The sequence below is a fragment of the Marmota flaviventris genome, chromosome 9 (genome assembly GCF_047511675.1).
Source record: "Marmota flaviventris isolate mMarFla1 chromosome 9, mMarFla1.hap1, whole genome shotgun sequence".
Classification (NCBI taxonomy): Eukaryota; Metazoa; Chordata; class Mammalia; order Rodentia; family Sciuridae; genus Marmota; species Marmota flaviventris.
In genome coordinates this window covers 21,554,314-21,694,818 of record NC_092506.1, presented here as the reverse complement: position 1 = coordinate 21,694,818, position 140,505 = coordinate 21,554,314, and the positions used below count along the sequence as shown (strand labels likewise).

Below are 140,505 nucleotides of genomic sequence, written 5' to 3'. Positions count from 1 at the left end.
AGGACAAGTTCGCAGAACCTACTGCTGTCATTGAGGAACACGTAGTTGTGTTCATCACATTTGGGATTTATTGATTTAAGGATGGTTAGGATTTCCACAGGTGACCTCGGAAGAATAGCATGGAGGATTGCAAAAATAGCCAGGAATTCTTTCCCTCCCATCAGGAAGGGAAGTGTATCCAGGCAGGGTGGAGCTGCACACCTGGAATCCCAGCTCCTCGGGAGGCTGAGGAGGAAGGATCGAAAGTTTGAGGCCAGCCTCAGCAACTTAGTGAGAACCAGTCTCAAAATATAAAAAGGCTGGGGGATAAGTTCAGTTATGTAAGTGGTGGTTCAATTCCTGTACCCTATTGGCAGGGCCACATTTTTTGGACAATGGACATTAGTGAATGTGACTCAAGCAAGGGCTGGAAAAGTGCTTGTGAGCTGGAACCTCCTTATTGTAGCTGCAGCAGGAAGTCTGTGCCTTGGGAAGAAGCCCCATGACCCCACTCGTTGCCTTCCTGTTCCCACTCATTCTGCATGTGATTTTGAAGTTCCTCCCATCGAGGGGTGCAGTGATTCCCCATCCCTGAACCTGGGCTGACTTGGACATTTAATAAGATCAGTCAGATGCAGTAGAAGGAGCTGTGCCTGTTGTAACCCTTTGCTTTCTGCCAGCGGCCATGTGAGTAAACTTGAGCTACATCATCGCTGCAGGAAAGACCATGAACAGCAGAGCCAAGTCAGCCCAATTCTTCTCCATAAAGCTGTCCGAGACCAGCCGCAGCCAGCTGGTGCACTGACTGCAGATTCATGATCAAGTCCAGCGAAGATCAGTCACGCCGAGTCCAGAACATCTGAACTGCTCAATCAACCTTCAGACTTGTGAGCTAAATCAGTCCTTGTTGCATTATTAGTTTGGGGGCTGTTTGTTATGCAGCAAGTGTTAACCAATACCGTCATACAGATACAGATGACATTTGAACCTGGATCTCTTATATTTATCCCAAAACTGAAGATCTGAATCACCACACCCAGAGCTTTGGGGTGAGATGGAGAGAGCCAGCCTAATGAGGTCAGTATGATCACTTTCCTACCAGCAATAAGAGTGGCTGCCCCGGGCTAAGCCACCTTCAAAAGGCACGGCATCTGAACTTTTGGTCTCAGGATCAAACGTTAATAAGCAGCCTGTGCTGTCCTGGGGTGACAATGAGTCTTTGAGGTGTGAGCTCTGCTCTCTTCCTCATCGACTATGATCAGCTTCATCCCTCTCTGCCTATTGTTAGGACCCAGGAAGGTGCTACCCGTCAGATCTCCTCCCTAATTACCCGTCCTGGGGGACCAAGCACCTCCCATTTTCCACTATTCTGCAAGCATTTGATATTTGCAAACCCTCCCCCAAAGCTCTGTTCATCCAATTCATCAGACTTGCTTTGGGGAGGAATCAAAAGCCTCTTTGATGATCTAGTCACCACGGTCCTCAAGGCCCTTGTCTCCAGGGTGTTAGAATAATTTCTAGATACGTACCTGGCCCATCCCGCTGCACCTCTGTGAGAGGTGGGAGTCATGGGGGGGAAAGAAGGAAGCGGGCTTCTCTGACTCTCTCTGCCTCACCCTAAGTGGGGCTCACACAGAGAGGTTAATTAAGTTTTCTGCTGCTGCACAGAGAGTTACTACAGATCTTGAGGTTGAACCCTGGACACGCCTCTGTTCTCTCGGTTTCTGCAGGTGGTAAGCCTGGACGTAGATGGCTCGGCTGGGTCAGCTCTGGGGCCTCGCCAGGCTGTAGTCCGAGAGGGGTGGGCTGCGGTCTCAGCAGAGGCTCGCCTGGGGCAGAGCCACTCGGCTTGTCCAGGTGGACGGAGCGGCTTCTCCGCAGCCCTGGGGTTGGAATCACTGTTCCTCTGCTGTCCGCCAGTCAGGCCGCTCTGGGAGCCCTGCAGTCACCCACCACATGCCTCCCTCTGTACGATTCCCAGGACGGGCAGCTTGTGGACTCTTCAAGGCCAGCGGGAGCCTCCTCTCCCCACTGGGGGCTAAGACGCAGCCTCATCTCACGGAACACCAGGGGAGCCGCGTCCTCCCTCCGCCCTGTTCCCTGGTCAGAAGCCCCTGCAGGCCCTCATCACGGCCTGGAGCCCAGGAGGTGGGGTGTCACTGGGGGTCCCTGTGGAGCCTGTCCATCAAGCTGAGGCTGATGTCACACAGCAGTGGGCGCCTGGGACATCTGTGATCGTCTCTCAGGGAGGGGGTCTTATGCATGGGGCCCCTGGACACACCCACCCCGGGGCACCCAGGCCTGGCACGGGGCATGCTCCTCAGCAGAGGCCACGATCCTAGGTCTTGGGTCTCGCGTCAGATGTCCAGGTGAAACCACAGCAGGTTCCAGCTGAAGAGCGGCTCTCCTGCACTTAGGTGGTCATCACCGAGAACCACCCTGGGGGCCCGGCGTGGTGGTGCACACCTGTAATCCCAGTGGCTCGGGTGGCTGAGGCAGGAGGACCACAAGTTGAAGGCCAACCTCATCCACTCAGCAAGGCCTTGAGCAACTCAGTGAGACCCTGTCTCAAACAAATGGGGGGCGGTGAGGGGGTGGGTGTTGGAGCTGCCTAGGGGTTTGTCTGAGCCATCCAGGCAGGAAAGCTGCTTCTCTGGGAAGCCCCGGGTGAAATCCCTGGTTCCAGAAAGCCCAGAGCCCGAGGCCCTGCCTCAGCTCAGCCGCCGGAGACGGGCGGGACCTGCCGGGCACCAGACACCCGTGTCCGCGCTCCTGTCCCGTTTTCCTCAAGAAGCTCCTCTCTGAATCCTCTGGTGTGTCTCTCCTGGTTAGGGTCCGACCACCCGTCAGGCCCTGGGTTTTGTGTTGATTTCTTAGTGTTACTTTCACGGTCATCATCTCCAGCGGCCACACCCCCAGCGTCACCCACTCCCTCCCCACCCGGGTGCGGGCAGAGCTGGGGACCTGGCTCCGGGTTCTGCGCCCTGGGTTCAGTCCTGCGGCATCTCATCCTTCCTGCCGAGGCCCTGAAGTCCAAGTTCAGCCGACCCACACGGGACGTGGGGTCTCCGGCCTTGCTCTGGCCCCGGCACTTCCCCGTCTAGGATTCTGTGTCGGCCTGTCCTTGTCTGGGCTCTGCATTCGCACTCCGAGACGCGGGGCTTCTCCCGGCTCGGCCCAGGGCCCAGCAGGGCTCTCAGACCCAGCGGTCCTCAAAGGCACTGTGTGAACAGACGGAGCCAAGAAGGAACAAGCGCATGGGGCATGTTTAGGAGCGGGGCAGTGTGGCCTGCTGGTTAGGGACCCGGGTGCTGGAGATCCCTGTTCAGCTCCTTGCTACCCTGAGGCCTTGGGCAGGCCCTGTTTTCTGTGGCCAAGTCCACACCTGTAAGACCCCTCATGGGGTCGTTTTTTGCATTAAAGGAGTTGGATTCTCTACCGTGATTTCAGCTGCAATAGTATACAGTAAGTACCCAATTAATGCTAGTTCTCTGGCTTCAGTGGTGTTGAAAACTGGCCCAGAACCTACCTCTGGGGCTTGCAGTGTAGTGGGGAGGCCTGCCGAGGCCGTCACAGTGCGGTGTGGGATCGGAACCCTGCTGTGGACCACAGGCGCCAGGGAGCTGGGGAGGTGGAGTTGGCAGACCTGGTCTGCAGGTGCTGGGACAGTGGTCCCCAGGAGGCGACATTTCAGCTGATGGTTGGGAGTGAACGGGGCAGAGGTGAGGCAAGAACTTTCCAGGCATGGGTTGGCATGAGCAAAGGCCCTGAGGCAGAACACAGGACTGAAGGAGGCAGGGGGCGCGGGCGGCGGAGCTTTGGATCCTTGCGTGGAAGCAGAGCGCCTCTTTCTTGGACTCCCTCAGGTAGAATTGTCCCCTCTTGTGCTCTCACAGCCTGGTTCAGGGAACCCTGTTGAATCATCACCTTGTTAAGTCACTGAATGGCTCGGAGGGTGATGCGCTGGACCGTGGCTCTCTGAGCAGGGCCGTGTGCTCCAAGGGCCTCTGGACTCCTGCCGGCCAGGCCAGCCTCCCCCAGCTCCGGGCGGCCACCCCGCCCCCCTCTGTCTCACTGCTGCTCCCTCCTGGCCTCCTCAGCCTGGTCCACTTCTGCGTCCCTCACAGCCTTGGGGACACAGGACCCTGGCGCTTAGGGAGGAGGCTGGGGTGGCCAGCTGGAGCACTGGCCTATTGACCTGGCCGAGACAGGTTCCTGCTGCACAGGTGACAAAAGCCCAGAAGGCCCGGAGGACAGCCAGGCTGTGGTGCATGCTGGGGGCCTGGGTCCCCGCGGGAGGACCAGGCCGGGGGTGGGTCTGTTTCCTGTCGGCCTGCGGCTGCCTGGACAGGGCAGAGCTGGGTGCTGGGCCTCTGCAGGAGGCTCTTGTCTGAGCGCCTGGGGGCCTGGGGCGGAGGAGGGCTGTGGAGTCAGCAGTCTGAGGCACGAGAGCTAATCACAGATAATCACCGAGCAGAACCCACTCGGGCCAGAGGGCGCCTGCAGCCCAATTATGAGCAGAACAACTAATGACAGCCCCTGGCAGGGCCCTGATTGCTGTTCTCACCCCCACCTCAGGGCTCCAGGGGCCAGCTGCTCCCCACCATGGGGCTAGAGGCTGGGAGGCCTCCTCCGGCCTGGGGCCAGGGCCTGTGCAGCTGGAGAAACAAGCAGCCGCACAGCTGGCAGAGACCCAAGGCCGGGAACACAGCCCCAGCCATGTCCACCCGCGGCCCCAGCGCAGACCCAGCCAGGGCTCCGCCTCACCTCGCAGCCCGGGGGCCTCCCTCCTTTCCACAGCCAGGCAGGGGAGGGGAGGACAGACCGCCTGTCCTTGAGCACTTCATTACGCCAGGTAACTACAAATCTCCACACTGCAGATGAGGAAACAGAGGTTCAGAGAAGCTACGTGCTGTTCCCCAAGTCACACAGCTAATAAGTTGAAGGAACCCGATTCAAATCCAGGCCCCTCTCACTCCAAAGTCAGATTCTGTTTCAGAGCCTGGGATGTGCGACATCCTCGAGGGGAAAGGATGCACCGGGAGGAAACAGGTGAAGAGTTGGAGCCTCCTCCGGGTCTGTGGAAATGGCCCAGTCCCCAACCGGATACGGGGAAGCGTGGACGTGGTGGTCAGCGATCCTGAACGCGGGGCAGCACCAGCCAAACTGCAGATGGCCATGAGGCCCAGCAAAGCCCAGCACAGGTCCAGGAGACCGGAGCCGGCCTCGGCTTGCACTCAGCTCGGCCTAGACGGCTCTTCACCCTCAGGATGAAAGAGACAGGAAGAGGGGGGACGGGAGGAGGGAAGGATGAAAAGATGGTCTCGGGGCAGAGTTCTCAAATGAGCTGTTTCTGAAAAGCTCATTTTTCAAATGAGCTCCGCAGGGATCCTACAAGCCCACTGGTGCTCGGCCACTCAGCTGTGCGAGGCCCGGGGGACGCCTTCAAAACGGCTGACCAACAACCACTGGACATCAACAACCAGTGGACATCAACAACCAGTGGACATCACGCAGAGAGAGAAGGCCCGAGGCCGCACCTGAAGTGCCCCGCCCAGTCTCCCAGCGCAGGTGGCACAGGTGGGGGGATCTGGGGGGACCTGCCAGGGCCAGGCCAAGAGCCCCTGCAGGGTGTCACAGGCTCTGAGGGAGTTGAGTCCCAAGGTCCAGGACATGCCCAGAACTGGAGCCGATGAGAGCCGGTGGGGGAGGGCATCCCAGGAATGTCCCCACCCCAAGGTGCCTTCCTTCTTGCTGGGCTCCGTGGCAGGCGGCCCCTCTCACCATCAGGCTTCTCTGGTTATTATCAGGCCTACAGCAACGGAGTCGGTCAGAAGCAGCAGAGTCACATCAGTCCACGCCAATGGCTTCTCCTGGGTGCAGGAAGGGAGGGTCCCGTCCCCTTGGCCATTACCTGGCTACCACGGGCGGGTGACAATGAGAGCGGGTCTCACAACAATGTGGACACACACACACACACACACACACTAACTCTATACCGTCCCAAAGTGTATCTCAATCTTTTATATGTTCCTTGCATGGAGGATGTACCCAAGGCCAAGGCCACTCTAGTGTGAAGTTCAGCTGAGCTCTGGAGAGAGCCAGGCAATCACGTTCTCCAGGAGGAGGCCGTGCACAGGGACAGCCAGACGCTCCTAACACATCTTCGGGCTCTTGGACCACTGGACGCCAACCCCATTCAGGCAGGAGTGACAGCTCCTATATTGTATTTCCAGCCAATCCGCACGTTGTCTGTACCACTCGATTCACCAATGAAACTGCACCCTACACCTATTATGCAAATGAACAAGCCCTCTTGGGTGCTGATTGGAGAGGAGACCTCAAAACCTCAGAGTTGCCCCTGTGCATTGTGGGCTTCTGGTCAGTCTCTCAAATGCTGATCACGCATCCTGGGGTCTGTGTTCTTCAATCTCCCACAATCTCCTACCATCCGACAGTGTAGATTAAAAGTAATTCACAGGATATGTCACACTCTCTCTCTGAAGTCTTCTCAAGTGAGTCACAGGCAATTTCACGCCATTTAAAGAAAAGAGCAAGCTCCACAAAGCCCAGGACTTGAAAGTGGCCTTGGAGCTGGGACTGGGGCCTCCGCTGGAGCAGAAGCTCAGGCACCGTGTCATTTAAAGAAAGAACCTTCAGGACTTTGGAGCGTGACACTGAACCGGACTTTGCATGCTCATTTGAGTTTTGGAGACTCTTTGCCAGTAGTTGTTGTGCCCAAAAAGATTACTCAGAAATTGACTTTGAGCTTAAATAACCGGAGTTGAAGGTATTGAAATCGCAACCTAGTTCTCTCTTAAGGTTTCAAGTTCCATTACAAACCTTTTTCTGTTTATATGGAGCCGATTTAGCAAGCACGTCCAAGAGCTCTTTGAAGGGTATTCGGTTCTGGTTACAACATAATGAATTACACACAGCTCAGACAATTTATACTGAATTTATAAATTTAATGTTTTCACTGTCTGCAGGGGGTCCCTGGAGGGGTTACCCGGGTCCCGGTACTGTTCGCTTTCTTGATCAGGTTCCATGGGTACTCGGAACTCTTCGGAGTGTGAGGTACACCTCAGTACAATTTTTTTTCAAGTTATTTATTTGATTTTCCGTTAAACTCATTTGCCTGTTTTAACAAAATCTCCCTGGATACCTCATTAGCTTTCATATATCTATTAGATGAAATGTACAAATACCGTGAGCCAGGAATTCTCTTAAATATCCTATTACCCAGCATAAGCTTCGTAAGATTTCAACTTGAGCTCACACATCTAAGTTAATTACCCCATTGCTTTTCAAGTCAGAATGATGAGATTCTCGCTTTAGTAGGCTAACTCACCTTAGCATTACAAGTGAGCACACAACAGAAAATAGGGGAGTAGACTTAAATTCCCCCAAGTCCACCCAAACCCAAGCCCAGATCCTTCTGGAGGAAAAGATCCACACCAGCCAAGGGACCCCAGGTGCCTGTTAACTGGGGCTGCCCAGCTCCCCGGGAGAGGGACAAGCTCCATTTGGGGGCGCAGAGATGAGGACTTTCTCCTGGGCGGCTGGTTGGGTCATCTGGTGTCCCCAGAGCCCCCTTGGATCTTGTTTCCAGGTTCCATTTTGTGGGGGGAGGTCTCCCCAGCTCTGCCTCCGGACCCTGGTGATGGATCCCTGCTGGAGTCACCTGCTCCCGCCCGCCGGCTGGAGGCCCACCTGGGCTTGCGCTTGCCTGTTTCAACTTGACCATGAACTCAGGTTTTTGCCCTTTGAACTCTGAGGAAGTGAGGAGGGTGAGTCTTGTACTGGGCGCCATCCGATGGAATTCTACCTGCTGGGCTGCAGGTCAGCTCGGATCGCTTCCCCGGGGTGCAGGGGGAAGCAGGGAGACTCTGGGCCTCCCGGAGCTTGGAGCAGGTGCTGACCGCCCCTCCTCTCCGCTGGCCAGAGCCCATCCCACTGCCACGCTCTGTGGTGGAGCCTGCCGCCGGCCTCGGGGAGCCTGCCCCCCAGCAGCGCCCCTCAACGCTCATCCCAGCGGACTCCTGCAGCCTGCGCCTTCAGTGCTGGCTGGTGGCCAAGTCCGTGACAACCTGTGGGCCCTTCACAGCTGACGACATCCAGAGAGGCTCTCCCTGCAGCCCCCGCTCTCCCTCTCCGCAGAGACTTCTCTCCTGACCACGCACTCACATGGCTCCTCTTGTTATTTACTCCCCCGGTTTCCAGCAAGACGGCCCATGCAGGCGGGCAGCTCAGCTACCCTGGGGACAGGAGGCGGCTGGTAGTCAGCGGGGCTTCAACACGAGTAGCAGCAGCAGCAGCAGCAACACGTTCACTGAGCGCTTAGTATGTGCTAAGTGTTTTACATGTGCTTGATCCTTTCGTCATGAGAGCTCTGGAAGAGGAAGCTGAAGCACAGAGAGGCTAAGTCATTTTCCCAAGATCACACAGCCAGTGATGAGGTTGGCACCCAGGTTTCTAACTGTAAATGCTGTTCGTGTAACTCCTCAACTCTATGCTGTCCAATGAGGGGAGGCCTCAGGCTGAGCCCAGGGCCTAGCCAGGTAGCCACAGGGTAAAATGGGAGGGAGGGGCGTTCCAGTTGTACCCAAGGAGCAAACTTGGCAGAGATGGAGAAAGCTGAAGAGAAAAGGGTCAGAGATAAACCTCCAAGAGAGGAGTCCGTGGGGAAAGAGGCTGCTGACAGTCAGGACAGACGGCCTGTCTTCCAGGCTGCCCCAGGGCCCTGGCCTCCCTTGGTCCTGCATTCCCAGACCTCAGAATCAGTCTTTGAAAAACGTGGAACTGTCTCCACCTCCGTAGTCTTTACAATCCCCTAAAAGCAAATATTGCAAACAACGAACAGAAGCAAAGGAAGAAATCGGCACTTGGTCTGGGAGCTGCACCCCACCGCGTCCCCGAGAGCCCCCCGCAGCCCCCTCCCCAGCCAGGACCACCCACTGACTCTGTCTCTCAGGATGCTCTGAGGTCTGCCCATTCTAGAGATGGGGACGGACGCTGACCCGGAAGTGACAGAGTTGGCTCTCCACGGAGGACTGTCACCTCCAAACCACAGAAATTCAAATCCCAGCTTTTTGCTGACCGTTGGGGATGTCAGCCTCTAGCTAACAGTCTACTCAGGTGACCAGAAAGTCATCCCCTGCTTAGTATCAGTAACGTTTGGTCGAAGCCAGCCGTTTGCCAGGTTGCATATAAGAGGGAGAACAAAAGAAGAAAAAGGCTGAGGCTCAGAGAGGGTAAGTGATTTACCCAAGGCCACACAGCACATCCATGGTATCCTGGAGAGTGACACCCATCCCCTTGCCCCTGCCCTTTTCCCAGGCCCCCCACCTGCTGCACACCCTGCCCCTCGGAGACACCCGCCTGGCCTGCTGAGAAAGCCTCTGCAGACAGATTTGGATGTGTCTCGCTCTGCCTGGCGTGCTGCTTAGTGATGCTTCTCAGCCCGTGTGTGGGCTCCTCCACTCCCCCGTCTTCTATTTCTTTCTGCGCCCCCAGTGGGCCCCCAGCACCCTCAGCAGGTGTTCGACAGCCAGCAAAGGAGTGAGGCGCCGCCATCTGCAGGGGCCCACCCCCACCCAGTGCCCCCCGGGCCGAGCAGGTGGGGCCTGCAGTGAGCCCGAGGGCACCTGGACTGGTGCCCGCTGGGTGGACGGAGAGGACTGGCTGCCTGAGGAAGCGTCCCCGGCCGCTGTGCCCCAGAGCCGGCCCTGGCCTGTGGCAGGCCCTCAGGTCCCTGCCTCATCCTGTGGCACTCAGGAACTGTCCTGCTCCGCCGAGGGCCCAGACCTCCCCAGCAGGCAGGCTCCGGGGCCTGGGCCCCCCAGAAAGGAGCCCCACACGGCCTGGACGGCCATGCTGGACAGGGAGCAGCATGGGCTTCTGGGAAAGGAGACTCAGGCCTGGGCTTGCTCCTGGGGACAAACTGAGAGGGCCTGGTGTCCCCAGGGAGTCCCCATGGGGCTTGGGGGTGCCAAGCATCGCCCCCCTTAGGCGTAAAAAGACTTCCTGATTTCTGTGTCCCCGTGAGCCCCCAAGTTCCCAAACACCACTCTGCAGGCTCTGCGTGGGGGCGGGGTGCTGCCCTGCAGATTCCTGTCCAGCCCAGAGCTCCCCGGGCCTTGGGGGAGGCCTGGGGGCCTGTGTTTGCAGAGCAAGCCCCTCCCGGGGGCTGGAGGCACCTCTGCTGATCTAGAGGAGGTTCCACGGGCAAAGCTGGAGCCGCCATCTCCTTGCAGAGACCCCCAGCAGGGCCTGCGGTTCCAGAGGCAAAGGCTAGATGTGGGAATAGGTCCCCTTAGCCTGGGGCTGGCGCCTGGCCTCTCCCTACTCAGTGCCATGACCCAGGCTGCGGCTATAGCCAGAGGAGGGGGCCGTGCTGGAGAGGGGGCTGGCCGTCTCCCCGGGCAGCCTGTGGGAGGACTCGGATGGGCCTCCTCTGCTGACAGGAGCCCAGGTCCAGTGAGGTCCCCACTCACTGCGACACCAGGAGCTCTGTCTCAGGAACAGTGAGCTCCAGCAGCAGAGTCTCCGAGACCCTGGGAAGGACTCCGCAGGACCTGGGCTCCCTCTCTGCCACCTATGGTCAGGACACGGGGTCAAATCGGCAGCGGCCACAGCTGATGGTTGCGGCTGCCTTGAGCATCACCGTCCTGAGGTCCCACCACGGTTCGTGTGCAGCCTCAGGGCATCGCGCAGACACTTCCAGAGCCTGGATCTGGCACCGTCCTAGCATTTGCCACCTACGGTCAGTCCTCCGCCCTCCCGCTCCATGGATGCCATCAACTGCAGATGGGCACCGAGTCCATCTGCTCGCCGCTCGCAAGCCAACACCTGGGAGGTGAGAATTGGAGGGGAAATCAGGTTTACTCAAGGGTCAGCACCCTGAGAAGGAGACAGGGAGGTATTACCCCCAAAAAGACCATCTCAGGGAACTTGGTATACAACGGCGATCACACAGGGAAGGAAGGAAGCGCAGGGGACAAGGGACAGGGCGAGAGCATGCCAGGCAGGGTGCCGTCGTCCAGGGAGGGCTTTTCTTTTTTCTGGCCGTAACATTGCAATTGACCTTGATGTTGGCTTCCTGGATAGGCCCTGTATCCTTTTTCTTTTTCTTTTTGGTACCAGGGTTTGAACCTAGGGGTGCTCAAGGACTGAGCCACATCCCCAGCCCTTTTTATTATTATTATTATTTTTATTTTGAGACAGGGTCTTGCTAAGTTGCTTAGAGCCTCGCTAAGTTGCTGAGGCTGGCTTTGAACTTGCCATCCTCCTGCCTCAGCCTCCCAAGTCCCTGGGGCCCCTGCACCTGGTTAGTTCCTATAACTCTTTAGACAAACATGACTTTTCTGCACGTTAGACCTCATGGTGGTTCACACGCGGCTGCGCAGGACTGGAGACTGGGGCGGCTTTACCCCTCGTTCCTGGAAGGTGGCCATTTAGCAACCAGCACGCTCACCACTTAGGGGCAACTGTCCTTTAGAATTTCAAATGCTGGGCAAAAGGGGTGGGGAGCAACTCCCCCAAAGGACAGCTGCCAGAGGAAGCCACTGTGACCTCAGGCCACTTTATCTGAGGGACTGGCGAATCCGCCGTCATCGTTACCTGGGGGGGTTCTGGAGGCAACTCCAGAACCCGCAGATACTGAGAGACGGTAGTATCTATGTAAGATCTGCTGCATTACAAAGCCCTCACAGGGGCCGGGACTGTGGCATGAGGCCCTGGGTTCGATCCTTGGCACCACATGAAAACAAAATAATGTGTCCACCTAAAACTCAAAAAGAAAATACATAAATAAATAAATATTAAGAAAAAACCACAAACCCTCACAATCCCCACAACATAGAGTAGATATTCCTGTTACCTCTGCTTTACAGATGAGGAGACCAACACGCGTCAGTCCCGCGCTGAACCCCTGGCTGCCCCAGCCCCATGAAAACCTTCCCGACTCACAGACAGCTGGACATACACAAATGAGCCCCACGTCCCTGTGTGCACCGGCATTCCCCCCCAGAGGGCGCATGGCCAGGCCCTGCAGGGAGGAAGTGTCCAGGTGACCCCGCCAAGCCACCAGGAGGCTTCGCTGCTCCCGAGTGGTTTCTTCTCAGTCTCCTTGGTGAGTTCTCTGCTCTAAAGGGCCTTGATGGGGAAGGGGGACAGAAGAGGGGGCAGGGGGACCAGGACAGGTGGGGATTGGGGCAGCAGGCCAAGCCAGGACCCAGGAGAGGCACCTTTCAAGGTGGGGCCCTGGGTCAAGCCCGCGGCAGCCTCAGTGTGCCTTCACCACCCAGGAAGGCCTCCCCAGTGACAGGGTGTCCCAGGGCCCAACCTCTGGGGCCTCCAGAATCAGCATCTGCACTTCCGTGAGGGGAAGGAGGGTTGGAGGGATGGATGGATGGATGGATGGATGGATGGACGAATGGACAGATGGATGGATGAATGAACAGATGGATGAATGCATGGGCAGATGAATGGAAAGACAGATGGATGGATGGATGGATGGATGGATGGATGGATGGATGGACAGTTGGACAGATGGATGGGTGGATGGATGGATGGATAAATGGATAGACGGACAGATGGGTGGACAGATAAATGGATGGATGGATGAACAGATGGATGGATAGATGGATGGATGGATGGATGGACAGATGGATGGGGATGAAGCTGGAGGCGAGAAGTGCAGGGCAGGTGAGTCTCCGCTGGGAATATCTGTGGGTTTCTGTTTTTGCATTTGACATTTGACAATCACAAATTGTGTCTTATTTCTTCTCCTCCTACTTCATCTTCCAACCCCTGACGTGACGCAACACCCACATATACTCACACAGACAGCACACACCTACATACAGACCGCAGCCACCATAGGCAAATGGCACGCTCCATGACACAATGACACCCATGCACTACACACACACACACACACACACATACACACACACCTGTTTCCTTACAAATGCACATCTTCCCAGGCACACATGGGACCTCACAAGCGGCCTCATACACACAGAGGCAGACATGCATTCACGGATATGTGAGCAGATGTGTGGCCACTTCAGGGACACACACTTCCAGTCACCGTGTTCTTCCTCTCTCCGTGCAGGCTTGCTTCTGCTCTTTCCCATTACTTTACAAAGTGCTTTCCTGTTGGTTCCCTGCCTGACCTTTTAGAGGGCGTCCTCTGCACTAGGTAACACACACAAAGATGCCTAGGACTCACCCTGCCCGGCGAGGCTCCTACTCCAGTGCAGGAAACAAGAGAAAGTGACAATCAAACCTCCTGGGATCATACAACTCGGAAACTGTTTCTTGAGCATGTATTTTGTGCTGGACCTGCGTTGGGCTTTGGAAAGGCAGAGGGAAGTAAGGTCCCATCCTCCTGGTCTCAAGGAACTTGCAGACTAAGGAGGAGAGAGACAGGCAAAGACATAATATCTTGTCCTGATGCACACGGGGCAGTGGTAGCCCAGAAAGGGGTGATGAACGCCTCTGGGAGAGAATCAGGAAGCACATCAGTCTGTGCCAGCCGCTGTAACAAAATTCCTTTATACTTGCAGCTGGTTCTACAAGCTGGGAAGTCCAAAATCACCTGCAGACTGGGTGTCTCGTGAGGGCCTGTTCCTCATAGATAGTGCTTCTAAGTGTCCTCAGTGGGCCTTACCCTTGAGGGTGGATTCCTCATAACCTAAACTGCCACCTTTCAAAATTGTGGCAGTGGGGATTAGATTTTAGGAGCCACACGATGGAGAGCACTCAGACCACCAAGGAGCGCTCCACCCACCGCAGAAGGCTCCACCCACGGCAGAGGGCTCCACCCACCGCAGAGGGCTCCACCCACGGCAGAGGGCTCCACCCACGGCAGAGGGCTCCACCCACCGCAGAGGGCTCCACCCACCGCAGAGGGCTCCACCCACGGCAGAGGGCTCCACCCACCGCAGGCGCTCCAGGCTCCCGGGAGAAGGTAGTCTGGGGCTTGTGTGATGGCGAGGAGTTCAGTAGGGACCTGTAGCAGGGTGGCATTCGTATGCAACAAGAGCAGCGGCCTCACCTACTGGCGCCCAGTCTGGGCCTGTAGTGACGGTTGTGCTGGGCTGGGGTCTGCCATAGAGGACGCTGGAAGGACGGACAGAGGGAAAGAGCAGCGTCTCCAGTTGACGCTGCAGGCTAAGGAGGCTCCGGTGGCTCTTTGACTCGGAGGTCTGCCCGAGCCTGCTGCCCCGGCTCTCTGAACGCCAGGCGGCTTGCTAGTGGCCACATGAGTAAAGCTCAGGCAGCTGTAAGGTGTCACTGCTGGGAGTGATGATTAGTCCTGGAGTCAGCTTGGCAGGGCTCTGCCTGGGTAATCAGCAGCTCAGCAGGCCCCGGCGGGGGCATTTGGGCCTCTGAGGCTGAGTGGCCCCCTTTCCAGCTACCGCCCCTCCCCCGCCCTGCCTGGGTCCCCTGCGCGGTGGCTGGCCGCCAGGCTGTGTCCAGAAGCCCCCTTGGGGACGCCCCCTCTCCCTTTCTGGTTCTTACCACCATGGCCCACCCCCAGCCATCCTCTCATTAAGCCACCCTCCCCCTCCCACTGCCAATTATCTCTCATCAGGCAATTAGCGTTTCCTCCTCCTCTGAATTTCTCCTTCCCTGGTCCCTGGTGGTGCAGGGGCTGAGTCACTTTCCTAAAAGGAGCTTTGTCAGAGGAGCCCTGGCGCCACCCCCGACTAGCTGTGTGATCTCAGGCCCACCACCACCTCCCGGAGCCTCAGGTTCCCGTCGGTGTGGGGAGGGCGGTGCTAACCCAGAGAGTTATGGGTACCAGGAGCTCTCTGCCAGCTCGGGGACTCCACTGCTTCCGTGTGAAACAGGGGGAGAGGTTAAGTCAGAAGCCTCACACTCCTGATGCCCGGGGGGCAGACTTCGCCATTTCCCCACCCCAGAACCTCACCTGGCCTTCAAGGGCCTTCCCAGTCCAGGGCAGGGGCCTGGGCGCCAGCAGGGGGCAGCACCCGTCTTAGTCACCTGGAAAAACATCGGGACAGTTAGCAGGTGTCAGCAAGTGTTTGTTGTAGGAAAAAAAAAAAAAACTGGGACGCTTGGGGCCCAAGGTCAAAACTCATTTGAAACCCAAGAGGCAGGAAGGTGGAGCCCGGGAAGCCCCAGCTTAGAATAAAGATGGTCCTCCTTCACAAAGTTCCACCATCCTGGTGGCCTGCGTCTGCCTTCCATGGTCCCCAGGGTGCAGAGGAGGCTGCAGCCTCAGCAGGGGAGCTGGCAGGACCCCCTCCCTGGAGACGCTTCCCTCCACCTGCTGGCCCTGGGCTCTCTGCCTCCCTCTTGTCACTCAATAGGAGTAGGAATCCAAGCTGTTCCTCTCCGCATGTCTTTGTTTTCCTGTGTTTCTCCTTCTCTTCCTTCAATAATGTCTGTCTGTCTTTATCCCTCCGGGGCTCCTCCTGGCTCTGTGCTCCTCTCCCCACCTCTGCCTCTGCCCGAGCTGGTCTGTTCTGCCTTTCTCCCCATAATTAGCCTGGGTTGTAGCTCTCACACCCTGCTCTCCAGGCAGGGGCTGCGGGAGGCGGGGCAGGACAGGAGGGAGCCTCTTTGTAGCCTGCAGAAATTGGGCCAATTAAAGAAGGCGCTCAAGAAACCCCACAAGAAGAAAGCAAAAATAGCCCCTGGTGAGGAGTCCAACTGGAAACAGAGGAACAGACTGAACGGGCTAAACAAGCACTGACTGCGGGTCCAAGGTCACGGCCTGGCCTGGAGGGGGTGGTTTCCCTCCTCCCAGACCTCTGGGGGGGTGGCTGCCTGCTTCTTTGAGTGGAGTGTCCCCGCCTTAGCTTCTGTCCCTGCCTGCTTCTCTCCTCTTCCCTGGAGGTAGCCCGGGGGCTGCCGGGCCTCATGGGAGTCCTGGGCTTCCTCCTGCCTCTCGTCCCTCCTCACATTCTTGGGCTGAGGTGGCAGCTGCCAGATGTGTCTGTGTCTCCTGCAGGCCTGCTGGGAGCTGAGAGCTAGGAGAGGCGGGGACAGGCATCCCCCCCCAAATCTAAGGCCAGGTTTCTTCCGCCCTCCATCCCCAGCCCAGGGCCTGCCCCTTACAGGCTCTCCTGAACGGGGGACAGAGGGGCAGTAAGCTGGTGAGCCCGGCACCATCTCTTCTCCAAGGAGCTCAGATTCCGGGGGGAAGCCAGCCAGACAGCTGTAGCCACCAGCAGGGTCTCCCAGGAGGGCCTCTTAACTCAGATGGGGACCCACCAGGAAAGGGCTCCTGGGAGCCATCTCCCCAACATGCCGTCTACAAAGGGAGTCTGCTCAGAGTGGGCGGGGGCTGCGGCTGCCTGGAGCAGGGGGGCACAGAGGGACCATTCAAGAAAATGAGAGAAAATGAAAATAAGTCCTTAGAGAAGAGGTGGGGGGTGAGAAAACAGGGGGAGCTGCTCATAATCCAGAACAAGGAGCTCAGGATTCATGTCCAGGACCCTGGGAGCCCCTCCTCTGTTCAAATCCCCAAATGGCTCCCTAGGCATAGGAATGGCTCCCAGACTCGGCGCTGACGGCAGCTCCCATCCTTTTGTCCCTAATCCTCTGCCTTTTTAGCCTGGGACGCATTAGGTGCTAAAACTCTTTGCTGGATGAGCGAGTCCCTCAAGGCACAGTCCTTGGCTGGTGTCCCCGGGAGGCTGGGCGGAGGCCTGGCTTCCTTGTCCTCTCTCCAGCTGCTCCGCTCTTGCTGCCCTGTCCTCCAGCTGGCCAGATTCCCTCCCCCAGCCTGGATTCCTATCACTTGTGTGCCTTTGGTGGCTTTCCTTCTAGAACGGTCTCCCTGTTACAGCACTAGGATCTTCTGAGAAACTGAGGCAGGGCAAGACCCCCTCCTCGAACCCTGATTCTTGCAATCAAGTCAGAAATATTTCAGACACGCCGCTCAGAGTAACAGGCAGGAGTGTATTGAAGGGACAGGAGAAGGGAAAGGGGACACTCTTAAGGGACAGAGTGGGTCCTCTCAGAGAAGGGGGAGACGAGGTGCCTCTCCGGCACTCAGTGTATTGTGGATCCCAGAGAAGTTTCCAGAGGGTTCACCCAGGTCCACCTCTTCATTTGACTGACAGCAAGATGACATCAGACTTTCAAATCCTTACTGCCGTGACAACTCTATGTCACCTTGTCCCATGCTGAAGAGTTCTAGTTGGATTCTTAATCATAAATTCTTACAGATTCTTATTTCCCTGAGTTTTGAGATCTGGTCTGTGAAAAGGGTCATGAAAGTCTCCCCCTCAAGGTGAAAGGGTAAAGTTTCTAAGCTGCTTCTAAACTGCAAAGCCTGAGTTAAAATGTAAAAGACCGGGCATTGTAAAGTTCCTAAGCTGCAAGGCCTGAGCTAAAAAGTGAAGGACTAGGTATTGTTAAGTTCCTCTGCTACACCCAGAACCTGAAATTCCTGAGGCAGTTAAGACAACGCCCTACTGGCCATTTAGTTGATTAACAGCCTAGGGCCCTGTACAGCTTGTCACGTAGGCATACAGGGACCGAACCAATCAGTTTGAATGTGTACCCCGCTTAGGAGTGACCAATCACCCCCCGACCTGTTCCCGCCAATAAATGTACTAATCAAGTTTAAGAATTGTTGTTTGATTTTCCCGCACCTCATGATGATTTGTCCTGATGTATGCAAAGCCTCCGCCCTCCCCAAAAAGTGTACTTAAGCAGTGCTCAGCCCCTGCTTGGGGCTCTGGGCTGCTCTCCCTTCTTGAGTGAGCACGGAGCCCCAGCGCACTGGAATGGATCCCCAATAAATCCCCTTCTGCAATTGCATGAGTCAGTCTCTTGGTGGTCTCTTCCTCCAACGCTTCGCCAGACCCTTACAAAGGTAACTTGGGTTTCTCTTATTGACATTATTTGGGGCCTGCATTTCTCCTGCATTTAATGGGTAGTTTACTGAGGAATGTACCATATCCTGTCCATTCAGGCCAGGCGGGGCACAGGTACATGACTTCTTGGAAGAGAAGCCGGTGGGGTCAGCACAGTGGGTCCATTTTATAGAATTATTCCCTTAACCTCATGTTTGCAACCGTTTACACCTGTCTGTCCCTAACGTACCCAAACCTTACCCATCCATCAAGCCCCAGTTCAAACACTGCCTCCTGCACCAGCTTCCCCTCCCCCTCCCCCCAGCCTCAGAGCACATTATCCGGGCCTCTCTACTGTGGGCCACCCGGCACTGTTGTGCTACCCTGGAAGCCCCCTCAAAACTCAGCCTCTTTAGGGCAGAAATCTGTGTCTGATTCCATAGCTCTCCGGACAGTGCCAGGCCCCTTCGAGGACTGGAGGGAGGGAGGAGGAAGGGCAGAGGGGAAGTGAGAGTAGACCCGTGGACATGGGGGGCCATCAGAAGCCCCTGAGGCTTGAGTTGCTCTAGATCCCGCCAGACCTCCCTTCTTCCCTGCCTCGGCTCTGTGCTCAGGGCTGCCTGCATGCTGGTTCTGCCCTTCAGACTTTCTGCCCTTCTCCTCACACCCAATCTGACATGAACCAGAAACCCTGACTTTCTTCTTTCACTGAGACTTGCTGCAACTCCAACCTCAGTTTCCTCCCAGCCACAGAATTGGGTGGATGGATGGATGAATGGTGAATGGATGGATGGGTGGGTGGGTGAATGGATGGATGGATGAATGAATGGGCAGGTGGATGGATGAATGGTGGATGGCTGGGTGGGTGAATGGATGGGTGGATGGGTGGGTGAATGAATGGATAGATGAATGGGGATGGATGAATGAATGGATGGATGAATGGGTGGATAAATGAATGGGCAGGTGGATGGATGGATGAATAGTGGATGGATTGGTGTATGGACAAATGGGTGGATGGATAGATGAGTGGGTGGGTGGGTGTGTGGATGGATAGATGAATGAGTGGATGGGTGGATGGGTGAATGGATGCATGAATGGGTGGATGGATGAATGGTGGATGGATGGGTGGGTGGGTGGATGGATAGATGAGTGGGTGGGTGTGTGGATGGGTAGATGAATGGGTGGATGGATGGATGGGTGAATGGATGCATGAATAGGTGGATAGATGAATGGGCAGGTGGATGGATGGATGAATGGTGGATGGATGGGTGGGTGGGTGGGTGGGTAGATTGATAAATGGGTGGGTGGATGGATGGGTGGGGGGTAGATGGATAAATGGGTGGATGGATGAATAATTGATGGATAGATGGAGTGACTTACCCAATTAATGGCTAAGAGGAAACTTTCCAAGAAGCATCAAGGATAGACTATAAATAATATGATCCCAGATTTGGTGGAGCTCAATCAAATTCTGGCCATGTTCTAATTCGTCCACCGGACATTAACAGAGCACCTATCATGCATGAGGCACCTTGGTCGACCCTGGGGATCCTGCAGTGAATGACCACAGGGTCCCTGCCCTCCTAGAGCTTAGCCTCTAGTGAAGGAGAGAGACAGGAATCAGGAATTACCAAGGTAATGGAGTGGGATGAGCATGAGGGTAGAGAACAGGCAGGAGGCTGCTGAGCAAGGGGATGCCTTTTGGGAAGGTTTGGGAAGCTTTCTGAAAGACACTGCAGTTGTGCCAGGGAGAACTGGTGAGTAGGGGGGAGGGGAGGGAAGGGAAGCAAGACTGGCAGGGGCACAGCGTGTGCAAAGGCCCGGGAGGTAACAGCGCGGCAGATTTCATTTTGGAAACTAGAGAGGTCCGTTTGCTGGAACAGCAAGTGCTGGGGCCAGAAGACAGGAGCCAGGTCCTTTACCGCTGTGGCCCCTCAATAGACCAGGCTCCAGCCAGGAACAGGGGACCCTCAACAGGTTCTCGGCAGGGAGCGATCTGATCATGAACTCAGGAAGATTTTAAGTTTTTAAAAAAGTCTACTGAAATGTTTTCTGTTTGTGCACAAGGATTATTTCTTCTGACGTTTCCCCATAAATAATGCTGTGCTAAATCCATAAACCATCGGGGAAATTAAAAAGCAGGGAGTCTTGCCCTGCTTTCCTTGGGTTGAAAAGCTATAAAAACAAACCAGCGCAGCCTCCTACCCCAGATTAAAGTTTCTCGTTGACCAAGCTGGTCTATTTTTTTTTTTCTGTTTCAGTTTAGTCTAAAAATGACTCCATTTCGTATTTTTAAGCCAAAAGGTTAAGAGTTCAGAAATCAAAACTCCCGTCCTTTAAGATAATACTGTGTTTCGCCGAAGAAAAATAACCAGAATGTCAAAGCTTGTTCTTTTGGTTAAATGATCCGTTTTCTGGCGTAGACAGGCGTTCACGGTAGCTCTCAGGAACCCGCTGAAGGCAGGATGGTTCCCACGCTCATGGAAGGACCACAGCCAAGAGCTTAGGCAAACACAATTTTAAAGTGAGCATTTGACTTTCTGGTGCAGCTAGAAAAGTAACCAGAAAAGAGAAAAGCTCTGGGGGCAGGGGGGCTCCCCCCATGGAGACCGACAGCTCTCTGCTACAACAGGTGGCCTCCTTCCTCCAGTGGCGTGATGGGGCCCTGGCTCTTCATGTCCCCGTCTGTACCTCAGTTCTTCTTCCTGAAGTGCGAGGTGAGGGGTCCCAGGCTGTCCAGGACTGTCTGTCCTCCCCGCCCCTCCTGGCCCGCCTGCCCTCTGGCTGCGGATGTCCTGGAGGTTGGGAAATGCCGCAGGCACGTGCATTTTTGAAAACCCAGCCATTTAAGGAAATCATGTCTCTCAGTGAACACTCAAGACTGCCCCCCTTTGTCCCCAAGGGAGGCGGGGGTAGTGCTGGGGGTAGAGATTCCCTTTAGGTGAGCAGGGCCCCAAAGGAGGGGGAGAGCGAGTCTTATCCAGGCCTCCCCTCCCCAGAGGTCTGTTCCCCACCCCTGAGACCCAGCCAGACCCCCGGGCTGGGCTGCCTTACCAACGGTGCCAGCAGGAAGGCCAGAGCCACCTCGGGCTCTGTGGAGCGGTGGCTTCTGACTTTGCATGACTTTTTCAATTTTTACATTTATTATGAACACACGCAGGAAAGCATGGACTCTCCTGGCACATTTTAAAGTCTATGTCTATTTGTAAAATAATAATAATAATAATAAAAACAACTAAGGCTTGCACAGTTGCCACCCAGCCTAAGGCACAATCCGGATGCCTCCCGTGGCGCTGTGGCTCCTCCTGCCCGGGTCACCCACCGGGTTGACAAGACCAGGCCCACTCCCGCAGAAAGAAGTCGCCGGGCTCTGCCAGCAGGCGCCAGGGGGCTGGAGCGGGCAGGCTCCGGGGCGTCCGGAGGGCTCTGGAGGGCAGGAGCCCAGTCTGCTGTCGGGGTCAGAGGGTCCCAGGTGGCTGGAGGTGCCCTGGTAAGTCAGCTGCATCTGTTCCGAGACACGGCACAGAGGACAGGGAGCCTCGCCATTTGTGGGGACCCCCAGTGGCTGGGCCTATGGGAGCAGCTCACGGTTCCCCGTTGGCGTGCGGAGCGTGGGTGTCGCGTGTTTGTGTGCAGACACTGTGAGGTAGACCTCCAGCAGCAGCCCCACCGCCACCATCGCCACCGTGTCTGTCCCCACCCTAGGCAGTCGAGTGGGAAGTCGCCTCTGCTCACGTGTGCGGGTGTGGGTCAGCCGTGGGGCGCCGGGGTGCCGGCCAGCAGCCCTGAGGGGCGAAGAAGGGGCGACTGAGACCACTGGGCCCTGCAGCCCCTGCCCTCACAGCCCCCAAGGGAGCGGCTAGCGCCCAGGCCAGCAGGGACCCAGAGCCAGAGGTAGCGGGGCTCAGGGCCTGGGCTGCAGGGGCATGACCATGGGGCGGAGCCACCCTGTCCCGGCGGGGAACAGCGTCCTCCCAGCAGCTCCCGTCCCTCCCGCGAGGCCTTCAACCGAGGCCTCCTTCAGCCGTGGCTTCCTGACCTGGGGACAGTTGTGACCGGCCTCGGTGGCCTGCAGTATGGACTCAGTTTAAACTCCGCCAAGCGGCTGGCACGCAGCTGGAGCTCAATGGATGTCGGTCCCCTGTCTCCTTGGGAAGGCCTGAAGCCACAGTTAGCAGGTGGCAGAGAGCAAAGGGGAGACCCAAGGGTGTGCCCTGACCTGGGCTGGCCCTGATGCTGGACGGGGAGCAGGAGGCTGGGCGGGGGCAGAACAGGTGCGGCCCTCCCAGACTGCCCAAGGGTCTTTCGTGGACTCAGGGCTGCTGCGGGGGGCGGGGCAGGGGGACAGGGACAGGACCCCAGTGTGCAGGGCAGGAGGGCGAGAGGAGGAGGGGAGGAGGAATGAAGGAAGCACCTAGGGAAGCAGGGAACAGAGGAGGGGACATAGTGGGGGACAGAGGCCGGCAGGGAGCAGCCACCCTGCACCTGCATGCTGCTCAGCGTCACCCAGGGAGGAAAGCAGAATGGACAAGCAGAGGACCACGGGCCACCCTCCCATGCCCAGGGGTGGCCCATGGGTGGGGACTGGGCATGCTGATCTTGCAGTAATCCCCATGGCCCCACAGAGTGACCCACCACCTTGCACTCGGCCCATTGGGAGTCACGGGGACCTGTATAGAGCTGGATCCACTGCCATCTGTCCCCAAGGGGGTCGGTGACATGATGCCTCCCTTCCCTGGACCTCAGGGCCAGCTGCCAACCTCACAGAGGCCGTGGCCAGGGACCAGCTGTTGGGCTTCCCGCTGTCAGGCCTGTGCCCTTGGTGTCCCCCACGCCCACCCCTCACTCTATTCCCCAGCCCTCAGCTCACTCAGGGACCGTCTCCAGGGGCCTCCACATCCTGCCCTGCTCCCAGCTGCCATTTGCTCCCCACGTTGGGGACAAGCAGAGGGAAAGAGCAGGAACGAGGGCACCAGGAAGTCGGGGTGTGTGGATTTTGTCACCTGGGTGGAGAGGGCCAGCTGTCCCTTGTTATCTCTACTCCCCTTCATCCTGATGAGTGGCACTCCCGACTTTTTGGAAGGCATGTGGCTGTTGGGAATAAAAAAAAGACATTTCCCAGGTTCCTTTGCTCAATGTGATCATGTGACCAAGTTCTGACCAATGAAATAAGTCTGCAACCTGGGGCACATTTTCCAACTCTTGTTCAACCTTGTTGCTTTTCCTCTTTGGAATGCAGTCATGATGGCTGCAGCAGGGACAGCTACGTTGGCTCATGAGGCAGAGTAGCATATCAAAGATGGGAGAGCAAATCAGGAGCCGTGGTCTCAGATGACCATTGAGCTTGCATCCAGCCCAGGATGCTTTCTCTGTTTAACAGAGAGAGAAATTTACTTGCTTAAACCACTGGCTTCGGGGCTCTCTGTCACTCGCAGAAGTTTGTAATCTTAACTGGCAGAGTCTCTAATTTGCAGTGTGACCTTGGACAAGTCACTTTCATCTCTGGGTCTTAGTTGATTCTTTTGAACAACGAAAGTTTTGCACTTTTGGAGCGTCTGAGGACCTCCCTGCTCTGACATTTTAAGGTGAGTACCCAGGGCAGAGGTTCATTGCTGGGGTTAAAGGGGCACCTAGGGGACTGATTTCACAGACTAACAAGAGACTAGAAGGTAAAGTCACTAGAGCCAAATGTCTATCAAGACTGAGAGAAGGTAATAAAAAAGTGTCTCACTGAGGCCTATAGACACCTGCCTGATGGGGGCCGGCCCACCTCTCCCCCTTATCTCCTGTGATTCCCTCCCTCCAGCCACACTGGCCACTTTCCTGGGCCCCAGGCTCCTGTCCACCACAGGGGCTTTGCACTTGCTATTCCCTCCCCTAAAATGCTCTCCCACTGGAACTCAGGCCTCTGCTCACCTGCTCACTGTCAGCTCTTCAAAAAAAAAAAAAAAAAAAAAAAATCCTGCCTCCCCCTCCCATCAGGCATTGCACCCTCCACCCAGAGGTGCGAGTTCTTCACAGCACTCGCTGAGAGCACGAATTCTCATTCTCTGCTAGTGTTTTTCTGCTTTCCCTAATAAGATGCAAACTGCACGAGAGCAGGCCCCTGTGTGTTAAGGGAGCACCTGGATTGCAGCACCTGGCGTGTGGTAAGTCTCCATGAAGGATTAGGCCAGGCGGGCGGGAGGGCCCGGAGGGAGTGGAGGTTGACCGGGGACTGAGTGTGCTTAGGTGAGTCGTCTCGCCCTCTCCTCTGGCCACTCTCAGGTAGAAGATGTCATCCCCCTTTTCAAATCTGGAGCCGAGGTCATGAGATTCAGGTGCCTCACCTTCAGAACCAGGGCCCCCGGCAGCGGGGAGGGGCTGGACCAAGTCACCTCCGGTGGACCTTTGTTCCTTTGGCTGGAACGGGGCACACCCTCGCTCTCGGAGGTGGCAGGCATCCTTGGACGCCCCAGGGCCACCATTCAGCCACCCCCCACCCCTGTCCAAGCCACCCCCTCCCTGTGCCTCGAGCAGCTGCTCCACTGGCTTTGATCACAGCCTCCCTCCTGGCCTCCTGCTGGAACCAGAGGTGTCTCTCCCACTCTGGAAGGAAGACCGTCTACTCCCGGAGGGAAATGGGGACGCTGCCACTTCCAAGCGCGTCCTCTGCCAGGCCTGCTTCCGGATCCTGCCTGCGCTGCTCCTGCAGGCTTCCTGCCGGCGCTGGCAGGGAGGCTGCTGTGGGCACGCACCCAGCTCCTTGGGCTTCTGAGCTTTTGCTTTCTCTCTGGAAGATGGGGACAATGACGGTCCTCACCTGGGTGTGTGGTTGTGAGGTCAGTGGGTGAAGACAGGGTTTCAGGTTAAATCAGGAGCATCTCCTGTGGCCTAATAGAAAACGCCCTTCCCTCATCCCGGGGAGGCCCCAAACCTCCAAGGACAGCCTCCTGCCACCTTGACTCTTCAACGCTCCACAAATTTGAAGAGCCCGCTCTCTTCCAAGTCCTCCCACTTGCTGGCCAGGTGACCTTAAATGAGTCCCTTCACCTGGCTGGCCCGTTTCCCTCTCTGCAAACTGAGGAAGTTGGACTAGATTCTCTGGGCGAGGTCCGTCCAAACCCTTGAGTCGTTGAACTCCACGGGGTGCTCAGGACCTGGATTTACTCCCCCTCCACCTCTAGGCCCCCTTCTGCTTGGCTCCTCCTGGAGGAAGGGCCACTGGGGACCTTCCAGGGCTCAGGACCACCTGTAGCCGAGAGCGCAGGCTGCAGGGCGGGCGCAGGCGGGCTGGCATCTGGGCCACAGCTTACACTCCAGACTCTCGGGTGCACACCTCCGGGCGGCGGCGCGTTCAAGTCTGGAGATGTGTGCAGTGGTGGGAGGGACGGGGGGATGTGACAGCCATCCAAGGAATTCGGAAGGCAGGGAAAGAGCCGCACAGGCAACATCACGTCATCGATCGCGGTGCCAGGGAAATGTCAGAACGCGGTGTGCCAGCAGGGGATGGCGACGAGGACGCATCCTCGCTGCCCGAAGCAGATCCTTCGCTTCCCAGCCTGCGTCCGTGGCGGGGGAATTAGTCACTTGTCAGCTGCTTCAGCACCGCGGACAGCACCCGCCTCGTCTTCCCGGGGGCCCACCCAGGCTCAGTGAAGGGCTCTCCCGCCAACCGAGAGTCGGCCTCGCCCCCTCGCCTCCAGGGGCCGCCATCTGGTCCAGGGAGGGGACTGGCACGCGAGGAAGCTCACCCGGCACCCGGTGCTCATTGGTGCTGTGGGAGGAGCCGCTGAGCCAATGGCGAACCTGTCCTCATTCATGCACTTGACTCTGAGCCCCGACTCTGCGCCAGACCCACGGGAGGAAGAACACAGATGGGCTAAGGCCCTGCCGCCCTAGAAAGGTCCAGGGTTGGTGGGAAGAAACAGTCACCCACGGGACAGACAATAAGAGCTCACACACCCTGGGGCTTCGCCTGTGCGCCAGGCAGGGTGCGAGGACCCCGCGCAGGAGGGTAGCGAGAAGACAGCCGCGGCTTTATGTCCCAGTGTACAGGCGAGGACACCAGGTCAGGTGACTTGTCCAAGGTCAGGCGGCCACAGAGAGGCAGAGCGGGCTTGGCACCCAGGTGACTGGGCTTCAGAATCCCTGGTTATAGCCCCTTACCACAATTCTGAAGTGGGGAGCATTTGATTAAGCCTAACGGGGCTCAGGGAGGACTCTGGGGTCTTCCAGGCGAGGAAGTGGGGGAAAGGCAGAGAACAGCTTCGTGGGAAGCCTGGGAAAGGCAGCACCCCATCTCGGGCTTGAAAACTCAGGGTGGTGAAAGGTGAAGCCCAAGGGCCAGACCTTAGGGGTGCTGTACTGAGCTCAGGGTGGTGAAAGGTGAAGCCCAAGGGCCAGACCTTAGGGGTGCTGTACTGAGCTGAGGAGTTTGAACTTGACCCTGCAGTTTACAGGTCTCCAGAAGGTGATCAAACTTACCTTCTGGGAAGAGGTTGACTTTTGTGGGGTGGACGGGACAGGGGCCATGGGTGGGTGGGATGTCCAGACAGGGTGCTGCAGAAAGGGAGGCGAGGCTGGGCTGGAGGGGACAATAGAGGGGAGAGGGTGACACGAGGACCCCCGAGGACAACATGACCTCACCCGCCTCTCCTGGGATCACAGCCAAGGGCAGGAGTGAGGGAGCGGCTCCAAGACCCAGTCTCCTAAAGCTGCGCACTTTGCCCAAGACCAGTGACCTTTACTTTACCCATAGACCCCACAGAGTCCAGGGCCTCAGTCCCAAACCACAGCAGAGTAGGAACAGGAAGTCGAACAGGACGGGAGAATGGCTCCGAGGCTGGTGTAAGGTAGCAGTGATACCTGACAGTGATAGGGGACATTAAGAACCAGAGCTTTACACACACACACACACACACACACACACACAATGGCATCACTGGATGAATTTTGAAAACATCAGTGCAATTTACATTAATCACCAATTTAACAAAGTAAGGAAACAACTGGTCATCTTTTTTTTTTTTTAGATCACTTTTAATATTTATTTTCTAATTTTTTTCCCACTTTTTTTTTTATTGGTGCATCATAGTTGTACCTGATGATGGGCAACTGGTCATCTCCTAAAAATATTTTCATCAAGGGAAAAACGCGCTTGTTTGTTGTTGTTCTCTTTAGTCACATGTGACAGCAGAACGTGTCTGGACACTTCATTCGCACGTGGAGTATGACCCTCCACCTGTGGCTGTACGTGATGTGCACACGCCTGCCGTATTGTGGGTCAGCATCCACATTCAGAAAGGACATTTGGCCTTTGATTTTTGGGGACTGTCTTGTTTCACCTAGTGTAACAGCCTCCAGAGCGAACCTTCAGCTACCCAGACTGGCCAAGGGCACCAAAGACCTAGGTGACTAAGAGCTTTTTGGACTTTTACAACTGAGCCAACCCGGTCAGCTGTCCCGATGCTCACCATCACCCCTTGAGGATATCAGGCAGAAGGGTCACCCCAAGTCACAGATGAAGAAACTCAGATGAAGGAAACGCTTCAGTTTCAGAGTCAGTTTGGAGCAGGGCGTCCCAACTAATGGCCAGGGAGCTCTCCAACCTCCTTCGGCCTGCCCTGCCCTGCCCTGCCCTCCCCTCCCCTCCCCTCCCCTCCCCTCCCCTGCCCATACAGGCCACACCCACCGCCCGCAGGTGCTCCTCACCTGCGGCTACTGATTGGCTGGTGAGAGCCCTGAGCAGCAGCCCTCTCCTCCATAGGTCCATGGTGTGGTGACCTCAGAGGTCATTTGCATGCCCATCCGCCAATCAGCAGCTTCTGGCCTTCAACCACACAGTGCTGATGGGGCGGGCCTTTCCCTGAGGACCGGCTCCTTAGAAGCCGCCTCTCCTGGACGCTCAGGGGCCAGGCCTGCAGAGCACGGGTGGCCTGCTGTCTGTCACCCATGCGCCCGAGTAGGCTGAGGTAGAAGCTGTTTTCGTTTTTTTCAGTTCTCAAGTGAAGAAATTTCCAGAATTTAAGCATTTGCCCGCGGTCACACACACAGTAAGTGACAGCGATGGAATCTGAGCCCAGGAATGCCCGACTCTAGGGCTGGGTTCTTCTACAGCCCCAGCGACTTCCCGCAGGGACACGAGTGTGCCTTGGCTCAGGCCTGGGTGGCGTCTGAACAGGACGTGAGCCGGGAGGACAGCTCCTCTAAGTCCCCTTTACCTCCCCAAGCCACCCCTATTGCTGGGCCCAGAGGGTCCCCTGGGGCCTCCTCCATTGTGGAGGGGTGGGCAGAACTTAGAGCCAGCCAGGGTGTGGCCAGGCCACAGCGTGGAGACTGCCCTGTCCTCAGACCTGGGCCTCTGTAGGGCCTCTGGGGAGCCCTGGGCTCAGGCCAGCGGTGATCTTATTGCCATGGGGCCTGGCCATTGTGTTCCACGGGCCCACTCCTCTGCCACCCTGCCACTCCAGGGGACAGAGGAGCACAGGGGCCCACGGGGGGGGGGGTCCTCCTCACTAAGCCAGGGCCTCCTTCCTTGCGCCCAGCCAGTCCACCAGGTTAGCCAGCGAGCAGTGTGCTCACCCAGCCTCCTGCGCCAGGACCCTGGCAGAGGCTGAGACACACGAGGTGGCCTCCGCCCCTGGAGGCTGCTGCCTGGTTCACCCCTGGAGGCCGCCCTGGTAATGGGCTTGTGCCAGGCAGTCAGGGGGGGCTGCCTGGAGCCCGTGGCAGTTGAGGCCCGCTTGCCAGGTTGGCTGGTGGGGCTGCAGCACCTGGAGGGGAGGGCAGGCCAGGGAAAGGGGTCAGCCTGTGTCCTGTGTGGGGGACAAGACCACCCCTGAGGGTGGGCTGGAAGATGGCTCAGGAAGTGTGTGACGGGCCAGGTGAGCACTGGTTCCTTCACTCCCAGCCCGGGCTTCATCGAAGTCTGAGCCCCAGCTGGCACCTGTATCCTCTCATCTGTCTGGTCATCACTGGACACAGCCTGGGATGGACGGGGGAATCACCCATGTCTGCCAGTCAGGAACCAGGTGGCCTTCAGCAACTATCCCCTGCCTCCCTCAGCAAGGTCCAGGCCTAACTTGGCCTCCAGGGCCTTGGAGCACAGTCTGGATTCTGCAGGTGGTCATTTGGCGCCATCTGGTGGTCTATATACAAAACGACAACAGGTGGCTCTTCAAGGTGTGGGTAGGAGGGAGTGGTGTGGACGGGAGGCGGAGGAGGGAGCAGAGGAAGATGGGTTGACCACTTCATGGCCTATAGGGATCACCTTGTATTTCGCTAGGGACAGACCATCTTGGTCCTGCCCCTTAGCAACTATGAAAATGGGACTTTGGACTGTTCACAGCTCCTCCTAGAACCTCTGTTTCCTCATCTGTTCAATGGAAATTAAAAACCCCAACTGTAAAGTGTTCCCTCTGGTGATGTGCTGAGTAGGCCTTCCAGGTGCTGGGAATGCCCTCTGAGTTGGTGGCGGTCATGGATCTTAAATGCCATTACCCCGTACACCTCGGCCTGTGCCCTTCCCTGTACATACAGAGTCTCTCCTTGTCCAGGGTTCTGCATCCACGGATTCAAGCAACAGTTGGGCAGAAAGGACTCAGAAAAAACTGCCCCTGTGGTGAACACCTTTTCTCCTGTCATATTCTCTAAACAGTGCAGTGCAACAATTCGCATAGCATTCACATTTTATTAGGTGTTGTAGGTGGTCTGGACACGATTTAAAGTAGTGGAAAGGTGTGTGGATTACATTGTGTCTGTGCCATTTTACATAAGGGATGTGAGCACCCACAGATTTTGATATCTCTGGGGGTTCCTGGAAGATATCCCACATCCCCCTCTGTGGCTTTTTGCCGAGGATTATAAAGAAAAAAAAAGGAATCAATATTATCTACCTGTCTTGTTGGTTTTGTGAGGACTAAATGAGACCACATCAAGATCTGGCACAGAGAGGGTGGTGATCCCCCCGTGGTCACCAAGCACCTTCAAATTCCGCTACATGTTCAGCTTTGCAACAAATCTGTAAACCGACTTGCTCCGGCAGCTGAGGGACTGGGGTTCAGTGGAAAAATATCACTCCATGTCATGGACATCATTCCACGTCCTGACTCTTCCACCTGAGCCCTGTCGTCCAGCCAGAGTGGGCCCAACAGGGTCCAGGGCCGCACAGCTGCCTGGGCAGGCCAGTCCTCCTCACAGTGTGGCTCCTGGCTTCCCCGGGTAGGTCCCCAAGAGGGCCAGGCAGAAGTCCAGGCATTGTTCAGATCCAGACTTGGCAGTCACAGGGTGCTGTGGTCTGGATCGCAAATGTCCCCCAAAGACCACAGACTGAAGGCCTGGCCTCCGGCTGGCGGCACTGTTGGGAAGTGTGGAGACTTCGGGAGGGAGTGGAAGTTTGGGTCGCGGGGGCGGGGACATAAGGGGACATTGCCCACGCCCATTTCTCTGACACTTCCTGTCCCCCCTAAGTGACCAGCCATGCCCCCTACCCTGATGTGCTGCCTCCTCACAGGCCCGGGGTAGTGGACCAACCAGCCATGGACCGGAACCCCCAGCCCCGAGCCTAATGAGCCCCTCTTCCTGTCAGTTTCTCCAGAATTTTGTCACAGCCACAGGAAGTCGGTCAACACACAGAGCGTCGTCCTCCACACCTACCAGGCGGAAGGGTGCCAGAGGTCTGCCCGGGTCAAGGGAAGGGACAAGGGACCCACCACTTGAAGGCAGCGGTGGCAGGGTCACACATGAGGAAAACATAGGGACAGGGGATACTGCTGTGGCCATGTTTGAAACACACCCTCCCCCTCCTCGTGGCACCCAGAGAGGAGACCCTGCCCTTCAGCCTGTGGTCCCAGACCCCCGGACAGAGCTCTGGGGAAGGGCCACCGGCTCGGCTCAGGAGGGGGACGTGCTGCGTGGAGGCACCGGGCACTCCTGTCCCCGCACCTGCTGTCCTTGAAAAGCTCTAAGGAGGGGACAGCAGGGGTGGTCCAGACCCAGAACGTCCCTGTTACAGTCTCAGTCCCCATGCAGCAGTGCTCAGAGGCCGGGCTTTGGGGAAGTGACCGGATCTTGAGGCTCTCGCCTCATTAGCGACGAGTTCATAATCAGAACGGGCTGCAGGAGGCCGCGGAAACTAGGAGGTGGACCCTGTTGAAGGGAGCGGGTCCTTGGTGGTGTGCCCCTGGGGACGGTGCCTTGACCCAGGTGTCTGTCTGTCTGTCTCTCCTCCTGCTGCTCTCTCCATCCCAGCTGCCTCCCTCCACCGCACCCTTTTGCCCTGATGTTCTGCCCCCTCAGGCCCAGAGGAGTGGAGCTGGCCGGCCGTGGGCTGAAACCTGGAAACCCTGTCCAAAACACACCCTGCCTCCTCTAGGAGGTCCTGTCACCGTGTGGTCACAGCGAGGATAAGCTGACTAACGCGCAGCAGGTGCTTCCTGAGCCTCGCAGGGGCACTTCCTGTTGGGGCCAGGAGCTCTGCTGGGGCCCTAGGCTGGATTCTGGGTCATGTGCCCTGCAGGGGGTCCCCACACCCACGTGAGGGTGCCCATCTGCAGGGCAGGGCGTGCGGTGCCTGGTGTAGCAAGGGCCCCTGGAGGGCAGCCGTCCTGGAGGCCCTTGGACCCGCCTGGGCCTGCCTGTGGGTACCCAGCGCAGCGCCCCACGGGCTGTGGGTTCAGGGCCCCTCCCCAGCATGTTCTCTTGCCCCCAGAGTAGCTGCTCAGGCCAAGCAGGAACAAAGGCCCCCGGAGGCAGCCGGCCTGAATCAGCTGTCACGAGTGTGAACTTTCTTTGAAGTCTGGGGTTCTGTCCCCAAAACGCGCAGATTCTGCCTCCTGATCAATAATGTCCCACTCTGGTGCAAATCCAAAAACAGTGCTCTAGGTGACTTTCCCTTGCAGGGAGTGCACTCTCCTGGGAGAGGATGGGCTCATCCTGTGACTTCCCTGACTCCTGGGCTCCCTGACACGAACCTCTGGACACTCCAGGCCGGAATTTGGGAAGGTTGACCCCCGACCTCTGACCATGCCTAGACACCTCTCTGAGCCACCTTCACTTTCTGTCCCTCTGAAACCATAACAAACTCTGACCAGTGCCCGGGGCAAGGAGGAAAGAGGATCTTGCGTTCGACGGGCAGGATGCAGGCCTGGCAAGGCCAGTGACCCCTGTCCCCACCCTGCCACCCTGCCTGGGAATGAAAATAACGAGTCCAGGGAAAAGGATGCCCAGGGAGACCAGCTGCTGATGACGTCGTTCATGCCCCCAGCACATCACGGGTGGTGCCCACAAACTCCTCTTGGTCTCCCTAAGACATCAGAGCAGGGCTCTATCACTGACACCCCACAGAGTCCTAGGGAGTCACCCCTCCCTAGAGAAGAGGCCCCTCAGAGGGGGATCTGATCTTTCTAGAAGGGGCAGGAAGAAGCAGATCTCCCAGGGCGGGTGCGAGACCGAGAAGTGAGTAGACAGCAGCAGCAGATGGCAGGAAGCCCTTCCTGAGCCAGGCCTGCTCTCCCGTGGGGTACAGGGCCCGGCAGGTGGCTGCTCACCCTGTGAGACCTGCCCTTGGCATAGGCATAATGAGCCCCCTGAGAGTCGGGATCCCAGAGACTAGGAAAACCCATGACCCACGGTGACCTGTGTCACACCTGATTTATTCTGTCATTTTCACACTTTGCAGGCACCCATCCCCCAGAGGGGCGGTGCACACGGGCCGGGGGACTTTGGAGAGAGGCACCTTTTGTGTTTTTCCAGGAGAGAGGAGTGCTCGGGCGGCCAGACCCCAGAAGGGGTTCAGTGTTGGCGCAGGAAACGTGAGACCTGAGTAAAATGTCCTCTTGCAGGTCTGACATGGCGTGAAGGTGTGAAACTGGAGGGGGGCGGGGCGGTTCCTGTAGCATTCAAATAAAGGAACCCAACGGGGTCGTGAGGAGTTTCTTCTAGACACATCATCGTCATCGTGGGACCAAGTTGGAGAAAGATCCCAAACGCCATGTGCAGCTGCCCCAGCATCTGGTGGGCTGGTCAGATCCAGGGGGTCTTCCCTGATCTGTGGGCAGCAGTGACCAGGACAGGTGGTGCAGCTCTGGCCACCTGGGCACAGCATCCTCATCACACAGCTGCTGTTCAGCAGGGGCCAGCTGGCGGGGCCTGGCCTGCCGCCTTCCTCTGCAGGCTGGACAGTGCTTCAGCTGGGGTTGGGGGGTCAGGGACAGCGATCACACCCCAACAGGGTCACACTAGTAGAGGTATTACTCCAGTTGTCCACAAGATGGCAGCAAAGTGTGCCAAACAAGAGGCACCTTTTCTAATCTGCACAGATCACAGCTTCTGCCCGCAATTTGGCAGCAGCGATCTTGCAAAAGACTGTCATCCCCAGGCTCCAGTCTAAGGTTAAGTTTCACTTTTCCTATCTCCGTGGCCTTATCTCAGCAAAGTGACACATTTGCGGGTGTTAAATGTTTCTTCAAGACAGCACAAAACCCGGACACCTCCTCTTGACCCCATCCTGCCAGCCTCCCCTCCTATCCCCTGCACCTCCTGCAGGGTCCCTCCGCCTGCTCAAGCTGCTAGGACCGAGTGCTACACGCATGGCCTTTTAGAAACAAAAGCAGCTCATTTCTCAGTTTGGGGAGGCCAGAAGTCCAAGACCAAGGCTCCACCGTCTCACTAGGGCCTTTGTGCTACTGTCCCAGGGGAGGAAGGCAGGAGGGTTGGGGGAGGGGCAACCCCCATCCCTGCCATTATCAGGAACATGAATCACCATGATGAACCCACTCGGGGATAACAGCATCCATCCGTCCACTGAGCGGAGCCCCAGGGCCTGCTCACCCCCTCAAAGCCCCCCTCTTAACACTGATGCTTTGGAAGCCAGGTTTCTCACACATGAAATTTGGGGACAATTTCAAGCATAGCAGTGTCTCTTCTGTTTTTTTGTTTTGTTACTGGAAATTGAACTCAGAGGCATTTAACCATGGAGCCACAATCCAGTCCTTTTTCTTTTGGTAGGGGGGAAACAGGGTCTCAATAAGTTGCTTAGGACCTGCTAAGTGGCTGAGGCTGGCTTTGAACATGCAACCCTCCTGCCTCAGCATCCTAAATTCTAAATAGCCCTCTCACAGTCCTGGTCCTTGATTTCTCCATATTCTCCATATTTGGCTATGATAGAAGATGGGCTTCCACTCCCCCTCCCCGCTGCCTCCCAATCTAAACAAGCTCCCGGTCAAACCGCTGTTCTGGATGTTTATCTGCATTTTGTTTTTTTCTACAACATTCCTGCCACCTCTGGATTTATGGGAAGCCGATTTGTCACCGTGGTGTTCCACCCAGCCTTGCTTCTGACCAGGGGACTCATTTCATAGCAAATGGGTGACAAGGGTCTATGTCTGGCCTTACCATCAGCCCTCACGCAGGAGCAGCTGGCCTGGTGTGAAGGTGGCACTGCCCTCTGAAGTCTCAGAGAAGCGTCCACCCAGGGCACAACGTCCCGGCAGGCGAGGCTCTCTTACAGGACGCAGAGAGCGCTCGGATTCGAGGATCAGTGTAGGTTTCCCTCCCACCTGCATAGGAGTGGGGCCAGGGAACAGGAGTGGGGCCAGGGAACAGGAGTGGGGCCAGGGAACAGGAGTGGGGCCAGGGAACAAGGTGTGGGGACAGGGAACAGGAGTGGGGACAGGGAACAGGAGTGGGGACAGGGAACAGGAGTGGGGCCAGGGAACAGGAGTGGGGACAGGGAACAGGAGTGGGGCCAGGGAACAAGGTGTGGGGACAGGGAACAAGGAGTGGCAGTGAAATTGAAATTTTCAGAGGAAGCTGACCCACTGCTTGTGCTGGAGGTGGGTCTGCACGGGCTGCAGGCCTCTGCAGCCCAGAAGTGTTGACGCTCTCAGGCCCTGACCACCAGGGCTGCAGCGGACCCCGCAGCTCACCTTCAATTTCTTCTTTCAGGACTCTTTTTAAAAATTTGTTCTAATCGGTTATACCTGACAGTAGGATGCATTCATGCACTTTGATATATCATACATAGATGGGATATAATTTCTCATCTTTCTGAGTGTACATGTTGCAGAATCACATTGCTCATGTAGTCACATGTATACATACAGTAATGATGTCTGTTTCATTCTACTATCTTTTCTATCTCCACATCCCCTCCCTTTCCCCTCACATCACTTCCCTCTACCTAATCTAAGGTAACGCTATTCTTCCATAGTGCCCCCTGCCTTATTGTGGATTAGCATTGGCATATTAGAGAAAACATTCGGCCTTTGGTTTTGTGGGATTGGCTTGCTTCACTTAGCATGATATTCTCCAACTCCAACTATTTACTGGCCAATGCCATAATTTCACTGTTCTTTAAAGCTGAGTAATATTCCATTGAGTATATATACCACATTTTCTTTATCCATTCATCTATTGAGGAACACCTAGGTTGGTTCCATAGTTTAGCTATTGTGAATTGAGCTGCTATAAACATTGACCTGGCTGCATTACTGTAGTATGCTGATTTTAAATCCTTTGGGTATAAACCAAGGAGTGGGATAGCTGGGTCAAATGTTGGTTCCATTCCAAGTTTTCTGAGGAATCTCCACACTGCTTTCCGTAGTGGTTGCACCAATTTGCAGTCCCACCAGCAATGTGTGAGTGTGCCTTTTCCCCCACATCCTTGCCAACATTTATTGTTTCCTGTATTCTTGATTGCCATTCTGACAGGAGTGAGATGAAATCTTTGAGTAGTTTTGATTTGCATTTCTTTAATTGCTAGAGAGGTTGAACACTTTTTTACATATTTGTTGATCGATTGTATTTCATCTTTGGTGAAGTGTCTGTTCAGTTCCTTAGCCCATTTATTGATTGGGTTCTTTGTTTTTTTGGTGTTAAATTTTGTAAGTTCTTTATATATCCTGGAGATTAATGCTTTATTGGGGGTGTATGTGATGAGGATTTTCTCCCAGTCTGTAGGCTCTCTCCTTACAATATTGTTTCTTTTGCTGAGAAGAAGCTTTTTAATTTGAATCCATCCCATTTATTGATTCTTGATTTTACTTCTTGAGCTTAAGGCGTATTGTTAAGGAAATCAGATCATAGGCCAACATGGTGCAGATTTGGGCCTATTTTTTCTTCTATTAGGCACAGGGTCTCTGTTCTAGTGCCTAAGTCTTTGATCCACTTTGAGTTGATTTTTGTGCAAGGTGAGAGAGGTTTAATTTCATTTTGCTACATATGAATTTCCAGTTTTGCCAGCACCATTTGTTGAATAGGCTGTCTTTTCTCCAGTGACTGTTTTTGGCACCTTTGTCTAGTATGACATAACCATATTTGTATGGGTTAGTCTCTTTGTCCTCTATTCTGTACCATTGGTCTACAAGTCTATTTTGCCATTTTTGTTACTATAGCTCTGTAGTATAGTTTAAGGTCTGGTATTGTGATGCCTCCTCCCTCCTTCACTTTTCTTGCTAAGGATTGCTTTAGCTATTCTGGGTCTCTTATTTTTATAAATTTTGTGATTGCCTTTTCTATTTCTATGAAGAATGTCATTGGGATTATAATAGGACTTGCATTAAATCTCTATAGAGCTTTGGGCAGTATGGCCATTTTGACAATATTAATTCCGCCTATCCGGGAGCATGGGAGATCTTTCCATCCTCTGAGGTTTTCTTCAATTTCTTTTTTTAGTGTGCTGTAGCTTTCATTGTAGAGGTCTTTCAGGATTCTTGTCTCCTGAATTGGAAGAATGAATTCCACAGACCAGGATGGGTGGGTTCTTTATTAAAGAACAGGAACAGAACCTGGGGACACATGGCAGATTTCCTCCACCGGAGGGTGTTACTAGGGGTCTACTTGCCGCTTGGTCCATTGCTATTGGTCCAAACTTATGCTAATTAGGGTTTGGAGACCTATTAACAGCACGGATCCAAATTTATGCTAATTAAGGCTTGGAACTGTATTACCACTATTGGTCAATTCCCGGGTCCCAACTTCCATTCACGTCTGCCCGCTTCCATTTTCTCACGACAGGTCAGGGAGCCGGAGGTTGAGGTCACTGGATGGGGTGCTGGGGTAGCTGGCTTCTGCAGCTGGGGTCCATGCGGTGCCCAGGCCTGGCCGAGGGAGGACGACAGGTCCACGTGCCTGGCCACTGGCTAGCTCAGCCTCCGGAGCCACGGCTGGCCTGTATGGGGGCCCCTCGAGGTCGCAGGCTGTGTTGCAGAAGCTGCTGTGACCCACGCGGCCACCCCGCTGCCACTCCACCGCTCTGCAGCTCCGGGCTCTGCCGCTGCTTCTCAGCGGTCCGTGGCTTGGTGGCAAGGGAGCCTGGCCGCAATGGCTTCCCTCTCTGTTACTCTTGAACCACGTGGACTCTGCCCATTTGCCATCTTTGCTCCCAGCGAGACCACGAGGGGACCATTCCATTGACTGGAAACTCTGGGGGGCTCCTTTCACCTAACCAACAGGCACAGTGTAAGTCACCCTCTTGTCGCTGTGCCTGATGCTATCAAGTTTGCTGGTGGCCGTATGATGGAGGGACTGTCTAAATCCTGGATGGCTTCTGAGGGCGCGTCCAAACTCCTCCATGTCCAGGATCAAAATTTAGTGGGAAACTCCAGCAAGTGAAAGAAGTCCGGGGAGGAGAGTTGGGACTGCTCAGGAATCGAGTCTGGGGTCACCACGACCAGCGCAGGTTTGGGCGGAAGGACATGGGACATAGCACGGGTGTGGTGGAGGGGATCATTGAGGACCAACTGTGGCCTGGCAGCCGGTAAGAGAGGCACGGACTGTTCAGCTCTGCGTATTCTGCCCTTGCTCACTCTGTGTGTGTGTGTATGTGTGTGTGTATGTGGGTGTGTGTTTCTGAAGAAGTCGGACCTGTTCTTAATCTCCTCCTTGCTATCTCCTTCTCTCCCCTTAAGGATCGTTGGTGGTGGTTGATTTTGCCATTCAGTCTTAGGTCACAGAACAGACAGGCAGGACTTTGATTTAGTAACACTTTGGGGGGAGTGTTACTGTCACCTACAGAGGCCCAGAGGTCTGAGTGACAACTGTGCAGAGCCCCGCCTTTGAGGTCTGGAGATGACAGCACCTCTCAGGAGGTCTGAACCCCAGCTCTGTGGAACATCTCTTCCCCCAATACTCTCTGCCTCCTCCCCCAGCCCTGGGGCTGGTAGGGGTCTCCACTTGGCTGTGATTCCTCAGAGTTTCTCTACGCCCCTTCCGCCCTCCAGTACCTGATTAACCAACTTTCTCCCTTTTTCTGTTTCTGTGATAAACTCCTGTGGTGTGTGTCTTCATGACTGGACCTCAGTGGATATAACCATGGGTGGATAAATATGAAAAATTCAAAATCTAATACTTGAAAGAGAGGGGAAAAGAGTATTCTCAACATTTCATAAAAAACTTATATTACCAAATATTTTGTGATGAAACGTACAAAAGTGATTAGGCTCCAAGTGAAGGAAACTACAAAATATTCGTGATCAACGTAACACATAACTGGAACCAGTGGAGAGACTCTATTATAGGGAGAAGGTCATACCCCAATTCTCTACTATATTGTGATAGTCAGCCTTTCATGGCTGTGACCAAAATACTTGCAGGAGCAATGCAGAAGAGGAAAAGCATATTTTGGCTCGCAGTATCAGAGGCTCAGCCCAGAGTCAGCTGGCTCCATTGCTCTGGCCATGGGGTGAGGCCAAACATCCTGGGGGAAGGGCACGGCGGAGGAGAGCTGGGATCTCCAAAGAGCTTGGAAAGCCCACCCGATGGCCTTGCTGGTCGTAGCCCATGTGGATAGGAATGCAGACAGTGACGCCCATGTTTGGCTCTGTCTGCAGCCAGCAGCCTTCCCTAGCAGACCTTCCACATTACTGATATCTTTTAATTTTGGGAGTCCCCACTGTAGCTTTGACTTCCTTCTCAAAGCCTCATGAATTGCCCTCTCAGGTGCTGCCTGCAGAGACTCCAACCCTGCTTGTACTCTGCCTGGCCTCCAGGCCTTTCTTTGAAATCTTAGTGGAAGCCTTGATGCCTGCCTTCCTGTAGAACCACCATCATGTAGATGGGGTCAAGATCTGCTGCCAGCTCAGGCAGAAGCTGAGTCCCCCCGCCCCATCGTGCTGCAGTGGCCTATGAGTGTCTGGGCACCTGAGCATGGTGCAGCAAATCCTGGGGATGTGACTTCTAGACATTCTTATGCAAGCAGGGTGCCCCCATGATCTCTCAAATTTGTTTTAACTTATACCCCCATGAGCCTGCCATGGGTATGGTCTTGCTGATGCCTGAGATGCCCTCAACAAATCTTTTGTCTCTGTGCAAAGTACTTAGCTTCTCTTTAGTGTTGGTAATCTCTTCAGCAACTATGCCTTCCTTGGCCCCAATATTATGTGTCCTGCTTTTTTGGATAGACTGCGAGTTTTTCAAATCTTTTCTCTCGGCTTTCTCTCCTAATTCTCATAGTAATCCCGGTTAAGAGCTTCCAGCAATACCCATGCCATCACCTGAATACGGTGCTGCCTTGAAATTTCCTTTGCCAGATTAGTTAGCCAATCACCTTTAAATTCAACCTCACAGAAACATGGACAAATTCTCTGCCAGGATGTAACATGAATGACCTCTAGTCCAATTTCCAATAGAGTCCCTTTCAGGGAATTCCCCATTCAGAGAAATCTCTGAAACCTCGTGAGCACAGTCTTTACTGTCTGCATTCCTATCCACTTTCTGGTCTTCTCAGCTCCTACCAGAATCAACCATTAAGCTCTGCTTACAATATTCTAAGGCCTGTATCTCCAAACTTTCCCCAAACTCCTTCCCCAAACCAGTTCCAAAGGCTTCTGAACCATACGATCAAGTTAATAATAGTAACAAACCCACTTCTCAGTACCAATTTTTGTTAGTCAGCTTTTCTCTCCCTGTGACCAAAATACCCGACAAGAACAATTTAAATAAAACAAAGGTTTGTTTTGGCTCATAGTATCAGAGGTCCAGTCCATGACGAACCAATTCTATTGCTTTGAGCCTGTGGTGAGGCAGAACAAATGACAGAAGGAGATGGTGGAGGAAATTTTCTCACCTCATAGCAGCTGAGAAGGGGGGGGGGGAGAGAGAGAGAGACTGTGAGGATAAAAATATAATCTCCAGGGACACACCCCCAGAGACCCACTATCTCCAGTCATACATCATAACCCTACAGTTACCACTCAGTTAGTTCATTTTAATTATTAATCCAACAATGGGCCAATACACTGATTAGGTTATAAATCTCATAATCACTTCCACCTCCTTCCTTAACACAGGGGCTTTTGGGGGACACCTCATATCCAAACCAAACATATTAATTTATAAATAATATGGTATTTCATTCAATATCCCTATGGTATTTTTAATAAAGCACATCCCGATGAGCCTAATATTTAGAAATAAATTATCAACAGGCAATAAAATGCTGAAAATATGAGAAACCTACATGATAATGACTAAAATGCATTATAAAAAATACACCAATTAAAATAGTGTGGTTTGGTTAAAATGGATATAATTGAATTAAACATTCTTCCAGATAACAATTATACACTCTGAACAAAATATTTTTAAACTACTATTTTAAGAGCCAGAGTAATAGTAGCTACAAGTCAGAAACTAAAGAGGTATGGGTAATCAAAAAGATCAAAAGTCCTGCTTAAGAACCATGCTTATTTGTTTTTTACTTGTGAGCACTCCCTGGTCTGTGTAGTGTAGGTGGCTACCCCAGAGAAGAAGACTGCAGTCCTATTGGCTTAAGGTGTCAAATGACAGAATTTGAACTGCAAGAGCAAACAGAATGTGACAGAAAATCCCAGAAAGGATGAGCCATATAAAAGAGACCCACAAACTGGGTCTAAACTCCACAAATTCCTTGGCTGATCTCAGAGTTTCAGGGTCACTAGCAAAATGCAAGAAAGAGTAGGAGAAAAGAAAGAATCGATGAGTGATTTCAGCTGCTGCCCATTAGAGAGAGAGAGAGAGAGGAGACAGTTCGTAATTTGAGTCCAAAGATTGCTAGAGCAAATATCAACACTTTTCATAAGAAGAGGACATACTCTACTTTCTCTGAATATACTGCTCACAATGTCCAGCATATTATTAAAAATCACCATACATGTATGAGGAGAAAGGAAAATGTGACCCACAATACAGGGAAAACATAATGAAATAGTAAGCAGCGCCTGTAGGCAATGTTAGGATTAGCACAAGAAAGTTAAAGCACATATTGTGCAAAGGCCCAAGGACCTAAAGCAAAAATGCTGATTGAGCAGATGAAAAAATCACATCAGAGAAATGGAGACTCTAAAGAAGAACCAAACAGAAATTCTAGAATTGAAAAGTACAAGGTATGAAATAAAAAATACACTGGATGTGCACAAAAGCAGATAGGAGGTGGCAGACAGTCATGAACTTGAAGCTTGATTGACAGGAACACTGCAATCTGAGGAAAAATCTGAAACAAACTACATAGGTCTCAAAATCTCTGTGGGATGACATCAGTTGTCATCATGTGTCATTTGAGTCTCAACAGAAAAAACATTTGAAAAAATCTACTGACTGCAAATGTCCCAAACTTGGTAGAAAAGACAATCTACATACATTCATGAAGTCCTCTGAATCCCAGGGCTTGTTAACACAAAAGGAGGCCATACCTAGGCACACTGTAATCTAAAGAAAAAGTAAAGAGATCACATGTTAATGCACATCACAGTCTAAAGAAAACATGAAATGGAGCCACATCTAGGCACATCATAGTTTAAAGACCAAAGACAAGAAGAAAATCATGAAAGCAACCAGGAAAAACAAAAAACAAAACAACAAAATAAACTCCAAACCCATATTCTACTCAGAGAATATCTAACATCTACAAGTGATGGATGAATTGACATCAGATATAATAGAGGCCAAGACAAATGGAGGAACATCTTTAGTGTGTTAAAAGCGCGGGTGTGTGTGTGTGTGTGTGTGTGTGTGTGTGAATAATTTTATATATATATATTTTTTTTTTTTTCAAGTAAACAAAAACCAAGAGAATTCATTGCCAGTAGATTGGTTCAACAAAAAATGCAAAAAGAAATTCTTCAGGTTGAAGGAAAACTTTATGCAGTTTATAATTATGAGGTGGTAATGCACACGATAAAGTAAAATCAAGAAGAGGGAGAATTTCTGCAAGGTTGTTACCTTTGATGTGAAGTCAGAAAAAGCTGTGACAAGCTCAGGATGCATATGGTAGCAAGCAATACAAACTAAAGCTGAGAGGTTAGCCAAGAAGTCTGCAGAGAAAAGACCATTTAAAAATGTTTAATTCACTCCATAGAAGGCCCATAAGATGCATGGGGAAAACCAGAAAAAATAGCAAAGTGGACGGACCCACGTTCAACTGTATCAGTAGTCATCCTCGATGTAAATGGATCGATCGAACACTCCAGGTAACAACAGAGCTGATCAGACTGGATGAAAGAACAAGAATCAAGTGTGGCCCATCTGCAAGAGGTTCTCTTTAAATATAAGGACAACTGGGTTGAAGTCAAAGGTGAGAACAAGATGTCCCTGCAAATATTAAACGTTGGAGCAGTGGGGTCAGAATCAGATTTTATATCTTTTGAAGCCAGAAGTATCAGCTGAGATAAAGAAGAACATTTTACCATGTTAAAAAGGCCAATTTTATCAGAAGGAGAGGACAGTTACACATGTGTAGGTGCCTTTAAAAAGAGGTTCAATTTACATGGAAAAAAAAACTTGTCAAAACTAAAAGGAGGACAAGACAAGAGCTGAGTCATCTCTGGAGAAATGGCGCCCCTTTCTCAAAAGTTGACGGAATGAGCAGATCAAATGCCCCGTGAAGATATGGAGGTCGTGAGTGACACTAGAGAGGACTTTGATCTAGTAGTCGTCTATAGAACACCACATGTCGTTTGCAAGTGTGTGTGGAAACCTTGCCAAGTATTTTCTCTGTCAACAGTGACATGACATGAGGTGTCAGGAACAATAAGATGTCTATAAAGTCCCCAAACAATTGCAAATTAAACAACCCATCTTTAAATAGACTATCGGTCGAAGAAGAAATCAGAGAAAACTACAAAATAGTGTGGACCGAATATCCAGACAGTACGACAGTTAAAATGTGCGAAATGCCACTGACGCCGAGCTTAGAAGTTTATACCTAGGACGGAGGGAAGCTCATTTCTGTTGCTTCAGCCACCTCGCCTGTGGCCCTGTGTGGCCCCGTGTTATGGCAACATCATCCAGACCTCTCCAACCCAGGGCGGTTGGACTTATGGTTTTTTGGGTTTTTTTTTTTTAACTTTACAAAGGTACAAAAGTACTAGGCATTCGGTAGAAATCATACTTTGAATCTGGAACTGGGATCTTCTCCGGGACTAGCCACACTCAGTAGCGGCAGCTCCCCGTGGGCCATGTGACCGTGAGCCATGTGACCGTGAGCCGTGGTGTGTCATGCTGCCAGCACTCTGTACCTATAGGCACTCAGTGAATCGCATGATATGTTTTACCATAAAATAGACTTTGTGTTAGATGGTTTGCCCCACTCTTGGTGCATGTGTCCTGAGCACCTCTGAGGTAGTCCAGGCTAAGCTGTGACGTTTGGTGGAGTGGAGATGTTAAATGACTTTGCTGGGCTCATCCGTACCTGACCCCATCTTAAGGTGAGAAGCAGGTGCACAATGTGACGTATTCCAATAAGGGAATCAGGGCTCCTGATTCTAGGATGGAGGGAGGAAATATATGAGATGAGCTTGGAACATTCTGTAGTCCTAGAAAGTTAAGAAGGACTCAAAGGCAATCTCACACATACACACACTCACACACACACTCACACACACACACACACACTCAAACACTCACACACATTCACACACACACACATTCACACTCACACACACTCTCATACTCACACACACTCACACTCACACTCACACACATTCACACACTCACACACATTCACACACACATTCACACTCACACACACTCTCATACTCACACACATTCACACTCACACACACTATCACACTCATATTCACACACACTCTCACACACTCACACACACACACACACACACACACTCTCACACATTGATGAAGTATGTCAAAGGAGAATAGAGACCACTTAACAGAATCCTGATGTCCTGTTGGCTAACTCTGGAATAATTTGAGCAATAAAATTAATAAAGTGCTATTGGGTGACAACAAATGCATAAAATAAACACTGATGTAAATCAACGATGCAGTAAATTAACATGTGGGGGAAACAGACAAACCTCCATCAGAGGATTCGATCCGTCATTGATGGATGGACACTGCCCCCCAGGAGAAGCACGGCTCCCCACCCCCGGAGTTGGCGGGTGGGGAGCTAGGCCCAGGGCTCCCCTCCACTGCGTCAGCACAGAAAGGGGGAGAGTAACTTCACAACAGAGAATCTGACACACCCTGCCCAGCCGGTGACCAAGGACAACACCGATGGCCGTGAACGATGCTGATGATACATGTACTTGGTATGACGTGGCAAAAACGGTCCTCGATAATCATCACCCAGTCTTACTGCAAACACTGAAAGGCTGAATATTTAAACATGGGTAACTAACTTCACTTAGTCACCACGTACAACCTCATATGGATTAACCATGGAATGAATGCTCTTTTGAGATTCCTGCGGAAGGTTTATAAACAGACAATGTTAGCAGCTAATAGCGACTGTGTGAGCCTCAGAGCAATTAATGAAAACGTCAAAGCCCTGAAAATTATACCAAATATACTCTCTAATTGGAACGGAATTAAATTAGAAATCTACACAAAAAGGAAATGAGAAAAAAAATCTCTAAATGCTTGGAAATCAAGCAACACACTGCTAAATAGTCCATGAGCCAGACAAGAAATCACAATAGCAATTAGAGAATATTTAAATTAAAAGGATAATGAAAATGGTGAAGTGTTTCTTAGGGCAGAGTGAGATTTCAATGTTTGAGTAATTAAGAGTCAACATTCAGCTATACCGATTCCCTAGCTCTACACACGGACTTACTGTACCTAAGATCCAGGTAATCAAGACCAGTTCGTGTTTATTGAGCAATTATTATTTTTTAGGAATTGTGCTGGGAGCTTTTATGTATGTTATCTAGTTTAGTTTGCAAAAAAAAAAATATTTTAAATGAAGAAATTACTTGAAAATCCAACTTCCCATTTGAGAGGAAGTAAAACATTGTAGTTTGATATTAATTTGAAAATTGAATCTGTCACTTAAACTCCTTCTGGAAAGAAGCTTTGAGAACCACAGAGCTCCACGGGTGAGTTCCACACATATTTAGGGAGAAGCAGTGTTGGTCTTCTGTAGATTCTTTGAGAAAATAGAGAAAAGGAAACCACTTTCCAACTTGTTTTTATAAGGTCAACACAATGCTTATAAAAGATCTGACATTTTCATTACCATATTTCTCAGGAAAGGAAAGGAAAATTATAGGCCAATGCCTCTCATTAACATAAATATAAAAGCCCTAAGTAAAATATTAGCAATTCACATCCAGCGACACATACAAGGATAATATATCATGAGCTAATTGTGTTTATTCCAAGAACACGAGGTGACTTGAACATTCTTTCATATTAGCTGAGTAAAGGAGAAAAATATATCATCATGTTGATCGATGCAACAAAATGCAACACTTTTCATGATAAACAATCAGCAAACAGGAACAGAGAGGAGCATCCCTAATCTAATACAAGGAATCAACAAAACCCGGAAGGTAACATATTCCCCTGGGGTTAGGGAAAGACAAGGCTTTGTCATTCTTTCTATTCAGCGTTGTGCTGAGACTTCTTGCCAGTGCGATGGGGCAAGAAAAGATCTAAAAGGTATAAGACTGTAAAGAGAAGAGTAAGACTGTTCACATACAGCAGGATATAGAGAAAGTTCAAAAGGACCTCTGAGCAAACCATTACAATTCATAAGAAAGTTTGCAAAGGTCATTTAAATAAGGTGACTTTACCAAAATCTGTTGTAGCCATGCATGGTGGTGCACACCTGTGACTCAGGAGGCTGAGGCTGGAGGATCACCAGTGTGAGGCCGGCCTGAGCAACTTGGCAAGACCCTGATTCAAAATGAAAAATAAAAAGTGCTGGGGTAAAGTCCCAGCCTGGTGGCTCAGTCAAGCACTGCTGCGTTCAATCCCCAGTACTGCCAAAAAAAAAAAAAAAAAAAAAGAAGAAGAAGAAGAAGAAGAAAGAAATTAATTGTATTTCTACATACTATAAAACCAGTTGGGGCTGGGGATGTGGCTCAAGTGGTAGCGCGCTCGCCTGGCATGCACGAGGCACTGGGTTCGATCTTCAGCACCACATAAAAATAAATAAAGGTATTTTGTCCACTGAAAACAAAAAAATAAATATTTTTTAAAAAACCAATTGAAAGTAGAAGTTTAAAAACCTCCATTTACAATTGAATTTTAAGTCCAATGGTTCAGATTGTGAAAAACTGAAGCTATCCACACTGAAAGCTAGAAAACATTGCTGAGAGAAATTAAATGAGATGAAAATAAATGGATTGACATTCCATGTTTATTGATTAGAAAACTCAAGTCCGTTTGGCTCATTTAGTGCTATTTCAACCCAAACACCAGAACTAAATTGAAAAGCTGACTCTGAAAATATCCACAGAAACGCAGAGAAATCCGAATGGCCAAATGATGTGCACAAAGGTCTTAGTTGTTAATCTCCAGCGCAGTGGTAGGGAGACTGTGGGGGGCAGCATACACACACAGAAGGAGGCAGTCATGGCGTCTGGGGACACCCCACTTGATTGACAGTGGGACCACTCAATGCAGGGGAAAGGTCGCCTTTCAAATAAATACTCTGGTGTTCTCAGACCCCCATCTGTTGGTATGGGGAAGTGCTCCTGGATCCCTGCCTCACGCCATATACAGAAATGATTTAAACGGATCATGGATCTGAGTGTGGCAGACAAAACGGTGACACTTCTGGAAGCCAACGTTTTAAAATAGAATATTTACAAATGCCGTGCTAACCAAGCAAGACGGTGACAAGGCAGGAAGGAACGGGCACGCACCTACTCTGCTGACATCATCATGACCTCGTTCTATGGTTGGGATAGGGCTTGAGTGTGACAGTGCTGAGCGATGGACCATTCAAGGGGAGGGGCTTAGGGGAAGACAATCAGGCCATGGGGCCCACCCTCCAGAATGGAATGATTTTATCCCTCTGTGCATGGGCCAGGTCTGGTCAGGATGGAGCAGGTCCTTGGAGAGAGGGTGCTAGAGAAAGAGTAAGCCTGGCCCCTCCCTAGGGTCTTACTTTGTTGTTGGGATGCAGCCAGGGTCCCCTCACCAGTATGGCACCGTGGTGTCTGGACTCTCAAGCCACCAGAACTATGAGCAAATCAAACCTTTTTACTTTGTAAGTTACTCACTGCCAGTTATTTGTTATAGCAACAGAAAACTAACTGAAACACCTTGGGATAGGCCACAGCTTGTTAGAATACCCAAACCACTACCCATAAGATCAATGTCATTAAAATTAAGAACTTCTGTTCACTTGAACTTCAGGGAATGAAAAGACAAGCCACATACTGGGAGATGGTCTCAGCAATATATCTATCTAATGAATCAATGAAACAACTCAATTAAACACTGGGCAAAAACCTTTAGTGTGTCATAGGAGAGGGAGTTCAAATGTCTGATCAACATACAAGAAGGTGCTCATCAGCACTTATCAGGAGAAAGCTAGTTGAAGCCACAGTGAGATTTCCCTGCAAGTTCTCCAGAAAGAATACATATAAATAAGTAAATCGAGCGAGCTAGCCTTGGTCACACATGCCCATAATTCCAGTGACTTGGGAGGCTGAGACAGGAGGATCACAAATTCAAGGCCAGCCTGGGCAACTTAGGGAGACCCTGTCTCAAAATAAAATATATATAAAAGGGCTTCTGATGAAGTTTAGTGGTAAAGCACTTCTAGGTTGGATCCCCAGGACCAAATTTTAAAAATCAAAAATAAATAAATGAAAAGGCTGAGAATAGTAAGTGTTGCCAAGGATACGGAACACTTGGAACTTTCTCACCTATTGTTTCTGAGAGCATAAATCAATACAGCTATTTGCAAAAAATGGTTCAGGAATTCTGTATGAAGTTGCTCATTCACCTGCCCTCCCCACAAACCACCCGAGTCCAGGTAACTCTCCAAGAGATGATGGTATCAAAAACCACGTACAAAATGTGTACAGCAGCTTGTTCAAAAAAAGAGCCAAGAATTAGACATAACTCCCGCGTCGGTCAGGGTGACGTGGACACTGGCGTATTGGAACAGTGGAGCACCATGTGACAGTAAGGGGACACACTTCGCAGTCTCCATAACACGGTGGGATCACATCGATGTGGCCGAGAGCCAGAGGAGGAAACAGAAAACCCTGCCCAGCGGCGCTTCCCAGGTATGAAGTTCCAGGAGGGGCGCAGGGGACCCGCGGCTGCGGCATCTGCCTGGAGGTCCCTCTGGGAGCCCCCTAGGGAGGAGGCAGGGAGGAGGCAGGGGGTCCTTCTGGGACTTCTGTGGCCTGACTCCCATGTGGGTGAGACAGGGCTGCTCAGTTCAGGAGGAGGAGGCACACTGTGTGCGATTTCTGTGTGTGTCACACCTCAGTGAAAATTGCTCTTAAAGAAAGTTGGTGACAAGGACAGGAGGAAAAGGACATACACAGACTCTGCCGACAAAATGACAAATTACCGTGAAGCCTCCCAGATCAAGTTAAGGAGAAGTCTGGAACATCACACTGTGTTCTCAGAAAGTCACCCCTAGACGTGGGCGAATGAGCCAAGATGTGTGTGCACAGGGATGTCACCAGGCCACCGAGCCTTTGGGCTGGCAACACGTAGATGTCTCAAACGTGCTGTTAACAATGCCACCATTACAAACCCTACGGAGCTTTAAAAACTCCTTGTAAACTACCTCGGGACACTGGGGCGGGAAAGGGCAGACTCACAGGATCCTACTGCGACAGGTAGAATGACTCCAGCCGCCATCACAGAACTCCCGCTAAAGCAGGCCCAGCGCAGGCCGCCTATCACCTGCAACCTGGGCAGGGCAGTTGCAGTGGCTCAGGGGGGTGGCTCCACGGTGTCACCCAGGACCTGCTTTCCCTCCTCGATGTTGGCTCTCATTTCAGCCCATCCTTCCTTGCTGGTGGGTGGCCGAGCACCTGCCTCATCCCCCACCACGCAGCCAGACTGAGTGCCAGAAAGAGGCCCAGAGCTCCCACAGGTCTCCACGAGCGAGCAAGGAAAACGTCCCCCGAGGGCCCCTGCACCTCACTGTGTCACAGGTCAGTGTCTAAACCCATCACAGAAGAGGGAAGCAGGACCCTGTCATATTTTTGACCCATGACAACTGGATCCCCTGGAGCTGCCTTCAGAGGTGGCACCTGGAGGTCTCGCCTTGGCCACGTGGAGGTCGAACGCTGACCCCAAACCAGCCATCTGCCCGTCAGGAAGGAAGGGGAGGGGAGAGACAGCATGGAGCAGCGAGCCTCGGCTTGGCGTGAGCCTTTGGGTGGTAAAACTATCGTCTTTTTATTTTAGTGTTTTGTTCTTTTATTTTTGTAATAAAAAAGGTCTCAGTGCCACTTTAGTGGTTTATAAATGAAGGGGACTTGAAGGCCAAGTGCATCCCTACAACTCGCAGACTGAAAGGACGTGTTCCTAAAAGGCCGAATGACGTCCGGGAGCCACAGGCTTCTCCTTCCTCCTCCTGGTATTTCTGTTGTGTCCCACTGTCCTCCTCTCTGTCCCTGGGCTGCTCAAAGTTGGACTCGGAAGTCGGAGACGTCTAAGAACATGAGTCTTGTAAGACTCACCTAAAGCCCAGGCCACCATCTGACTCGATGTCACTCCACCAATTAGGGACAAGCACCTGGATCCAGGATGGACGGGTGCTTTGGGAACCTCCGAGAGACGCCCTCCTGTGTGGTTCTGCAGCCAACCCAGAGGCCACCCAGGCTGGGCAGGGGCCAGGAGATACCAAAGCCCTGGGGGTGTCGCTGGGGAGAGAAGATTCTTTCGCCTGTTTGGGCCAATGGGACAAAACGAGGTGCACTGGGTGGCTTTTGTCCACAACAATTGATTTCTTGCAGTCCAGAGGCTAAGAAGTCCGAGGTGTCAGGGGAGGGGAGTCACTCTCTGGTTCATTACACGTGTATCGTCACTGAGTCCTCACAGGGCAGCTGGGGGCACCCAAGCTCCCCGGCCTCTCTTGTAAGGGTCCTATCCCATTCACGAGGGCCCCAGGGACAGGATCTAATCGCCTCCCAGAGGCCCATCTCCAACACTGTCACACTGCGATTAGGTCTCAGTTTGTAAATTTGGGAGATAGAGATGACACAAATGTTCAGACCACAGCACAGGAGCAGCCAGGGCAGGAATGTCACATACCCTGACCCCCAGCTCCAAACTAAAGCAGAAGTCCCGTCTCTCCCACCACCTCTCGCTGACCTTGCCTCCTTCTCCGGCTCCATCCTCATGGGCTGGAAATGTGCTCAATTTCCCCCCATCCCTTAAACAATTAAGAACCTTTGATTCTGCCTTCTTTCTCCATCTCATCACCTAAATAGTGCAAAATAAAAATAAAAACAAATAAACAAACAAAAAAACCCAAACCAACTACACCTCCTTTTTCTAATTCCTCTTCTCCCATTTTCCCCTAACTTATTCCAATCTGCTGTCCTCCCCCATTAACCACTGAAATTTCTTTTTGTTTGGGTAAAAGGCAGTGTATAAAAATCAGCTATGTAAAAACTAAGAGATGGGGGAAGCTACTCTGGGTCCCTGTTAAGACACGGAGCGGCTGTGAAAACTCTCTGGACCCGCGAGGGCCACCCGTTGCCTAATAATCAGACCAAATAGCACTCTCTGAAACAGAGCTCATGCAGGAAACAGAAGAAAAGTGCAACTCTCCCAGCTGCCCTGCTCCTGGACAGCCGAGCGTCCCGCAGGGACAGACAACCTCAGACTGTTACAAATGGAACCGGAAAGTTACTGAGACTGATGTGAAGCGGCCATTGCCTCAGCAATCCGAAAGCAGCCATACAGTAAAGAGAGAACTCACCTGGACATGTCGTATGCTAAGCATTCAAAGATGGCTGAATAATTCTCAATGCACCACATTTTGCAGATGATGGCAGAGCAGTAATCATTGCATTTAAAGCTTAATGTGGAAGAAGAGGTGCTGGTGTTAATGGAGACCAAAACCAGCATTAATAAAATTCAGTTTTAATTCCTAAATCTACAAACTCCCACTGAAATTGAACTAGAAGGACATTTCTGAAACATAATAAGACAATTATCAGAACCCTGTGGCCACTATTATAAAAATGGGGGAAAGCTGAGCTAGAAATCAACAAGAATGGTGGCTGTCTCCACTTGAGTCACCGTTGTCCTGATTAATGCAGTAATATAAGAAAATTAACGGAGGTTCGTCCACATTCAAAAGGAAGGGACACCATCATTATCTGCATGAGACACTGTCATCGACCCCAAAAGTTCAAGGAGTCAACTCAGAGCCAATGGAAACAATGTGTGAATTGAGTAAGAAAGATGGTCAGGATCTCGATTAGTAAAGACTTTGATCTTGATAAAGACAGTTTTCCAGGGGTTGGTGTGAGGCAAGGACAATTCAGAACATGAGTGTGACCGAGGAAGACCCCACAACAGCAGGACTGCGAGAGACCCCGAAGTGAAGCTAAGAGTCCACGAGAAGCAAACCACACACATGAAGACCACAGAAGCCTGAGTCCACGGGGAGCTGTGCCGAGTCCCAGAACTTGATGGTGTGGGAATCTCACTTTTCCTCGAGGGATCCTATAGGTTTAACGGCTTTCCCATCAAACTCCCCAGGACTCCTTCCACGAAGCCCACACCCTCGTCCAACCTGAGGAGACCTCAGAGGAGGTACAACAGAAGCACATTTTGCAAAACACCCGGTCACCTCTCCTTTAGGGTGAAGAAGGGACGAGGGAAGTCACAGAAATTGCCATCCCCGAGGGAACCCAAGGAGGGACGAGGACTGAGTGGGATGCAGGGTCCCAGATCAGAAAAGGGACTTCGGGTAAAAACTAAGGAAATATGAATGGACTATGAACTTGGGTTGATGATAACGCAGCAATGTTGGCTTGTTAATTGTAGCAGAGGTACCACACTAACGTCGAATGTTAAGACAAGCTTGTTCACCGGTTTTCTGTAAAGTCGTTAAGAAATGGTTTAAAACAAAGAAGTCTTTTTTTTAAAATTATTTTTAAAATCTCATTGTAGATTTTTTTCTTATGGTGGAAAGTGAGAGAAGAAGGGGACTCTTTTAGACACTATTTTAAATTTAACTCTGAAGAATACTGGATCATGATCAAAATTTTCATTTGACCATTAATGGTACCTGCTAGGTTAAGGTGAAGCAAGAGGTTCCCACATCCCTTTCTCTTGAAAAATTGTCCTCAGACAAGATCAAAAGACACCTTAGGATACCCACCTTGGACAAAATGAGGAGGCAACTCTAACACCAGGCTCTAGGCTAAGAGCTGGGAGGCCGCTGGAGGATGAAACTTGAGCATCCCTGGAGGCCATGGGAAAAGGGAAAGTCATGTCCCCCAGGAACCACAGGGAAGGTCCAGGGACGGGAGTGACCAAGGCCTGGGGGGTTGGTGTGAGGCCTGGGGCTGAAAATAAGAGGCCCCAAACTGCCCCCACCCCCAGTATGGAGCAGGCACCTTCTGTCCCTGTAGGACACCAGAGAAGCCTTCCTGGAGAAATGGACATGAGTTGGCTCACCTCAGCCCTGAGGAGAGTGAGGAGGAGCTGAGCTGGGAGGAGCCGCTGAGCCCCACGGCCTCCCTGGGGGTCCAAGCCAAAGGTCCCTTCTGACCTGGAGTCACTTTGACATCAGACCCTACTAGACCCTCATTCCCAGCTCCCATCCCCCACCCCAACAGCCAGAAGAGGGCAGAGCAGTCTTTGTAAGAGAAAGAAGGAGCCTGGACCCTCTCTGGACTCTCACACCCAGGGAGGTGCCGCTGCACCTCACACCTGTCCCATGATCAGGCCTGCTCTGCACAGCGCTGAAGAGAGTCCACCTGGAAGATCACGATGAATGGGGGAAAGAACTCGAATGGAGACAGCCAGACCGAGGACAGAAGGGGGAGACACTCTAGGGAAAATAGTGCATCCATTAAAAAACAGAAACTCAAAGAAACAGTGACGCCAGGCGCCGAGGCAACACCTGTCATCCCAGCCGCTCAGGAGGGGGAGACAGGAAGATCATGAGTTCCAAGCCAGCCTCAGCAACAGTGAGGGGCTAAGCCACTCAGGGAGACCCTGTCTCTAAATAAAATACAAAATAGGGCTGGGGGTGTGGCTCAGTGGTTGAGAGACAGTGAAAAGTGGGGGTGGTGGCACCTGTCTGCATTCCCAGCTACCCTGGACGCTGAGAAAGGAAAGTCCCTTGAGCCACAGGAGTTTGAGACTAGAGCCCAGGCAACATAGTGAGACCGACCTCAGAGAAAGAGAAAGAAAGAGAAGGGGCGGGGGAGAGAGAGAGGGAAGAAAATGAGAAATATTGTGTCTTAGTGGAACTTCAAGTATGAGAAATAAAAAAAAATACTTTTGAATGTTGAAACATTTAAATATTAAAAGATAAGGTCACAGAAATCTCCCATGAAGTCTAAAAAAGGCAGAAATGATGTTCATCCACAGAAAGGAATGCCACCCGGTGCTAAAAATGAACAGACTGTTGGTTCAAGTGACAACATGAATGAATCTCAAGACATGCTGAGCAAAAACGTTGTTAAAAAAAAAAAAAAGACAAAATAGCAATGACCACAGGAGGAGGGGGAGGGGAGGGGAGGGGAGGGGAGGGAGAGGGGGAGGGGAGGGGAGGGGAGGGGGAGGGGGAGGGGAGGGGAGGGAGAGGGGGAGGGGAGGGAGAGGGGGAGGGGAGGGGAGGGAGAGGGGGAGGGGAGGGGAGGGGAGGGGAGGGGAGGGAGAGGGGGAGGGGAGGGGAGGGGAGGGGAGGGAGAGGGGGAGGGGAAGGGAGGGGAGGGGAGGGGAGGGAGAGGGGGAGGGGAGGGGAGGGAAGGGGGTGGAGGGAGAGGGGGAGGGGGGGAGGGAGAGAGCCTGGGGTGTGATTTACTCTCTGGCTCTTCTCTGAAAGTTTGCAGGTCTCTGCTGTAGGAAAAGGTCCAGGGGGAGAAGCGATTCTGGTCTAGAACCAACAGGCTGGCAGGTGCTGAAATGGTGGTAAAGGGCGTTTCATGGGGTTTTAGGAAATATAAAATGTTTGGTGTTAAAAAAACAAAAACCAAACAGCTAAGCAAATGTGAAGAATGCACCTATTATCACCTCTAGGAAAACAAAACAAAACAAAAGGTGTCAATTAAAGGAACTTGAGGGACAGGGCAACTTTGGCCCAGTCGCTCACAACATTTCCACGGTCATTGTCAGGGAACACTCTGGGTTGGGTGAAAGGAGGGCCGGGAAGAGAGAGCCCAGGTGGTTGACACCCATTTGCCCCGTGGGGATCATCAGGTGTCAGCAGGCTGGTGAGTGAGGAGCTGCAGCGTGAGCAGGCGATTTAAATATGGAAGCCAGGCAGCAAAGGGTTAGAACTGCTGCCTCAGGAAGCAGACCAACTGATTACCCTAAGACGGTAAGAGGAAGCCAGGGGTCCGTCCTGCTTCACAGTAAATGTACAGAAAGCCCACAGCAACTAAAATGGTACTGCACTCGTCGATAAGCCATCCGACTGCGGAAATCGGCCTTCAGGAAATGAGGGATCTTGCCATATCAAAGACATGGATCATTCTAGAATTGGTGTTGGGACAACTATCCACTAAGGAAGAAAACAGATCGCTTTGCTACGTTCTGCACCCAAATAAATTCCAGATGGATTGACTGTTTAACAAAAAATTAAATTAAAAAGGAAAAGTAGAAGAAAATCTGAGAGAACGTTTTCACAATTTTATGAAGGAGGCCTTTCTATCTAGGATCACAAGCCCTAGGGAGAAAGAGAAGACATCTAAATTTCATAGAGTGATAGACATCATAAATAAAGTCACAAAAACGGCTGCGTGGAGAAACTGCATTTTGTATTTCAAACAAAGCCTTTTGGTATCCTTAATATGTAAACTACATTTACAAATTGATAAGAAAAACACAAAGCCTCCAGTTTGAAATGAACAAAACGTGTAATCAAGCAATTTGCAAAAGAAGTACAAAAGATGGGTACACATATGAAAATGTGCTCATCTTGCTGATGGCATCGCATGATTCAAAACAACCCTGATGAGATATGTGTATATCAGTGTTGAAGGTTAAGCAGAGTGATGGGTGGTGCTCAGCGTAAGAGTGTGCAGAGACACACATCCTCATACAAAGACAACGAGAACCCACGTGGAGACCATTTTGCAGGGTAATTGGGCAAAATGTTTTGGGATATAAAGCTGGACATATCTTGTGACCCTGCAATTTCACTGTTAGAATTTATCCTAAGGGAATAATAAGCACACAAAAATAATAAGCACATAATAATAAATAATGATAAAATAATAATAATATAATAAACAATAAAAAATAATAAACACAAAAGATACGGGCAAGGTCCTGTACTCGAGCATTTTGTGATGGAGACACAGCCCCAGCCTGTTGAGGTGAGACCCCTCGAGGGTCCTCCTGGCCCCTGCTGGTCTCACACAGGAAGGGCCTGCAGGGTAGCCCCGGCTCAGTGGCTCCCGAGAGCCGCGTTTTCTGTAGATGCTGCAGGGGTGACCGGTGAGTGGGGTGAAGAAGGAGAAACGCAGCTGGAGATTATTCGGAATCGTTTGGTCCAGGGACCCCCAGACTTCTTAATTTCTTGTACCAATATAAATGACAAAATAACGGGAACCGGCCATGGGCTTGACAACTGTTCGTTTTGCCAGGTCACTGGGAGCCCACACACCCTGAAGGGGCGACCACCTGAAGAGTGGGGAGACCTCCCGCGGAATGAAAGGGACGCGAGCAGACAGCTCTGTGACAGGAACGGCAGCCTGGGGCCGCCACCAGGGGCAGAGCACCGCAGCCCGCTGCACCCCAGAACTGAGGGCAAAGAGGAAGAAAGGCAGAGGGAAGGGAAGGAGAAAAGGAAAATCCCGAGGCTCCAATGCTTCAGGATCGCCACCTTCCAAGAACCAACCGGGGGCTGTGGGGGGCAGGCGGGGCTGGCCCCTCACTTTCTGAAGGAAGAGACTGAAGCCCCCAGCACAGGGAGGACCTGCTGCACCCCGGGGGGCCACATCGCAGGGCTCGGACCAGAGCGCTGGTCCCTCCCGACGGTGCTCCCCGCCTCCGGCTGCGCTGGCTGTCCTAGACCAACACCTGACCTGGGCGCAGATGATCTCTGGAAGAGCCCCAAGCCCCGATGGCACCCCAGTACCCAGAAGCTCAGCACTTACAGCGCAAGTCCCTTCTGCTGTCAGGGGCCCCATTTCTTCGGCAATTCTGTCTCCCTCCGTGTGGCTCCACCCGAGGTCCTAAGTCTGCTCCCCCATGGGTGTGAGGCTCCTGGGGGTTCAGCCCGAGGGGCATTCGGGGGCAATCCCGGAGGCTCCTGGGACTGGGAGACAGTCCCGCCCCACTCCCTCCTTTCCTCATCCTGCAGGGTCAAGAGGGGCTGAGCAACATCAGAATCACTTCATCCTTTGAGTGACAGCCGAATCCAACCTTGCCAGCCAGTGTACAGAGGAGGGGACTGAGACCTGGAAAAGGTGCGGGAGAAGCCATCGATTTCAACACCACCAGGGGCTCAGGACAGAGGGAGACGCCCAGGGTCCAGTTCAGAAGCCGTGTTGTACCTCAGCGCTCAGGCTGATGTTGGCCACTTCTCTGACCACCGATCTGCCACCGCCCTGTCTGCCACAGAGGGCAGCGAGCAGGGCAGGCTCTCCAACTGAGGTCAGGGGCTTTCTGTGGTGGGTCCCCTGGAGATGCACACGTAAGGCCTCTAGTGCAGTTTCCGAGGTTTCAACCTTGCATGTAACAGGAAGAGTCTCCAAGGTGACCACCAGTCATGATCCCTCCTCCTGGTATCATGCCTTGTTCTGTCCCTTCCTATTCTGTGCAGGGTTGGTCAGTATGACCCAATCAGGGAACTGAAGGCGTGTCACTTCTGAGATTCGTTTATAAAACAAATCTTGGACCCTCACAAATGGTGAGATAATAGATGTTTCTTGCCTTCACCGTGAAGTGCTGGGGTCCTTTGTTACACAGCGAGAGGTAACTATTGCACTGACTCAAGCAGAAGAGGAACCAGGGGAAGGGTTCTGAAAGGCTGGAGAGGCAGGTGCTGGGGGCACCCAGCCAAGATCATACCTGAGAACGGGGCAGAGAGGACACTGCTCCCAGCTCTGACCAGCAGGCCCCCCAGCACCCAGCCCTGCTCCATGACCCCCAACTGTGTGGGACCAACCTCCATCAATGCCCCTGAGGGTTCACTGCCAGGCGCGCACTCCCCAGGAAGGACTTGCCCTGGCCACGCTTCCCAGTGTCCTTGCCTCCCCTTCCCCACCCAGGACCTCATCTTGTCTCCCACAGGCCATGGCTCCTTAGGGAGGACGGTCCAGTTCCCTGCCATGCCCCACCGGAGGGACTAATAGGGATATTTTTTCCGGCAGGGGAAGGGTAGCCAGGGAAGGGTAGGAGATGGTGGTTTACGCCTCCCGGGGAGCTGGCAGGAGAGAGGTGGGATGATTGTCAGCAAAGCAAAAAAAATAGCCACTATGAACTGGCCCCGGGGCATTTTGATCTTAGCCATTGCTGACAGCTGGGTGAGCAACCACTTGGTCCTAAGCCAGTCCCTCCTTCCTTCCAAGAGAGGGATCCCTCAGCTGTTGGGCAAGTGGACAAGACCAGAGCGGAACCATGCCTGGCTTAACGCGAGGCCACTGGAATCCAGGTCCCCTCAACAACTCTTTTAAATGTGGATTTATTTGAAGGATTTATTTCTTGCCATTAAACGGGGGGACGTCATTAATAAAAGGCAGCAAAAACCAAGGCTGAGCCAGTAGGATTAGAAGCGGGACAGCAGGAATGAGAAGGAAGCAACTGCCAAAGTTGTTGGAAACCAGGGTGGAATTTGGCTCTGAGCTTCCTGGCAGCCCGTGCAAAGAGGGAAGCCTGATCAGCTACAGAGCTCCTCTTATTAGCAAGAAAGATGCTTGCCGCTTTCTCTGGGGAGACGTAGTTTATTTCAGTTTTAGTGTTTTTCCCAGGCAGTACGTAAATCCTGAATGAGACTTCTCCCTGGAGGCTTTAGGAGGGATTATTAATTGATGGAATAAAAGTCCTTGCTGTGTGGAAATGTGGAAGTGACTCTCCTGTGACTATTCCTTCCAGAGCCCCGGGGGCACTCAACTTGGATATTGCTTGGTTATTATCATTATCATTAGCAGTGGGGAGTGGGGAGGAGGCTGACTTTTCCTTCCAAAGAGCCAGGCTCCATTCACTGAGACCCTTGCAATGTCCTCACAGGAACCCAAAGTGGCTGGGATCACTAGTACATTTTTTTTTTTTTTTTTTTGCAAGGGCAGATCATAAAATCCCTGACTCCACATCAGAAGGTTCTGATCAGCTCCCTCTGTGTGATGCTCGGAAAAGAAAATTAGAGAAACACTCACAAACCACTTGTCCACATTTTGGACAAGGGTGATGAATCAGAAATGACAGAGAGTGGAGGACGCCAAGCAATGGAGTCCGGCAGTCCTGGGTTTAAACCGCACCCTACCTCTAACTAGCTGTGTGACCTCTGGCAAATCTCTCTCAGCCTCTCTGAGCATGCTGCCTGTCTGTAAAAGTGATGATGATGACATCTGCCTTGGATCCTTAAGAGGTCAAACGGTAGATGCCCTTGAAGGGAATGTCACTTCAGTTCCCTTCTTGGCTCCTGGGAGAGTCACCCAGTCTGCTGTGGCTGCTCTGCATTCTGCCCGGGGGGCTGCCTTCCACCCACACAACCCACAGGAGGCCACAAAATCTTCCCAGATGTCCTAGCAACCTCCCAGCCGAGTTCCAGAGGACCTCCTGAGCCTGGCACGGGACTCTGGGGCTAAAGGGACAGCGCCTTGAGGGCAGGGTAGGTCCTCCTGGTGGCAATGCCCTAAGCCATGCAGGACGAACCTGGTGCCTAGGGGGAGAGCTACTTGCTACATGTCATACGACCCAGCTGATGTTCCTGGCAGAGGGAAATCCCCAGGGCCAAGTGGCTGGAGGTCTGGACACAGCCCCGCTGGAGGAGAGCCCGCCACCTGCCCATCTCCTGCCGCCCTGCACCCTTTCTGACCTCCTCCTCTTTCTGGCTTCATCTCGTTGCTCTGCCCTGCCCCCCTCGCTGCAGTCCCTGCAGCCACAGCCACCCTGGGCACTCTGACACCTCTATGTCTTTGCTACTGCTGTTTGCCTTCCTGGAATGCCACCTTTCCCAAGGTGACATCCATCCCTGCCTGATGGCCCCTCCTTGGTGAACTCTTCCCCTCCAAAGGCACATGGGGCTGATCCTCAGCGCCCCTTCCCCTGCCCAAAGCCCCAGTGTGATGCTCTGCTTGGTGTCATGGATGTGCAGCTACTCTGTGAACCTGAGGTGGCCCTGAGGGCCTGTCTCCAGGCCAGTCTGAGGCCCCCTTGAGGACACTCATCACGATCTTTCCTGGGCCCAATGCTCTGCCTGGCACTCAGCAGAGTCACTCTCAGGGAACCTGTCATTCTACTCCAATAATGATGGCGCTGCCGCTGTGTCTTCGGCATTGACTGTGAGCAGCAGAGTGCTGAGCTCTTGAAACAGCCTCATTGCTCCTCACGGAGCCATGAAGGGACGACTGTGCCCTACTTTGCATAGGAGGAAACAGGCTCCGAGAGGTGCTCACTTACTCCAGATCACACAGACCATAAGAGGCATGGGATTCCAAGAAGTCAAGGGAAGAAGGAGGCGGGACACAGGGTGCCTCCCTCCCCCCCAGCCCCACCCTAGACTCTGGGAGCCACGAGTGTGCCCTGGGTGGCCAGCAGCAGGACAGGGAGCTCCTGGGCCAGTTCTTGCAGGCTTCTGTGGACATCTGGGGGAAGGGCCTTGCCCGGGGTGGAATCCCTCTGGCAACCTGCAGCTGGGTTTTAGCAGGGTCTTGGAGCCAGCAGCACACCTCCTGGAAGGTCAGACCTGGTGACCCATCCAGCCTCGCAGGCAAGGCTAGGAAAAGGGGTTTGTTTGGAGAAGGGTTGTCCTGGTGACGCCACCCCTGGTGGAAGGGCCTCCTCCAAAGGTCCCAGCCTGGTCACAACCATGGGGCTTTCCAGGCGCCAAGGGTGGCATTTCAGCCTTTCGGACACATCTTCCCTCACGGTGATGCTGAGTCCCATTTCACAGACAGAGAAACTGAGGGGCCGGGCAACGGAGCGTGGCTTAGCCATCTCTTGCCAGCCAGCCAATGGCCAGCGCGTCCAATTTCCGCGTCTCGATCTCGCACGCGTTTGGAGCTGAACACGTGCGGCTGGGGACCTGGAAACCAGCGCGTCCGCAACAGTGACTATTTGGAAGGAGCCCCCAGCGTCGCCCTCAGCCTTCCACGGGACGCCCAGGTGTCACACCTTGAGCTTGCACCTCCGAGCCGCCGGGCATCCCAAGGGTTACGGGGGGCTGGGCGCAGACGGGCTTCGGAGCCCGGAAAGGGTTAAAAATCTAAGCGCATTTGTCGCCCCCAACTCCCGGCCTCCCCGGGGCTGCCGGGGCCGGGGCGAGGCCGGGCCCCCTCGGGCTGGGGCCTCCCAATCCTCCAACTTTCCATTCCGACCCCCCAAAGTGTCCCGGCTGGAAAGTTGGCTCGACCTTCTCGTTTTCGTTTATTTTTATTTTTTTCTCCCTTCCTCCGCGGCTGGATTATAACCCTCGCCCTCTCCTCGCGGGTCCGAGCGGCCGCGTCGCCCCCGGGCGCGGGGCGGGGGCCGAGGGGCCCCGGGAGTCCTCGCCGGGGCCGGGCTGGGACGCGGCGGCCGAGTCCCGGCTCCGGCCCCTGAATTGGGGGGTCCGCGTCTGCCCCAAACGCCGCTTTCTTCCGTTTTCCATGTCATTTCCTGTACTAATAAGATGGTGGTCAAAGCAGGGGAGGAGAGCAGCAGCGAGTCGCCGCCGCCGCCGCGCCGAGGCTGGCGCTGAAACTTTGCCTCGCGGGGACCCGCGCGCCCGCAGCGCGGCCGCTCCCGCCGCGGGGCCGCCAGCCCGGGCCGCGCCGCCTCCGCCGAGCCGCCCTCCGGGCCGCCCGCCCGCCCGGCCCCGCGGCCGCCGCAGCGTTCCCGGGAAGGTGAGTCAGCCCGGTAGCCACTGTGGCCATTGAAAATGGCTTCGGAGAGCGCTCGGCAGTTCGCCAGCGAGCGCGGGCGCCGGGCCGGGGCGGCGGGCGGGCGGCGGCGGGGCGCGGGCGGGCGGGCGGGGGGCGGAGGGCGGCCGCTGGCCCCGAGGTGGGTTAACCCTCGGCAGGTAGCCGCCGCCGCCGCCGCCGCGGGACGCGGGCCGCCCTGGCCGCCCTCCCCGGCTCGCGGCGCGCTCGCCTTGTTACAATGTAGCCTTTTCTCTCCGCGTTCGTTCCGCCGCTGACGGACGTGGCCGCCGACCAATGGGAGCGGCCGCCCGCGCGAGCGTTCGGAATGAGAACGCGGTGACACGGGGGGCGGGGCGCCCGGGGGCTCGCCGCGGCCGCTGGCCTAGTTCTCGGGGGCGGCTCGGCCGCCAGGTGCCGGGCCCGGGGAGGGGGTGTCCCGCAGCACGGCGCTCGGGTTCCCGCGACGCGTGGCCGCGCCGCAGGGCGTTGGTGGAGGGCATTGTGAAGCAGAGTTGCGGTGGGGACTCCTCGGCAGCCTCCACCCCCCGCTCGCAGTCCCCGAGGCACTCTGAGCTGCAGAAACTTGGTGGCCAATGACCTTCCTCCGTCAAGGCCAGCGTGCCCTAGGCGGGTGGCTGCAGGGAGACCCGAGCGGTCGTGGGCGATGGATGGGCCAGGCTGGCGGAAAGTTGCTGGAGTCTGGACCCGGGTGGGAGAGCGGGGTCAGACGCCCAGGATGGGCTGGGACTTGGGAGGAAAATGTCCAGCCTCTCTTCTTGGCCGGTTCCTTCGTGGGGAGAAAAGCCGCGGTATATAATTTAGGGTGGCGGCAAGGAAACACGCCCAGTCGTTTGTGTGGGGGGACAGGAGGCAGCGAGGCCAGAGTGCTCTTAATGCCTGCAAAGCCTGTAAACTTTGGGGGTTTGTCTGTGCCGCAGCAAAAGAATTTTCCATTCTTTTGAGCTGGAGCATGATGCCTGTGGCCTTTGCCCACATGTCTCCTCCAGAGGAAGGAAGCTGGGGACTTTCCTGGGGTGGTGGTTGGGGGTGTGGGGTCTGTGGGCCCAAAGCAAGGAGCTGTGGCCTCCTTCCCTTGGGAGTGGGGCATGGTCTCCAAAAGGTGGGCTGTGTCTACAAAGTTTCCCTTCTGGGAACACAGCCCAGGCCCCTTGCTTTATTTAGCTTGGTGGAAAGGGTTTCTCCATCAGAGCCCTTTCTCAACAGCTGTGTGACTTAGGGCTTTGTTATGTTCCTTTTGACCTCTCTGAACCTCTTTCTCTTTCCCTAAAGTGGGGCCACCAAAAATTGACCTAGCAAGGCAGTGGGGAGATGAAATGAGATAGCAGAGATCAAGTACCTGAGGTAGCCCAGGCGCTGGTTCATGGTGAACAAGAGTCGCTCTCTGAGCCTGGGCATCGCAGAGTGTGCTGCCCTGGGAATATCGGAACTGCCCCACCCTGCTCCATCCAGTTCCTCATTGACAGGACCCTCAAGGAGCAGCTGGTAGCAGCGGCTGGTTCCCTTCTCTGGTAACATTCTCAAAGATGAGGGTCTTTTATCACTTGTCCCCCGAGCCCTGATCAGCCACCACAGCTGTCACCTCTGCTTACGTGTGATTTGGACCTGAGTTACTGGACCCCTCAGTTTGAGAAGTTTTAGAAATTTGCTCTCCTTGGTGTCCAGTAAGATTCTGTCCTCTAGAACTTTCTTCTCTTGCACTTCCCTGGTTCTGGGTCGTTGGTTGGGGCACTGGGCAAGGGGTCAGGAGTCACCTGTTTCTTTCTTTTCTTTTTGTGGTGCTGGGGATCGAACCCAGGGCCTTGTGCATGCAAGGCCAGCCCTCTACCAACTGGGCGATAGCCCAGCCCAGGGGTCACCTGTTCCCTTAGCCACCTACCTGGCCTGCCCTCTAAGCTGTTTCAGGTTTCCGAGCTGTCTTTAATCTTCCTTCCTGACCTCCCCCAGGGTGCTGGTCTTGACCCAGGCCAGGTCACCCTCCTGGTCCTTCCAGCAGAGACCACAGGTCTCTCCCTCACCCCAGTCCATGCCATCTGCAAGACCAGAGAACTTTGTCCTCTCAAGCGAATCATCCACCTCTCGCCAGTTCCCCCTCCAGAGCCACAGCTGTCTCTCCGCAGGACAACAGCAAGAGCCTGCTGAGGCCACCTGCACCCTCCCCCTCCGGCCGGCCCCTGCAGCCAGCAGCGTGTTCCAAGTAGGATCCGAGGGGCCTCCCAGTTTCTGCTTAAAACAGCTGAGGCTTTCCCAGTACCTGTCACCGTGACTTAAAAGCCTCTGAGCTGAATGGCCCCCACCTTTCCCCGCCTCATCTCCTGCCCTTCCTGGACCCCTCTGATCCTACCAAGATTGCTCCTGCCCCCGCTGGCCCCACCTCCTGGAATCCTGGCTCAGCTGCCACCTGTGAATGATTGGGGACCAGGGAAGGGCGAACTGGGGCCGGAGAGGGGTGTCTGGAGGCCCTTCATGCTTTCCTCTAGATATTTCCAGATTTTCCAGATTCATAGCAGGGGTGGAGCAAGGTTCCCCTAGCTCGCAGGACCAAGTGGCATTATCTCATGGCAGACGGCTGGCTCGTGGGGCCACAGCTACAGTGATACTGGGACTTGGGCTAAAGCATGTACTGCTGGCGTGAGAACCTCTGGGGTGCTCTTTCCCTGGGCGTGGCAACTGGTAGTGGGCGGGATGTGTCTGCTTCTGCCAGGCTGTGTCCTTGCCTTGTCCCTGAGTGAGTCCTGATGGCCCACGGTGGCCCCACAGTGTGAGTGGCAATAGACCTTTGTTGTTTTGAACCGCTGAGATCTGGGGGGTTTTTGTTATTGTGGCACAACCTGTCCTCTCCTGACTTCTACGGGGACTAGCTAGCAGTCTAGGCCGAGTGACAGGTAGTGCCCGTGCTGTTCATGAATAGAAGGAAGGACAGTGACTGGGAAGCAGCCGTGGGACCTTTTTAATGTACAAAACTGAGCCTATCGATTCCTGCCCAAAGACCTTTAAGGACTGCGGCTGCCACGAGGAGGAAGACAGAGTCCTTGCTGTGCCCTCCAGTCCCTGTGGGGACACTGCCTTGCGACCTCCCCTTTGCCATGCTCAGCCTACATTCCTTGCTGTCCCCTCTGTCCTGTCACATTCCACCACTGTCCTGATGAGGCCTCCCCTTCCCTCTCCACTCACTTCAGGGAAGCCTCCGATGGCTGGCCCCCAGTTCCTCCTCTGCCGGGCTCACCCCCTCTCCTTTGAACACCCGTCTCTGGGGAATCTTCCCTTTCTTGGTGAGGCTGTTTGGTTGCAGTCCTGTTCCTCATCAGGTCCTAGCTCTGTGACAGTTGGCTCAAGCCATGCAGAGTTCTGATCTGACGGCGCCTCTGTGAATACCCCCGTGGACGGGGGACTCCCCCTGTGCTGGGGTTTGGGATGGAAGAGTGGCAGCCACTTCCCTCTGCGGGCTGGGGTCGGACGACGCAGACCAAGTCATTGGCTTGTAGAGTAACGATGATAAGCTCCCCCTCCTTACAGGTGTGGAAGTTCCAGGAGGGTGACAGGGTGAGATTTAATGGCTCTTACGGTCTCTGCTGATCTGGAGATTCTAGGATTCAGAGGAAGGTCTGTGGAGCAGGAGACCCGGGGTGAAGACAATGGTGATGGCAGATCCTGTTTATCGAGGGCTTTTGTGGTTAGATCCGGTACTAAGCATGTCACGGACCATATTAGTCATTTAATAACAAAATACCAGAGACTGGGTGCTTTGTAGAGAAAAGAGTTTATTTAGTTCGTAGTTTTGGAGCCTGGCATGGCCCTGTGGTGAGGGCTTCCTTGGCTGCATCATCTCATGGCAGACGGCAACGTGGCAAGGGCGTGGGAGAGCAGGAGGCCACACAGCAAGACAGGGAGCCAGAGCGTGAAGGGCCAGGCTGGCTCTTGTCACAATTAGAACTCTTGTCTCTCAAAATAACTAACCAGGTCCCTCGAGAATCACATCCGTTCCTTCCAGGGACAGTGCCCTCAGTGCCCCAGTGACCGCTACCTCTTCAGGTCACTGCCCCATGGAGGACCAGGTTTTCAACAAATGGGCCCATGGGGGCGGGACATGTTCAAACCAGAGCCCCCCAGCACACGCCCTCTGTGGACACCAGTGTGCGAGGAGGCAGATGTGGGAACGGAGGCTCCAAGAGGTGAGGTGAGGGCCCAGGGCCAGCAGCACAGTCAGCACTGGAACCTTGGCTCTCTGATGTGACCTCCTGAGGGACGCCCTCCTGCAGTGGGGCAGAGCACCCAGAGCCCCTGGGGAGAGGCCCTTTGGGATGGTGTGGGGCTGGAAGTCCTCTGTGGTCAACCGGACACTGGGCTTCCAGCAGAGGGGCTCCGGGCCCTGAGGCTCTGGGGCCCTGGGGACAGGGCTAGTCCAAAGCCAAGGGTGCACCCCTCCTCCCTGCAGGAGTCCCCGGGGGGGGCCCTGTGCTCAGAGTGGGCCTGGGAGGGGCTTCCGGGGTTGGCCCAGGGCCATACAGGAAAACAAGCTGTGCAGAAAGAAAGAGAGGGGGAGAGAGAGAGGGAGAGAGAGGGAGAGAGAGAGAGAGAGAGGGAGAGAGAGAAAGCCATAAAGAAAAAGGAAACTGCTGTCAGTTTTGGAGCCTCCTCCCTCTTGCAGATGCACCTGGTGGAGAGGGGCGCAGCACCCCGGGCAGAGGCCCTGCAGGAGGGGCCTGGGGCTGGGCCGGTGTCATCCTGTCCCTCACGCCTTCCCCAGGTGGCCGTGCACCTGTGCAGTCGCCAGTCAGGCCCCTGCAGCCCAGTCCTCGCTCACAGGCCCCCACGATAGGCCACCACGCGCCCTTGTCCAGACAGGTCCGGGTGACGCAGGGGGTGCAGGGAGACGCCGCTGATTCCAAGTCCAGTCGTGCCACCTCCTGAGCCTCGGTGGCCTAAGTGGAGAAGGAGGCCGTGTGGTCCCCACGTGGACGCTGCTGCGCAGGTGAAAAGTGAGCGTCGTGTGCAGGGAGCCACCAGCTCGTTACCCTGTTGCACATGTGCTGGGGGCTCCGCCTGCTGGGTCCTGTGCACTGTTCACCTGAAAGTGACAAAACTGACAAACAGCCCAGTTACATTACAACAAAGGGAGACAGAAAATTCAAAACAAGTAAAACGCAGGCACGTTACGTATGTGCTATACTGAGGAGGAGGAAGAGGCAGGAAGCAAGGGGAGGGCCCGTGAGAAAGGTCATGCAGGTAACCCTATGAGTGTCCCAGGGAGAGGGAGCAACCAGTGCAAAGGCCCTGGGGTAGGACCAGGATGAACGTGCTGCTCATGTTTTACTCCACTGTAGTCTTTCCAGGCTCCTCTCCCTCTGTCTCCCTTCACACACACTCTCCAGCCAAATAACCCACTTGAGCCTCAGAGGGTTTTATAAGGAGGAAGCAGATGTAGAAATAGATTCACATTCCAGAAAGCTGCCACAGCAGCCCAGGAGTGAGCCTGGAGGCAGGGAGGTCAGTTAGGAGGCTAATGCAATAGTAGGGGTAGAATACGAGAATGAGAATCTGGGAGTGGCCCCTTTTAACAGAGAGCAGTGTGCAGGGGACTTGGCTCTCCACTCTGACGGACAGAATGAATGGGGTGGGGCTCAGTCGGGGGGCCACAAATTTCCCAGAGTGTGCCTGGCTTCTGTTTCCCAGTGGCTGGGGAACCCCAAGTAAGGTCTGGCAGAGTGCCTTGGGCTGGTCCTCTGGGGGGACGTGGGACTGAGAAGGGGCCAGGGAACTGTTTGGAGGGGTCAGCGCTGTGCCTTGCAGAGGGGGTGGGCCTGAGGCTCCACCCTGCTTCTGCTCTTGGCCCCGGGTGCCCGGATGAGAGGTGCCCTCCTGGTGGCTGCCCCTAAAGACAGTGTCAGCTCAGGGCTGCACGGCGGTCCCCAGAGACCCCCAGCCTTGCTTAAAGGTGACCTGGCCACACCTCCTCCCTCTCCACTGGCCTGAGATCAAGGCCAACCATTCAACCTCCCTAGGCCTCAGTTTCCTCTTCTGTAAATGGAGACAGTCTGTCCGTCCTGCCCACAGTCTGGGAAGGAAACGTTTCCCTCAGGGTTTTAGGACCCCGTTTCAGACACTGCTGTCTCTGGGGTGTGAAAAGCCGGAAGGAGCAGGAATCAGCCCCAGGTCCTTGACAACAGCCCCACAAATCGCTTCTGCATCATTTTAGGGAAAAGGAATCTCGGGCTCAGAGAGGTTAGGTGACCTTCAAGGTCCCACAGCCATATTCTAATTTTTGTGGTCACGTTAAGAAAGCCACATTTGTAAAGCAGCCCTGGGGGACACCTTCCTGTGTTCCAGAGTTCCCACCAGGTTTCTAGGTGTTTTGAAAATGGCCTGTGATTTATTGGGTCTTAATTTACACAGAGGATTTCAAGGCCCTTTCCACACCGGAAGCTGGGAGGTCAAAACTTGGCGGCACGTTTGGACAGACCAGGAGCCTCCAGGGGATGGTGCCAGGGGAGGGGAGTGGCGGTGGGGGCGGAGGCTGCCGACCACTTGTTGCCCAGCGCCAGCCTCTGAGCAGGGCTGGCTGCAGAGGCCTGGGGCACACCTGGGCCTCGAGACCTGCCGAGTCTCCTGAGGCCTCTCCTTCCTGCTTCTCCCCCCCCGCCCCAGCTGACCCATAAGGCACTTCAGGAGAGGCCTCCAGCTTCTGCCAGAACCTGCATCCTGAGCCTGGAGTCCGGCAGGCAGCCCCTCCCATGACCCCATCGCACAGCTGAGGAAACTGAGGCTGGAGAGAGGGGACTTGCTGGGGGCCATATGTGCAGGGCGTGCACAAGCCAAAGTCCAGGCCCGTGTCTAGTGTCCCTTCCTCTGCTCCCGAGTCCAGCTCCTCCTGGAAGCAGAGCCGCGTGGGGACCTACAGGGCCTTTGGCTTTGTGTCTGTCCTGTCTCCAGACAGGTGTCTGGCTGGCGCTCAGCCTGCGGAGGTCATGGGCAACAGCCCCCGCCGTGGGGCTGGAAGGAGCTCGGGGAGGAGCTGGGGTGGCCACCAGGAGGCCGCGGTCCCACACTCAGGTGGTTGGAGGCCAGAGCGAGCGGCAGGAGCGGCAGACTGCCTGGGTCATCAAGCTGGGCTGCTGTGGACGTCACTGAGCAGTAAATATGGAGCCGCCCCCACAGTGCCAGCTCTCCCAGGGTGACTTCTCCACCATCTCACTTTCCCCAAGGGAAGGAGTGAGAGCCTGGAGGATCGGCCGCCTGCTGCCCGGGGAGGGAGCGGCCAGGACGGAGGGGCGGAGGAGCAGCCCGCCAGATCCCTGGCCCCGGCAGGGAGAGACCCTTCCATGGGGCCAGGACCTGGGACCCCGCAGGCTGGACTCCGCATTGTCACCACCCAAGGTACAGAGCGAGGGCTGCAGGGGGCGTGGGCCCTCCTGACCTACGCTGCCCCTCACTGCTCCGACCAACCCAGCAGGTGGTGTTGAGCGTGTGCGCATATGCACGTGTGTGTAAGTGTGTGCATATACCCGTGTGTGCGCGTGTGCGTGTACTCCCGTGCACAAGCAAGGCGCCCCTCAGGCCAGCTGGTTGCAGAGGGAAGGGCAGCCATCGGGGCTGGCATTTGCGGAGGCTCAAGGTGTCCCAGGGAGGGGACAGGGAAAGGAAGGAGAAGCCCCATACTCTGCGCGAGGAGGCCAAGTCCTCAGAGGAAGCCAGCCCGCCTGGCCCAGCCCAGATCCACCCAAGACAAGAGTGGGGTCTTGGGGAGAAGGCGTGAGGGAGAGGGCCCAGGAGGAGTCCCCACACGGGCTCCCCGGCCCCTAAGAGACGTCAGTGACACCCCGGCCTCAAGGAGGCTCACAGGTGCCATGACCCTGCCAGACCGAGTCTGGTAACCTTTCTACAGAGGCGAAATCGAGGCCCAGAGAAGTGAAGTGACTTTCCCAAGGTTGCACAGCCCTGGAGGACCGAGCCAGGTTGCTGCCTCTTACCGCCAACAGTGAGCGGCACCACGCGGCACCCGTGCTGCTGGAGTGTGGACTGGAGAAGTTGCAGCACCCCGACTTCTGCCCCTGGGGTGCTGGGCCATACAGAGGAAGTGCAGGATGTGGGCCCGCGTGCCTCCAGCCGGTGCCCCTGTGTCTCTAGGTGTGCAGGCCTGAGAATGGGCGCCCAGCACAGGCCGTGCTCCAGGCTGGTAGGGACCTTCCTGCCCAGTGTCGGGGTGAAGGTGTTAGTGGAGCGTCCCCGGGACGTGTGCCCACACTCAGGCTCCTCTGGGTGCCAGGAGCACGGGGCCTCCAGCGCCCAGGAGAGCAGAGAGCTTGCTCCAGGCCCCCTGCAAGCTGCGCCCCGAGACAGGTGCAGACGCCGAGGGAGCTGAGTGTCGAGGAGCTCCTACTTGACGTCAGCTGTCAGTTTTATTGTGTTTCACAAAGCATCCGTGGGCGACAGATCGGAGAACTTAAAACAGTCTCCACCACAAGCAGTTCCAGCAGCCCTTGCCCCGATGCTGCTGGCCATGGGGGGGGGGGCAGGGAGCAGGGCACCTACCAGGGCACGGAGGTGGGGAGGTGGGAGGGCACCCAGAGGAGCAGGAGGAGCCGCCTGCTGTGAGGAGGAGGAGAGGTGGCTGGGGGGGAGGGAAGGCATCTGGGGACAGTGTGTGCAAAGGCAGGCAGCCGGACCACGGCTCTGGGAATGGCGGGAGTTTGGAGGAGAGCAGGTGCCGCGGGTCCAGGAAAGGCGGCTTAGGCCACACTGGGAGGGCCTTGGGTGCCACTAGGTGAGGAGGGGACTCTGCCTTGGAGGCCCTGGGAAGCCATGGATACTTCCTAAGCAGGGGAGAGAGACGGCTAGGTTTGGGAATTCTGTCCGGATAGCATCAGGCTCAGGGTGGGAAACATGGTGATCTAAAGGACCAAAGGGGCCAGGTTGGTGTCCCTCAGGGCGCCGTCAGAGGGATGCTTCTTGAGCCAGTGGATGATTGCTGGTGAGAGGTCCCTTCCTGTCCGGTGAGTCAGTGCTGGCTGCACAGGCAGGCGGCCTCTGGGGTGGGCCAGGCAGCTTCCAGGCTGTCCCAGCCACGGGTTGACACCTGGGTGGTGAGTTGGCCACAGCAGCCCATCTGTCCCATCCCGCCAGGGCTGCAGGAGCGTGGACTGGGTGCTGCCAGCAGGTGTCCCGTTGCAGTCTGGGCACATCGGAGCCATGCTGGTGTGGCAGGAGGAGGGGGGGCTGTGGTCAGGGCCTAAGGTCAGGGGCTTGGCCAGGCACTGCTCTCCAGTGGCAGGGGGTCTGTGTGGGAGGTGAGTGGTGGCTGGTGGCCTCAGTCGGCTTCCTTCAAGGTCCCTCCAGGGGCCAGGGCTGGGATCTGCGTCAGTGGCCTCAGAGGTCAGCAAGCCCCTGGTGGGGCAGTGAGGACGGTTCTCGTCCAGCCTGGGCCAGCCATGGAGCAGCAGGGCAGCCTCTGGGCGCCAAGGCCCTTGCCCCCTGCCCCCCAGGAGCCAGCACGCCCTGTCCCCAGGCTCCTGGGGACAGACCAAGGCGTGGCTGGGCCTGCGTGTGGCCACAAGTCCACAGAGAGTGGGGCCCGCGGGGAGCATTCTGCGGCCCCACCTGCGCCGCTCCCCTGGGGCCCGTCTGGGTGGCCCAGCCTTGTCCCCCTGCAGCTCTGGCAGGCGGCGGGCTGGCTGCTGTTCAGCAGGGGCTCTGGGGCGAGGTTCTGCACCACAGGACTGGCAGCCATTCCTTGCCGGTCCTGGCCCTGGCTTCATGGCCAGCCGCGTAGGAGTCGCCGAGAAGCCTGGGCTTTGACTGCGGCCCCGGTGGTGCGTGGTGACTGGCAGCTTGAGCCCTCCACCCTCTGTGCCCGTGGGTCCACTCAGGACTCAGAGCTGGCTGTGGGTCAGGCCGGCTCCGAGCCCGTCTCAGGGTCCCCCAGGCTGGCACTTTTCCTCACGAGTGCCAGGGGACCTGCTTACTTCTTGGTGGCCCCTCTCCCCAGAGGACACCATGAGCCTGTGGGTGTGGCTCAGGCTCCCTTCTTAGGGACACATCTGATTGAATCCCCCGAGGCCGTGTCCAGAGTTCAAGGGCACCGTCCACCGTTTGCTGTTGTCACAGCCTGTCTCTGCTGCTCCTGGTGACTGAGTCCTTCCTCTCCTCCGGCGCCTTCCCAGTTCTGTGCCCTGCTCCTGCCCCAGGTCCCGGCTGGCTGGCTGGCTTCCAGAGGCCCCTCCCCCAGTTTCAGGTAGAAATCAGACTCTTTGGTGGCACCTGCCAGCGGTTCCCTTGCCCTCCCCGAGTGCCCGCCCTGGGTCCAGGCCAGCGGCCAAGAAAGTCTGCACTGCCCTTGGGCTCGCCCCGTCTCCCTGGCCCTTCCTCTGCCTGAGAGTTCCTTGGCCTGCGGCCTCGGCCAGAAGCAGGTCTTCCCGGCCGCCCTGGGCCCTGGACCTGCGGCCAGCCTGGGGCTCTGCCCTTGCCGCCGCCTCGCCTCAGTGCCCCGGGTGCAAAGAACGGCAGGGCCTGTCGTGGGGGGACAGCGGCACGGTCCACAGGAGGCCACGCAGGTGTTGCTCGCTGTGTCCTCACGGGGCGGGCAGGGGCCTCCCCAGGCCCGTTGGCAGTGAGCACAGTGACCTTGGCAAGGTCTCGAGGGAGTCAGGGCGGGCTGGGCTCACTCCTGACCCTGCAGCTGTCTGGGTGCAGTGACGTCGCTGACCTCTGCCCGTGACGTGGTCAGGGCCAGTTCCCGACTGGGGTCAGGTCTGTGGGACTCACGGGTTCTGCCTGAGTCGGGGTCTGGGCTTGTGACAGCTGGGCCACTGCGGGGAGGCAGCCCGGGAGCACTTCCTGTCCCTGTCCCTGTCCCCTTTCTTCCGCCTCCTCCCTGGTTCCTGTCTCTGTGCAGAGTCCCCCTGGAGACGTGGCCCGGGCCAGGAGCACCCCTGGAGCTGGGCATTCGTCCAGGGACCAGGGGGGTGCTGGGGTCCCTGGGGAGGCTGGACGGGGGTGGCTGCCGGGGCACCTCTGACGGCCCAAGACACTCCCTTTGAGTCATGGGGGGACCTCGTGCTGCCCCCCCCTTCTCCCCTATCCGTGGGTTGGAATGAGGGTCGCCCCTGTCTCCCCAGCAACACTCCTGAGGCTCAGCAGGGCCCCGAGTCCCTGTCCCCGCAGTGACTGAATTTCTCTGATCCCCAACTCCAATATAGATTGGCTTCCCCAGCAGCTCTGGTCTCTTTAATCTTGTTGCACTAAGTTTTAGTTATCCAAAGAAGAAACTAGTGCACACACGTGTGTGTGTGTGTGTGTGTGTATGGACACGTACGTGTACGTGTGTGTGTATTTACCATTATTACTGCTGTGCCACAAAGGGGACCCGGGCCTGCTGCATGGGAGGCCAGCACTCTGCTTACTGAGCCGCATCCCCAGCCCTACACAAGTATGTTTTTGCCACACATAAAAAAAATCAAATTTTAACAAAGCCTTCCTTGGCCACCACGACACTGAGATGACCTCATGGAGTGAAACCTCATTGTCATTACTTGGGTATATCCTCGAGATCTTTTTCTGTGCACTGACACGCATGACCTATAGGAGTAATGTTCCTCTGTGTGTGTGTGTGTGTGTGTGTGTGTGTGTGGACAGATGGTTTCATGTCATCCAGGTTATTCTGAAAATTGCTTTTCTTACTTAGCATTCCCTTTCCATGGCAAGAGAATCTAACTAAGGTTTTGCATAAAGAGCAACCATGATTCGTTTCTTTACTGATACAAGCTGGTTTTGGAGTGACTCATCATTCAGCCGTTCCCCTCCTGCTGGACATGTAGGTTAGTTGTGATTTTTTCCGAGCGCCTCCTTGGACATGTCTGGAGTTGCTACTGCTTGGTTTCAGGAGCCAGTTACAGTTTTTAAAATATTGTGCAATATTTAAAATTTGTCACCTGAGAGTTTCCCCAGAGCCAAATGCCTTCCGTGGGTCCCCGTGACTCCTAGAGGCCCCTTTAGAGCCAGAGAAGCTCTGCTGTCCCCGCTGCTTGCCCCTCCGCCGCCCCTCCCTACGAGGTGGGAAACAGTGGCCCTGGAGCCCTCTCTCCCCCATTCTGGGGTTTTCTGTCCTTGCTTACAGCCACTGTTCCAGGGGAGGGGGACCCTGGAATCAGAAGGCCTTGGTCCCATCCTGGCTCAGCTGCTCCCTGACTGTGTGTCTGGGAAAGTGACACGACCTCTCTGTGGCGTGGAGCCCTGTCCCAGGGCTGCCGTGGGAGGCAGCACCCATATAGCACCCAGTGCCGGGCCCCCTCCCAGGCTCTCTTCTCTGTACCACCCGTCCCCACCTCACTGGGACAGTCCGTTGGCCGCCTCTTGGCCCAGGGCTTTGTGACAGCTTCGTCCTGCTGTCCCCTGGCATCCCACAGGAGGCTGCTGCCCAGAATGCGGTGGGCGATCGGATTTCCACCCTGCTTGGCCCTGACGGGTCTGGCCCGGGGCCCACGCGGAGGGAAAGAGGTCATCCCAACCGTTTGCTCAGGCGAGGTGGCCAGGAGCCCGGTCACGTAACCCCACACCGGGAAGGTGGACCGGCTCTCAATGGGCCCTTGTGGCTGTGGATCTGATCTCCCTTGGCCTGCAGGATGGGCAGGAGAAGACAGCAGCCTGGGGTCAGCCTCTCCCGGAGCCGGGGTGTCCCTGGGCCACTCAGGTGGCCCAGCTGTGGGTCTGCCGCTCGGCCTTGGGGCCACGGCTGCAGCTGGTTACTTACTTAAAGCTGCAGGGGGAGACCTTTGGCTGCTCCCTTCCACCTGCTTCAGGGAGCTTTTTTGTTTTCGTGGCCAAAATTCCCGGCCGGAGTGACTCGGAGCAGGGAAGGTTATTTGGGTCATGTGTCAGAGGTCTCCGTCCCATGGCCAGTCCATGGCTGCAGCCCCAGGGGAGGCAGCCAACAGGAAAGGAAACAGGGGTTCGGGGGGGGCACGGGAAGACGCACCCCCCAGCCCTGGTGACCCACCTCCGCCCGCCCCGCCTCCCTACATACCCCCGGGTTGGGGGGTCCCGGCTGGTTCCGCAGGGACAGCTCTGCCACTCCAGACTCTTCACCTCTGGACGCACCCCTGCCAGCCCAGAAGCTTTCGGGGGACACTGCGTATCCAATCCACCCCACTCGTCCCCCCGGGTTCCAGGACACCGTCCGCCTCGGTCAGGGAGCGCCTCGCCGCCCCCGTGACACAGGCAGGGGCAGAGTCTGAGGTCTAGGAGGTGGACAGACTCCCCAGGCCACACAGGTAGCCGCTGGCAGGCTGGGAAAGGCCCCTGCCATCTGGCTCCCCGAGTGCTGGTCTTGGCGGAGGCGGCTGGCCGGGCAGCCCTGCTGGCCTCTTGCTGTGGCGTGTGGTCAGGGAGCACGAGGGCGGGGTTAGTTCCTAAGAGGCGAGAAGTGCCTGCTGGCCAGGCCCAGCCCCTGCCCAGCCCCAGCCACAGGCCCTCTCGGTGGCCGAGGTGGCCGGCGGAGAGCAGCTGCCTCGGCCGAGGCCCATCCGCCCTGCTGGGAGGCCCTGGCTGCCGAGCCCATGCTCTGGTGTGGGAAGAGGCCGCAGCCCCCCGGGGACTCCAGGGCCTTCCCTGCAAGGCAGGACAGCAGCCATCCCAGGGCTCATTTTAAACTGAGAAAGTGGGTCGCACAAGGCCAGGAGCTGTCCGTGCTGGTGGGCGGCAGGGGCCACTCAACTGTCCTGAGGGCCTCGCCCACCTGCTGCTGGCTTGCGGGGAAGACCTCGGCCTGACCAGCTGTCAGAGGCTGTGCGCTGGGTCTGGCTCCATAACAACCGTTGGTGTTTCCTGAGCACTTACTACGTGCCATTCCACGTCCTGGGCGTTTCACTCAGTCCTCAGAGTAACCTGGTGAGACAGATGCCATTATCACCGTTCATCTTAGAGCTGGAGAAACTGAGTCCCAGGAAGGCTAAGTGACCTCCCGAGGTCATGCAGGATGGAGCAGGGACACTAATCATGGCAACGTGCTTGCTGAGCTTGCGTGGGAGCCGCTTGGCTCCCCTGGAGGCCGGGAGGGTGGCGTGTTCCTGTGGCTCCTGCCGTCCGCCCTGACGGGTGCTCTGTTGACCTGTTAATAAACGGTTGCCCGCGAGGAGCTGGTGAGGGGGACTCTGGGCCTCGATGTCTCCCTGGACCTCTGGACGTGGGTTTGGAGGGAGGGTTTAGCGTGATGCTATCTGAAGATGCTCTGCCTGGGACTTGGCGACGGCAGCTGAGGTCACTGTGGAGACAGTGCCCCTGAACTGCGCTGACCGTGCCCTGGGGAGTGGCCTGTGCTGCCCCCAGCTGTCCACCAGGCTCAGTCGCTGGCCCTGGGGCGAGGTGGGGTGTTTTCCGTGTGGGTGGTGTGGAGTGCCCCCTGTGCTGGCCAGTCTCGGGCTTCCTCTGGGGGAAGCCAGGGAGGCAGGGGGCCGAGGGCAGGCAGGGGCCCTCGCAGGGACACACGAGTCTGCTTGGGAAGTTGAGCTCATCTTTAATGGGGTGCCTTGTCCCCTCCACAGTGGCCACATGTCTCCTGCAGATTCCAAAATGGGGGCAGGTGTCGTGGACAGCATCAGATGAGGGGGGACCTGTTGGTCTCAGGGAGCGACCTACCTCAGCTGCCCCTCCATGCAGGGGACCCCGGTCCCCACCCAGGTTTGCTCTTTATAAACGGCCCTGACAGCAGGCGCTCTGCAATGGGACAGTCCCAGCCTAGGCTCAGCCGCAGGTTCGCTGTGTGGCTTTGAGTGAGTCTCTCTCCCTCTCTGGCCTTGGTGTACCACCCTGTAATAGGAGGCCACGGGGGCTTGGTGGTTCCCACCATTTTCTCCCTCCTGCACGGGGTTGCAATGAGGTCTCAGGGCCAGACAGACACTTTCTTGGCACCTTTTGAAGATACCTGGATGCTGGGCACCCTCCGCCCCGCCTGTCAGGGTATTTGGGCATGGAGTCAAGAGCAGGCTCTGGTGCTAAGGGTCCTGAGACTGGAGAACACACACCAAGGGTGGCTGCGGAGTCCACCCCCTGGTGCCGTCTGGGGCCAGGAGGCTGGGTCTGAACCCGGCACTGCCTCCTTTGGCTGTGCCCTGGCCTCTTGGGGCTCAGTTTCCCCACCTGGTAAACGGGCGAGTGGAGCCTTCCTCCCAGGGTCGGGGGAGGAGGGCCAGGCTGGTGGCAGGTCCCAGGGCTGCTCGGGAGCCTGGGAAGCTCCTGCAGGCGGCCACAGCCTGGAAGCCAAGTCCAGAAATAGAAGGCCCGAGTCGCAGGCCCCAGATGGCCAGGCTGCCCTGCAGCCCGGGGCCGCGAGCTGGCAGCGCGGCCCTCCCTCCGGGATCCTGTCGGCATCAATCACTTGGTGGCCTTGGGGCTAATTTTACCTCCTTGGTTTTCATGAATCATTTCCCATCCGGGGGCGAGTGAGAGCAGGGAGACGGCTCTGCCAGCTGCTGCCCGGCGCCCGCCACAGTGGATCGCCCGCGCCCGGCCTGCTCGAGTACCTTCTGCAGGGCCCTCTGCAGAGCAGGGCGCGAGGGCCAGAGGCCCCAAGGGCTGGCTCCTTCCAGCCCGACCGGAGCCTCCAGGTTGGCATGACTTGACATAATGAGCCACCTCAGATCCTGGGGGTGGCGCCTGGGCTGAGTCTAAGGAAGTGGGAATCGATGGCTCCACCCTGGTGCTCCTTAGAGTCTGTTTAGACCCCAGGGTGGAAGGGTTGGCAGAGAAGGCCCGGGCCCCTTTGGCCCAGCCCCAAGAGATTACATGAAGATTATAGTTTGTAGTCACAGAACACCAGGGCCAGCGGGGCCTAATGGAAACCCAAGCCTGACACCTCACTGGACAGATGGGTAAACTGAGGCTCAGAGGGAAAAGGATTTACAAGGTCAGTGCATCAGTGGAAGAGGTCAGACTGATATTCATTTGCTGATGGCTTACTCTTTACTTCTGATAACCCAACCTGACCCACATTATCTCCCTTTTATGGAGGGGCAACTGAAGGCACAGGAAGTGAAAACTTCCCTGTATTCCAGTCAGAAGTGGTAGAGCTGGGTTTGCACCCAGGAGCCCCGGACCTGCATTTCCCGACCTCTATGCGGAGCTGCGTCTTGCTGTGGATGCCTGGGCTGCCTTTGCTCCTGCCCTCACCTGCCCCATTCCCTCAGGAGGGAGTCTCCAGGCTGCGGCTGAGCTGCACCTGAAGACTCCAACTCACCCGTCTGTCCTGAGCCCTGCCAGGTCCTGGGGGCTGAGGAGCAGCAGAGTAGGGACAGTCAAGGAGGCACTGAGACCCAAGATGGCACCAGCATGTCACCTGCAGCCAGCCTCTCAGGGGACAGCACCTGTGCAGCACTGCCACTCGGGTCACCAGCACAAATGGCCAGCCCGGGCAGGGGACACACAGGAATGACAGCTCCTGGAGACCTGGAGAGCGGGTGCCTCGCCGCCTGAGCAGGCCACCACCCAGCAAAATGTCCCTCTGCTCTGGTGCCTGCAAGGAGCTGCCACCCAAAGCCAAACAGCCACATTTTCACATGAAATCTTCTGTTTCTTCAAAATTGGCAAAAATAAAAACTGGAGAAAAGAACAGCCGCTGCGCCACCCGCGCTTCCCTGCTCTGCGCCTCTCACGGGTGTCTCAGCTCGAGCCAGGTCTCATTGTGATTATCCCTCAGGGTCCCCACACAGGAACCCCACACTCCCTGCCCCGAAGAACTCTTTCTTCCTATCCAGTTTGTCACCCACCACACCAGATTGCCAGTAGTGGCAAGAGTGGAGGCTCTGAGCTGGGCAGGTTCCAGATAGCTGCTGTGTAGCCTTGTGAAACTCACTTAGCCTCTCTGAGCCTCCATTTCCTATCTGAAAAAACAAAGCAAAAACTGTACTTGCCAGGTTGTTGACAGGATGAAATACAGTTTGACAGAACTCAGGTCAAGCAGAATTAGGCCAAAAAAAAAAAAAAAAAAAAGGAATTTATGGATTCAGCACAAGTCCAGGAGGCTCTTGAGAGCTTCAGGCACAGTTGGATCCAGAGGCTCGTACCCCCTCATCAGGACTCAGTCCGTCCATCCTACTCTGCGTTCCTCTGTATGGCCCCTTCCTTGGCATGCTGTCGAGGGTGGTGGCACATGGCCGACTGCAAGCAGATCCATCCTATGTCCTATTCTTTCAGCAGTCCCTGTAGAAGGGGATTTTTCTCTCAGTAGATTCCCCCATCAGTTAGTAGGCCTCCCACCCTCCCCGAACCAGTCGCTATGGTGTCTGCGGGTACAAGCTGTGATGGGTTGGCCGCAGTCCCGCATCCACCCCTGCGGGGGACCATGCGGGCTCCCCAGGGACAACAGGGGCCTTGATGCCGGAAGGGGCAATGGGTGCCAGCCGACAAACCCAGAGACGTTCTACCATGGCTGCAAGACCCAGGAGAGCAGGGACCTTGGTCACCAGGGTGCCCAGCACTGAGGTTGGCACTCATAGAACTGGGACACACGTGGATGCCACACACAGCCTGGTGTGGCCTTGGCCCGCCCCCTCTTTCGAGCCCCGCCCACCCCAGCCCTGCCCATCTCCCTCAAACCCCGCCCACCCTTCCAGCCACGCCCACCCGGCCCCCGCCCACCCCCAGCCATGCCCATCTCCCTCAAACCCGCCCACCCTCAGCCATGCCCATTTCCCTCAAACCCCGCCCACCCTCCCAGCCACGCCCGCCACCCCAACCACGCCCCCGGCCCCCGCCCACCCCCAGCCATGCCCATCTCCCTCAAACCCCGCCCACCTCTCCCAACCACGCCCCGCCCCGCCCACCCAGCCATGCCCATTTCCCTCAAACCCCGCCCACCCTCCCAGCCACGCCTACCTCCTTCCTTGAGCACAGGTCACCTCCTGGGCCATGTGGGCACTTTGCAGAGCCTCCTCCATGTTGGGGTTGTCACCTCGGCTGAAGAAGCCCCAGAACTGTGTTCCCAGATGTGGCTTTGGGGGTTATAACCATTAGGACCACATCACCCCGTGTTCACAGGACTCCTCCCGCGCGGTTTCGTCCTCCAGCGCTTGGGGCCCACCGGTCAGGCTGCTGCTCGGTCTCTTGAGACTCGTTCCCTCAGCTGTAGAAAGGGTCGCAGGGGAGAGAAGAGCGCAGAGGGCCGTGCAGGTTCCAGTCAAGGTCTGGGTTGGTTGCACCGCGCGAGCCTGGCCATGCATACGGGATGGTGCCTAATGAATGCTGAATGAATGACCCTGTGCATGTGCATGCACGTAGGAATCACCGAGGGATCCCCGGGTGGGTGCCAACGTGGTTAACACTCAAAGGTTGCCCCATCCCCAAGTCTCAGGGGAGGACGCGAGGGGACCGTCCCATCAGTGCTCTGCATACAGTGGGTTGCGAGGCCCCGGGAGAACTCAGGGCCAAGGGCTCCACACCTTTTGTAGCAAGCAGAGATCAGACCGACGCCCCTTCTCCAGGAACTCAGCAGTTGTGATGGTCACACTGCAGTCACTTGGCCTGCTTAGTTATGAGGTAACTAGCAGCGGAAGCGGCTCAGAAGATGGAGAGGGCTTACAGTTTGATCTGCCCAGCGAGGGCTGCTGTGGTGCTCAGGATGCATGGCAGGCTGTCCCCTTCTCTCCCACCCCACACGCCTGCGTGTGCGTGACTTGACTGAAGATGGTGGTGGGCTGCCTGCCCGACAGGTGTTGATGTCCTTGGGGATGTGGCCTCCAGCAGCTTGTGATTTAGGCCAGCTCCTCAAACTTTTATGTGCCTGTGAATCCCTGACTCACTGGGTGCAGCTCAGGATGCTGTGTTCCCACACCCTCCCTGCAGTGCCGGCGCTGCGGGTCCAGGGACCACACTTTGAGAAGCAAGGGGTCAGAGCTCACGTTTCCTCCAGCCCCCCAAGCCCTCCTTGTCCCCCAGGAGTGACTGGGAGCCTGGAGATGGCTGAGGCTCTCCTTCCTCCTTAGCAGCACGGGGTAAGGAGCTGGATCACCCGGAGGACATACGCAAGCCCAGGAGTGGCCAGGAGATAGTTGGGATGATCCTCTCACGAACCCATGTGTCCAGACCTGGATTAGTTGTAACCCTCCTGCCCTCTGCAAATGTGGCCTCCCTGGGCCCCAGGCAGCCTCAGCCCAGACGCCCTCTACCCTGCAGCCTGCCTCTGACCCTCCACAGGCCACACCCCCTGCTCCCGATTCTGAGTTGGTTGTGGCTGATCTGGTGCTTAGGATTCTGGGGTCAGGTGGTCATCAGGGAATTTGTTTGGACATCAGGGTCTCCTCACAGGAATAGCAGGTGGTTGAAAGACCCCCGCCCCCCCACATACACACACACTGCTGGCATGACACCGTCAGAGGCAGGAGGAGCCTGGGACTTGTTTTTTTTTTTTTTTTTTTTTGTACCAGGGATTGAACTCAGAGGCACTGGACCACTGAGCCACATCCCCATCCCTATTTAGGGACAGGGTCTCACTGAGTTGCTTAGCGCCTCCCTGATGCTGAGGCTGGCTTTGAACTTGCAATCCTCCTGTCTCAGCCTCCCGAGCCGCTGGGATTAGCCACACCCAGTTGGGACTTGTTTTTAAAACTGGTAGTGCTAATAAGTTTTTTATTATGTAAAAAAGATAGAAGAGACAGTCAACTTCCCCGTATGTCACCCATCCTCAATCATTAATCACTCCTGGGCATCACTAGTGTATTTTTTAAGTCAGAAGTGTCTGATGGGAAGCTACTCTCCTTCCCTGGCATGAGCAGACAATGTCACTGCCTAGAGCTACTTGGAGCATATACGAATCCCTAGAAATGTGCATTCCTTTTATTTTTGTGGTGCTGGGGACAGAGCCCAGGGGCACATTCTTGCTAGACCAAGCACTCTGCCACCACGCCACACCCCTGCCCTGTCCTTTCATATTTGATGCAGCCAGGATGTGTTGATTTTCTTTTCTATAACTTGCTCTGTGCTAGACACAGCTCTAAGTATATTACAGATATCTCTTTTATTTCTCATAACCTGATCTTACTTGTAGGTGCTATTAATGCCCCCAGGCACAGAGAGGTTAAGCAACTCCCCCAGCATCACACAGATGGTAAATGACACAGCTGGAAGTTGGACCAGGCAGCCCAGCTCCAGAATCCATGTCCTTCGGCACCAGGGTCTGCTGCCTCTCAAATTAGGCGTCCATTCCTGACTTGGATTTTGTTTTTGCCACCACTAGCGTCGTCCACGCCACCACCGTTCTCGGTGTCTGCTTCGTAGCAGGCGCTGCTCTGGCGGCCAGGATGCAGCAGTGAAGGAAGTGAAAGGGCCTCGTCGCCCCCCCCAGAGTGGACATCCTAACTGGGACCCAGGCAGCTAATGACAGAAATGAATGCTGTGGGAGGCTGCCGGCCGTGCACGTTCTGGAGGAGGGAACAGGCAGGGCAAGGCTCTTGCTGGAGATGGGGCCGGGCAGCCCCTGTGGCTTGGGGGAGTGGTGCAGGGTGGGGGCAGGAAGAGACGCAGAGGCCATGGAGCTGGCCCTGCTGGCCGAGCACTGCAGTTTAGACGTTTGCTGTGTGGACGATGCACCCTGGGGGTTTCGAGCAGGTGGGGGGGGGGGCGCCCTGATCTGTCTTATGCTGTAACAGGTTCAAGTTCACCCTGGTGGGGGAGGGGCAAGGAGTGGACAGTGGAGTGGGTCACACCCTTGAGCAAGAGAGAGGCCATGGCAGCTGGGGCCAGGGTGGGGAAGGGGCTTGGGTTTGTTCTGGGGCTTCCTGCTTGGACACAGCCGCCCCCACACCCCGATGGACACATTGGACACGTTGGTTGCTTCCCCTCCGGCCATCCCAGTCGATGTTGCAGTGACCACTCTTGCACAGAGTGGAGAAAGTTCTACAAGCAAAATGGCAGGATTGAAGCTTAGGAGCAGTTTTTAGAAAGCCCCCAGTGCCAAACTGCTGTCCCTCGAGGTCGCAGGTTTCACTCAGAGAGTGGCAGGCCCTTGGTGGTGGGTGGCTGGTCTGGAAGCTGCTGCCACCCCAGCCTGCCCCCTCAGAGGCCAGGGTACCACGGGGCTGACACGGGGCCAGCTGGAGGGGGCCTTTGGTGGAACTGGAGCCTGTGGCTCGTGGCTGCAGTCACTGCAGGCCTGTGCCAGGCTCGGGAAGAGGCTCGGGCGGCGCAGAGGCAGGGCAACCTTAGAACCTGTGGATCCCCCGCTGCACCCCGGGGGTGAGTCTGGCCTCAGAGATGTTCCCAGAACCCACCGGTTCTCTGATCCTCAGGCCCCAGTCGTGTCCAGCAAATTCAGTTCGACTCTGACTCGGACCCACCAGAGTCAGCACAGAACCCATAGGTTCAGGGCTCGGTGATGCAAGACCGTCCCCCCTCAGATGCTAGTCTCAAATCCCGGTCACCGGTACTTCTCGCTGATACACATCGGGGTTCCCACCACCCCTCCCCACTGGGATGACCCGCAGAACGAGGGCGATGCTTTACCTACTCTTCTTGGCTACATAAAGGATGCACTTGGGAGCAGCCAAATGGGAGAGGTCACAGGCCTGGTGAGGTGCTGCCGTCCAGCACCATCCAGTGGGGTCTGAAGCCGTCCGTGAGATTTTATGGAGCTTCATCTCCAGTCCCTCCTCACCTACCCAGAGGTCAGTGGGTGGGGCTGGTGACCAGTCCCACCCTGGAGCTACCTGGAGCCCCAGCCTCAGTCACCGCATTAGCATAAACTCAGGTGTGCTCCCAGAGCCTCCCGATGGCAACGCACCGATCGCTAGGTAACTCCAAGGGTTTGGGGAGCCCTGTTTCAAGACCCAGGAAGACCAAATATGATTCCTATCTTTGCCCCTCCCAAGCCCCCTGCTCTGATGGCCATCTTAAGGGTGCCTGCTGCCGAGGCCTCTGTGGGGTGGCCGCCTGCGCTGTCTCAGTGAAGTCACACAAGCCCTTACCTCCCTCTGCTGGGTCTAAGCAGGTCTCGACCTGCCCTTGGAGGGGTCCCTGTGCTGACTGGTTGAAGGCCACGTTCCTGATGCAGTCACTGGAGAGGGAGGTGGTTTATTCTGACCTCCTGAACTGGGGGAGGCCTGGCTGCGCCTGGACCCCAGGCTGTCCTGAGAGCGGAGGCCCCCGGCAGGGCCCACGGGAGAGGCAGAGCTTCACAGCTCACAGGCCTTTACCTGGCATCCTCTGGCCCCCTGGTATCAGCCTTGTCAACGGTGGAGTCCACAGATGGCGTGTTAAGAGCACTGCAGGAGGACCCGCGTGGGAGACTGTCCCCTGTCCCGGCCAGCGGCCCTGCTGAGGCTCAGTGGAACTGCTCAGTGGAGGAAGACCCGGACCCCATCTGCCTTGACCCTGGCAGGAGGCTCTGCTGGCTGGGCCCAGTCCTTGAGCTGCAGAGTCGGGGGCAGGATGGAGGCGCCCCTGGCCCTCAGGGCTCTTGCACGTGTTTTCGGGTGTGTTTCCTAACAGTATAAGTGACTACGGGAGAGAGCAAGGCCCAGGAGACCCTCCCAACCCAGCACACCCTGGGCCAGCACCCAGAGGGAGAAACAGAACACGGCCAGCACCCCAGGACTCTCTTTCCCGCCCCTTTCTGGTTAATCCCAAGGATAACCCTGAACTTGACCTCTAACACCATCGTTGTGCCTGATTGTTTCATTTTTTAACTTTATGTGAACTGGATCATGGAGTCGCGTTTGTTCATTCTCATTCCGACATCGTATTCCACCTGCCAAGCCGATTTTAAACATAAAGGAGCTTAGTGACTGTTGCATGGTGCCCTGTGATCGCGCAGGACATGCACAGTTTCTTTGCTTTGGCTTCGGATGACAGCGGCTAACCAGTGTGCTGACCCTTACAGTCACAGAACCTGTGTGTTCTGAGGATGGAGGCCCAGGGAGGCCGGTAAACTATCGCCTAACGCATTCCCCAAACAGAATGATGAAGACAAGTAAAAACAGAGATGCAGCCAGTCCTGATGGCGCACGCCTGTCGTCCCAGCGGCTCAGGAGGCTGAGGTAGGAGGATGCAGAGTTCAAGGCCAGCCTCAGCAAAAGCAAGGCGCTGAGCTACTGAGTGAGACTCTGTCTCTGAATAAAATGCAAAAAAGGGCTGGGGATGGGGCTCAGTGGTCAAGTGCCCCTGAGTTCAACCATAGATGCTTCGTGGTAGAAATATCGGGGCCTCACTGCCCCTGGATTCACTTACTAGTGCATGTGGAGTGCCACTCACCCGCCCCACCCCCATCTCTAATTTGGACTCCTCCTTCCTCCATCCAGTTGTTGATCTCATCTCGTGACAAATGGGTTAAGGTGGAAGGACCTTTGCAGTTATCTTCTCCAGCAATTTCTAACCCTCATGAGTATGAAGAGCTCCTTTAAAGACTTCTTTCTTCAGTGCCAGGGATGAACCCAGGGACCCCCACATGATAGGCAAGTGCTCTGCCACTGAGCTATACCCAGTATTTTTTGGTGACACTTTTTCCTCATAAGCAAAAAGAAGTCAGAAACACACAACCCCCCACCCCAAGCTAACTGCTAAGTACCCGCGACTCTATGCTCCCAGACCTGTGTGTGCAAATCCACATCATTCTGTATAGATTTCAGTGGGATTAGTTTGTATCTTTCTTTCTATAGTTTTCACTTTTAGAAAATAGATCCTTTTTTTTTCCCCCCGTTGTACTGGGAATCTAATCCAGGACACTTAACCACTGAGCCCCATCCCCAGCCCTATTTTGTATTTTTAAATTTAGAGACAGGGCCTCACCGAGTTGCTTAGTGCCTCACTTTTGCTGAGGCTGGCTTTGAACTCGTGATCCTCCTGCCTCAGCCTCCTGAGCCCCTGGGATTATTGGCCTGCGTCACCAGGACCAGCTAGACTTCATTTTTTTTTTTTAAAGAGTCCTTTTAGACTCAAAATAAGCGAGTTCCCCTGCCTCCCGCCCACAGTGAGGCACATACTTGTTACACTTGGTCAACCTTTAGCGACACATTGTTAGAACCAAAGACCCTCTTAGGTCTCCTCATTAGTATGGAAGGTCTAAGGCTTTGGCACATGCATGGTGACATGTGTTTATCACCCCAGCATCTCACAGAGCACTTTCACCTTCCTCCAAACCCTCTGTCCTGCCTCTTTGTCCCTCTTGCCCGGCTGGTCTTTCTGTTGTCTCCCTGGTTTCCCTTCCCCCAGGTGTCACACAGTTGCAATGGGACAGTATGTAGCCTTCTCAGATCAGTTTCTTTCACTCAGCCGTGACTTCCATTTTCATTCAATAATATGCCCAGCATTTAACAATCTGCAGCTTTGTGGATGGCTGCCTGCTATTTCATCGTATGCAACATGTCAACCTCTCTCCCACTTGGGAGGTTTGAATTGTTTACCCTTTTTGCTGCCGATCACCTGGGGGAGGACAGCTGTGCAGGTCACCTCCTGGCATCCTCGGGGTGAATTCCCGGATGTGCGATTGCTCCTGCAAAGGGCTGGGCCTTGGATAGTAGTTGCCGTGTGGCCTCCAGCGAGGGTGCCGGGAATTCCAGGCGCAAGGGAGGGTCTGACCGAGGGGCTTCTCCACGCTCTTGCCAACTCTCTGGACCATTGAGGTTTAAGATTTTGCCAATTCAGTAGAGAAGGCAGGATGCTTATTTAATTTCATTTATCTGAGTCTTAGTAGGGTTTCCTGGTTTTCTATAAAACACACTGACCGCTTGACGCTCTTTGCAATGCTAGTTTGTATTTTTCGTTGTTTGTTTCTTTGGAGTGGGCGTTGAATACAATGATAAAAATTCTTTTGGGGTTTTATTTGTTTGTTTGGTACCAGGGATTGAACCGAGGAACATTTAAACACCGAGCCACATCCCAGCCCCTTTTATTTTGGGGCAGGGTCTCACTAAGTTACTTAGGGCCTCCCTCAGTTGCTGAGGCTGGCTTGGGACTTGCGCTCCTCCTGCCTCAGCCTCTGAGCTGCTGGGATTAATGGTGAGCGCTGCTGCGCCCTGCTGATAAAGTGTTATCTGCTGGGGTCATAAGTGCTTGGTAAGACCCCCCCACACACACCTCTTTCTTTTCTTTTTTAATATGGTGCTGAAGGTGGAACACCGAGCCTCCTCTAGACTAGGCAGGTTCTTTACCCCTGGCTGGATCCTATCTTTTCAAATCAACGAATTTTCACCGACCACACCCAATATCTATTATACTTTAAAATACTAATAAAGTGAATGATAATGATAACGAGTATCTGTAGAGTGCTTCTTATAGGCCAGGCATGATGCTGTATACACAACCCTACTCGTGGGAAAAGAGTGTCAGCTAAATAAAAATAAGAGACATGGGGTTCCACGAATTCAATAGCATTTTTGGATAAATTTGTCTTTTGCTAATCACAAAGGTGTCTACATACATTGCAAAACTGTCTCACAGATGAGGCACATACTTCATTGTCTCCAAAGGCAGTGTTGGCCGAGTCTATAAATCCAACTGCTCCCTTTCACAATTCCAAGCCCTGCCCGTCCCCTCAGCCGTGGTTACCGTTAAGGACTGTTAGTTGAGTCTTTAATTTTTCAGGAAGGGGAAACTAAGGCTTAACGCCAGGCAGGAACTTTTGAAGGTGGTTTATTAATGTCACAAGCGGACTGAGACCCAGGGTCAAGTACCCAGCCTGGGTCTGTGTGGGACGTGGGCCAACCCCCATCTTTGTGTCCCTTTGGCATTAGAGTGGATGATAATGGATGCTGTGTGGGTACCAGGGCAGAGGCTCCAGGTTCTCATGGTGCTAAGCTCCAGGGAAACCAGTGGGCAGAGACTCGAGGCCCTGGGGGGCACGGCTGCTGGGCACCCCAGGGTCCTGGCACCCTGCCGAGGGTGAACAGCCGCTGGGCCCCTCTGCCCCTCCTCCTGGGCTTGCGTCTCCTGGCTGGGTTTGCAGCAGGCTTAATCTCTGCCTGTGCAGACTCCGCGGAGCCAGCTGGGAGGGAGCACCGCCAGCAGCACCGCCCCTCCCCGGGCCCTTGCTGGGCAAGTGGGGCCAGAGCTGTCTGCAGAAAAGGCTGCGGTGCTTCCCCTGGCCAGGTCGCATGGGCTGACTGTCACCCCAGTGGAAGTGCATTTGACACCCCATCTCCCCTTCCCTGGCTCTGCAGCCTTCAATGCAGAGACAGAAGGTCTACCTCTATTTCCAGGTAGAGGTGTCTGAGCTTGTGGTGCACTTCAGGGTTGGGCACACCTGTCACAAAAGTGAGGATTGGTCCTTGTACTCCAGGTGGCTGGATTCTTCCAAGAATGGAGAGAACTTAATGGTGCATACAGTCAATAAATCAGTGTTGAATAATGAGAATGCTATAACTCATCGTATTTCTCTTTTTGCTTTGGCTGTCAGGAGGCCCAGAACTGAATGGAAAGTTCAATCTTCTAATGGATTCTTTGTATAATTGGTTCCATTCTTTCTCTGTGAGGCCTCTGACACCCTATGGTTGTTTCTGCCTTTTTAAAAAAATTTGTTGGTGCTTATAATCATACATAATAGTGGGATTCATTTTGCATTGTCACATATTTTTTTTTTTTTGGTACTGGGGATTGAACTCGGGGACCTTGACCCCTGAGCCACATCCCCAGCCCTATTTTGTCTTTTATTTAGAGACAGGGTCTCACTGAGTTGCTTAGTGCCTTGCCATTGCTAAGGCTGGCTTTGAACCCATGATCCTCCTGCCTCAGCCTCCCAAGCTGCTGGGAGTAACATAATTTGATCAATCTCATTCCCTTGTGTCGTCTTCCCCTTTCCCCTCCTGTTCTCCAGCTGTTTCTTAACCATCGGAGTTACAGCCCAAGCATCCCTAATCCCAAAATCCCAAATCCCAAATGCTTCAAATTCTGAACCTTTTTTGAGCACTGACACTGATGTCAGAACTTTCAAATTTTGGAGCATTTTGGATTTTACATTTGGGATGCTCGACCGGTAAAGGCTACGCAACTATTCCAAAATCTGGAGAAGTCCCCAATCTGAAGCCTTCTGTTCTGAAGCACTCTGGACAAGGGACACTCCACCTGCCCGTGCTTGTGTTACAAAAGGCTGCACATCGGTCACAGAAGCAGGGCTTGGTCCTCACCTCATTACAAGAAAGAGGGCGGGCGAGGGCCGGGGTGTGGAAGAGGAAGAAGACCCGAGGGTCTCTGCTTGGAGACAGACCAATGCTTTCATCAAAGGGGACTGTGTCCTGGGGACCGTTGGAGACTCACAACATTTGTGTGCCTCTTTCCCTCAGTCCCCTTCCCCACTTTCTCTATTTTCTTTCCTCCGTCTTTTCTCTCCTCTCTTCCTCTCCATCCTTTATTCTCTTACTACTGCCCATTTCCTCCTTCGCCGCTCCCCGTCCTTCTGCCCTCTCTCCTCTCCTGTCCCCTCCCCTACACCCTTTCCTCTGGGCAGCCACCGTGATGTTAATATTCTCCATAAACCCGCAGCCCTCCGAACCCTGCCCTGGCTTCGGTCTCCTTTTGTCCCTCCTGGGGAAACCCGGCAGGTTGTGTCCCATCCCCACCCAGCATGCCAGGTTATCAGAATCAAGCCCGGGCCTCCCCAGCCCACTGTGCCTCCTGCACACCTCGCCCCAAGGCCGCCTCGCCAGGCAGAGATCACCAGGAGGGAGTGCAGGGGGAGGAGGATTCAAAGCCGTGACCCAGCTGCTTTTGGTGGCATGAGTTTGTCCATCTGTAATCCCAGTGACTTGGGAGGCTGAGGCAGGAGGACCAAAAGTTCAAGGCTAGATTGGGACAATGAGCTAGAACCTGTCTTGGAAAGGGAAAAGACAAAACCGGCTGGGATGGTGAGGTGGTTAAGACCTGGTTCAGTCCCCAGCACCAAAACCACAACCACCCACTTTCTCTCCTTCCAAGGTCTCTATGGAGTTGAGATTCTCTACTGTGCCCATGGGACATATTAGATAGGGACAGTCTTGACTTAGATTATCAGATCGTTTATTCATTTGGCAAATATTGATTCAGAAATGGGCTCTGTGCTGGTTAAGGCACTTGGCTGCACATTTATTTAGGGAGGACTTCATTGTCACCGGTCGGTCCTGCAAATGTGTGGTTCCGAGAGTGAGTGCTCCTTGCTGTCGGGCCCCTAGCACCTGCTCCCCTTTCCCAGCCTCCCTGGGGCCAGGCCCTGTAACAGGTGCTGAGAAGCCAGTGGTCAGCGAAGAGCCTCTGTCCTCGGGGAGCTCTGCCTATTATAGGAAACATGATGTGCCAGTAGAGGACCTTTGTAAATGTGACAAGTGCCATGAAGTGTGACTTGGGGCCAGTAGAGGGTATCATGAGGGGAGGGCTGAAGGACAGATGGGGACCCAGCCAGGTCATAGGCCTTGTGACGGGATTGAGCATGGCGTGCAGGTGGTCTTGGTGGAGGCACCCGGGCCAGGGGAGGGGACCCCCATGCAAATTAGTCCTGAGACGCGGTTCTAATAAAGTGCCCAAGTTTGCAGGCGGTGGACCTACAGTCCAGTGGAGAGGATTCCAAGCCACCCCTTCGTGAGGCTGCTCCTCTCCATCCTCCTTATTGCCTTTCTGTGCGGGACACGAGGACTGTGCCCACTCCCCAAACTCCGTCCATGTCATACAGAGCTTCTGGGATGGAATCTATTATTAGCCACATTTTCCAGATGAAGAAATGGGAGCACAGAGTTTAGACATCTTGCTGTGTCCGTCAGCTCAAGCTGCCACAGCAGAATATCACAGCTTAAATGACACTGATTTCTCACAGTTCTGGAGCTGGGAAGTCCAAAGTCAAGGGCCAGGCCACCCAGCTCCAGGTGATGCTCTCCACCCAGCAGAGGGCCCTCTTCAGGCTATGTGTCACACCATGGAGACAACTCCGGACCCCTTCCTCTTAGGACACCTGACCCTCAAGACCTCACTTCATCTTGTCACCTCCCCACAGTGCTATTCCATATATAGTCACAATGGGGCTTAGGGTTTCAACATAGGAATGGGTGGTGGAGTAGGGTGGGGCTCAAACATTCCACCTCTGACATTTGCCCAGGGCACACAGTAGCTTTGTAGGTCTGTCGGGAACTCGGGCTGCTCCTCTCCAGAGCCTGGGTTGCTAATTACCAGGATCCACTGCCTTTGATGGCTTGTGTGTGACCATTGCTCCTCCAAGGGAGACCTGCTCCTCAGCTTTGCAAATCCACAGCACCTTGCCCCCATGTGGCGCTGGCCCATGAGCTGAGGCCCAAACCCACCACTGGGTGATCCCAGTGATCATTCCACAAAAGGACGAGGCTGAGGACACGGCCTGGACACACCCAGGGCCTGAACATGACCATGGAAGGAGAGGGGTTCCCCTTCTCGTGTTCTGAGCTGCGCCCCAGCCTCCAGGGCAGACTCCATCAGGACTGGTCTGCGTGACCTTGGGCAAGTCTCTTGCCATCTTGCAGCCCCGGCTCCTGCCCCGCTGACCTGGGACCCTGCCCTCTCACCGGGGATCCAAGGGCTGTGGGGTGGGCGAGGTGCCCAGCGCGGAAGCCGGCCAGCCGCAGGCGCGGGGCTCCCCGCACCCCCCGGGGCGGCGCAGGCCGGGTGGGCTCCGAGGCTGCGGGGCGCCTTTCAGGGCCCTGCGCCCTCGCCCGGCCTCTGGGGCGCTGCCACCCACTAGACGCCCGCCCGAGCCCCAGCGCCGCGGCTCGAGTGGGGCCGAGGCCGGGAGGCGCAGGATCCCTCCCCGCCGCCCCCCTCCCCGCCGGCCGCCAGCCAACTGCGTGCCCCCGGGGCCGGCAAGAAGCCACATGCCCCCGCAAGGAATGCCGGGCGCAGGGCCGCGGGGCGGCGCTGGGCAGGGCCGGGCCGGGCCGGGAGCGCCCCGCGGGGAAGGTGGGTGAGCCGCCCGCTGCCCGCCGCCCGGCCCGCGCCCACTCACGCGGGCGCCGGGGGCGGGTGCCCGGGCCGGGGGCGGGGCGGCCCCAGCCAGGTCCCCGCCGCGCGCCCCCGGCCCCGGCGGCTGGAGGAGGGGGCCGGCCCGTTCCCCACACCCTCCCGCCCGCGGCTCTGGGGCCCCGGTGGGGAGCGGGCTGGTGAGCGAGGAGCAGGGGAGTGGCCAGCGGGGCCCCGGGTGGTGAGTCACACGCCGCTCGCCCAGCCCGGGCCCCGCGCCGCCCCAGCCCCAGCCGCGCTGTCCCGGCCCGAAGAGTGTCCCCGGGCCTGGCATGAGGACCCCGGGGTGCCGAGGGACGGCCGAAGCCCGGCGCTGGTGCAGGGCGGTAAGCGGTGGAGGACGCCCCTGGGGGTGGGGCTTGAGTGGCCGCCGCCCGCCGGTACCTGCCGGAGCTGGCACCTGGCCTGGCCGCTCGGGCAGCCCCTCACGCGCCAGGCACTGAGGGCCCGTTTCGTCCCGCCCACCCCCTTGGCCACAGTTGGACTTGAGTTGTTCCCTCCTTGAGCCCCTGCGCAGAGTTGTCCCCAAGCCCATGTGGGTTCCTCGTGTCCTTTGCCCGTTGGTCTTGGGGTCCCAGCTGTGCTTCCCAGGCCTGCCCTGGCCTGAGCTGCCCCTGGTGCCTGACCCCATGGGGCTGGTGGCTCCAGTCGTCCCCAGGACCAGCCCGGGATAGAAATGGCATTTCCTCTTGGCCGGGCTGCGGCTGTTTTTGTTGTCTGTGTTCTGAGCTTCCTCTGGGATGGCAGGCGGGTAACCAGACTCCGCGGGACCCCTGCTTGCCCTCTCCGCCACTCACCCCTCTTCCCCCTTTCTTTGATCCTCTTCCTGGCCTGCTCCTGCTCCTGCGTCCCAGGACAGAATGACTGAGAACATGAAGGAGTGCTTGGCCCAGACCAAGGCGGCTGTGGGGGACATGGTGACAGTGGTGAAGACAGAGGTCTGCTCGCCCCTCCGCGACCAGGAGTATGGCCAGCCCTGGTGAGGCCTGTGTGGGGACCCGGAGCGGGCAGGAGGGTGGCTGGACTGGGTGGGCTGGGGACCCTGCCCACCTTCCTTAACCTTGCTGGGGCAGCTTCTGGGGTCACGGGTGAGCGCAGGCTCTGGAAGGGCTTGAGCAGTGGCCCAGGAACAGCAGGCCACCTGGGGCTTCTATGCCCACCCGTGTCCCCTGGGCCTCCTGGCCGGGTCCCCATCCTCTCCCTGTCAGACTCTCACTCTGACGGCTGCTTTGCTTTCTTTGCCTGACCCTTGTCCTGGGCAGCTCTAGGAGACCCGAGCCTTCGGCCATGGAAGTCGAGCCCAAGAAACTGAAGGGGAAGCGAGACCTCATGGTGCCCAAGAGCTTCCAGCAAGTTGACTTCTGGTGTAAGTGGGGCTCGCGGCTCTGGCCTGCACCTCCCTCCCCCCACCCCCTCTCCTGGGCTGGGGACGTGCAGCAGGAGTACTAGTGAAGTCCACCTGTGCCCCGTGGACCAGGCACTGGTCCATGCTCCAGGCACTGGTCCATGCTCCGGTGGTCCTCATCGATAGCTGCAGAGGGGGCTGTGGTTGGCCCCATCTTCCAGGTGAGGACCCTGAGGCTTGCCAAGAGCTAAGTGCCCAGTGCCGGGTCCCACGGCTCACAGATGGACAGTCGCAGTTCAGAGCCATCAGGCTCTGAAGCCATGCTCTCTCCTCCTTTTTCAAACTTGAGACAAAAGGAACTAGTGGCTCCCTTGAGTTGGCGGCTTCATCTTGGAGGCCTCAGGAGGGTAACCAGGTATTGCACTGGGTGACTGTCCTGATGACCCTGGGGCCTGTGGCTGGGAGTCAATGCACTGTGCTCTCTGCTGCCTGCACTGTCCTTGGGTGGCCTCCTCTCAGCCCTCGGCCTCCTCCCTAGGGGTCCTATCTCCCCACCACCACTGAGACCCTTCCTCCTCTTTCCATCCCTGCAGTCTGCGAGTCCTGCCAGGAGTACTTTGTGGATGAGTGCCCCAACCATGGTCCCCCCGTATTTGTGTCAGACACACCGGTGCCCGTGGGCATCCCGGACCGGGCTGCCCTCACCATCCCGCAGGGCATGGAGGTGGTCAAGGAAGCCAGCGGAGAGAGTGATGTGCGGTGCATAAGTGAGGTCATACCCAAGGGCCACATCTTTGGCCCCTATGAGGGGCAGATCTCCACTCAGGACAAATCGGCGGGCTTCTTCTCATGGCTGGTGAGTGTCCCCTGGGCTGTTCAGCGGGAGAGGTTGTCGAGGGATATGGAAGGAAACCAGCAGGGGGCGCCATATGCTGGCCCAAGGGCTTTTCTGCATGTGCCACTGGACATGCGGATGATGGATGCTGTCCCCATCCCCAACCCAGTGGCTGTGTTCCTTGCTTTCCAAGGGCCATCCTGAGAGAGCCCACCTGGCGGTCATAAACAGAGCAGGAAGTCGTCGGCCAGAGCTGAGGGTAGTGTTCCTACAAGTCCTCACGTGCGTGCCTGTCAGGCCATTCGGTGGCATTTACAAAAGGCTCAGCCACCCCTCTTCCACACGGACCTGGGGACTGAGGGGACGCAGAGCACGATGTTCATCTTAGAAGGCAGTCACGTGAGGGCAGGGCCAGCGCTGGAGGCGTGCATGGAGTCAATGCACTGTGTACGTGTGACCACTGTGACCTAAAGGGGAATGCAGGGTGCTCTGGGAACACAGCACAGAGGGCCATGCATGCTCATAGTCCCCAAGACCTTGGGGCCTGGAGCCCCGGTTCGTCATGTCAGCCAGCTTCGCTGTTTACCCTCCAGTGTGACCTTGGACGAGTCATGGACTTCTCTGAGCCCGTTTCAGTCTGAGGTTGATAACAGCCTCGCTGAAGAGGAACGGGTCGTGGTGCAGCGCCTTAGGTCACGCTGGCCAATACCGGCTGCTGTTATTGTTGTTCTTGACCTAGATGCGGTGGGAACTTGAAGAACCCGTGGCGGTCAGTCTTGGAGGGGGTGAGAAAGTGCTCCGCGTGAGCAGAGATGCTCATGAGGCGGCGAGAGCAGCCTGAGCAGAGGCAGCGGTGGCTGAGGACCAGAGTGGCAGAAAGTCAGCAGGCAGGGCGGCCGGGCCAGTGTGCCTGAGCCAGGGAGCGACCTGCATCCCCAGGCCAGGGCTCCACTGTGTGGCCAGGCAGAGAGGTGCCCTGGGCTGTGAACTCCAGGCTCCCGCTAGGAGACGGGGGCAGGGTTTCTGTAAAAACTAGGTGGCACCTTGAGCTTGGGTGCTAGAGGTGGGCTTATTTGAAAGAGATTTGGGAGGGAGAGTCCCTGGGATTTGTTGGTGGGGGATGTGAAAGGAGGAAGAAGAGTTTCCAAGACTGAGTCAAACCTGAGCCACTGAACAGCTACGGGAGAGCAGCTACGGGAGAAGGGCCGGCGAGGAGACAGCAAGCCGGCTCACCATTTGAACGCTTCTCTTCTGAGCGTCTTCTCCATGCCCGGCCTGGCTGGCCCTGTGAACACAGTGGTGGGCCAGGTCAGGCATAGCCCTGTCCTCATGGAGCTCACTGTGCAGGAGATGGAATTAATTGAAGAACACGATAAATACACATAAAATTCCAAATCTGATAGCTAATGGTGAGATAGTGGGGCCCAGAGAAAGTGAACAGCCTGGGGAATTAGCACGGCCAGAGATCAGACAAGTCTTCCTGAGCTGCGACTGAAGGAAGAGAATGGCTTCCAAGTGAGGGCTGAGGAGGGGCATCAGATGGCTGGAGTGGCATGCACAAAGGCCCCGGGGCAGGAGGAGAGGGCAGTATATTCAAGCAACTGGTTAGTTGTTCCTGGAGAGCGGCAAACACAGAGACCTAGAGGAGGGAAGGAAATTGACCCAGTGGGGCCCAGTGGACCAAATGAGTCTGCTTGCTCTTTAAAGACAGTGAGAAGCCTTCATTTTGTTTGAAGTTGGGGGTAAGAAGAGTGACCTGAGCACATTTATGTTTGAAAAGGCAACTGTGGCTGCAGCCTGGAGAACTGATTGGGTGCAGAGGGTGGAGCAGTGGTCAGGAATGAGGTCTCCTGGGGAGGCTGAGGCAGGAAGATTGAAGTTCAAGGCCAGCCTCAGCAACTTAGCAAGTCCCTAACCAACTTAGCAAGACCCTGTTTCAAAGTAAATGAAAAGGACTGGGACGTGGCTGGGGCACACTGGGTTTCAGCCCCCAGACCGGCTCCTCTCTGTGGGCGGAGATGAGAAGACAAGTGAAAGGACTGGGAACTCTGTCCCCAGCCGATCTCTGTGGGGAGTGGGAGAGTCAAGGGGGTCCCCCTCCAACAGGTCACTGCAGGTGCAAAATGGGGGTGCCGGAGGAGGAGGGGCTGGGGAAGATGGTGGTTCGGTTTTGGACTTGGGTTTGGAGTCTCGCCAAGATGTCCACCTGCTGATGTCCAGTAGGCATATGGAGAGGAGGTTGGGGTGTCACCTGCGAGTCCCCTGTTTACAGGTGGTCTGTGGGGTGTGGGGCACGAGGGCAGCCCCGAGGGGCCGACAGAGGTGGAGGGGCCTGGGACTTCACTCTGGGGAACTGCCACCTCGAGTTCCAGGGAGCTGGAGTCTGAGAAGATGGACTAAGAGTGGCCTGAGAGGGAGGAGGGGACTGGGAGGGCAGGTGTCCCGGAAGTCCAGGGGGAAGCGAGGGTCATGAGGACCACAGTGGCCAACGGCGTCGAATTCTGCCTGGAAGCCACAGTGAGAAGGGCTGAGAAGCGTCCTCTGGGTCTGCACAGCGCGGTCAGCGGTGCATTTAGCGAGAGCAGCGGGGACGTCCACCCGGGCACCCTCCTAGAAGGTGGGCCTCCGTGGCAAACAGTTGGCCGCAGGGACAGTCCCCTCCCCTCCAGTGGAGTTATCTGCAGGACCAGCAGGGGAGCCGTGGGTGGACCCTGGTTAGCGTGGAGGTGACCAGAATCATCTCTTCTCAGAAGCCTGGGGGAGAGGAGATCAGAACTGGGGGACAGAGATATGAGAGTCAGGTTGGGGCCAGGGCGGTGTGAGCTGGGAGAGGTGGCACCGCTGTCCCTCAGAAGCCAGCGGGTGCTCTGCGTGAGAAAGGGCGACGCAGGGGGAAGCCGCTCCCTGGGCTTTTACAGTGGACGTGCTGGACAGGGGGGGGGGTGGGTCAGCATCTTCCTGCCACTGGAGGGACAGCGCAGAGGACTGGAGCAGGGGGAGGGAGGGAGGTGGAGTAGGCCAGATAATGACCCCGCAGAGTCCATGCCTAACCCCGGAACCTGTGAGTACGCCAGCTTGTACGGCAAAAGGAGTTGGCAGGTGTGACTGAGTGACATCTTGAGACGGGGTGTCTCCTGGCCTGTCTGCAAGGAGATCGGAGGCAGAGAGAGATCAGAAGATGGTCCTGCTGGCCTCGAAGGTGGAGGAGGGAGCCAGGGGCAGGGGAGGCAGGGCCTGCAGAGGCTGGAGAAGGAACCAAGCCAGGCAGCTGCTCTCCTGGAGCCTCTCGTAAGGTGCAGCTACCCACACCTTCTTTGAGACCCCCGGCCTCCAGAGCTGTAGGAGAATAATGCTGTGTTGCTTTCGGGGACTGTGTGTGCATTTTGTTACAGTAATGGCAGAGATTGGGTACAGCAAACTCATGGGGGGTGGGGGGTGGCAGGCAGGAGCATAAGGAGGCTTTGACCTTTGTGACCTGAGAGGCAAGGGACACTGAAGGCCTGCAGAGAACAGATGCTCAAAATGACCCGAGAAGGCAGAGGCTGGGACCCTGCGAGTATGTGTGCACGTCTGTGCTGGAAGCCAGCTTCCAGGCCCCGCTGGGGACTGCGGGCCTCAGGAGCAGCTCTGCCTGCCCGGGTGACGGGCCGCGGAGGAAGGAGCAGGGGCTGAGCCGTGGCCTGATTGGGGCTGGGATCTGGGAACTGCACGTCCCACAGAAACTGCACTCATGGGTCACACCCTGTCCCCAGCCCTCCTTGCGTTATCTTGTCTTGACCTTCTGCTTGGCTTCACAAGCCCTGGCGCCATGCATCAGACCCATTCCTGTGCCAGCCCCTCAGCAATCTGGACACCTCCCTCCGGTGGGAGCAGTGACGGTGACCATGGGGAGCCTTGGTGTTAATGTGTATTGAGCACTTTCTACGCATCTGGGTCTGCCACCATCACACGTGATCCTGCGGTGCTCCTGCAGCACCGATTACTCTATCCAATGCACGGGAGACGGAACTGAGGCCTGGCGGCCGTGGGACGTGGTGACCAGCTGGGGAGTAGCCGCGCTGGGCCCCGGGTCTCCCTGGGCTGTGTCTTGTCTTCCTCAGCCGCCTCTTCCCACCTGCTGCTCTTGTGGACTCTGCTTCTTCTTCCTGCCCAGCACAAAGGCCCTCCCTGGCTCCCTCCACGTGTACGAGCTGGTCCCACTGTGCGCAGAGTGCCCAGGAGGGGCCTGGGCTCCCACGGACCCACAGCCATTTTCACTCCGCCTGTCTCCTTGGTGGCCTGACCTCCTGGGCCAGGAGTTCTGGGATCACTTCTGACCATTTAGGAAAGGAGTTCTCCTTCCTGTGCTTCCTCGTCCCCCTGGAATTTAGAAACACCATAAGTCATCGCTGAGGTTGCCCGGGCCACCTCCCCGACCAACACTGCGGGCCCAGGACAGGCTACAGGGTGAGGCGCTGGGGCTGCCACACAGCCATGTGGTCTGCTAACGAGGCCGGGGACAGAGGAGGCAGCCGGCACGGGGCACACGTCTGTAATCCCAGAGGCTCGGGAGGCTGAGGCAGGAGGATCAGAGGTTCAAAGCCAGCCTCAGCAATGACAAGGTGCTGAGCAACTCAGTGAGACCCTGTCTCTAAATAAAGTACAAAATAGGGCTGGGGATGGGGCTCAGTGGTCAGGTGCCCTTGGATTCACTCCAGGAAGGAAGGAAGGAAGGAGGGAGGGAGGGAGGGAGGGAAGGAAGGAAGGAAGGAAGGAAGCAAGCTAGGAAGCTCAGGGTTCCTGTTGAACAGGTTCCCACCTGTTCCTGAAGGGATCTGCGCAGCCGGGCAGGATGCGTACAGGACGGAAAAGGGGGAGACCCTGCACGGAGCCAGGAGCCAGCACTGAGGCTGAAAGTGCCCACCTGATGGCCCTGCGTGTGTTCTGCTGGTGTCTGGGTCCACATCGGGCGGCCACGGGCAAAGGGGAGTCCCCAGCGCGTCCTGTCCCTGACGCGAGACGTGCCGGGAAGCCCGTCCGCCCTTCAGGCACTGGTGCTGGATGGACCAGCCGGCCGCCCCCGTGAGCAGGACAGGAGGGAGGGGGTCGCCCCATGGGTCCCGGCCTGCTGAACTCCTGCCCTCGGGGGGCTGCAGGTGTGAAGTGGGCGCTTCCATCTCAGCTGCCTTCGTAAAATGGGGAAATCTGTTAAGACTTGAACTTGACGTGGGAAAGCTCGTGACGCACCTCCCAGCAGAGAGGGGCCCAGTGCTGGGCTGACAGAAGGACAGTGTCCCTTGCCGTGCCGCGAGATGTGGCAGGAGCAGGCTGGTTTGCCAAGTTTAGGGGGACTCAGAGAAGCAAGGAGCCGCACAGCCCACAGGCTGGGTATTTTGGGCTGGGGGTGCTGGGGCTGACCAACCTGGGGAGCTGGCTGGTGCCTGTCTTACAGAGCCGCGGCGTCACCATTACAGCCAGGACGCGCAGCGCGGCTACAGGACTGCTATACCGCCTTCCTTCCCAGGTGCGCTGGGCCCCCCACCCAGAGCCCACTCGGGACCCACAGCGTGTGTGTTCATCAGCCTGCGCTGCGTGCCTTTCTCCTTCACGTGTGGCCATGGTGTGGAAGGTTCCGGCTGGTCATTTGCCCGATGCTCCACATTGAGGTCTATGATGGTTTCCTCACGCTCGCCCTAGGTCACCCCTCTGGCCTGGCAGTCCTGAGTCTGTCCCCTGTCAGCTCTTGGAGACACGTGATCTCCGTGAGCTTTGTCTTTCAGTCACTAGTTTTAGGGATTGTCCGTGACTCTTGTCGGCACCAGTTATTATTCTCGTGTCAAATGACTTTTCTTTTTCTTCCATTCCTTCTACATTTAATACTTGACATTCCTTTTGTTTTAAAAAAAAAGTTCCTCCTTCTCTCCCGCCCCCATCTTCCCCTTAGAGACTAATTTTGTCATCTGAGGTCTGGGGTCCCTCCTGTCCTTCCCACAGGGCATCCCTGTCATTATTGGCCCCTGGGAGCCCCTTCAGACCGGCTCCTTGCTCTTTTGACACAGCCTCATCGTTGCTTTAGCACCTCCTGCCACAAAAAGTTCCCGGCCCTGGCTCCAAGGAGTTCTGGTTTCTTAGCAGGAGATGGTGCGGAGAAGCCAAGGTCTCAGGCACCCGGTGAGCAGTTGCCCTGGGTACCTTCGCTTCTAGGCCCGCAGGGCATTTGAGGGTCAGGTTGAAGTGGCCTTCAGGTCAGAGTTGAGGGAAACAGGGTCACAGCCAGTGGCCGCAGCCTAGAGGCCCAGGAGCACTGGGTGGTGCCGAGGTGGGGGTGGAGCTGAAGTGCAGGCTGCACCTGGAAGGACCAGTGGGGGTGAGGCTGGGAGAAAGGCCGCCCTGTCTCAGGTGCTGTGAACTCAGGGACAATCTGGGCACCCCCCGGAGTAAGTGCACCCCTCAATCTTAGGATCCTCTTAACATCAGAAGCACTGAAGAGTCAGCTGGTGCCGCTGTTCCACCAAGGCTGGTCACTGGACTGTCACACACCAAACCACAGGACCCCCGCCCCTCCCCCGACACACATCCTGTGAGCCAGCAGGGTCTGTAACTCTCAAAATCTGACATTGGAACAGAAGTAGAGTGTGTGCAGGTGTGATGGCGCGCACCTGTAATCCCAGCGACTTGGGAGGCTGAGGCAGGAGGATGGCAGGTTCAAGGCCAGCCTGGGCAACTTGGTGAGACCCTGTCTCAAAATAAAAAATAAAGGGCTGGGGATGCAACTCATCAGGAGGGTGGTGGCCTGGTATGTCTGAGGCCTGGCTTCCATCTCGTTACTGGAGAAAAAATATAGAGCCATAAAAAATCGTCCTGGACTGGTCCACCGTTTCCATTATAGGTCAGAAACCCACCTGACCTTCTCTGCTCCTTGGTTCCTTAGCACATTTTACCCTAGTGATGTGTCTCCTTGTGTGATAGTCAGGTGACTCGAGGTGCATGGAGTCACATTGATTTTATTTTAATGCTACTTAGAAAAGTCTGATCGTGAAACTGGGAAAACACAAATTTTTTATACTTATTAAACAACTATAAAAAGTTCAGAAATGTAAAATGACCAGAACTCCCCGAATCCCAACATCACTCACATTAACGGCAGCATTTTAACGTGATGGATGGTGTTATTTTGCGTCATCCTACACGGCTGTTTGTAAGGTGAGCACGTCGTGGGGCTCCTCACGGGTTCTTCTGTGTCTAGAACGTCTGCAGTCCTGCAAGCTGGGGAGTGTGGTTATTTTCCCATGGTTTGACCCTGTTTGAAACACTGGGAAATCTTCTGTTGGCCCAAGGTCCTGCGCTTCGACCTGCTTTTTGCCAAATGCAATGTTTGCATGTGGAGTTTGTAGCTGCTCTTTTTTCTTGGCTCGTGGTGATAACTGGTGTCGCAGAGTCGACTCTCACTGTGAAGCAAGCCATCCCAACATTCAGGGGCATCTTCCTGTCAAGGGTCAGATGGTCTGGGCCCTGTGGACTCCACGCTGTCTGTTGCAAGTACAGGTGTTCCTCCACTTACGACGGGCTGGGTCCCATTGCATTCATCGTGTGCTGAAGCTTCGTAGGTCGAAGCTGCACCCTCTCCTACCCTACCGCACGTCCTGCCTTAGCCACACGGTACGTGGTACAGCGATGGTGGTGCCCCCCACCCCCGTGGTTTCTGGGCTGCCCGGGCACCGTGGTGCTGCCTGGCACGGCAGAGAGGCTCCTCCCGCAGATGACTGGCCTGGGAAAAGATCAATATCCAAAGTATGGTTTCTACGGAATGAATATAGCTTCCAAAGCATCACAAAGTAGAAAGATCATACGTCCGGAAACATCTGTCCTCCATTCTGTCACGTGGCACAAAGGCAGCCACAGAAAAAGGCAAACACCAAACTCACTGGTACTGAAATCGGAGTTCCGGATAATTCTTGTTTCGTGACATATTGCTTTTCTTTTGATTAAGTTATGATTACTTTTACATTTTTTTTTGCGGTGCTAGGGGTTGGATGGACCCCAGGGCCTCATGCATGGGAGGCAAGTGCTCTCCACTGAGCTCTGCCCTCTGCCCCTGGTTCCTCTCCAAACAGTTAAAAAAAATACGAGCCGTTCTTGGTCGTCAGGCCACGCAGAAGCAGGAGGACGTCAGGAGGACATCACTGCTGACACCTGGCAAAGAAACTTCTAGCTGGGGTCCCCGCCGCTGGGCTGCAGTGCCTCCTCTGTGTCCTGCGCCTGGGGGGTCCCCTGCAGCTCAGCCGTCTTGTTGGGCTACACGGCCTGCAGGGGAGTGTCCCCTGTGTGCCCTGCTGCTCTGGTTCCTGTGGCCAGCGGCTGCTACCCAGGGAGTCCTTCTACCTCCCAAGCCCCTTGCCACTTGCTGGTTAATGTGACCACACGTTCAGACACAGGGCTAAACCCCAGGGCAGGAGCCAGAGAAGGCCACCTGTACTCCATCTAGGGCAGAGTCACAAGGCCGAGCAACGGGGTGGGTGAGGACCTGGGGCCGCCCCTGTCCTAAGCCCTGCACTTCCTGTGGGTGTGGACATCTCCTGGTGATTCCTATCTATTGATTTTTTAAAAAATGAAAACATTGAATTAAAAACTCTTTGAGGATGTTTGGATCCTGAGATCATATCCAAAGACTCTGGTTTGAGAAGCATCAACTCCTGGGAGACTTCCTGACCTTGACGGTGGGGGACACGGAGTCGCCTGGGCAGAGGGGAGGTCTGACCCACGCCCCCTGAGCTAATTCAGCACCTGAGACCCAGGGCCCTCAGCAGACGCTGCTTGGTTTGGTGTGCAGCGAGACCCAGTGACCGCGGCCTCAGTGGCAGCCGCTGAGTGATGTTTGGTTCTGGGTCTTGGCCCTTTGACTCTCACCACAGGCCTGTGGGTAGGACTCCGCTCCCTTGTACAGACCGGGAATCCTGGCTTGGAGGCTGTGCTGCTCATGTCGGGGTCAGCTCAAGTTCAAAGCCCCGGCCCCCGGTGTGAATATCCGATGCCATCTTCCCCCTCAGCGGAAGCCTCGTATCTTTGGGGACTCCTTCCCAAGCATATGGGACAAGGTTGTTTCTCAGTGTTTGATCACAGCTGCTGAATCTTTGGCAGATACTAGTTTTAAAGGAACTTGATCAGATATAATTTACATGCCATATGACTTCCCTAAGGTGTATTATTGAGCGGTTCTCAGTACGTCACAGATAAGTGTGGCCATTGCTGCAGGTGACTTTTGTGACTTTGAAAAGTCCCTTGTCCTTCAGCTGCCATTCCCCTCTGCCCTCCCCACAGCCCTAAGTAACCACCGACCTACTTTCTGGTGGTAGATTTCCTGTTCTGAACATGAATGAGATCGTACAGCAGGTGCCCTCCGCGTGGTGTTCCCAAGGTTCTCCGTGTCACAGCCTGGCCATCCCCTTCACAGCTGGGCCACATTCCATGGCGTGGATAGACCGTATTTGTTCATCTGTCATCCACTGTGGACGGGGGCTGCTCCTACCTGTGGCAGCCGTGACCACGCCTGTGCATTGAGGTCTTCCTTTGTCTTGTGTGTGACACTGTAGCAGGGATGTGCTGGGCCACATGGCAGCTCCATGGTTAGGCATTTAAGGAATCACACTGTTTATTGAGGAAGTGCTGCACCTGGTAGATGTTCAAGTTGTGTACTGAACAACAGTGGTTGCCCTCTCCCATTCCTACTTGGTCAAAGGGTAGAAAGTTCCAGAATGAAATCTGAAGTTTGTTTTTCCCACCCTGTCCAGACCCCTGCTGCTAGGCATAGCGAGGAGGCGGGCCTCAGGCCAGTCTCCATGCTGGCTGCTCCCTGTGGTTCCCCTTCAGGACCTAAGGATGCCCTTGACCTTCACCGGGAGACATTCCTTGCCAAGAAGAACACTGGGGCCGCGTGCAGGTGGTTGGGGGTGGTTGGTCCTGAGGCCAGTTCCCAAAGCAGAGCCAAGAGACTTGTGAAGGGAAGGTCCCCTGAGTTGGCCACAGGCTCTGGACTCACAGGTCCCTGGGCTCCGATCCTGGCTCCCCCATTGGCTGGAAGTGTCTTTGGGTTGTCTCCTGTTCTCTCTGAGCTCTGGGTTTTGTCCATAAAACAGGGAGCGTGATCTTAGGGGACACGCCTCTGGGACTTGCTGGGGTACTCTGCTCGCTCAGGCCAGCACCTGGCGGTGATGAGTGGGTCCGGCCAGGATTATCTCTAGGTACCTTCCCATTGGCTTCAGGGAAGGCTGGGGCGGGGCGAGGCGTGAACAGGTGAAACCCACGCATGGAATTTGGGATTGTGTGCAAACTGGCTGCATTTACCAGGACTCCAGGGCCTTTGTTAAGCATTAAAAAAGAAGGCAGTCCGGCCATTTATGAAACCTGGGCAGACCTGGAGAACATCATGCTAAGTGAAGTGCGCCAGGCGCAGGATGGACACTCCCTGAGACCACTTCTATTAGTCAGCTCTCCCTCCCTGTAACAAAAAACCTGAGACGATGAACTTATAAGGGGGAAAAGGTTATTTTGGCTTATAGTTTTGTGAGTTCCAGTCCAGGATCAGGCAGAGCCATGGGTTGGGGCCCCTGGTGGGCGTGGTGGACAGTACTGCCCAGGGGCATCTGGTGGAGCAAACCATACCTTGTGGCCAGGAAGCAAGATAGTGAAGAAGGAGCCAGTGTCCCAGAGTCTCCTTCGAGGGCACACCGCTAGTGACTTAAGGACCTCCCTCCAGGTCCCAGCCCTAAAGGTTCACTGCCTCCAACGGGGCCAGGGGCTGGGGACCAAGCCAGTAACACACGGCCTCTGGGGGACACTTATCCAAACACGCACACCCTTACAGGAAGAATCCGAAATAGTCAAACTCACAGAATGAAGAGTTGGACGGTGGTGCTGGGGATGGGGAAGGGGGAAGTGAGGTGTTAGTCAAAGGGTAGAAAGTTCCAGAATGAAAGTAAGTCCCAGAGCCGTGCTTGGAGCCTACAATGAGCCATCCTGTGAGGTACACCTGAGCCCTCCCCAGGAGCGGAGATCTTGTGATCACCATGACAACAGCAATAATCAATGCATTTAAAAAGCAGGAAGGAAGCTCTTGGAGGTGAGGTCGTGCGGAGGGCTCCGGGGCGTAGACGTCTCTCCAACCCCTCAGTGTGGACATTAACCGTGCAGCATTCAGTGTTTCCGTCACACCTTAATATGGTGGTTTTTAAAAAAAGAAATTTGATAAAAGTTCATTTAGATCAATACAAAGAAGCGATGATCTCCTTATCATTCAATTAGATTCTGGTTCACACGAGCTTAGTTTCTTAGGTGACTCAAAAAGTCGAATACGCACAAAATGCTAATATTCACAAAATGCTGTGCCCGGCGCAGGAGCCTAGGTCTGTCCAGCCTGTGTGTTCTTCCCTCCATGTGTCTGGGCATAGAAGAAGCCAGAGCTCAAGTTCAATTCCAGGGCAGCTCTTATCTCCCCGGTCTTGGGTCTGCCCAGCTGGGGAGTGGCTGCAGAACAGAGGGGAGGCCACCCGCCTCCGGGGGATTGTGGGAGAAGCTCTGAGGTCCGCCAAAGCACGTTGCCAATTGCGAGTGGCTTCACAAATCACTTTTGTGACCGCCTTGCTCTGTGAGGAGGTGCGGGGCTGAGCGCAGGACGCTTTGTGGATTCGCTTTGTGGACTCAGCGGCTCCTGAAAGTTGCAGCAATCAGGTTCTGAAAATCCACTGCTGCAACATCTGGTTAAGGCACCACTCGGAGGAGCCGGACGGCGACCCCCTGTCCGAGGAGACACCGTCTGCAGAGCAGGCTCTCCTCCACGGCACAGTGTCAGCCTCTGCTCCCAAGGTCACCCAAACCAGAGGCCGCGCTGGAAGTTCAGATGGGGCTCCAGAGCCCTGGTGGTTAGGAGATCTGTGGGGGCCTCGCTCAGGACCCCACACGCCCAGCACCCCACACGCCCAGCACCCCACACAGTGGATCAGCGCTGTGGACCCAGGACATTGGGAACCTGGTTTTCAGTCCCAGCGTCCCTGTGTCTTTCCTCTGTGACCTTGGGCAGGTTCCCTGATGGCTTGAACCTCGGCCTCCTGATCTGCAGCGTGAGGACAGCCTGTGGCCACTTGAGTTAGGCGGAGGCTAAGTGTGGCAGCACTGGACACAGAGAGGGTGCTCAGGAGTGGCTGCTGCAGGGACCTTCATCGTGGTCGTGGTTTTTAGCTGTCGCTGTGGTGAGAAGTAGCTTTCGGACCTCCTGGACCCGTTTTGACCCAGGAGGCCACGGTCCTTGTCTTTCTGCTCATCTGGGCACCTGGAATCACCCATCTTAGATTTAGGTGGCATCTTGAGGTCCTTTAGGCAGAGGGTGCTGGGAGCCCGCCTTCCAGAGCCCTGTGAGGCCCTTTCTGGTCCTGGCTTTGTCCCCGGACTGGAGACCCCAGCCCACTCCTGACCCGAGGAGGCCTGGACTTGTCCTTGAGCATCCAAGTGGTCTTCAGCCTGCAGGACCGTGACCCTGTACTCGGCACACCGTCACCCCCCTTCTCCAGGGTCTCGTGGAGACTCCGTGCCCCTCAGGAGGGTCCTGGCTGACTCTCAGGCCAGGGCTGCCTCAGGGTTCTCACAACCCACATCTCCCTCCTCGTGATTCCTGACCTTGCAGTGCCTCGGTGGCCTGTCTCTGGTGTCCCACTGGACTGTGGACTGTGAAGGCAGGGACACTTCTTCCTGGAGACCATTTATCCCCAGAGCCTTCAGCTGCTGTCCCAGAGGTCTCCCTTGTTGAGAGCCACAGCCGAAGGGGCCCCAGCAAACTTTCAGACTGCCAGCTGATGATTGGCTCACAGCGCCCCAGCAACTTCTAGCTGATTGGCTCCTCTGCGGTGATGCTCATTGAGCTGTTTCCCCGCCCTTTCAGACTGCCAGCTGATGATTGGCTCACAGTGGCCCCAGCAACATCTAGCTGATTGGTTCCTCTGCTGTGATGCTCATTGGGCTGTTTCCCTGCCCTTTCAGACCACGGAGCTGCTCATTGGGGGACCTTTTTGGCTCCGCCCACGCGACCCAGCCAATCGGCCTCAAGAGCTGGAGGATTGTGGGAGGTGGAGAGGCTTGTGGTTGAGAGAGAGGCTTGTGGGAAGCCCGTGGTGGCAGTTGGGCTCTGAGGGTTTTTCCTGAGGAGCGGTTTTGTTTGGCGTGTGTGGTTCTAAAAATAAAGTTCGTTTCTTTTGACAAGTGGCTCCTGAATTGTGCCCAGCCAGACTGCGGCATTTGGTGGCCTGTACGGGAACGAACCCGCGACCTTGGCGTTATCAGCACCAATCATCAGCTGGCAGTCTGAAAGTTTGCTGGGGCCCCTTCGGCTGTGGCTCTCAACACTCCATGGAGTGACAGGACATGACGTTAGAGGAACCCCTGATTGGTGACAAAGATAAGCCAAGAAACAGCTTCAGGAAGCCTCAGCCCGAACCAGGGACAGGCCCAAGGCAGCCGCCATGTCCCTCTCAGCCCCTCCCGGGGCAGAGCTGCAGAGGCAGATTCCACCTCAGTGGTCACAGACCCCCAGGCCTCCCCCACCCAGAATTAACAGTGTCCAACGCGATCCTTGCATTAGTACTGGCATCGAGATTCCAGGGTGCCTTCCATGTCAGTGGTGGCAGTAATGCTGCAGGGATGGCTTTTACCCCACGATGCAGGTGAGGAAACCGAGGGCCAGGGAAGCCCCTGGACAAGGCCACTGGGCTCCTGAGTGCTGAAGCTGAGGTTCTAGCTGCTGCCCCGGGCTCCAGGCTCTCGCTACGCCAGCTGCTCCCCCTGCGGGCTATGGCAGATAGAAATGCTTCTCTTCCCCCAGATGAGAGAGATGACCCAAAAATGACAACGTAGGGTGGTCAATGTGAGGGCAAAGGACAGGGTTCCGTGGGACCCCTCAGGAGGGTTCTGCAGACTAGCATGTGTCTGGGGAGATTGTGGAGGAGGGGAGCCAGAGCTCCACGTCTCGCCCCTCTGTCTTTCTGAGATTTTATAATACAAGGCAGTTCAGTGTCACAAACAGAGCAACGCCCCCTTCCCCCCTTCTCCTGTTGGTGCTCGTGCAAACACAGGGATCTGGGCTGGGGTGCGGCTCAGTGTTAGCACTTTCCTAGCATGTGTGAGGCCCTGGGTTCAATCCTCTGCACTGCAAACAGATGCGTGTATGTGTCGTGCACATGTATATGTGTGCATTATGGTGTGCTGGAAAATGTCTGACAACCTGCTGGTGATGGTGGGGACATAGGTGTCGATTTTCGTGGTGTGCATGCTCCTGGTGTGGTGAATTTTCAGCTATGCAACATGAACTTGCTAAACATGGAGTCAGGAAGGAATGTGCAGCAGAACTAACAGACCGTATTCCCCCAGTACAGAGACAGTATTCGTGCCCTTCTAAGGAGCATATGTGTCAGTCAGCTTTTTGTGACTGTAACAAACTGATAAGTTGATGCCTGAGATCATCAACTTATCTGGTGAGGGAGACAGTCTGTTTCCAAATCAACAGAAAGATGATAAACACCATCATCATTGAAAATGCTCACTGGAGTTAGGGCTTTAAAGGAAGTGAGAGGACACCGGTGAGCTAGCGCTGTGGAAGGAAGGGTTTGTTGTGGCTGATGAGTTTGGAGGTTTTGGTCTTTGGGCGTTGGAAACCATCACTTCTGGGCTTCTGGTGAGGAAACACCTCAGGATATGGAGCCCATGGTGGAGCGAGCTGCTGTCCTCATGGTGGCCAGAGGCAAAGAGAGGAAGAGACCAGGGTCCCACATTGCCCCTCTGGGTGCACCCCAGGGGACTGAAGACCTCCCACGAGGTGCCGCCTCTTAAGAGTTCCACCAACAGTACCAAGCTGGGGACCAAGACTGTAGCACCCCAGAAAGAAGCACTAGTGATACGGAAAATAGTGAAATGTAGAACACAACAGGCAAGTGGTAAGATTTGAATATCACCTTTAAAGAATTTGTAATTTATTGAACTGTAATTTTATATCATTCAGCCTTTAATGATGGCCACGTGTAACAAGTGGCTCACAGAATTCCCGAAGTCCACCCTTACTGGTCCGTGAAAGCTGACTTCGCATGCCACTCTTCTTTTCTTTCTTTCTTTTTTTTATTTTTGTTTTTTTGGTACCAGGGATTGAACTCAGGGGCACTGGACCACTGAGCCCCATCCCCAGCCCTATTTTGTATTTCATTTAGAGACAGGGTTCCACTGAGTTGCTTAGTACCTTGTAAGTTGCTGAGACTGGCTTTGAAGTCATGATCCTCCTGCCTCAGCCTCCTGGGCTGCTGGGATGACAGGTGTGTGCCACTGAGCCTGGCTCTTTTCTTTCTTACTAAAATGTTAATAGTATATAATTTTTTTCTTTGACTTGCTTTTTATTTAAAAGGCTCTTCATTCATTCATTCCCCACCATTCCAGCTAGGTCACCATGTGAGTGGGAGAGCCATGAGCTTTGTCTCTTTGGCTTGGGTCTGGTGAAGGAGACAGTCCTTTACCAAATCAATGGATAGATAAACTTTACCATCCATGAAAATGCTGTCATTGGGGCTTTAAAAAAAGTAGCGAGATGCCATGCAACTAAAGCTGGGGTGGGGGGGGCGGTGTGCAGGGAAAATCTACATCAGGGTTAGATTAGGAAAGGCTTATTCTGTGGAGGTGACACAATCTGAGACCCAAGAGATAAAAAGGGACTTGGTATCTTTTTATCCAAGCTTTGGATGGCTTGGTGGGAGAAAGTTTATCCAAGGGTGTGTTCACTTTGATGCCATTTTTGTAAAATCCCCAAACATGCAAAAGAGTGCTATACATTATTCTTAGAAAAATCTTTGTGAACTAGAGATGGGAAGGCTGCCCACCAGCTTCAGGACTGGTGGCTGCCCTTGGAGGGGGGAGGGAAGAAGGATTTGGAGGCAGAGAACGTCTTCAGCTGCATCTTGGGATTGTTGTGGATCCAAAGGAGAGAAAGATCTGAGGTGAATACAGTTGGTGTGACTCTTGTTGGCCCTCACGATGGTCACCGGTTGTCAGCTGCATTATTCTTGATCATTTTTGAATGACAGAAATGTTTTGATTGTTGTTTTTTAAGAGTATGAAAAAGAGGTTCTAGGTGTGGGAGTGACACCGGTTAAAGTTCACCCCAGAAAAGTTGGCTGTAGTGAAGGGCAGAGGAATCCCCAGGTCAGTTAGATGGCTGGGCAGGGATTCGGGCTTTGAAGGCTGTGACCACATGCCGTGAATAAAACCATGAGCTGTCTGATTTGCGATGATCACAAGTTTCCCTGGCTCTGGGGAGAATCCGCAGGGGGCTGGGAATGGCCTCGGGCTTGGTTGGGGCCTGTGGTGAGCCCTGCTTCATGAGGCCCTGGGGACCAGCCTTGCTGTGGCTCCTGTGCCACACCCGCCAGGTTGTCAGCTCTGTGGGGAGAGGAAGAGGAAGGAGCAGGTCCTTATGAAACCCAAACAGGCAGGATGAAAGAGAAAGTTGGATTTGAACAAGAACCATTACAAAACCTGCGAATGGGAGATATCCATGGACTGAAAGGCACCCATTAAAAAGAGAGGCCAAGGGAGGAAGGGAGACCTAGGAGACCAGAGGAACCTGGGACTGGACACGGCCAAAGAGAGAATCAGTGGATGGGAAGAGAGTTCTCAGGGATCTTCCCTGAAAGATAAAGAGGAAAAAATATGAAAAGGAAGTTGAAAGACACGGAGCACAGAATGAGCTGCTCCCATGTGTGTTTAGTAGATTCTACCAGAAGGGCCTGGAAAAATGACTGAGAAGTTGAGTTCTCAGAAGTACAATGGCTGAGAATTTTCCAAAATCAAAAGAGATATTAAGTCTTTGTTTGAAAGTGCTCCTCAAGTTGAAGATTTTATAAAATAACCCACAGAGCAAAATGGCATAAATCACAAACACAGGGAAAGTCTTTACATTTACTAGGGACAGATCATCCACAAAGGACCAACATCAGGGGAACAGAAGGTTGCAGGTGACCACAGGGCAGTCTTTTGTTAATCTTCCTGGATTAGAAGATAAGACCCAGTCAGCCTAGAATTCCACACCCTGCACTGACTCTGATGCTCAGGAGCGATGGTGAGATTACTGAAGAGAAGGGGTCCCGCTCCGACCCCCAGGCTCCTGAGTCTTTGGAGGTTGGGGAGCAGGAGCCTCTCAGATTACAGACGCTCTGTTGTGCAACGGTGGCTTCCGTCTCCCGCAGAAGCTGGAGAGAGAGACAGGCCAGATTCAGCTTTTGTGTTGTAACACGAGGCTACAGGAAGTGGCTTCATGGGCCGAGTCACTGGGTATCCATCAAGACAGAGGACAGGGACGGCTCATCTGTCTCTTCCCAGAATCCACAGCACCTTGAAAGTGTGTGTGTGTGTGTGTGTGTGTGGCCATGTGTGTGTGAACATGTATGTGTACTTGTAAGTGTGCATGTATGTGTGTGTGAGTGTGTGTGTTTATGTGTGTGTATGAACATGTGTATGTACTTGTGAGTGTGCATGAGTGTGTACTTATGAGTGTGCATGTGTGTGTGTGTGTGTGTGTGTGTGTGTCCTCCATCCTCTAGGGGGATGGGATGGGCAGAGGGTAGGTAGGTGGCAGGAATCCTGGACTCTAGCTTGGTTTCAGTCCTGTGGCTTTGGGGACATGGTGGGGGGATGGCAGACAGAGGGAGGTGACCCTGGGCCCTTCTAGACTGTCCCTCTGTCTTGCAGATTGTGGACAAGAACAGCCGCTACAAGTCCATAGATGGGTCGGATGAGACCAAGGCCAACTGGATGAGGTGAGTCCTCTCTGCTGTGTTCTGTGAGGCCGACTGGCCTCCCGAGAGGAGGTCGGGGTGGCGTGTTGGGACCATGGGGTCTCCAGAGGCCGAGGCCTCCAGGACTGCTGTGTGCAGAGCATGGGAGACGTCCAGCCTCCGTGACCTTCCTGGTCCCCGGCTTCCATGAGGGGGCCCCGAGAAGGACCGTGGCCAGGCCAGCAGGCTGCAGGGACTCCAAGGGCCCCAGGTTCCTGGGAGCATTCCTGGGGAGGGACCGTGACGCTGCTCCCAGGGCAGGCTGCTGCTGCAGGGGTGCGGGACTCAAGCCGCCGGGCCAGCGGTTGTTCCAATGGTGCTCCTGGCCGAGGAGGCCCCTGGCAGGGGCTGGGCCTGATGTCCACCATGCTTGCTGCTGGGCTTGAGTGGTTTCACCCTGGGCCAGTGCGTGACTCAGAAAGGTCCTAAAGGCTAGCCAGAGAGAGCAGGAGACTGCCCAGGCCATCCCAGCCACGTCTGGGACCCTGGGCTCAGCGCTGGCTTTGGTGGCCTTGCCGTGGGTGGTGGGCAGGGGAGCAGGCTGGCCTCTCACTTCCGTGGGGGCTTCTCTCTGGGACCCCAAGACAGTGAACAGGGATGTGGGTCTGGGTGGGGCAAACAAGGGGCCCTCTGTGGCTGGACCCCGGGACCCACTACACCTGGATGTGGCGCCCTCTCTTTGTGTCTGTGTGACCTGGTGACCCATGGGTGCTGCAGGCTTGTGGGTGGAGGAGGACGGTGCAGTTAGGGACCAACGTGGGGGGGGGTGCTGTAGTTAAACTGTGACAGTCACAAGCAGATGAGAGGTTAGTTGGGGCTGGGGAGTCACGCTGGGGGCCTGGTGTCCCCCCAGACGGCCTGACTGACCCTGTTCTCCTGTCAGACTCCCAGTCAGCAGAGCCACCGTTCTCCCCCGGAGCACCCAGGGCTCACCCTCTCCTGGGGGGAAGCTGCTCCTACTGCCACTTACCAGGTGCAGAAGCAGGGTCACCGTAGACAAGCAGACGTCCAGGCTGTGTGTGGGGACAAGCTCTCTCCTCCCTCTCCTCCCCAGACCTGGTCAGCCATTGCCCTGAAAGTGGCCCGAGAAGTAGGTCTGCAGTCCTAACTGCCGCCTTCCCCCACCCTGGGTCCAGGTCAGGACACACACGGGCTTCACCCGCCTCATGCAGAACCTGCTTCCCCTCGGACCCTGCACTGGGCACCTGGGGTGGCCCAGCCTGGCCTGTCCCCGTGGCCCTCCCAGGGCCCACACCTGGTGCCACGCCTGGTTATCGCGTGGACTCTCACTGTCCTGCTAGGGCCCAGGTGAGAGAGAAGGGGGCCTCTGAAAGGGGCCTCCAAAGTGGCAAGGACTTTGGGGACACTGTGAGCAAGGGGGCATGAGCCATTCAAACAGGCTGTCCATGGACAGCAGGGCCTGCCTCTGAGGGCTCTTCACCGGTCAGTGCAGTGGCCCCAGGCAATAGGGAAGCGAGGGTGTGGGCTCCGGCCCAGGTGTCCTCCTGCCTCCGCTGTCCGGCTTCCAGGAGCTCCGACCTCCGGAGCCGAGCCCTGCTGCTCCCCTGCACCCCCAGCTGGGCCTGGGATTCCTCAGCCAACTCAGCCGCCGCCTGGCGCTCGGAGCTTGTCGGCCACGCTGGCCGGGCCTCAGTGAGGCTCTCCGCAGGGACTCTGAGGGCGCGGGTTGGGAGCACGGCTCCGCATCGGTCTTCACGCCACAACGGCCAAACCGGGGCCCAGAACCGGTCACTAGCAGAGGGACTGGAGCTGTGGCTCTGGACACAAGGAGCCAGGCTGAGCCAGTTCCCTGGGCCGTGTGGGCCCTGGCCGGGTAGGCTCTGCCATGGGTTGTGCCCTGTCCTGACCAAGATGGTGCCTGGTGGTCCCCCTGGAGGGCCCTCAGCTCAAGGGCAAGTTGGGGTTGGTTGTGCGTCAGCTTCGTTGGGCAGCTCCTTCGTCTGCGGCTGCTCTGGACTGCACTCTGGTGGCCCGGGGCGCGGGGCTGAGGGAACGCAGGGCGTCTACACAGTAGGTGGTGGGACAGGAAGGGAACCGGTGTCCAGGTTGGGAGCACTGACCCTATGGCCCCCTGTGCCAGGGGCTGTGTGCAGGGTCCTCAGCAAGGGCTGCGTGCCCCTCTGGGAGCGCTGGACAGTGCCTGAGTCATTCTGGCAGTCGCAGCGTCCTGGGTGGGTGCCACTGGTTGCATCGGGTAGAAGCCGAAGGTGGCAAAGGTGGCGGTAACACTCTACGTTTGCAGCCCCTCCCCCAACAAAGAATATCCGTAGCCCCAAATGCCAGTAGTGGTGTGACCAAGAAGCCACGTCACAGCTTCCCGACAGCCCTGGGAAGTGGCCCTGGGATGGTCCTCCTAGTTGTACAGAGGCCCTGTGGCTGCCAAGGAGACTCAGCCTCTAGTCTGAGGTCTGCGCAGTGCAAGCCTGTGCCGTGCCATTGTCCTGGCCTGGGGACCACAGCCGGCCTCCCCGCAGCTTGCAGGGCCTGGTGTGCTGCAGGGTGGGGGTGAGGCTGCTGCCCTCGGCCTCTCAGCTGATGCTGCAGGCGGAGGACTGACTCGGGCCCCAGGTTTCCCTCTGTGCCCTGGGTCCCCTCTCGGGCAGACCTTTCCAACCTTGCAGCAGCAGGTAAAGGGGGGCAGAGCCACACGTGGAGAAGCTGCGTTTCAAGAGCAGAGCAGGTGCTAGAGCTCTGCGGAGCCCCTCCTGGTGCCCCTGGCTGCCCTGTGGAGACGGAAGCTGAGGTCCCCCCTGGTGTCCATCAGAGTGCAATTCATCTCCCAGTGAATGCTCATGAGCTCCTCAAATCCAACCAGAAAGCCACAGCAGCCACCCCAAGAGCTGGTGGTGCGGCCGCGGGAGGTGGCTCTGTTCCTGCACACACAGAAGTGGGGACGGGAGGGGGCAGATGGCGGAGGGGTGGTGAGCCACACGGGATGGAATCAGCTTTCTGTGATGACACCCTTTGATGGGCAGCACCAGCTGAGGCCTGGCCACGGCAGCCCATGTGGACAGTGGCCCTCCAAGCCACTCACGTCCCTGCATGGCCCCGTTTAAACTTGACTTTGCAGGGTCAGTGGTGCAGCCCCGACCCCACTGAGGACTCTTTATTCCTTTTATAGGGTTTTTAGGGTGTTTTTACATCACTATACCCTCCCCCCTTAGAGCCAGCCTGAGGAGCTGGTGTGTTGGTACTGCCCTTCTGGATGGGGACAGGGAGGCGGGAAAGGGTACATGAACTTGCACCGCCCCGGCACTCGCTGCTAGCCAAAGGCAAGGCCGGGCCTGCTCCGCGGACCTGCCCAGGGCTCCCACCGCCTGACCTGCGCCTCTGCCTCCTACCGCCCCCCTCCGAGGAGGAGTAGAAGGGACTTCTCAGTAGGAGGAGGGCGTGGGGCCGGGTTGTCCCAGGTGCCTCCTGGCTCCCCAGCTGGGGCCGGCATTAGGAAGGAGGAGGCCCACCCGCCTTGACGGTCATTTACCCAATTGTGCTTTGTGGGATATTCAACCCAAGGACCGTGGCGCCCCTGGCCGAGCGTAAGAGGAAGCCCAAGTTCTCCAAGGAGGAGCTGGACATTCTGGTCACGGAGGTGACCCACCACGAAGCAGTTCTCTTTGGGAGGGAGACCATGCGGCTGTCGCATGCCGACAGGGACAAGATTTGGGAAGGCATAGCTCGGAAAATCACCTCCGTCAGCCAGGTCCCCCGCTCCATCAAGGACATTAAGCACAGATGGGATGACATGAAACGGAGGACCAAGGACAAGCTGGCCTTCATGCAGCAGTCCCTGTCGGGCCCTGGGGCTGGGGGCCGAGCCCCTGCCTTCATGCTCACTGCCCACGAGAGGGCCATCGAGTCGGCGCTGCGCACTGCCCGCTCCGGGCACGGCTTCCCCAGGGCGGAATTGGACGGCACCGACAGCCCCTCGACCAGCTGTGAGTATCGTGTCCCCTCTGCCTTCCTGCGCCGGCCAGCGGGGGGCTGCTCGTGAACTCCCCGTCCCTCTGTCTGCCCACTCTTCCCATGTCCACTTCCGCCTGCCTCCTCTCCCTCTGGGCATCCGCCTCTGTGCCTGGACTGTGCTGGCAGCCGGGAGGACGAGCCCTGCCCTCGGGCAGCTCCTGGACATGGGGGACTCAGCAGCTTGAGTTAAACCATTGCAGGAGTGACCGGAAGGAAGGGACGAAGGCTGTCGTGTCCAGGAGACCCTGAGCACAGGGGAACCTCAAGGCCTGCAGGCACAGGGGCTGCCCCGCTCCAGGTTCCCTGAGGTTGGGCTCTTACCCTCCCCCCAGCCCTGCCTTTGATTGTGTGTCTGTCCCTGCAAATGATGAATTGGCCCGTCTGAGGGTAAGGAGCGGTGGCACCTGGCTCCATGGGGCTGGAAGGCCCCCTAAGGAAGTGACAGTGGGACTGAGCAGCGAGGGGCACGTAAGAGTTAAGAAGCCCCGGCCGGGTGAGGGCGGGGCGGGGGGGGGGGGCGGAGAGCTCGGCGGCCTGGCGAGAACAGCATGTACAAGGCGCATCAGGAAGGCTCTTGGCACGTCCGTCCCGGAACACGGAGGAGCCAGGGGGCCCCAGCGTCGCAAGCGAGGGGTGGGGTGGGGGCTTGGGCGGCCGCAGGCAGGCCCAGGCCTGGAGGGGCAGCTCCTTTCTGTCGCTTGGGCCAGTTGCACTGTTTCCGTCCCCTCCTGTCTCCTGTGCCCGCGGCCTTCGTCCACTTCTCTCTGGCTCTGCGTCCTGCTGCCCACCGTCCCCTCCCGCCCTCGCTCCTGCACCCACCCCAGGCACACTCCTCTGCGCCCGCCCGCCCCCTTCTCCCTCTGCCCCCTGCCTTTCCCCTCTGCTTCCTGCGTCTGGTGGACCCCAAGGCCAGGACCCTGGGGCTCTTTCTAGTTGGGGCCCCTCCGTGCACACCCTTCCCCCTGCCTCTGCACCGTCCGCCCCGCCCCCCCCCCACTCAGTCCCTCAGAGGCTGGGAACAGGCCGCCCCAGACAGCCAGTGGGAAGGTGGGTCCCCGAGAGTCCCGCCCCCCTTCCCAGGCCCCTGGTCACGGGGATCTGCTCATTTCCTGTTTGGCTGGGGCTCCTGACAGGTGGCCGTTCACAGAGTCAGATTCTCAGGACTGGAGAGGCATGTGGAGAGGGTCTAATCTCCCTGTCACCTGGACAAGGAAATGCAGGTGGCCCAAGGTGTCATCACCCAGGACTGGAACCTGGGTCTGCCAGAGCCCTGAACCAGGCTTCCCCAGTCCTGCATGATCCCACCCAATTATGAGAAAATGGGGGCCCAACATTCAGTAAAACCCAGTCCCGAATCCTGCCCTGCTCACCCCTCCGGAGACCTAAAGTAACCTGGAGCCCCCCGCCCCTGCCATGACCAGCAGGTAACTCCTTGGCCAGGGGCTCCGTGGCCTGAGGCCCCCCACTGTGGGTCTCATGCCCTCTCGCCCCGTGTAGGGTTCCAGGGGGTGACTGCTGTCCCACCTGATGGGACTACGAGGCACTGGGCTCTTACTGTGGTGGCTCCAGTGAGACCCTGGGACCCCTGGGAGCAGGACCAACCTTAGGACCAGCCGGACCACCGGTCCTTCCTGCTGTCTCCCAGGACTGGTTCTGGATGGAGCCCCCTGGGCACAGGCAGGGAGGGTTTGGGGGACAGTAGGGTCGGCCTGTCATGTTTTCATTCTGTCATGGGAGTCAGCCCTTGTCACCTGAAAGCGGAGACCTGCATGTACAGGGGCTGGTCCCCTCCCTGTGTCTGGCGGTGGGGAGCCGTCTGTCTGAGGGTCCCTGCATGATCAAGCATCTTGGGTGGGGCCGCCGTAGGCCTGACCTGGCTGCCACCCTGGGGGAAGGGGTGTCAGGGCAGCGGCTTGCTCTGCCCACCCCTACCTCCCCTTCCCTTCCTCTGGCCTTGGGCGCCCTGCCGTGATCCATGGCTGCAGATTTCAGCAAGGCCACCAGGTGGCCCCAAGCAACTCAGCAATGGCCTCAAGGAGGCTGGCACTCCCTTCGGAGCACAATGGTGCCCTTGGCAGGTCACGCTCAGCTCTACGCAGCGCCTGCATCTTCAAGGAGCCAGCGGGTGGCCCAGGGGCTAGTAGGTGGGCAGAGAGGTCATCAGCGATACTTTGCAGCCAGCGAATCTCAGAGAGGTGAAGTGACAGGGCCGAGGTCCCCAGCCACTGGGCTGACTGCTGTCACCGGGACTGGACTCTTTCCCTGGAATGCGGCTATTGTCACGGGCAGCAATGGCATCCTTCCCTGGGTACCTGGCCCTTGGCTCAGCGGCTTGGGAACCAGGCCCTTCCCGTGGGTGGGTGTTTAGGCTGGGGAGTGCCAGGGTGGGGTGCCTGGGGGTTTTCACGCCCAGCGCCGCCCCTTTCTCCCTGTGGTAACCATTTGTCCTTCTCTGCTTCTGTCCCCAAGACGATGAAGATGAAGAGGTGCCTGGGCCCTCGCACCAGCCTCTTCGGCTGCCTCTGCAGCGGTCTCCGGAGGAAGAGGCCCCCCTGGCCAGGCCCACCCTGCTGCGCTCCTCCTCCTCCTCAGACCAGTCCGAGACTCTGGGCCCCAAGCCGGAGGCCCTGCCCCGCACCCCGCCCCAGGCACAGGCCGCCTGCAGGACCCCGCGGCCACACCCAGGCTCGCCCACCCCGGGCCTCGACTGGCAGCTCCTCCACGTCCACGCCCAGCAGACCGAGGTGTTCCGGCAGCTCTGCCAGGAGCTGGTGGCCGCGCACCAGGACATGGCTAACAGCATGCACGTCATCGGCCGGGCCATGGCCGAGCTGAGCAGCCGCGTCGGTCAGATGTGCCAGACGCTGGCAGAGATCCGGGACGGGGTCCAGGCATCACGGCAGGGGCCAGAAGGGGCGGCCCCCACGGGCTCTGCACTCCCGGCCCAGGCGCCCCCGCCGGACCCCCCACAAGCTCCCCCAGCACCAGCCCCCACTCGGACTACCAGGTCTCGGAAGAGAAAGCACAGCCTCTAGCCCGGCCAGCCTGTGCCAGGAGGAGATGGAGGGAGGCGTCTGGCCTCGAGACCGATGACCCCTGTAGGACTCCGGGGCGCTGTCCCCCGTCGCCGAGTGCAGGCCGCTCCCCATGCTCTGGGAGCCTGTGTCCGGCCCTCCCTCCTCTTTGCCAGAGGCTCAACGTCCAAGAAAAGCCCCCGCTTTCTGCTTGCTTGGCCCGGAGGCGCCTCCTCCTCCTGGTCGGTATCTGGTGGCAGCGGCCAGCCTGGCGGGGAGCGGGCATGAGTGTAGGGGGGCATCCCAAGGGAACCCCTGCTTCGAGCCTCAGGGCCCTGCCTCAACCTCATGACCTCCGGTCCCTGATTCTGCTGCTTTCCCAGTGGGCGTGGCTGGAGGACAGGCGGGCGAGTCTGTCCTGACCTCACAAGGGCTCTGAGCCCCGGGGGCGCCCTGCCTTGGCCCTGGCTTGCTCTCGTGCAGTGCGCGTGCTCAGCTGCTGTGCTTGCCTTCTGTGGAGTCGGGTGGAGACCGGGTGATGTCAGGGAGATTATCTTACGTTCTTGGAGCACTTTATGCTCTTCCTGCACCTGCAGATATATGTGATCTCAGGGCGTGCTCAGGACAGCCTGAGAGGCAGCTAAGTCGGACGTCATTCTCTTTATCATGTGCATTCGTAGATGACAAGTGACACAGCTTGTTGGTGGGAGGCCGGGACTGTGCATTTGTCCAGCTCCCCTGTCCAGAGGCCACATCTGGAGTCGGGGGAGCAGGGGGCTTGCTCCTTGCCTGGCCTCTGCGCCTGCCTTGTCTCCTCTGGTGGGTCGGGAGAGCGGTGGCAGTGCTAGGCACGTCTACCACACACCCTGGCCCTAATGCTCTCGGCCAGGGGCCAGGGAGAGGCAGGCCCAGGTCTCAGGAGCCAGAAGGCAGCCCGGCCTCCAGTTCCAGCAGGACCGAGCCCGTCCCACGTGCCAGCATGCCTCGCCTCTGCTTGCTCAGGCTGCATTCGCACCAGCCACACAGCTCTGGCTTCGTGCTTCCCATTGGGGTGGGGACACCTGGGCTCTCATGTTAGGGAGGGAAGGGGCAGGTGGCTGGGGACAGGTGCTCCCCAGCTCTGTCTCTTTCCCGCTGCTCCCTGGCCTGGGAAGGAAATCTTCTTTCCCAGCGGCTCTTTCTGCCCACCCGCCACCTCTCGTCCTGTCCCCGAGAGCCACCGCCGGGACTGGGAGGCTTGCTGTACCAGCGCCTGCCCAGGCCCTTCCTGGAGCACTGCTTGTGAGCCCAGACCCAGCTCGTCCCACACAGGGAGAGTGCAGGACGCCTGCCACGTCCCTGTGCCCTCGGCCCCACCCCACCCTGTGGTCCTTTGGGGGCTCCTGTCCCCACATGGGACGCTCTCTGCCCGACAGCCAGGGGCTGGGTCATTGCCTGGAATTGCCTTGCTCTCCCATGCTGGACCCCAAGATTGCCTCCCGAGCATTTTTGTTAAGATGGCAATAAAAAGAGATCAATGTCACACTCTGAACACACCCGGGTCCAGGATCTTTCTTTGTGTATTCTCTTTCTTCGCTTCCTGTGGAAACTTCCAGGCCCCAGAGCAGGGCTTAGGTGACAGGGGACAGCCTGCTGGTGAGAGGGCTCCAGAGGCCCTGGCTCGCCCTGGTTCCACACACTCAGGTGACGGTGCCCAGCCCCATGTGAAGCCTTCAGGGACAGGGACAGAAGGCCAGGTCAGGGAGGCAGAGCACCCACCTATGACACCTTTGGTTATGTCTCATCGGGATGCACCTTGAAGTGCGATGGTGCTAAGCTATTTGGTCCTGTGTCCCCTAAAAGTTAGGGTTCCCAGGGAGGATCCCCTCCTTTCTGCCAGGAGAGTCCAGAGCATCAGGGTACTTTAAGGACCCTGAGACCTGAACCTCGGGGGGACATGTCCCTGCTGGTCCTGTTGTGAGTCTGTTGCAGGTGAGGCCCTGCACGTCCAGATCCAGGGCTTCTCAAAGTGGCTGAAGTGGCTTCCTCTGGCTGCTCCGGGAGTGTCCTCGGCAGAGTGGGCCTGGGCCTTGCCCTGGCCTGCTGCCCACCCTACAGGTTCTCCCAGGCAGCAGTCCCCAGGTCTTGGCCCGGAATCCCCTTTCTGGATGACCCTAACTACCTTTGGCTTTGGAATCCGACCATCCTTGGCAGGGTGCCGTGGAAATCAAGGCTCCCCACTTCCAGGAGGGGCAGAGACGCTGTGGAAGTGGGCCTGGGGTCTCCCTTCACCCCCACGGTCAGTGTGACTGGCTGGCTCCTCTCTGGCCCTGGGTCAGGAAGAGGACACGTTGGAAGCGGTGAACCCGAAATGGAGGTCAGAGTAAAGGGCCAGGGAGGGGGAACTCATGATAATTTGGGATGGAAAAGATGGCCACACCCGTTTCTTGACGTCAGTGGGGCCTGGGAGGCCAGCACGTGAGAACAGGAAGAGGAAGCGGACGGTGTGTGCTGGACGTGAGCTGGGGCCTTCTCCAGCTTCCAACGGGAAACCATGAAGGTGGCCTCCGGAGGCGGGCTGGGAGGTGTCCTGTCCAAGGCCAGGTGACCACCTGGAGGGCGGGTGCAGGACCTAAGGTCCCTCCCAGCCCAGAGGCCTAATGTAAGGAGACAGAGTCCGGCCCACTCCCAGGCCTTGCCAGATCTGCCTGCCCCGTGGAGGGAGCAGCAGGGCTGAGCCTGGCCTTCGCAGGTCCCCTCTAAAGAAGGGGGTGCCTGGTGGGTTATTTTTCTCAAGTGGGAACTGACAGTCATTTCCTGACCCAGCTAGAAAACATGCGCCCTTGATAAGACATGGTGGGCAAGGGCTGGGGATTGCCTCTGTGCTCATCTGTCCAGGACCCAACGCCAGCAGGAATGTAACCACCCATTAACCCCATGAAGGATTCCACCCAGAACCCCCGCCTGCCCCTTCAGAGGTGCCCGAGTCTTCCGGTACGATCTGGACTGCTGGCCAGTAAGCTCTGCCCTGCCCAACAGCCCTGACTGGGCAGCTCTTGCCTGCTTCTCAGGCCTCCTCTCCAGCAAGGGGGTGACCTGGCAGCTCAGATCGCAGACCCTTCACTCCCTGGAAGCCGTGTGCTCTGCAGGGAGGGCTCTTGCTTACCTGCACCCTGGTGATGGGACAGCAGGACTCTGAGACTGGACCAGGCCACTAGGTATTAGCCCAGAATACTTAAAAAGGCAGACATAATGAGAGGATTCGCTTTACCTCGAAAATTATATCAACACGATCTTGGCAGGGGACTTTGTTGTGGTGACTCACCGAGAGCTGCCATCTAGGTCTTATTTCAAATGCCACGTTTAACACCAAACCCCAGATGCGGAACACACTGGGGTCTGTCTTTGAAAATACCTTGCGATCTACTCAGAGACCTGGGGTGCTCTGTCAAAGTATTGGTTCTTGATTGACCCGCATCTTCCTAAACCTTATGACAAATTCCAGAAGTTGCTCTTTTGAATAAATGGACCCTGATCCCTGTTACCTGTTCCTCGGTTGTCTTTTCCTTGGAAAGTTGAGTGATGGGGAAATGAGTCCATCCTTTCGAGCTTGAAGAATCCAGCAGGAGGGGACAAGGGGCAGTGGTCTCCTTCCCCTGTGCTCTGTGATCCCAGGGACTTTTGAGAACAAGAATGAATGGAGGGGTCGCCTTCCATATGCAGCCGGGAGGGAGACGTTTGGAGCTACTGCAGTTGCGTTCTGTGCAAACTACTAGGTTGATTATTTTTGGATGTCAAATTGCAGAGTCTAACTAAATTGGGGACTGGAAATTATTTTATATATTCAGGAAAAAATGTGGGCACGTATGGAGAGAAGGACAGCTCTGCCGTAGGAGAATTCGGATGGGGAGCTGTGACCAGGGATGATATCTCGGGGCCCCAGATCCTCTTGGCTCTAAGTTCTTGGCTCACACCATCAAGGTTGGGTGCGTGGAGATAACCACGTGGTTTTCACAGCTCTGAGGCCCAGTTCCTGGACAAGATGAAGTTCTTGCTCCAGGGTGGAGCTTGTGACTTGCTTCTAAAGGGGAAAGATGCCAAAGCCGGGGTTCTCTTCCTTCTCTTCCCTCTGTCTCGTTCTTAGTTCCTCTGAGTTCTGTGCTACGTTCCGTTGCCAGAGTGGACGGTTCCCTGGGTCCCAGTGGACCCCTTCTAAGGCCACGCCCACCTCCAAGGCAGACTTAGGTGAGGTCAGGATGGACGTGAAGATCCTGGCACTGACCCTGGGTCATCTCTAGTGTAGACCCTCAGTGCTGCTGGCCCCTGTGCCTACCACCGCTGCTGGAATGAGCATCTGTCTATATTTTTTCTTTCTACGTGGGAGATATAAATAGTAAAAACAACAGACGCCTTATTGAGGAAACCTGTAAAGTACTGAAAATCACAAACAAAATCCAACCACCATGGATCATACTGTTAGGACACGGCTCTGCGTCCTGCAAGCAGTTTACAGGGGCCGGTTTTTAAAGCATGATTGGAACCACAACATAAATAGCCCTCCCTCCTGTTATTCTTGCTCTGCGTTGTTTCAGCACGGTTCTGCCATGTGACAAAAGATTCTTTGCAAACATTTTTTTCTGGGGACGAGTAACATGCCACCGTGGAATGGACCCTCATTTACTCTGGCTTTTGAAATTCAGATATTTGGGCTTTTGCACTTTTGTAAATAGCGAGCCACGTGCGTCGTGGGTTGTGAGGTGGGCGCGCCTGCCGGGCATCTTATTGCCTTGGGTCTGTGTTGCCAGTTTGTTTCCCAGAGGGGAGGGCTGTGCGGGTGACCACTCTGGGAGATGCCTTCCTTGCTACCTGTATCAATATGCGTGTTATTGTTTTATTATTTGATTTTAAAGCCGCGTTGGTGCTTTACCTGCCCACATGGAAGCCATAGTGATGGTGGGAAAGCACAGGCCCCCCGAGCTGCACCTCCCATTTATTGGCTGTGTGTCCTTGGACAAGTTACTTAGCCTCTCGGAGCCTCACTCTCTGTACCTTGAATCATTTAATTAGATTAAGCAGTGTTTGCCAACCTTTCATTGTCCCCTACCTCCTCTGTCCCCACGGGACCCTCTGTAAAGACTTTGGATCTTTAACATTCATTGAATGTGGTCCTGGACACCCTTGCCCTGTGGGTTCTTTCTGCGAGGTTTTGTGAGACACTGAAAACAGCCCCAAGAACCCACCCTTCCCATCAGCGGCCTGTGAGGGTCAGGGACCCCTGCAGTAAAGGAGCTGGGGTGCAGCTCAGTGAGAGAATGCTAGCCTCGCAGGCACCAGGCCCCGGGTGACATCCCTGCGCTGGGAAAAAAAATAGTGACGGGCGGAGGAGCCGATGTGTTCCAGGCACCTCTAATCTGCTGCCAAATCTGACATTCACCATAAATACGCAGGCAGAGCAGGGCTGTTGATAGTCCCTGGGAACAGATTCCTAGAGGCCCAGGGATGTGCTTGACGTCCCAGGAACGGCACCTGCAGGACAGGACCCTTCCCCAGAAGGGCAGCTGCCTCACCCGCCTCGCCGGTGCCCGTGAACTTGTGACGCGTAACCGCTCGCGCCTGCGCCCAGCCCTGCCCAGCCCTCCCCGGGCGGCCGCGGTTCTCACCTGTTCCCCTCGCCCCCAGGTACGTGGTCATCTCCCGGGAGGAGAGGGAGCGGAACCTGCTGGCCTTCCAGCACGGCGAGCGCATCTACTTCCGCGCCTGCAGGGACATCCGGCCCGGGGAGCGGCTGCGGGTCTGGTACAGCCAGGACTACATGAGGCGCCTGCACAGCATGTCCCAGGAGACCATCCACCGCAACCTGGCCAGAGGTGAGTGTGCGGAGGCCATGCCCTGGCCTCTGCGGGCCCCCGGGCCTTCCAGAGGACACCAAGGAGGCGCAGATTCAAGCCCCAGCCGCGGGAAGACGGGGCCATTCGGGACCTCAGATGACCCAGATCCGCGCCGTGCTCCAGGCCAGGCAGTGACCGCCCAGGGTGTCCCCTCCCCTGCAAGGTGGTCACAGAAACCCCAACCGCACAGTTCAGAGCACTGGGAAGAGAGGACCCCACGGCCAAGGGAGGAGGCTTAATCCACTGACCCGTTCCCCAGCTCAAAGTGATGGAAAGATGTCACACTGCCGACACCTCAGCAGTCACAAGGACAGACGACATCTGCTAAATGCTCACCGAGGGCTAATTGGGTTTCCACATGCTCCCATGGAACCCTCACGACTGGGGCAGCTTCCCCTCCAGCATGGGGTGGGAGTTCTGGGGAGCCAGTGAGGACCGTGGGTAGAGCAGGGTGAAGTCCCCAGTGCAGACCTTTAACAGTGACAACCCCACGTAGATGATTATCCCATCACCAACGGCACCAGTACATGCGGTGACTCACCCCTGGGTCAGGTGCTGGGGAGGGCAGCCTGGGTTTTTGTCCCACAACTGTGACTCCAGGTGCTGAGTTCCAACCTGGTGGCTTCTCAGACAAAATCAGTCTCGTCCCCGCTTCCTGCTGGTCTCATGATCAGCTGACCTGGTGAACTGATGTAAAAGGACAGCTGCTTCGGAGAGAGTCCAGGAGGGCTGGGCAGGGGACGCAGGCCTGGGAGGCGGGCGGCTTGGTCGTCCGGGCTCCCTGTAAACAAGTCATTTGAATGTGGTTTAAAATACTGCCCAGCCCTGCCCTGCACCTTCTCACTCCACCCTCAGCCTGGCCAGGGTAACTAGCGAGTCTGGTCCTTCTCTCCAGGGGACCTTCTTACATCAAAGCCATACATCCAAATGCCCAGAGTCCATCTGGGCCCAGGAGCCCAGGCTGTGCCCGAGCCCCACCATGTCGTGTTTCTGACCAGCCGCGTATGTGAAGTCTGTCAATCGGGAAGATGGTTGGAGCAGATGGGAAGGGGCCGGGTGACTCCTTGAGGTTAAGCTGTCTTTAAAGACAAGTCAGAACAATGCAAATCCTGGAAACCGAGGGCAAGCTGCTGCCTGGCTTGGTAAAAGGTACCTGGTGGGCAGTGAGAGGGGATCAGTAGTCATTCTTACCTCTTGTCCTCTTTGGAACCGGGGGAAAGGTTACGGTGGCATCCACCTGACCTCTGGCGATGCCTCCTGTAAAAGTGTGTGAAACTCAGTGGGTCCTCAGTCACTCTTTGCTGCATGGACAAAAGAAGAAGTGAATGACAACATCAAGACGTTTCCAAAGAGTCACGCCACCCGAAGAAGAGGAGAGCAAGGGAAGTCCTGTTGAGGATGCAGGTCTCATCCCCTGGCCAGGACCTTCTTCTGGACGTGTAATGTCCTTTTCCACCCCCAGTGACCTCTCCAAAGCACCTCAAGCTGCAACATCCATCTTCAGAGAGCTGGGACACAAGGGGACCACTCAGGAGTGGTGGCTTGAAGGAAGCGTGGCAGACAGACTTGAAGGGGGACGTCCAGAGCCGGGTGGAGCTCCAGGAGCAAGCAGTGTCCGGCCAGCCAGGCTGAGCAGTGGGGAGCGGGGAGGACGCTGACAGCCACAGTGGGACAGGGCCACAGCTGTGGATGTTCTCGGCCCTGAACCAAGCCCTCGGGTCCAGTCATGGAGCTTGGTGGCATTTAGTTGTCTCTTTGTAGCTTTTGCTTTGGCTGATCCTGGCACTTTAGTGGTGGCTTAGGTTGGTCTTGCTAGTCCTGCTCTTGAAGGAGATCCCTTCTGAGCACTCCCTGAGGAGCTTTCTCTGTCACTGAGGGTGATATGCTGCCGCAGTCCGGCTGCAGCAAAGTAACCAGGGGGGTGACGAGCAACTTGTGTAGATTGATACAGCAGGAGTGGGAGCCGTTTATTGTAGGACAGGAGGGGTATATATACATTCCACACAGCTTATCTAATTAACATAAACTAGATACAGCAGTCAACCAATAAGGAATCTCCACACTTAATGGCTCGCTGGCGTCACTTCACAAACCACTCCCTCTGGCAAAATGCCAGGGGCCATCCTGACTTGTCTACAGACCCTAACAATATGCCAGTCAGGCCAGAGCAGGAGTCATGAGTACTTCTCGGGCAGGGACACTGTTTGGAACCCGCAGCTTACCTGAAGAGAGTCTCAGTTATTCCCTGTGGTTATCATTGAAGGACAGGATGGATCTCATGCTCATATTCAAAAAAGTTCTTCTTTGATTGATTTCAAGTTATTGATCTACTTTGAGGTTTGGGCTGCCCCCCCATATTTCCTTGAGATCTTGGAATCAAGCTCACATTGTTTTTCATGAAGGCCTGAAGTCCAGAGCAGCCTCCCGCTTGCCCTAGCATGTTGCACAGGCTTGGTCCTCCCACGAGGGCCTGAGGGGTCCCTGGTGGCTTGCAGCCTGGACCTCCCCACCTCCCCAGCTGTGGGCTGGCTGTCCGGTCCCTGGTAAGGGGGAAGGGCAGCCCTGGATGTGTGGATATTCCAAAAGGGCCAGTGCTTTTTCTGATCCATAAGACAGGTGTGTTGGGTCTTGCTTTAGCGAGTGCTCTCCATTTCTCCTCTGCTCTGTAGCCCAGCTGATAGAGAAATGTAGGCTGAGGGGAGCCATCCCGTCCCGGGAGCCTTGGAGACAGGCTATTCCCTAAGCATTCATGTGAGAATGACAAGGGCATCCAGATAGGTCCCTCCTTTTTGTGTGGTCACTGTGGGAAACCTGGCGTTGGACCTGGGGCAGGGCATATCACCCGCCCCAGCATGGAACATCGAATGGAGATCCCTCAGCCTCTCGCCGCCCCGCCACGAGAAGCCGGGTTTCAGTGCATATTCAGGTCAAGTCATTTCCTAGTCACGTCAGCCAGGGCCCTGCCCCTGCCTCTGCCTTAAGAAGCCTTTAAGATTTCTAAGCTCCACAGACAGCTGTTAGAATTTTCTGAGGACTGAAGAGGTCCTCTGTTTCCTGAGCATCTCCCCTTCAGGAGTCATCAGCACTTCTGTGTCCGTATGACCTGCAGCTGGCTGTTTGTAAAGGATGAGGCTGAAACAACTTACTATTGGGAAACCCATCAAAGGCTTAAAGTATCCCAACGTAATTAAGAGAGAATTGAAGTAATTCACAGGATAGAAATAGACATCTTGTGTCAGGTAAGGAAACAGCTGTGTTTTGAGATGGCTTTCGGTCATTGTGACTACCTTGTCCTTTATCTTTTTGGAGGCCGCCATCTTGGAGTCTTTAGCAACTGTGGGTGTCCTGTCCTCCCCCCTCCAGCCTGCGTCATCAGTGAGAACCACAGGTCACACTTGCTCACATGTTCCCAGTCTTCTGACTGCTCGGAGGGTTACAAGAGACAGAAGTGAGGGGTGGACTGTCCCCTAAGTGGGCCATCTCCAGGACAGCCGCGGAGAAGGCAGGAGCGGGGCTCTGCGTCGCCTGTGAACCTTTTACCAAGTCAAAGCAGCGTCTTCTCATGGCGAGGGCTGGAGGGGAAGCGCCTGGGGTTGGGGGCTTAGTACTCACTCAGCTCTGGGCTGTGCTCCCACCCACCCACTTTGAAAGGGTGAAAGAAGACACAGTTACCTCCCCGTAGACCTCCCTCAACTTGTAAGTGTAGAGTTTACACACCTGAGGCTTCTTTGAAACAGCTTTTTCAAAAAAGTTCTTACTGCTCTGTGGGTCCTAGGACGAGTCCCCACTGCCCACCAACTCGTTTTTGTCACGCCTGCCCCAGGAGGCTCCTTTAGAGGGCGAGCCAGTGACCCCACAGAAGTTCTGCTTTGTTTCTGTTGGTTTCTCGGCTGGGGGCTGTCCCCGCTTCCTTACACCCTGGTTTTCCTTCCTAGGAGAGAAGAGGTTGCAGAGGGAGAAGTGTGAGCAGGCTCTGGACACCCCAGAAGACCTGAGGGGTGCTATTCAGCTCCCTGTGTTGAGACAGGGCAAAAGTCCCTACAAGCGTGGCTTGGATGAGGGGGATGTGCACCCCCAAGCCAAGAAGAAGAAAATCGACCTCATTTTTAAGGACGTGCTGGAGGCGTCTCTGGAATCGGCCAAGGTGGAGGCCCACCAGCTGGCACTGAGCACCTCGCTGGTCATCAGGAAAGTCCCCAAGTACCAGGACGATGCCTATGGCCGGTGTGCCACAGCCATGACCCACAGCATGCAGAGCGTCAGCCGGACCCAGGGGGACGGGGACTGGAAGACCCCCCCGGGGGTTGCCAAGGAGCCAGGCCCACTGGAGGATGAGGAAGAGGAGCCTTCGTCGTTCAAGGCCGACAGCCCCGCCGAGGCCTCCCTGGCGTCCGATGCCCACGAGCTGCCCACCACCTCCTTCTGCCCCAACTGTATCCGCCTCAAGAAGAAGGTGCGGGAGCTTCAGGCCGAGCTGGACTTGCTCAAGTCTGGGAAGCTCCCAGAGCCCCCCGTGTTACCACCCCAGGTGCTGGAGCTCCCAGAGTTCTCTGACCCCACAGGTAAGCGGGTGTGGACGCCACTGTTGCCGAGGGAGGAGCGCACGGGGCTGCGTGGACGGGGCCGTGGGCCTCTGTCGGAGCTGTCCTCTGGGGACCCCAGGCGCCCTGTCCTCAGGTGCCGATGGCAGGCCCGTCGCGGCTCTGGGACGCTTCACGTGCTGCTCTGTGTCAATAAAAGCCGTTCCGCTGCAGGAGGGGCGTGTGCTGTGTTCTTGACCTTTGCCTTTCTCTGATGGCCCCACCAGGGTGCCACCCCAAAGCCCAGCTTCTCTCCTCCATGCCCCAGCAGGGTGTCCCTCTGGGGAGCCCGCACGCCCCCCAATCTAGATCTGGAACGTGGCCTTGTCCTCTGCCAGGGTCTGCTCTTCCCCTCATGGTCCTGTTTCCCCACCTGGAGTTTTCAGAGGATGGCACTTTGGGGTCCAGGGTGACCAGCTGCATGGCTTTGCCCCTTCTGTGCTGGTGCTCGGATCTCGTGGAGCTAGTTGAGAACCGGGCCGGGTCATCAGTGCCCCTCTGCAGCCGGGTTGGCCTGCGCACGGGCGCCTCGTGCCCCTCAGCCACACCCCGAGTTCCCAACGAGGTGGTGCAGGTCCTGAAGCTCACATCTGAGCTCAAGCGCGTTCTGACCCTGAAATCACACGGGGCCAGAGCCATGCTGCCTTCATTCCGGGGCAGCAGGCCTCCTCTGACCTCATTAGTGGAGGGCACACAAGTCCCCAGCCCTCCACGGGTGACCTGGGGCTGTTTGGGGTGCCCCAACAGTTTGCTCCTCCAGTTTGTCTTCTCCGTTGATGGGGAACGTTGCAATCTCCGGAGCACCCACGGGTGGGCGGAGGGCGGGCATGACCATCCTGGCTGCTGTGCCTGCCCTTCATGGTGGGCGGTGGCCAAAGGCCACCTGGACCATCCCCAAAGAGGGAGCATCACCTGTGGGGAACAGAGTGCTTGGAGGTGAACTCCAGGCTGGGGTTCCATCCCTCACAGGCCGCGGTGAGGTCTCGCCTTTAGACGCTGTTTCCTGTTGCTGTCGGGAAACCCCCGTTCTTGCCACAGGGTGTAAGTGCTTCTTTCGAATTTGTTTTCCAGCCTCCGAGAGCATGGTCTCTGGCCCCGCCATCATGGAGGACGATGACCAGGAGGTCGACTCGGCCGATGAATCCGTCTCCAACGATATGATGACCACGACCGACGAGCCGTCCAAGATGTCCTCCGCCACCGGACGCCGGATCCGGCGCTTCAAGCAGGAGTGGCTGAAGAAGTTCTGGTTCCTGCGGTACTCCCCGACCCTCAACGAGATGTGGTGCCACGTGTGCCGCCAGTACACGGTGCAGTCCTCCCGCACCTCGGCCTTCATCATCGGCTCCAAGCAGTTCAAGATCCACACCATCAAGCTGCACAGTCAGAGCAACTTGCACAAGAAGTGCCTGCAGCTCTACAAGCTCCGCATGCACCCCGAGAAGACGGAGGAGATGTGCCGCAACATGACCCTGCTCTTCAACACCGCCTACCACCTGGCCCTCGAGGGCAGGCCCTACCTGGACTTCCGGCCGCTGGCCGAGCTGCTGAGGAAGTGCGAGCTCAAGGTGGTGGACCAGTACATGAACGAGGGCGACTGCCAGGTGCTGGTCCACCACATCGCCCGGGCGCTGCGGGAGGACCTGGTGGAGCGCATCCGCCAGTCCCCGTGCCTCAGCATCATCTTGGACGGGCAGAGCGATGACCTGCTGGCCGACACGGTGGCCGTGTACGTCCAGTACACCAGCAGCGACGGGCCCCCGGCCACGGAGTTCCTGTCCCTGCAGGAGCTGGGCTTCTCCAGCACAGAGAGCTACCTCCAGGCGCTGGACCGGGCCTTCACCACCCTGGGCATCCGGCTGCAGGACGAGAAGCCCACGGTCGGCTTGGGCGTGGACGGGGCCAACATCACGGCCAGCCTGCGGGCCAGCATGTTCATGACCATCCGCAAGACGCTGCCCTGGCTGCTGTGCCTGCCCTTCATGGTGCACCGGCCCCACCTGGAGATCCTGGACGCCATCAGCGGGAAGGAGCTGCCCTGCCTGGAGGAGCTGGAGAACAACCTGAAGCAGCTGCTGAGCTTCTACCGCTACTCGCCCCGGCTCCTGTGCGAGCTGCGCTCCACGGCTGCCACCCTCTGCGAGGAGACCGAGTTCCTGGGGGACATCCGGGCCGTGCGCTGGGTCATCGGGGAGCAGAACGTCCTCAACGCCCTCATCAAGGACTACCTGGAGGTGGTGGCCCACCTCAAGGACGTCAGCAGCCAGACGCAGCGGGCGGACGCCTCGGCCATCGCCCTGGCCCTGCTGCAGTTCCTCATGGACTATCAGTCGGTCAAGCTCATCTACTTCCTGCTGGACGTGATCGCCGTCCTCTCGCGCCTGGCCTACGTCTTCCAGGGCGAGTACCTGCTGGTGTCCCAGGTGGACGACAAGATCGAGGAGGCCATCCAGGAGATCAGCCGGCTGGCCGACTCCCCGGGGGAGTACCTCCAGGAGTTCGAGGAGAACTTCCGGGAGAGCTTCAACGGGATCGCCGTGAAGAACCTCAGGGTGGCCGAGGCCAAGTTCCAGTCCATCAGGGAGAAGATCTGTCAGAAGACCCAGGTCATCCTGGCCCAGAGGTTCGACTCCCGCAGCCGGATCTTCGTGAAGGCCTGCCAGGTGTTCGACCTGGCCGCCTGGCCCAGGAGCAGCGAGGAGCTCGTGAGCTACGGCAAGGAGGACATGGTGCAGATATTCGACCACCTGGAGGCCATCCCCACCTTCTCCCGGGACCTCGGCAAGGAGGGGCTGGACCCGCGGGGCAGCCTGCTGACGGAGTGGCGGGAGCTCAAGGCCGATTACTACACCAAAAACGGCTTCAAAGACCTCATCAGCCACGTCTGCAAGTACAAGCAGAGGTTCCCGCTCTTGAACAAGATCATCCAGGTCCTGAAGGTCCTCCCCACGTCCACCGCCTGCTGCGAGAAGGGCCGCAGCGCCCTCCAGAGGGTCCGCAAGAACCACCGCTCCCGCCTGACCCTGGAGCAGCTGAGCGACTTGCTGACCGTCGCGGTCAACGGACCGCCCATCGCCAACTTCGATGCCAAGCGAGCCCTGGACAGCTGGTTTGAGGAGAAGTCGGGCAACAGCTACGCGCTGTCAGCCGAGGTCCTCAGCAGGATGTCGGCCCTGGAGCAGAAGCCGGCGCTGCAGGCCGTGGACCACGGGTCCGAGTTCTACCCAGACATGTAGGAGCCCGGCTGCAGAGTCCACGAAGCTGTTGAATATTTTTTTAATCTATACTCATAAGCTTTGATATATTATATAAATCTATATTATATTATATTATATATATATATATATAAAACCCACACTGAAAATTTTTAAAAAACCAAGGTGACACGTCCACCGGAAGCTACTAGGAGCTTTCAGAAAGGAATGACGTCGGAAACCGACGCTTGTCTGCAACACTTGGCAGCTTGCACCTACGTGGCGACCCGTTTCCACTCACAGAAGCATGTGCTGGGCCCCGCGTGTCCCCACCCGACAGTCACCGACAGCATGAGCTAAATGACGGGTCTCTGTCACGGCCTTTAGGTAGCTCGCTCTGTTCCTGTCTCCGCTGGGGGGTGGAGGGAGTTGGGTTGGGCTTGGGGTTTATGTTCTCGCCATTTTTTCTGTTGGGTTTAATGGTGGGGTTTGGGGGGCGTGGCTCTTGGCTTCTTCGTTGACATTCTGGTCCCGCTGAACCGGGTCCCCGACTCCCACATTGTGGGTTGAGGTGTCCTCCTCCCCCACCTGACTTCAGTGTGATGGATTTGATTTACTCATTTCCTTCGCTGTCCCACAAACACAGGTGTTGGTCGCACTGTGAACCCACCCTGCCCCCACCCGTCACCTCCCCTCCCTGGTTGTCCATTCCCTCCTTCCAGGCCCCTGGATTGAAAGACAGAACCCGTCCTATGGAAGGCGGAAGGGCCTTACAGCCGAGCCTGCAATCCAGGGGAAGGGCGAGGCGGGCTTTGGACATCCCTGTTATCCATGGTGGAGGATAAAATGGTAGAATCCCACTCAGACCCAGGGCCGCTGGGAGACGAAAAGCCAACAAATCCAGACCCCCAACGGGGCGGCGATTTTTGGCTAAAAACAAGTAAAATGAAAAGTATATATTGGATTGACATGGATTATTTATACTCTGTCTTTATAATCATATACTGTTGGGGGGGTATTTTTGTTTTCCTTTAATAATCAAGCACCTGCAAGGTAGCTACGGAGCAGGAGCTGTCAATGCAAGTTGTGCCCTGGGTTACGTGTCACTCCAAGAGCGTCCCCAGGGAGGGGGCCCCGGGCTGGCACTGAGCTCCGCAGCCCAGCAGGAAGGTCCTGGGAGACTGGGCAGTGCTTCTAGGCCTGTGAGCTTCCTTTTTTTGAACAGGGTAGAGATGTCCCAAAGAAAAGGAGCAAACAGGAAGAGGGACCAGATTCTCAAGGCATCAACTTGGACACACACACACACACACACACACACACACCACAACCACAATATAAGCTTTAGAAATGGCCACTTGCCCACTCCCTGGGGCAAGCAGCGGTGTAAGCGAGGCGTCTGATCCGCGCTCCTTCGGTCATTTAACTACAGTATACCTCGCAGGGGAGTGTTCAGATATGTGCTGAGCTGTTAAAGTCTCTCTTCATGTCTCCACACCTGATTTGTGCGTATTTTATATGCAGAGATCCTAAGGTGGACGCAGGTCGTATTGGGGGAGGGACGAGGATCTGGACCCCGCGTCCCCGCTCGGCTGTCCCTCCCCATTAGTGGAGGGTGTTGAGATCGGGCCACAGGCAAGGCCCCCCGAGCCCTGGGCCTTCGTGGCTCAGACACTCTGCGACTGTGGTGGCTCCCTTATTCTTGGTTTATCTTGTGTCTGCCTGGTGCCACCGTGAGTGAGAACCATAGTGGAAAGGTCATCAACACTGAACGTCACCGCCCCTTCCTGGCCCCGCCGGTCCTTCCCCTCACAGATCCTTCCTCTCACCCCCATGGTCTTGGTGCTAAGATAACTTTAGAATCATTGCTGCTAGTCGATAGCTTTTCATTATAAATATATATATTATATTATATTATATTATATATTATTTTTGAAATGTTTTTGTTTGTTTTCAATGGTGATGTAGCATGTTAAAACAAAACAAAACAAAAAAACAGAAAACAAAACTGGGTTCCTCCAACTGTCCCACTGCCGGGCCTCATATGCTGCCTTCTTCAACAATCAATGCACCCTGCCTGGTGACCTTCACCCCGCCCCCCAGCCGCACACCTCCACCCTCTTCTGAGCAAGGGGAGAGCAGGAAAGGCCCCAAACCCCTCTCAGATGCTTGAAATTCCCTGGTTCCACTCGCGTGCCCCCAATCTCCCTTCACAGCTCCTCCCATCTGGGCCTAACTGGGGTCACCATCAAGGTCAAGTGGGATTCTGTTGCAAAGCACAAGGTCCCTTGTTCCCCAGCTCCTGCTCGGGGACTTCCTGTCCCCTCTTGCACACAGACTACTGTCTGGGGAGCGCCACTGAACATTGCAGAGACCAGGGCTGGTTGGCAAGGCGGCCTCAGGTGCCGGGCAGAAACAGTGGGTGGGCTCCTTTCCTCTGCCAACAGTTGCCTTACCCCTCATTCCCTTGACCCACTGCACGGGGACCCTCTGCCAGGAGGGTCAGACCACTCCTGAGCACCGAGTCAGGGCTGTGACTGTTCCCCCAAGGGCCCATAGCCAGAATGAGCTCAAGTCTTCAGCTGGGGGAAGGATCCCTCAAGCCCATGTCAGTGCCTACCCTGAGTGACCTGGCTCAGGGCTTGGAAGAACTCACTGCCACTAGCAGGACCTGGCAGTAGGAGGTCACACCCTTGCAATGGCTTGAGGCTCTGAGCAGCTGAACCCGTAGGTGGCGGTCAGTCTGTCAGGGGCCTCTCAAACTCAGGTGCTCACAGCTTCTACCAACCCAGCTAGGCCCCGGGCTGTGGCGGACTCTCTGTAGGCCACCGCGCCTTGGGACGGGGGTAACCAGGGAACAACATGGGACATGCCACTGCAGTTCACACGAGGTCTTTTCTCGGCCCAGATGCTCCCTGGGAGGCTCAGGGCTTCCGTCCCATGAACCCTGTTTGGGATGATACTTGGTTCTGTCCTAGGCTTATCCCACTCCTCCCCTCCGGAGATGGGCTCCGGGTGAGGGGGCACTCAAGGTCTGACCCAGGGAACCACATGCTTTACTAGCCCAATACCTTGAACAGGTATAAAAACTGTGGGCAGGTGGCCCGCCTCCCAGGCGTGGTCACTGCAGATGAGACAGAGCCCTTGAACTCAGCCCTGGCTTAGGAGGGACCTCCATAGACTGAGAAGGGAGTATGTGTCTAGAGCTGAGACTTGTCCTCACTAGGTGGCTGGTTGGAGGTTTTCTTTGGCTCATGAAGTGGGTGGGCAGTGAGGTCAAGGCTGAGGCCCAGGTTGGTGACCAGTTGTGCCAAGTAGTTGCACTGCACAGCCTGGGGCCACAGGCCCTCATGATTAAAACAATCTGCTTTTCCTTAGAGACACCCAATGCCATCTAATGTCTGTGAAAGGGGAGCCCCTCATCCCACCTGGTCAGACTGCAACTCCCACCTGGTCAGACACCCCTGGCGGTTCTGCCTGCCTGTTGGAACAGGGAGGCCACCGGAAACAGCAGTCTTTTTTCTTTTTTAATGACTGCCTGTGACATCTTGTGATGCTGGGCACATCCTTATTTCTCCAGCCTCCCTGGGAATGAGAACAGGACCAAGCTCCGGAACCCCGAATGGCCAAGTTCAGGGCTGGGTCCTTGAGTCTGTGGTCGGTGGGCCCCGGGGGTCTCTGCCCTCTGCCCCGCTCCTTGTTTCTGAGTCCAGTTGTCTGCTGAGGCCCCTCCTCTTGCCTTGCTTGGGTGAGCCCTTTCATTTGGAGAAAGGACTTTGTAATTCCATTTATTTGGCGGTGACATCAAGAAACACGTAGTGGGCGGGGGTGGGGGCGTGTGGAAGGCTGAACCTGTCGTGGAGAGACAGAAATGAACACAGATTTGCCCCGCCTGGCCTTGGGCTGGCACCTGTGGGGCTCCAGAGGCAGCCCAGTGGGTCTCTTCTGGAGACCCCCACCCTCTTGCGCTTCCCTCCTCCTGCTCTGGGCACGGGAACTCTGTATCTAGAGCTGCTTTTGGCTTGGGGTCTCATGGGTTCATTTCCAAGTGGCCTGTGCTTCTTGGCCCATGCATCCCACTTTGGCAGAAGGCTCTACCACACTGGCACTCAGGCACACCCTCGGGTGCCTTCAGGAGGCATGTCTGGCCAGAGCAGGCAGGCAGGCCTCTGGAGGCAAGAACGGAGGCTGCCTGGGGCAGTTGAGTCCAGACCCCCTACTGGGTTCCAGAGGGTTTGTCAAGAGATGTGGGAAGCCCTTTTCTGCTTGGAGGGAGGTCCTTCTCTTTCCCTCTGTTGGTCAGGGCGCCTCAGTTGAGTGGATGGAGCTATGGTTTCAAGGAGCCTTTGAGGTCGTCTTTGCATGTTAGCCAGAAAAAGTGCCCTTTGGGGAGAAAAATGGTACGGCCCTCCTCTTCCAGCTGACACTCCTCCATCCATCCACTAGGTGGTATCGCCCTGGAATACCTATGCAATCCAGTCCCCTCGGGAGGCCTGCGTGGAAGCTGGGGTGTGCGTGTACAATACTGACAACCTGTACATTGTATATATGGACATATACGAGGTCTCCACCCAGAGAAGATTAAATCACGTCTATATATCTATAAATATATCCTATATATTTATACATTTCTATGTTTTAAATAGATATAAAAATAGAGTCTATGGAGCTGGAAGAGGAGCGGGAAGCCTGTCGCTGTGTTGTGCCAAGGGAGGGGCAGGTCCTTGGAGGAGGGTGGCCGGTAAGCTCATTGGGCAGTTTGCTGGCCGTGGGGCCTCCGACCCCGAGTGTGGGAGAGGAGGGTAGCTGGGTCCCGGCCTTCTCGGTGCACTTTCTCTCCTTTTCTACAGGCTTGGTCTGAGGTTGGAAGGAGACACCCCCGAGCTCCAGCTGAAGTGCCCCTACCTCCCCCCACCCCAAGCCTATGCCTGGCATAGGGTGTGGTCGCTGACCCTGTTGGAGGGACCACTGCACAAACTTCCCCTACCCTCCCTCAAGGGGAACGGGCAACGTGTGTGGCAATAGGACAGGTGCCCAGGGATGGAGATAGCCCCTCCCCTTAGCCGCCACTGCTGCCCCCTAGAGGCCACGCCTCTGAAGAACAGCCGTGTGCCGGGGTGTGCCTCCTGCGCTGCGCTGGCGTCTGCCCGGAACCTGGAGGTGAAGTGGGCGGCGCGAGCGTCTCCACGCAGCGCCACCCTCTACCCAGGGGCTTTTTGGCCAGAGCAGGGGGCATCTGCTAACAGGGAACGGCGCGAGAGACACATCCACCCACTCATAAATGCAATGGCAACTCGAGTTCAGAAGCAGGGCTTTGGCCCGCCCCCTCTGCGGCTGCAGCTGCCGGCTGTACTCAGGACAACGCTGTTCCCCTCCTCCTGCACGGGGTGCGACCTCCCCCGCCCGTGGTGACAGGTTTCCTTCACATACACTGTTCTGATTCTGTGACTCAAGGCAGAGGCTGAGTGGGGACCCCAGCCCATGCACTTTCTTTGGGCAGGGTGCCGCTCTCAGCCGGTCCCCAGCGCCCATCGTGAGCTGGTGGGCATCTGGGAGCCAGAAGGGCCCTGGTGCGCCTGGCAGCCGACGGAGGGCTGGGCAGCCCCGACAGGAGTCAGGACTCCTTTGCTTCCAGTTTCTCTCCCCTCGAGGTAGAGAGTCTGGGGACCGTTGGGGACCCAGGGCAGCTACCTGCTGCTCACCAGACCTGCCTCTGCCTTTCAGCTCCACGAAGGCACTTCCTTCCTGCCCACAACTCCCGCCCGCTCCCTCACCATCCTACCAGCATACCTCAGTCTCCACCAGGCCCCTGGACCACAGTCAGGGACCGGGTCTGTTCTGCCAGTGCCCCCTCCCTGAGCCACACTTGCTGCCAACTGGGTCTCAGAACACTCCAGTGCCTGGCCTCAGAGAGTCCAGGCCTGGCCCAAGCCGTCCTCCCTCTCCAGGGGGTCGCCCAGGGCCAGGGGATGGGCATCCCCAGTAGCAATCCCACAATGCACTGTACCTCAGAGAGAGAGCGCCCCGGGGCATCCAGGGGACCAGCCTCTGCACAGAGGAGGACAGCCGGTTACAACACTGGTGACAAGGAGACCCGGGCCAGGCTGCCCTCGGGCGCCCCTCGGTCTTCACTTTGTTTCTCGGGAAGAACCAGCAGTCTGATTCCGTCTTTTTCAGCCCCGTCTCTCTCCCTCTCTCCACCCCACGCTGCTGACGGATTTCATTTCAATCACAAAGGAAAAGTAAAGTGGGGGTGGGGGGCCCTAAGAGTCTCTTATCACATACATATTAATATGTTAATACTTTCTTTCTTAAAAAAAAACAAAACCTCTCGATGTTATTATTTTGCAGACTACGCTTTATAGTACCTGTGTGCCGGGACCTAGAACACTGGATACGAATAGAGCTATGTTGGTTTATCATACTATGTGCGCAGAAACGTCCCTTTTGTCATATTATCCTTGTATGTAAGATGATTGTTAATAAAAGCATTTAAATTTACTCGCGAAGGTCGCATCCCTGTCTCCCTGCCTCCACCCCAGTCTCTGTGTGGCTCCACATGGTCCCCTTCCCAGGGGCTCAGGTGTCGGTGGGGAAGCCGGCCGGCTCCAGGTTGGGAGGAGCCCGCCGAGGCCTCTTGGGCACCTTTTGGACCGTAAGTCGCTCTCCCCCATTGGAGCTCACATCCAGTAGGTGACCTGCAGGCCTCCCTCACCAGTGAGGCCTAAGGAAATGGGACCAAAACCACTTGAAATACATAAATGTACCTCACGTACTTATCCCAGAAGACTCTCTGAGGACGTGCACGGTACCATTGCGGTTCAGTGTGACCCGTTTTGCCCTCTGATGCCTTGTATGATTCTCCACTTGCAGGCCTGGTTTGGGGGGAGGGTCTCTCCTCTGCATCTGCCTCCACGGTGGTGTGGTATGGGGGTGGGTGACGGGTGGTGTGGTGTGGGGGTGGGTGATGGGGTGGTGTGGTATGGGGTGGGTGATGGGTGGTGTGGTGTGGGGGTGGGTGATGGGGTGGTGTGGTATGGGGTGGGTGACAGGTGGTGTGGTATGGGGGTGGGCGATGGGTGTTGTGGTATGGGGTGGGTGACGGGTGGTGTGGTGTGGGGGTGGGTGATGGGGTGGTGTGGTATGGGGTGGGTGATGAGTTTTGTGGTATGGGGGTGGGTGATGGGTGGTGTGGTATGGGGTGGGCGATGGATGGTGTGGTATGGGGTGGGTGACAGGTGGTGTGGTATGGGGGGGTGATGGGTGCTGTGGTATGGGGGTGGGTGATGAGTTTTGTGGTATGGGGGTGGATGATGGGGTGGTGTGGTATGGGGGTGGATGATGGGTGGTGTGGTATGGGGGTGGGTGATGGGTGGAGTTCCACCCAGATTCTTTTCTTTTTTCTTTTTTTGTGGTGCTGCGGATTAGAACTCAGGGCCTTGTGTGCGAAAGGCAAGTTCTCTACCAGCTGAGCTGTATCTGCAGCCCCCATCCAGATTCTTTCAGGAAGAGGGTGGGCGTCAACTCAGTGAAGACAGCTCTGGAGACCCCAGCCCTCCTGCCCGAGCCTCCCAGCAGCCTCCGGTCAGAGGCCTTCCTTCCTCCCCCTTCTCCTTCTTAGGGTCTGCTCTTTTCCTCTCAGCCCCAAGGGTCCCCCATCCTGTTGGTCATTTAGAGGCCTCTTGTGAAAGCCACTTCATGGTCCCCATGGAATGTTCTAGTTCTCTTCTTCCCCAAAGAGAGCAGAGGACGAAGGAGCAAAGGGGCCCAGCTGTCCACTAACCAGCCCAGATGGACCGGGGTTGCTGCCCTCCCCAGGCTGCCCAGGGCCCACCACCTTTGCAGCCATTTCTGGAAAGTGTCCGAGTTCCATCACGGGAGCCAAGGGAAGAGGAAAGACCCTGCCCTCGGTCATGAGGCCCGTGGTGAGGGCAAGGTCTGTTCCCCTCCCACCCACCCTCATCTCCCCAGCTCCCTCCAAACTCTGGGGACAGTTGCGTTCACCCTGGAGAGGAGGCTCAGGAGACCTGAGGGCTCCACGTGACAGTTTCTAGAATGATCTTTTGAAAGAAGGAATCCAGTCAACAGCATCCTGTCTGCCTCACCCCCTTCAGGGGCTTCCCTCCGCTCTTGGGGTCCAGAGCAGACTTCTCATCAGACCTCTCAGCCCCGCACGGTCCCGCCCACCGATGGAGGATTTCTTTGGGGGATGCCAAAGAAGGAGGAGCCACGGGTCTCCATGTCGTTTGAGCCTCTCAGGGATGACGTCAGAGCCCAGGTGGCCTTACCCAGTCCTCGCATCCCTGATAGCGGGTAGCCCCTTTGACCCGGTACTCAGCAAGGACAGGCACGTGTGACTATTTTAGAGAAACTTGCAGTAAGTGCCCTGGAGACTGGCATAGCATGTCCATCGCCCCAGCAGGGACAAGCCACCACCGGGCTGTAGTCACATGGTGGTCACTACCAGGCGGTTTCCATGGCGAGGTCCAGCCTGGCTTCCCGCCATCCTCCTCTCAGTAGGCGCCTTGGTCTCTGGCTCGGGAAGTCTGCCCAGGTCCCCGCCAGGGACCGTCCGTGCGGGCTCCCCTGGAGGCAGGAGGAAGGGGAGCTGGGGACAGTGGTCCAACACTAAGGCACGGTCCCGGCCACCTGTATCTCGTGGCTTTCCCCGCAGGTGTCTGCCCGGGAATGGGACAGAACAGAGGCTCA

At 56.1% G+C, this 140,505-nt stretch overlaps 1 protein-coding gene across 4 annotated transcripts; it reads left to right on the top strand.

Moving 5' to 3' along the window:
• The first annotated feature begins 61,110 nt into the window (after positions 1 to 61,110).
• Positions 61,111 to 132,285, top strand: Prdm11 (PR/SET domain 11). 4 transcript variants are annotated; one of them, XM_027936414.3, is made up of 8 exons: positions 91,237 to 91,475; positions 92,004 to 92,128; positions 92,412 to 92,515; positions 93,088 to 93,350; positions 111,075 to 111,142; positions 123,817 to 124,004; positions 127,961 to 128,587; positions 129,677 to 132,285. In XM_027936414.3, exons 1-8 carry the CDS (start codon positions 91,422 to 91,424, stop codon positions 131,839 to 131,841), a joined length of 3,594 nt encoding a protein of 1,197 aa, XP_027792215.1. In that variant the 5' UTR covers positions 91,237 to 91,421; the 3' UTR covers positions 131,842 to 132,285. The 4 variants fall into 4 exon arrangements, with proteins under 4 accessions (XP_071472382.1, XP_027792215.1, XP_071472381.1 ...); XM_071616281.1 differs by lacking the exons at positions 91,237 to 91,475; positions 127,961 to 128,587 and adding an exon at positions 61,111 to 61,197 and having other exon boundaries at positions 129,677 to 132,278; XM_071616280.1 differs by lacking the exon at positions 127,961 to 128,587 and having other exon boundaries at positions 129,677 to 132,275.
• The last annotated feature ends 8,220 nt before the right edge of the window (positions 132,286 to 140,505 follow it).

What these genes read in the sequence shown, in the direction of transcription:
- Prdm11 (XM_027936414.3), top strand. Translation starts at nt 91,422, where the DNA reads ATGAGGACCCCGGGGTGCCGAGGGACGGCCGAAGCCCGGCGCTGGTGC. An exon ending in ACCAAGGCCAACTGGATGAG is followed by an intron (nt 111,143 to 123,816) that starts GTGAGTCCTCTC and finishes CCTCGCCCCCAG; the next exon opens with GTACGTGGTCATCTCCCGGG. An exon ending in AGAGTTCTCTGACCCCACAG is followed by an intron (nt 128,588 to 129,676) that starts GTAAGCGGGTGT and finishes TTTGTTTTCCAG; the next exon opens with CCTCCGAGAGCATGGTCTCT.